The sequence below is a fragment of the Diadema setosum genome, chromosome 14, assembly GCF_964275005.1.
Source record: "Diadema setosum chromosome 14, eeDiaSeto1, whole genome shotgun sequence".
In the NCBI taxonomy this organism is placed as follows: Eukaryota; Metazoa; Echinodermata; class Echinoidea; order Diadematoida; family Diadematidae; genus Diadema; species Diadema setosum.
The window spans coordinates 2,838,782-2,956,098 of NC_092698.1; the positions used below are offsets into that span (position 1 = coordinate 2,838,782).

The 117,317-nt window shown below is 37.4% G+C and overlaps 4 protein-coding genes across 4 annotated transcripts; 1 reads left to right on the forward strand and 3 right to left on the reverse strand.

Annotated features, from left to right (window-relative positions):
* Positions 1–25,171: 25,171 nt before the first annotated feature.
* Positions 25,172–38,028, reverse strand: LOC140237462 (ribulose-phosphate 3-epimerase-like). The gene is made up of 7 exons (XM_072317390.1): positions 37,860–38,028; positions 35,742–35,818; positions 33,982–34,013; positions 33,138–33,245; positions 31,655–31,789; positions 30,923–31,009; positions 25,172–27,760 (listed from the first exon to the last, which is right to left on the reverse strand). Exons 1-7 carry the CDS (start codon positions 37,988–37,990, stop codon positions 27,638–27,640), a joined length of 693 nt encoding a protein of 230 aa, XP_072173491.1. The 5' UTR covers positions 37,991–38,028; the 3' UTR covers positions 25,172–27,637.
* A 2,804-nt stretch (positions 38,029–40,832) lies between these two features.
* On the forward strand, positions 40,833–71,771 carry LOC140237830 (ATP-dependent RNA helicase DHX30-like). The gene is made up of 23 exons (XM_072317760.1): positions 40,833–40,934; positions 41,473–41,554; positions 42,152–42,408; positions 43,843–44,007; positions 44,502–44,749; positions 47,618–47,768; positions 49,422–49,605; positions 51,085–51,244; positions 52,807–53,047; positions 53,801–53,878; positions 55,191–55,261; positions 57,346–57,475; positions 59,048–59,171; positions 59,937–60,068; positions 61,103–61,241; positions 62,455–62,545; positions 64,029–64,188; positions 66,061–66,179; positions 67,425–67,525; positions 68,047–68,134; positions 68,606–68,711; positions 69,202–69,446; positions 71,658–71,771. Exons 1-23 carry the CDS (start codon positions 40,833–40,835, stop codon positions 71,769–71,771), a joined length of 3,288 nt encoding a protein of 1,095 aa, XP_072173861.1.
* A 9,149-nt stretch (positions 71,772–80,920) lies between these two features.
* Positions 80,921–94,728, reverse strand: LOC140237832 (uncharacterized). The gene is made up of 9 exons (XM_072317761.1): positions 94,705–94,728; positions 93,182–93,218; positions 92,554–92,619; positions 86,603–86,926; positions 85,536–85,727; positions 84,299–84,634; positions 83,470–83,751; positions 81,426–81,725; positions 80,921–81,054 (listed from the first exon to the last, which is right to left on the reverse strand). The coding sequence occupies exons 1-9, from the start codon at positions 94,726–94,728 to the stop codon at positions 80,921–80,923; spliced, it is 1,695 nt and encodes a 564-aa protein (XP_072173862.1).
* A 4,795-nt stretch (positions 94,729–99,523) lies between these two features.
* LOC140237833 (uncharacterized) lies at positions 99,524–111,268 on the reverse strand. The gene is given in 7 exon segments (XM_072317762.1): positions 99,524–99,699; positions 100,640–100,939; positions 101,980–102,261; positions 102,766–103,101; positions 104,627–104,818; positions 108,287–108,610; positions 111,178–111,268. Coding segments are annotated over 7 exon segments (1,701 nt in total).
* Positions 111,269–117,317: the final 6,049 nt, after the last annotated feature.

A 117,317-nucleotide genomic window follows, 5' to 3' on the forward strand; every position in this document is an offset into this window, starting at 1 on the left:
ACAAAACGATCAGCAACGGCTGTTTCACATGGAAATTCTGTATGGACATTGCAGTTTCCTACACAGGGGATTTCTGTAAAAAGACAGTAACAAAGGAACAGAAAATAAAACATTTTCCAAGCCTTCACTGCAGTCATGATCATAATCATCACGTTGGTGTCATCGTGATGACAAATAGTAATAAAACAAACTTACTTCTGGTTAGATCTGGGCTTCCTTTATTGAAAGAAGACACCCTAAACTGAAACCAATAGACTAAAGATGATCCGTAGTCATGCAAGGTAATATTGCACATATTCATCCATCACATTTCTCGATGTGCCGAAGAGGAGTTCTTATACTTAATGCGGCTGCCAGTAGACCACTCAAGACATGCCGGTCGGATATTTCAATTCGACCTTTTCGGAGAATTATTAGATCTGCTCTTCATGTGGCCTAGATGCAAGCAACCATGGTTCTACGTCGATGGTAAATCCGCTCAACCAATTTGCATTTCATATATATGCGCTGCCTATACATACGATGACATGCGCGCACGTTCAAGCTTTAGGATGACGAACGCGGAAGTTTCTGAATGAAAATTTTGACGTGGCCGCGAGCATATTATTCAAATTGAATTCATGGGGACGGAGTGAAGACGTGACATGAAAACATTTAATTTCCGCCCTGAGGAGCGGTCAGTGTGTAGGCCTGCGTCTTGCTGAGTTCGTATTATATAATGTATACGGTATAATATACACTTACGGTACCGTTATGCTTTCGTTTTGAGGTTTGAAGGTTGAAGTTGAATACAATACAAGACACCAGTTTATGAAAATATTACGATTCCATATTTAACAACCACAACTTAGTCTTTAAAAGCATGTCACAATCATCTATGAGGGCAATTGTAATGCCGTTTTTGCACCTGTAATATCATCCCGTTTAGGCAATGATTAGGGCTTTCCTCTAAACAATTCAACTAAAACATTGTCAAATGAAGAATTTCAATAAAAAAGACGGTTTTAATCTAACTACCCAGAAAACGGTCGATTTTTCAAAGACAGGTTAATAAGGAGCCACGTAGATTAGAGTCGCAAGGTACCTTGTCGATATCATTTTCATCTACACAGCTAGATCTTTAAGGTGGTTTTTAGGCATCCTCGCTGTAAACATAAATTAATATGCTCCTGTGGTTCCATATCAGCATGAGAAGTGGCAGGTGGAATTGGTTTTCAGCATCGCAGTGATGTAAATTGTCTTTGCGCATCTGGGCATTACTGCCATCATCAATATTGTCCAAAAGCCGCCATCGATGATTTATGATACTGACTGCAATGATTCTGACCTTCATTTTTTTTTATTATCAACAGAAACTGAAAGTCAACAAGTCTGTCAACACTTGTCATCATCATCACCATCGATATCAACGACGAGGAGCGCTATCGGCATCACTACAGATCATCACGATCATCATTATCGATGATCTCCTCGTCATCATCATGTTACATTTACTTTGCAATTCATCAAAGCGTTAAAATATTTGAATGTTTTCGACAGAGAACAAGATCAAATGTTTCAAAATTGCCCGAGACATAGATGTAGAGAAACGCTAATGTATGAACAGGTTGTATGACGAATATATGAAGCAGTATGCAGTGATTTTTTTTTTTCTGGAACTATTCAACACACATGTTTTAGTAACTCTTTTTAACATGAACATTATCATTACACAGTACTACTCGTATATAATCATGTTACGTCTATTCTCAGTCAATACTCTCGCTAGCACACACACGCGCACGCACGCACGCACACACACACGCACACACGCACACACACACACACACACACACATATATATATATATATATATATATATATATATATATATAAAACGAAGAATCAAGAAATAAACTGGTAATGCATTTTTTTTTTGCCAATAAGGAGTGAGTTTATTCGACTCGAATTTTCGGTGGCCTCCATCTTCTTCAGGAGTCTCGACAATGACGGTACCAAAAATTTGTGTTTTGGTACCGTCATTGTCGAGACTCCTGAAGAAGGTGGCAAAAATGCATTACCAGTTTATTTATTGATTATTCCTTATATCGGAGCCAATACGCGAATTCTCAACATGATATATAGGCCTATATATATATATATATATATATAACAAGTCTGAATGGAATGAAATCTACAACAGTGAATAATAAGTCGGGGATAGCTAAGCTAAGCAAAGCTAAATTAACGTAGTTAGTGTAGGTCTAATTATACTATCTGGCCGTTTACTAATACACCCTGATGTATCTCAAATACTTCTTTAGTTACGTGTAACTTAGTATTAGATAATTTTAACATCTTTCTTATTGGTAGCTCTCATTTTTCCTTCCCTTTCCCATCCTTTCTTCTCTTGCCCTTTTCGCTTACAGAAACATTGTACTGAGTGCGTTCTGATCATAATATATCATCCTCATCAAGATAAGGAGTTTCACTGAATTTTGGGGGCTTGTCCGGTCACTAGGGGAGCTCCGTGGCCACACAAGACACTTGCCTCCTGCCACGGATGCAAACTGCATAATTATGCTGATGTATTATCAAACTTTTCCACACAGACGGTTGCTATATACCTCGTACATTCATCAAACTTCTACCTCAAGTGAATCTCCTCTCCAAATCCCCAATCAAAATTCTAACTGACATAAATCAGATCAATAACGATCCATAGCGTCGCTAATACAGTACCTTCACATCCCGAATACTGTATTTTCTTATCAATCATTAAAGATATCGATATCAAGTGAATATCATAAGCCTGCATACATCATCATATTCTGGTTAATTCTCTGGAGAGGAAAATAATTATGGCGTGACTATAATGCTGGTATAGTTTACGTTTTTTGTTGCTGCTTATATTTCATTCTATTTGCCTTCTTTACATAGTGTTGTAAATATGCTGCAGTCATATTCGCATCGCATTGACACGGACTCACACATCGTATTGTTTGCTTGTGTGTGTGTGCAAATATATGGTTTCTCTTATATCTGTTTATTGTATTTTTGACACGAGATGTTATGTTTTGCATAACTTATTTTGTATTGTATACATTTATGCATTCAAGTGGAATGTCTATCAATGAGTTGAATTGAAATGGACAAAATGGGGAAAAGTGTGCTGCGTGTTTTTTTGTTTGTTTGTATGCTTGCAGTTTCTCCTATCATGATACAACTTGTCATATAGAAATGCTGACGGTGTTCCAACGAGGTTCGTATTGTGCAGTGTGCATAATGCGTGATGGATTGGTAATTAAGAAAGCACGAAGACCGGGACACAGATTCACAGTCAGTATACCAATGCAGGATGCGTCCCTACGTCGGTAATCCGCTGCAGAACGAGTCATTAGTCACGGATTTCAGAGGCTGCTTCCCAGTGTCACCTCTATCTATGCACCCCTCCCTCTGTATATGTACACATATATATATATATATATATATATATATATATATATATATATATATATATATATACAAATCTACCTATCATATATATACATATATATATATATATATATATATATATATATATATATACACAGAAAGAGAATATATACTCGTTGTATAATCATGTAATATATAATGTATGTGTAAAATTATATATTATGGCATGATGTTGATGTATTTTCTCATCTTGGGAAGATTAATATCATCCTGAAATCAAATCATCATGTTCATTGTTCCATAATTCTTGTTAGGCTGAAGACTTCTAATGCATCCATGTTTGTTTACAGACAATAAAGCTGAAAAAGACCTAAGATCGAAAGCTTCTACCACCCTGCTGGCACCGTGAGACATCTATTGTCTTCATTGTCACAATTTTATATATGAATTATATATATATATATATATATATATATATATATATATATATGAATTATGATGGTATTATCATCCGCGTGTTGGAATAAGAGCATGAAGACGATGAAGACAAACAAGATCCGTGCAAGGTCGAAAATTTGGTTTACAAATAAATGAAGTTGGATTCTAATGCATTATGTCAACTTGTTTGTCTTCATCGTCTTTATATATGAATTATATATATATATATATACATATATATAATGCGTGCATATCTATTTTATTTTTCATATGTATATATGCATATACATGTATATATATATCTATAATACATCATATATAGACAGATATGTGATACACACACACATCAATCTATTTTTCTTTTGAGCTTTCTAAATGTTATCGTATCGTTCTCTTATCCTTACCGCCTTCATCATATCTTAAGTAGAGACTTGTTTATGAGATTCCCGTTGGGGTTTAAGCGTTTAAGGGACTGTACAGTACTGGTTGGGTAAGGATTCAGCTTGAAACTTTGTGCGGGATATTTAGAAACCACTCGATGAAATATTAAAGAGCATACAATTCTAAAGGGAATCAGAAGTTACTTTATTTGATGAAAGTCGGTTTTGAAATGACTGAGATATCTAAAAGAAAGGTAAAATAAAGAGATCCTGATTAAAGTCCTCCTGGCCTTTCAATTTAATTAGGATCACTTTTTCTTTGAATATCTCGGCCATTTCAAGACCAATTTTCCTCAAATAAACGTTGAATCCTTCTTGAAATTACATGCTCTTACATAATGAGGTTTCTTATTATCTCACCAAAAAATGTTATAAACCCCGAGTCCTCGCCTCAACCAGTACTGTACAGTCCCTTTAAATGTAAATCGTCTCTCAATGGAAGGAGCATCAATTATCAATCCTTCTGATTCAGACATTGCCCTCGCTTTTCAAAAAAACCAAAAAAAAAAATATCGCCTCTAGAATTTTAATCTCCACAGTACGACAATGGTATAGAACACTTAGCGACTGGCACTCAATCTTCCACAAACGCGTTGATGACAATGGTTCGGCGGCGCAGACTAAACAAAAATGCTTTCTTTAGGGGGAAAGGGGGAGCTATGTCTTCTTGTTAAGAAGTCTGTTCGGAATGCTTAGTGTTTGGAGAAAGGCCAACAGACACCGATAATGCAGTGTATTATTGCTAAATTCATCTCATTTTCAAACTTCTATAGCCAGAGTACCCAGCAACCCCCCCCCCCTTTTCCTCTGTCTTTTTATGTCCATTTGTTCAGTTTGAACAGCTGCTTTCTGTGTTTTGGGCATTGCTACTGATATCGGTCTGGTTCGTTATTTTGCTGTCTGGTTTTCGTTTCTTTTCAGTTGGAATTGTATCATATCAAAAAAAACAAAAAAACAAAAAAACAAAACTAGAGATATTCACAGAAGATAGTTACCTATACTTATCTGTGTGTGTGCGTGTGTGTGTCTGTGTGGGTGCGTGTATGTCTGTGTGTGTACGAGTGTATATGTGTATGTATGTATATATGATACTTACATACATTATATACCTATCATATGCATATACTTTTTCCAAATTATATAAATCAATATCTACTTGTGCATGTACAAGAATACCGTAATAAACACTTAGCTGAAACATATCAGTACAAAATGCATAAGCATTACTCATACAGTATACTACACTGAATATTTGAATAAGTAGGAAGAAAAATACGTTTTAGGTGTACGTAAAAATTTAAATGCAACTGTCAAGGAATGATTACATTGATTACACGTTTATAGCTCCAGTTTAAGGTAAAAAGAGAAAGAAAAAAAAATCAGATCCTGCATTATAGCATGCATACCCAAATGCAACGCACAAACACACATACACTCGCATAGACAAACGATTCGCATGCACCGAGGGGAAAAAATCCATTGAAATGTCAGGCCGTTTTATTATCATGAGATGATGTTGGGCTTGGGGGGGGGGGGGGGGATGAGAAAGGATAACGGAGAAACAAGTTCAATCCATCACCCCGGAAATGGGTGTAGGTTTGACTGACTGGCTTTGGAATACGATTGCTCTTGCATCTTCGTCGAAATAAGCCGGTGATCTTTCGTGAAAATGTGAGTATTTCATCGCGGCTTGTAACCAGGGACAACAATCCTGGCCCAGTGGGCGTGTGGACGACCTCAAGCGGTCACGACCAATGCATGGTAAAATTACTTGGGGAGGTAGCGGAAGAGGGGAGAAAATGAAACCAGCCGGGTGGAGAGTTCCTTTATGAGAGGGATTATGGCGTGATATAGAATTTTGATAGCTATTCTGTGCACCCTAATTGATAAAATTACCTGTCTTTCCTCGACACCAGTAATCCTTGGCTGTCGTTATTCCGGCATCTATGATGTTTTCCGTCCTCTCTGTGTTTTATATGTGTTTTATGTGTATTGCCTTGTCCTCTTTTCTCTCTTTTTTTAATGTTGTCTGTCTTTCTTTTCTCCTCTCTTGTATATTTATAATATATTTGAATTAGATATAATACTAGTATATGTAATATAAACACACATCTACATGTATTACTGCATATATATATATATATATATATATATACATATATATATATATATATATATATATATATATATATATATATATATATATATAAAAATTTACGTGTAGATAATAATATACATCAGGTACATGTACTTGAGTGTATGTGTACGTTCATTTATTTTTGAAAGAACTATTAAAAGTAATCGCAAGCATGGAAGGTAATACGATGGGGCCAGAGCTTCTTTGTTGCTTGTCTTTAACGGCGATATGATATATATTTCTATAATCTATTTCATTTTGAATTAGTTGATTTATTATGCAGATCTTTCCGAGACAGAAGCTTTTTTTTTTTTTACATGTTAGCATATAAATACTATATTATACATTTTGACTGAATATGTATTTTTTTGTGGTAACATTGAGTATCAATTTGATATAATATTTTTTCCGTTTTGTATGTTGCTTAAATTTTTTGAAATTGACGAAGCCAAAATTCCCATGCGATATTCTTAAACAGCATTTGGACAATAACAAAGAAATGAAGTGAATTTAAATGAAATTCATAATCTACATTATTTTCTCTATCATAAATATTTCAAGGTTATCACGAAGCTTTATCTTTCCCTTCTATTCACGTAAACGGGGTATTGGAATTGGCATCATAACAACAGAGGGAGAGAGAGAGAGGGAGAGGGAGAGAGAGAGAGAGAGAGCCTAAAAATAGTTAACTGTCAAGTTGCAATATATATGGGTAATGATTGTCATCCCCGGTTGTTATCCTCACGATGGATGTAAGTCAAGCAGTAAGAACTGGGTAAGATAGCATAATCCCCTACATCCTGTGATTAGACTTAAACCCGTGCTCACTCTTAATGATGGACGTTAAGCGACTTAACTTCTGTATTCCAACATTATGGCGTGTTCTAAAATACATCTTCTCTTCTATAACGAGCGTAAATGACAAGCACTCGTCAGAGCTAACTTTCCGGAGGATTTCTTTGAAAATCGCTTATGCAAATCGCACCTCATGGCCATCATTTTCCCTCAATGTAAAAAGATACTAAAATCTTCATCTAAAAATGTACACGCACATACGAGGAATTCGATTGTTATGGATTAGAGAGTGGGGGGTGAGAGAGAAAAAAAGAAAGAGAATGAGAGAGAGAGAGAGAGAGAGAGAGGGAGAGAGAGAGAGATGAAGTGAAATATAGAGGAGGGTTAAAAAGCAAGGGATATGTTATGAGCATTATGTATTTTGGCATTTTATTTCTCGTGCTTTGATGAACGGATGCTTTACGTCAATCTCTTATCTATCATTTTTTTCTCACCCTTATCTCCCGTCTTTCATTCTTTTACATCGTATCAACTCGACTTGGAATTTTTTTTTTTCGAAAACGGAAACAATTTTCTCAAATTTTCGCAGTTTTATTTGTCCACTTGAACAATTAAAGGAAAAAAGCGCATTAAATTGCAATTGAATAATGATATGACAAAATTCGTGTTAAATAAACTTACTCGTTTGTAGTCATGTTTTTTTTTTTTCAATATGACTTGTATTTGTATTTGTTTGTATGTGTTTTAATATGTGGAAAATACGAAATTGAATTAAAGATAAAAAAACCATGCAGACATGCAGGTACATGACAGAAATAACATATGCGTGTAAACATTTACATAGTTTGAGGTGTAAGTGGAGGAGACCGTCATCTAAAAACAATGTGCTTGACTAGGATGATGGTAATAATAATAATAATAATAATAATAATAATAATAATAATAATAAACTGTGCTTGTAAAGCGCATATCACATTCAGGGAGAAGTCTCTATGCACTTTAAGAATGAAACAATACAAGTAAAGGAAGTAAGGTGAAAATGGGACAGGTAAGTAAACAATAGAAAATTAAGATTAAGCTGACACTGAGAAACACTGATGGCCATGAGCCTTATCATTACAAAAATAAATTTGTTTTCAACATTCTTCTAAATGAATCAATTGTTTCAGCATCTTTGATTTTATCAGGCAGACTATTCCATAATTCTGCTGACGCTACAGCAAATGTTCAAAGATTTGGTGACAGTCTGGGGACAAACTAAGAGAGACTTGGATTTTGAGCGAAGATTTCTAGTCGGATGATACCTTTGGATGAGGTCTTGGAGATATGTGGGACCCAGACCCTGTAAGCATAGGAAAGTCAGCGACAGTACTTTGTATTGCACACGGACCTTTATTGGTAGCCAGTGCAATTCATGTAAAATAGAAGTGATGTGGTCATGCTTTTGAGCATGTGTCACCAATCTCGCAGTAGAGTTTTGTATCCTCTGAAGCTTGTTTATTTGCATGTCAGTAATAGCCATTGGTGCTTTGTTGTCTGTAAAGAAACGCAGCAAACAATTTTCCATAACAAAAACTGCTAACAAGGGATATTAAAAAAGATACTTATGATAAATTGAAAGCGTAAAATCTCGACTATTACATGTAGATAGAATATTCCAAGGTTTCCAGGTATTACCAATCCCGCTCTCTTTCACCTTCCTGATTGTACTGTTATTGGGAGTCTATGTGCATTGTGTGCAATGACTCGTTTCCGGTTTGACTGTTCACATTAGCAATGTCTGACTGGCGAAGGTTATTATTCACGTTCCATTGGTTCTGAAGTAGGGGAGGGCTAAATTGATTAGACGCGACCTAGTTTGAATGATAGTGTACCTGGTCGTACCACGCGGCTTCAGAGAAATTCGTCATTCCCGACATTTTCGTCATTCCATTTTTTTTTTCCATGATGAGGGACCTTTCATTGGCCAATATTCCATTATGATTATGTATATCGCTGTTTTTCGTTCTTGTTTTTGTTTGATATTTCTGGTTCATTTCTCACACACATTGTTTGATGATGGATCTATAGATTCAGAAGCATCATTATATGGGTCAATGACTTTTGCATATATCGTGCAATCAGTCTTGTTGAGAAACGGAATCGGCGGTAAGGCAAAAACCGCATTCGTATTTTCCCTTGATGCCTTTACTCGTAACCTATATCAGTGCCAGAGAATTCTAACTACACCGCAGAACTATTTGATCATACGCATATACATGTACTGAATTTGAAGAGCGCATTCCCATTCTCTGGCATCTGTATACGTCTACCAGCATATCGATTCGATTCGATTCGATTCAAAGTTTATTTCATTTTCCGACAAAACATAAGTTACACTTCTTTTGACAACAGAGAATAAGGTAAACAGAACATTATGTATTGAAAAGAATGTACAACAATTGAGGAGCTTATAGTAATTATACATTGTTGTAAAAAAGAAACAGAAGTGATCGAAATGAAGTACATGTATAACTTTGCTTAAAGTGCGAAAAATGGAGAGACCCACTAAAAAGACAGAGCTTGTAGAATGTGGGCCCCTCTGGAAAAATAACATCAATGGGAAGATTAATTGAAGCATCATAAATACAAAAGGAAAAAAAAAAGAAAAAAAGAAGAAGAAGAAGTCTGTCATAGTGTCTTTAACAATCTTTAACAATGTCTTTAACAATAATATTGCATCAGTCATTTACATACTTTGGGTTATGATAATTGTTTGTTTGTTTGTTAATTTCCACCTGAGAAGATGGTTGGATAGCCCATATTCAGCTACGCTAAGCTGGTCTTCCATGGGGTCCAGTTGGTATGTGAGGTGGGACCACTTCACCGGGTTAAACACCCTGCTCTTTGCGATGAATGAATGAAGCGGGATCTTTTACGTGCATTAGTTGTGACTCTCTCACACACGGGACCTCCATTTTATGTCCTATCCGAGGGACAGAATGTTTTGCCTCTTGTTAGAGGGCGCGGTATGATTACACACAACATTGCTCAGTCCACACTCGGGTTCGAACCCGGGTCCTTAGGATCGTGAGGCAGATGCGCTATACCGACTGAGCCAACTCACCGCCCTAATCATTGTCATAATGACAATGATTATGATGACACTGATAACCATTGAGTGATGATGCCAATTATGATTATCACTGAACAATGACAGAGGACTACCAAAACAAGATACATTACAAACATTACGCAAAATAACGTTTCTTCTTTGAAAAAAGACTCATGTCGTACGATCGCCAATCTACTGCAAGACTTAACAACCTACGTACTCTATTTTCGCAATTCAATTAGAATTGGGAAAAAAAATGCTTGATACGGGATTCCTATGACAATAAACGTGGCGAAGTTGTGCTTTATTTTGCTTCCTTTCGTTTTGTTTTACGTTTTCGCTGAAAGCCAGAAAAAAATATTCGAGATTAAAAAAACACAAAAAAAAAAAAAACACAACTCGAATCGCCATGGAGATAGCGTTTCTATGACGTCGTTCCTTACTAAAACCTTCTCGTATGACTTGAAACTTTTCCAAAGAAAACTCACGGTGTAAAAAACCTCTTTTCTGTTTTATCCAGAAATCCAAGGTTGGAATATGATTAAATACGTGCCTATGTTCGAGAGAAAAAGAAGAGCTAACCAAAAAAACTTGCCTCACAATTTTATACTCATTTCGGGAACGAGTAATAAAGGATAGGTAATTCGAGCAGTCTCTTGGTTACCGCGTCGGCGGGCCAAAGAAATAAGATACTCTTTTCCATTTCACATTCGGCATTGAGGCAAGATTAAAAGATGCAAGTAGGTAAATGGTAGGATATAAAGAAACAGCCCTTGTTCTTGACTTTGTCTTCCTTCTTGGCACACAAGGCAAGTAGAGATTATCAAGGCTTCCCAGCGGATGTTCGTTCGTCGCTAAGTACATAAAAAAGGACGAATACCTAGGCATAAGCTATAGCTCAGCTCGCGGGCTTCGTCAGCGATGGCTGTGTCAGCTCCCTGATAATCCACACGGTTGCCTTAGCTTGTGCACGTTCCCTTTACTTCATCCTAGCATTCGATGTACCACATACGTATTATCTCGTTTTGTATACTGATTATTTTCGATTTTATTGTAATCTACTTACATCCCCCCCCCCCCGAATCACATTTCAGTGTCAAAAGCTTGAAGTCACGTGTCAGGCGGTTCAGGTGACTTTCCATTTCGTCTAAAGGTCACGTGGAAAGCAAAATGGGCCCATTTTGAGTCTCTTGAACAGTGTGCAACTGTTGAAGTGTAGCACCATTCTATGTTTACATCCTCATAATATATCATGTCCTCCCTCTCTTCCCCCCTCTCTCTCTCTTGACTATATATCTCATTTCATTTCATTCATTTCATTTATTCATATCATTTCCAACAAAGAGCATAAGTGTACAAAACATATCATGTAGAAAAGCAATATGCATATTCTACATGATAATATCGAAATATGATTATAAACGCAATAAGTTGAGAAACAAACATGCATCCTATTTATTGAATAATGTTTGAGATGTCGGAAGTGGAGAGGAAGCTAAAAAGCAGAGCCTGTAATATGCGTCCTCCTCAAAATCATTATTGATAAGGTACAGAAAAACGCTATCATGTAAAGGCAGTGAAAAGTATATATAAAGTGACAACAACATATCGGATATTCACGACTAAATTACGGAATGCTTTCAATCAGTTAAATGAATTAAGATACTAACTGTAGGGATAATATCCTACCCCCAAGTTGTATGTGCATGCGGTGCATACGCGAATGGCTGCGATAAATAATTACCCGCTCGCAGTTCTGACATTCATATTGAAGGAAAGAGAACAGCAGCGATGTCATCAAGATGTAGCAGAATTATACAAACATCATACCAGTTAATGTCATCCACCATACAGCTAGCCACTTTTATTACTCAGACTTTCCTTCTCCTTGATAATGTAGGAGAGTCACTCGCCTTTTTTTCACTTAGCAAAGAGGGCATTTCCGGGCAACTGCAAGGAACACTGAAATGACGCGCTGATGTCCGAGCAAAGCCGATCTTGACAACGTCCGAGTGTATCGATATCAATCTAAGGAAAAACGTCTGGGCGAGAAATGACAGATTGACATGTTCAAATAATGCCATACCATTTGACGGTGTAACACTGCTTGAAGTTTTTCTCGGTGTCCTACATACACCATTGTGATAAATGTTTACATGAAGTTTACATGTTTGTCATTTCGGTCCAGGATGCATTCAGTGTGCGATCAGAAATATTGTTGTAGTTATCATTTCCAGTCTTATTGACTGAAGGAGCTATATTATATAAACGATAATCGCGAACATTATTTTTCATCGATAACTACTATAATTCGTAAAAATTTCTAATAATACTGGAATATTCTATCCTACACAGTCAATGTCAAAGAGAGTCCTTTACCCTTCAAATATCTAAACTTTTATTGTGATATATCTAAAGATAGGAATTATAGACAGAAATTTCCAAGGAAAATTAAGATGAGATGATGATAATGGTAATGATATACAGGGATAGTAGTCATGACAACCATTATTGTAATGAAGACGCCATTACACTGTCTTTCCTGGCAATAACTTAAGGTGACATTTAGTCTCCACTACCAAAGAGCCATCTTTGAAAGTGGTTAGACGCAATCATATTCATTGATAGTAGATTAGGTAATTAAGTATAGTCAGCGAAATATGAAAAGTAAAATAAGTTTAGTAGAATAATAGTCCATAAATAGCAACTGAATTATGAAATATGCAGGTAACAGTAACACTAAAAATAACATATAAATTAATATGTAGGAACTGCCAATTTCTAGTTGCAAGTCATTTCTATTTGTGGGCCCTGACTGAAATCAAAGTCACAAGTTTAACACATATTTTGTCTATGTTGGGGATAAGTACAACCAGAACGTAAGTAACCATGGCGACTTCAGAATCTATAGACCACCAAAGGACGTCTACATCGCTGCACTAAAAACGGATACTTATTTGTATCATCGGCAAAAATAAAGTGAAGAGCGATATCATAACGTGAATTACGTAACTACTGGAGGATGCAAATCCCAAAATGGAACACCGTGATACTTATAGTCTCGATTCATGTCACTGGAAGGTTATTTACCGTTGGCGGTTATGTAAATTTATTCAATGAATCAGTAAAGATCGTGCCCCCCTGAGGCCAAGAGATTAAGTTCATGCATTAAAATCTTGTGGACAGTGGCGTATTAATGCTTCAGATAAATTCATTTATATTTATATATACGTTGATACTGTACTTCTTTCACGTAAAAAAACAAAAACAAAACAAAAAAAAAAACAAAAAAAAAACAACAAAAAAAAAAAAACAGAACGAAATCGTTCGAGAAGCATGTTTCACTTTTTTGACAATATTTCTCCCTGAGAAAAACTCAAATTTGCATTTTGCACAGTTGGTACAAAACAACGACAAAATCAAACAAAAAGATTATAAATATCCGGCATACCTATGACCATGTTTGTTAGCGGGTTCACGCGACCCCAATATCTGGAAATTTGCGATTTGAGACCAATATAATTTAGCAACCTGGACTATACTGGGACTATGTATGTAATCCGGGACTGGTAGTGAACAGAATGCATTTCGTAACCTGACCTGAATCTTGCATTACCGGCAAAAATGAGTGATTTTCGCACAAGATGCCGAACTCATGTAGGGGACGATTATGTTACAGGCGGGTCTGTTCCTTCGCCATTGAGCAAAGATTCCTGGGAGCGATAAAAGGAAATTGCTCTGATCAAGGCTGAAAATGAGGCTATCGACATTAGAACGATGGCGGCCTCCTCCATGCAGGTGTGGCAAATGGGGGGGGGGGACATTTTGAAGGTGATTATAGATAAATGGCTGGAGTACAATCATACCATCAGAATGGTAAAATTTCCTCAAAACCTGAATGCTATTTTTATTGGAAAATGACGAAAAGTTTAATGGTGAATGAAAGCCAAAATGTAAATGTGGATTAAAGTAAATGCAAAAATATTCAAATTTGTAGAAGAAATTAGTACGTTGAAAAGCTATGATTTTTTTTTCAGTTCTGGTGTAGTCATCGCTAGATGAGCAGACTTATAAAGTTCGAAAATAATATGTTGAATTCAATTTTCTTTATAGGCCTATTCTTCATATCATTGTCCATACGAAGAGTGTTGTTTAGTCTTCTCATCCAGTGATGGCCCCACGAAAATTCATAACTTTTGAACGGATTGTCTGATTTTCCTTGAACTCTCCTGAAGTGTTCTACTTATATTACTGCATTCCCTCAATTCACGCATAGATATCTGGGTTTCATTCTCCTCTAGGATACAATTGTCTTTCACCCAATATATAGTGCTGTTGGCCGCAGTCATGATTATTATGCGTGTTTAAAGTTGACGTACACCACCACTGACCAGGCGTGCATTTTGAACAGCAATGATACCGACATGATACGTGATCAATGCTGCTGTGCTTTGGATTGAGAATGCATAGTGATCATAATCTATACAATCGTATCTTTATTCGTCTGGTGTATTAACGATGGAAAATTACAGTCTATTCGATGAGCGGGACCAGATGGTAATTGCACACGTTCGCAAATGTGTGTCATTATTTTCATACACACAGCCGCGTTCACAGTCCCATGATTTCGCACATTGCATATATCGTTCGCAAAATTAATCAGTGCAGAGACGTATCGGTATAATAGCCACCGCCACAGTATATGACACACGCTGCAGATCTGTTATGTTTTTGCTTGTTTTTTTTTTTACCATTCAGTCACTGGAACGATACACACACACATCTAGACACATGGACACATTCCTACTATTTCTAAATCGCCCGTTCCCATGCTATTTGATATACGCGCAATCTGAAAACACGCACCTATAAGATCCTATACAAGACCATCATATATTTCACTTCAAATGCTGCCTTGTGTCACGCTTTTTGCAACAATTTACTCCCACTCAATCAGAATGCCCTTTTAAGAATTGTCCCTAAAGACACCAACATTATCAAGGCAAACAATGCAACACCACGGCTGGCGACACAAGTCTATCACGCTGTGTAAGTACGCTTGGTCTCAGCGGGACGACTCTTGCTCAATGTGTGTACCCCAGTACCTCAACTCATTCATGTACTGTTGTTGCTATAGCTGCGACCTTAACATCAACAGAGCGAAAGAGAGATAGGTAGGGATAGGGGGAGGGGGAGGGGGAGGGGGAGGGGGAGGGGCAACAAAGAGAGAGTGTTAGAGAGAGGAGGGGGGAGAGGGGTTGTACTAGTATATTGATTCACAGCTATGCTTGCAAACCCTTTTTTTTATACACTCCTCTTGCTGTGGATATGATGCTGGAAAGAAGGTATATATATATATATATATGAAGAGTTTGTTTGCAAAAACCGATAAGTCCATATTTGTCAAATAGAGATATTTGCGATTAAAGGTCAAGAAAAATAAAGAGAATAATAAGAAAAATTTTGCTTCTTTTTACCATAACTTCAAAAATGTACCTTTATATGTAATGACCAATATATCATTTAATAGGTATTATTTTGTACTTTATGACAGAAACCGTAATTTAAAATCTTCCAAAATGGACTTATCGGTTTTTGCAAACAAACTCTTCATATATATATATATATATATATATATATATATATATATATACATATATACACACACACTTGTATAAGGCCAATGGATGTTAAAGAGAGAGAAAAAGAGAGGTGGAGGTACAGCTAAGGTAGAAAACTACATGCTTCTTGGGCTTTCATGCAAAGATAATTACACACGGTGTGTCCTAAATGATGAAGCAAAGACCCAAGAAATCTCCCCCTGAAAAAAAGGAAAAAACCCCTTAGTGGAAAAAAAAAACAAACAAAACACACAAATAAACAAAAGATAGATAAACAAATAGACAAATAAGCAAGCTAACATCAAGAAGAACAATCCCCCGAATAACAAACAGGTATGAAATCAATGGTTTCATGACATTTGCTCCTGAGACAGTTATTGTTCCCATGAAATATCTGCACGCTAAGACAAACATAAAACCTATACCCACAAAATTCTCACACTTAATCCTCACATCAAACTACACCTCAAACATATCACAACCCTGACACGATACAAAGGAATACATAGGGTGTAAACCCTTTGAGCCCCTCCTCCCCCCCCCCCCCTCCCCACACACACACTTTTTTCACCCCGGAAGTGGCACCAGAAAAAATAGAATTTTTTTTTTTTTCATTGCAACTGATGGACAAATTGCCCTACATCGACGTAAATAAGCACTGAATTGATCAGTGTTTTAGTAGTAGCCATGATAGAAAATCATTGGCGTACATATTACTCGAGCAGGATTCGAACCTACGACCTCCTGATCACCGGACAGGCGTCATCTCTACTAGACCACCGAGCTTTGCCCAACAGCAAGTGTTGGTTCTAATCCTTATAGCATGCAGCGGGTATACTGCGTAATTATTCAAATTCATGAAATTCTTCCGTCGAGGTGTTTTTGTTTTGTTTTGTTTTGTTTAGCTTGTCAGCTGAAGAAACCCGGAAGTGGAATCAGAAAGTTGCCCCCTCCCCCCCCCTTTTTTTTTTTTTTTTTTTTTTTTTGCTTGTCAGCTGATGAAACCCGGAAGTGGCACCACCAGAAATATGAAGTGCCCCCCCCACTTTTCAAAACGTGCCGCCGGCCATGCTCTTAGTCCTCAAAGAGAATAAAACAGGAGCAACTGTCGCATGAGCAAATGTCGTGTCACCGAAAAAACACCATATCTGGGAATCATCTTGGGTAAAAAATATTTGTATTCTGACAGAAATGCAATTTGGGTGAAAATGTCTATTTGACTATACCGTCATTATGGAAGTAGATATAGAGACACGGCAGACTTATAAATTACTGAGGGGAAACAATAATTCATTAATTGACACAAACATTCCACTTTAACTAAGTCCAACCAGCAAAAAGCTATTAATGATCTCGTGCAAACAATGGTGGAACTGCGTTGAGATAAAATGTTCCTTGTAACACCTGTGTACACCGCTATTCTGGAGTTCGGGTCGGAAATGGCGGTGAAACTAAGTCAAGGCGGGTCCTGCGCTTTTTGTTCTTTTCTGAACTTGCCCTTCTGGTTTTCCTTTCTTTGTAAATGAAATAGATGTAAGTACGCCTGCAGAGCTCCCCCTCCTGATTCAATGTCACAATGAACGCAGCCTTTGGGGGTAAGTACTGAATTTATCTCCGCAAATGGCTCTGGAGGTAAGGCCCTTGAGCATGACGACAGAGGAATCTTCCTTTTTGTCTTTGAAACGCGAAGATAATGAGATCGCGCGAGTGTTCATTTCCGATGTTCATGTTCGGCCATAGCAACGGATCACCGGCGGAAGGATAAAACGGTTTATACGACAGCGGCGCTTCCATCGCAAATATTCAGGCAATATTCAACATGATCATATCAAAAGATCTGTACTTGTCATAGACTGGATTCAAAAGTTTCAATTTGGATGGATAAGTCGGACTCGCATTGGATTTTGAGATGAAACGACTGATCAAGTGTTTTGATGTCAGTGGACACTGCGTGTAGATCACGTGAAACACGGTCCCTCCAAACCGGGAAATAAGGCTGACAGGCTTTTTGTTTGTCTTGTGTCTGTGCTATTATAGCTTTCTTTATCTTTCCCTCTGCATGGTTAACTGTTTTCATCTCCCAAAAATAGTCACTCTGTATTTTAATCTTATTCACCCTCTCCCCTTTTCCGACTTTACTCTTCCTCCATTTATAGTTCTATGTCACTTCTTATGTTTATCATAATTCATTTCCTTATCCTTTTCTTGTCATAAACGGTTTTAATATATACATATATATTTTATAAAGACGATGAAGACAAACAAGTTGACATAATGCATTAGAATCCAACTTCATTTATTTGTAAACCAAATTTTCGACCCTTGCACGGATCTTCCTCAGGGTAACAGTGATATTTGTATTTGAAGCTCAGCACAGAAAAATAATAATAATAATAACAAAGAAACGCGCCTGGTTGTCAGCTTAGAGTTTGAGCTAGCAACCAACACGCACGGTTGTTAGCTCAAAATTTTGCACTCATGAAGATAGCGCAAATTTTGAGCTAATATATATATAATGAATATGCATGCATGTAATGATTATAATGATGAACATCGCTTATATGAGTATAGCGCATATAACATAATAGTCATAGTGTGTATGCCCCTATGCATGTATATATCTATACCTATTTCAGGTGGTCATCCTCAGAGAGACAGAGAGAGGTTTTGACGTCATGCTCAATGTCATTGAATCAGAGCAGGCGTCAATTAATGTCCACACTCATGGTTTCTACAGAGGACGTTTGTATCGAAGCGCGTAGCGTCCAGCGGGACACGAGTGTTTTTTTCCCCCTCATCGGACTCGCTGTAGATTCTTATTGCTGGGCGGAAATGATATTGAAAGCAATATATGGGTAGAAGGATACGCTGCTCCTTCCTTTGCCGCATTGATTCATGGAATTCGGGATGTGCACATCATTCATTTAGTATGAAATGTCATCTTTATCTTCATATTTACCCTTTCTTTGTAAAGAATGTAAAAATCTTTCAAGTGAGACGTGACGACATGTCAATGAAAATCATAATTCCGGTCAGTTCGAGGTTCTGCTATATATAGGCCCTATAGAGATATTGAATGAACGTACCAATAAGTCACAGATTTCACGTTTTTTCATCCTTATTTCACTTTTTGAGCAGCAATGAATGGGAGGGGAAGAGAAGACAGATGTGCCCCCCCCCCACTCAGGTGTACCGACTACTCTGAACTGATAAAAACAATGAACTTCTCTATCAACAAACTCTAGGGAAAAATTCAAATCATCATCATGATCATACATAATATATATGTGATTGTACTATACCCTCTTACGCGAAATGTATAGAAAGACGGAAGAGCTGCAGTATTTGTTTTATATATATATGAAAAAAAAAAGGAATCGCAAGATTTCTCATCTCAGCGCGCCCTATACTGGATTGTGTCGAGGGTTTGCGAGTGTGCTCAAAGTTCACGGCGTGCCTTTGGTTTGTAAACGCCTTGTCCGTAACCATCTGGCGGAAAGTTATAAATGCCCTGGTATTCGTTAGCTATTAATGGCGGATAATTTGTAACTTCTTCCTGTCAGGAAAGAAATAAATGCGTGTGTGCCTCTCGCAGTCGGCACTTATTGTCATCGAATCCAAGTATGAATTTTGAACATTTAACAGATTAAAAAAAAAAAAAAAATGAGTGCGCATGGCACTCCAGTCGTAAAGGCATCGAGTGTACAAGTGTTTTTGTGAACGGGTCACTGACAGATGTAATGGTTATCTCACATAAATAACTTTTATTATGACTATTGTAGAAAAGCTTTTCAGGCTTTGTGTCAAGATTTTACTGTTGTTTTCTTCTGTATTTTGAACGGTATGGCAGTGTTAATGTTTCTGGCACGCATATACGTACACACAAGAACACACACACACACACACACACACACACACACACACACACACACACACACACACACATTTACGTTAAAAGAAGATCATCGGTTTAGCTGGACAATATACTTATAAAGTAAACAATAAACGACTAAGGAGTATAAGGGAGAAATTTCATGCCCCAAGCACTGCTGCTGTGATGTTGGAAGAGGAAATTAGAATATGTCTGTAATTTTGGCCAGAAAAAGAGGGAAGCAATCTAGGAAAGCAGAATTTGAATGGACGGGTTGATGGACGAGCTAAGAGACATTGTGGCTCTGGAGGGGGGCTAGGCGGACGGACAACATCCGAGTGATAACAACGGGCAGTCTGCACGAGCTGGCGAAAATCGCGCAACGCGGGAAAGCGGAAGGGAACTCATTTCGCGGATCGCCTTAAGGGACGAATGAGGTCCCGATGACGGACGGACTATTGGAGGAGGAGCAAGAGGAGGAGGAGGAGGAGGAGGAGGAGGAGGAGGAGGAGGAGGAGAAGGAGGAGGAGGAGGAGGAGGAAGAGGAGGATGAGGACGAGGAGGAGGATAATTTTAGACTCCATTTTTTAAATATTTCTTTCTGTACTGTGATCCATTGTATCAGTGAACATTCGGGTGTAATTAGTATTCAGTGAAATGGCATTGCATTGATTTATCTATCGTATACCTGCAGCATACCTACAGCATTTATATATTATCAATCAATCAATCAATCTATCAATCAATCAATCAATCAATCAATCAATCAATCAATCAATCTATCTACCTATCTATCTATCTATCTATCTATCTATCTATCTATCTATCTATCTATCTATCTATCTATCTATCTATCTATCTATTTATCGCCCTGTCCATCTAAATATATTTATCTATCTATCAATCATGTCAATCACAACATTGGCCATCTCAAAGATAACGGCGATTATAGCAATGATGTACAAAAAACCCAAAACTAAAACAAAAACGCAACCGTGAAGCAAGACGACGTTTCGATGATCATGACGACAACGTTTGTGTCAAGACGACGTTGACGTGACGGTTTTATGTGACGACGGTTAATATAGATTATCTCTCTCTCTCTCTCTGTATATATATATATGTAAAGTATATATGTATATATATATATATATATATATATATATATATATATATATATACATATATATATATATATATATACTGTATATGCATACATGTGTGTGTAAATACTTATAATATAGGCCCTATCATCAAAATATTTCCTTCCATACGTTTTGCACATTTTAACGCAACGTGAATTTTAGACAAAAAAGCAGGGCATTTTCGAAACACCTCCTAAAAGTCATACACATCCACACACACACACACACACACACACACACACACACACTGAAATGAATGGGTACATAATACATGTATGTTGCTTGCCTCCAACCAAGCTGCCTGCGCTAATGATAAGTGATACAGCTCTTGTTACAGCGATTGAGGAAAGAGGTCGCATACGAGCAACTTGCAATTAGCTTGATTGGTGTATGTCAGCCAAGTGTAACTACAACCTTTCCAGCGGGCTAAATCAGTTTACAGACAGGAAAAAAAAATAACTGAAACATTTCTTGTATTTCCTTTTGTCCTTTTGGAATTCAGATAAATTTGGAACTGCTTTCCCTTATAAAAACATTGATATGGCATTTAATCAAACCTTCTACACAAGTTTTCTGATAGTCAAAGATATATACACCACAGATCATCATCGGTAATTAGCAAATGACGAAAAAAGAAAATGCAGCCGCTGCTACGTGTGAGGGTGACCAATCACACGCAACAACAAACACGAACGCGCCATCAACGCGACTATCTGTGTGTAGTAGCATGTGTCACTTTTCATTCCCCTGGACCTCGGTCCACGATCGTTTCAATCACAACATTGACTGTCTCAATGACGAGCGATGATTATAACAACGATGTAAAACAATTCCAAGCAAGAGCTCTGGAGACGACGATTCGATGACTTTACGACAACGTTTGTGTCAAGTCGACGTAATTTGAGCGCAGACGACGTTACGTGACGATTTTTATGCGAAGACGGTATACTGAAATTAGCGAACAAATAATCCTTTTATAGCATTTATAAGCTCTTGTGTGTAGATAAGTAAATACAAATGAAATAGGCCTACAGCAGATTAATCATTTCGTCTAATACTATCATTGATCAGTTCGGTTTGATCCTTGTACAGTTACCCTCTGGTTTCCTAACTAAAAGTGTAAGTGTGTTAGCTTACGCTGGAGTATAAAAACATTTATTATGTTACATTATACAGAATCAATCAAAAATACTTAACCCCCAGCATTTCATCATTTTAAGGGAGTAAATGTCTTTGATGTCCGAAGCCATATACTGTGTATGCAACTAGTGCTGCATTTTCGATAAAAATCTTTTCATGACTGCTCTTTCACGATGATTTTTCTTTCTTTTTTTTTTTTTCGTTGTCTAGATGAAAACTAATGACTGTCCCATTTGCTCTTGTTGGTTGGGGATTAATTTCTTGTTTTATGATTTTTTTTGCTTTGCTTTTGTTTTGTTGTTTTTGCTCTCTCTGTTTTTTCTTTAAACACAGCGTGTATTATCTCTCAAACCGTGTAGTTTTTATTTTTGTGAGCAACGATCAAGAAATGGATAGAAATGTGCGAGATAAAACACTGAGAACAAAATGCAGAAAACTCTCCTTTCTCAAATTACATCGTCGTTACTTTATGCATCCTGGCTGTTTCCACCAGCGTGAGTGTTATATACCTCAACAAGAGCATCCATAATACTTTATTACAAGAGCTACTCTCTTGCGAGGGGTGAAGGGGGGGGGGGGGGCAAAGCAGGAATCACTCCTTACTGTCTCATACACTTCTCATGAAATATCACAGAAAAGATTAAACAACGACTCTTTTTTCACTTACTCCGTACACTGAACCTACTACATGTAACTGTTTATGATGATTTTTTTTTTTCACGTCATAGCACGCTTTATATAGACGACCGAAGTCAATTGAACAAACAACTTAGCACACACTGCTGGACAAACAAGCCATAAATCACTGCTTTTTCAGTCATCACTCAACGTTCAAAAACAAACACCGATCGTGTAATTGCAGCGACTCTCGACACATTTATCAGGAATGGATTTCTTGGTATGTGTATTGTGCTTGCTCGCGCGCGCGCAAAAAAAAAAGAAAAAAGAAAATCACTCATTTTTATTTTTCTCAGATATTTGGGGGCGCACAGAATTCAAAAGGACATGAATAACGAATGACTCTTTTGTTTCAAGAGCAAGTTTGATTACATTTTTTCTGGGGGATGGGGGGGGGGGGCTGAGTAAAAATCAGCAAATTTATGTGAACAAACTAAATGGAGAGCTGCTCGATCAACACCTACATCACACAGAATTACTAATTTGTGTTACTCTCCAAAGTTCTCCAGTTCATAGCCTTCTTTTTTATGTGTCTGTTTTGATTCATAATGCCCCCGTTGTTCACCAATAAAGAATTCCTCCACAAATAAAGGATGACATTTTTGTCTCCAAGCATTCTAATACACTGTACTAACATCTATGGTTTTGCTGATGTAGAAAAAAAAAATCATTAATAACTGTCACTCAGTAAGGCAAGTTTGACAACAAGAGTCACACCAACAAACAAGCAACGTGTTGGTTGGAAATTCCCACACATTTATTCATAAGGAATTCTTCGCATATGTATGATTCAGACCATGTAGAAATTTAACGCAAATAATGTACATCTTTATAAACATAATGTGGTACACACATAGTAAATTGAAAACTACACAGTACTGTGTCTTACACATCATTCAGCCCAAGAAATGGGACCAAGTGAAATGATTACATCTTTCACAAGACAGAATCGATAAAAATAAGCATACATACCATTTGCTGTCTACAAAAACAAACATTAAAATGTTGGAGACATTATATATAAGCCAAAGTTGAGATGTGACTACCTGTTGGTCGAACATGAACAAGGGGATCTTCTCATACAAAAATGTCCAAACTTCAAAACCAAAATACAGGTATTTTGCAAATTATGATATTCCACAAGTTCTAAAAATAATTTGAATCAATTACCACAGAACCATGATAAACTTTTTGTGCAACTTTGATAGGTGACTAACATTGACAAAATAAGCAAAATATTCAGTTCTCTTTCATTTCTGTAGAGTTAGCTGATAGAAAGTTGGGTCAGCTGATTTTCCACGGCAAATGTAACAGTGGAATCGAGTTGATGTAAAGTTCTGTTTATGGTATTTTCTAATGTAAGTTTATTTTCCATGGTAGGCTCACCAGAGCAAGCCAGTTGTTTTTTTCTTGCTGACACTATTTGAATGTACACCGACATAATGGAATACAACAAAGTTTTGGTGAAAAAAAAAAAAAAAATCAAAAAGATTCCATCACTTTTACTTTTTTCTGCCTTGTGTTGTTCTATCTTGTTTTGGGTTGTATTGTTCACTTTTGACCCTACTGCCTAACTGCCAACTAAACACCAATGGAATACTTAATTGAACTGACATTAAACTGATTACAACAAAACTACAATAAAAATTAACAAGAGTGTTACATCACATGCTTTCACTGATCTTTATAATGAGACTTCTTGCTAAAATAATACAACATACATGTACATGTCAAACGGACATAAATCATTACTGCTTCCATATTTGACTCATACGGCAAAAATATTATATTCCAATTTCTACAATGATGAATACACTTCATGAGGTTCTTAGATATTCCTTTTCCTCTAGCAAACCAAGAAGGCAAAGCTTTCAAGAATTCAACCAAAGTCAAACCACATATGTATTACTGGTCTAAACCACATACAACGTACATTACTGATGTAAACCACAAATGGAATAATTATGGATTATCAGTGGGCAGCTGTCTTGGGCTGCTTGGATTTAACCCATGCCCGACAACATTCTGAAATAGCCATAGGCTTTTTATGGGACCACCACATTCCTGTAGGTAACGAGTGAAAAGGGGAATGCACCTGAAAAATAAAGTTTGTGAGAAAAGAAGCAGAGAAATACCAGGAACAGAACAATAAAATTTTGAGCAAATTCAGATCAAAACTCACAAAGGTATGATCTTTTGAAGTTGGGATCAATCAAATATAAATTGTCAATTTTGCAATATCGCATGCAAGCTCACCCTCTTCTATGCTCTATACTATGAAATAAGGCATTTTCATTTTCCCCATCAAGAATATTTTGAATTTCACATGCACCTTTGATAAAATCATGTAAATATTTGTCTACACAACCCTTGTCAATGACAAAATGTATTTCATCATTAAATGATGAAAAAAAAAAAAATAGACATTTTACGGAATTTTATGCACAGGGCTAATGGAAGGTGTGCTCATATACTGCATGAAAGAGTTTTCGTGCTTAGTTTGATAGGTTTACTTGAAATCAGAATTTGGTCAAATTTTCACTATCCTGTTCTCATTTTTCTTGTGCTATTTAAACAAACTTATGTTTTCAGGGTTGACTTCCCCTTTAATATGACTGAAATCGTCTTTTTCTTTTATGACTGATGACGCAACCATCAAACAGTCCAAGTGGACTTTTGTTGTTGTTGTTGTTGCAAACATCTGTTTCAAGGGGGAGTGGCTGAACTGCATTTTGAACAGTTTTATATATATATCATGCATATTATTGACTACAAAAAAGAAACAGAATGTTTATACAAGTGGCTAACAGCTGTCAAATATTGAAACACCAGCATGGATGGCGACATTAAGAACTGGTAGGACTATTGTTTTTTTAGGACTTTTGCTCATCAGGCATAATGCCTACCACTGGACTGACTAAAGTTTGGGTGTACGAGCCATGGACTAGTGTAATCCTCACTAGTACCAAAAATAGCATTGGACAGGTACAAGGAAAGGAGAGTGTACTGGAGTGGAAGACTACCCAATTCTGTATCCGGGCTACACAATCAATCATGTGACAAAGTGCGCAGCAGTATCTACACAAAATTGAGCCCATGGTCACAACTCAGGTACAAGGCTGCAGCTATCTGTGACTGGTTCAAATCCTTCATACCAGGGAAAGGTTAATAATCCAGGCATACTTTCACTCAATAGATGGCCGATTTTCATTTGCTTCTCGCCCGAAAATAATTTGCATGTCATGCACACTGTTTGTGCATTCTGTATTTTTTGTATTGCAGTGTGCATTATTGGTGTTGTTGTTGTTTTGGTTCTAATGGCGTGTATCACTCAGGATTGATTATTTACGCCGGTCATGCAGTCATGTCATGTGTATTAGTCTTGTTCAAGGACATTGCTGTTTAATTTCAGTGCTCCAACAAGACTGCAGGAATGTGATACATAATACAGTAAAAAGTAAGAATCAGCAGATACTGTATACTCCACAGACTGCAAAAAGGCAACATAGAATGTTTTTAGAATGCTGAATTATCATTATTATCATTTTGTTTTTCTCTGCACATCACCTATGTTTTTCAAGGAAGAAACGTACGTCTCGGACTATCATTCTACAAACTTTATTATCCCCCAGTCTTTTGGCAGGGCACTGGCTCGTTATCTAAGCCTTGGAATACTCGGCATACAACCTTTTTTGTTAATTTTTTTGCAACCATTTTTTGTAACCAGCATTTGACCTACAGCTCGCTGCAAATGGCAACAAATCCATTTTGCATGCCTTCTACTGAAAATTGACATTTGAGTACAGTTCTCTGAAGGTTTGCTTGGTGAGAGGTTCTATGTCTGTTGGTTTCTGGTGTACCTTATACTGTAAAAAGAGGAATGTAAGCATGCATTTTAATTCCATGAAATTTGTGAGAGTCAAGATTCCCAAAATTAATAGCACGCGAAAGTTCTTGTCTGCACTATATTTTGTTAAATGCCAGTTACAATTTGTGAAAATTTCACACCATGAAAAAGGCCATCAGCTTCAATTCTCTAATTATTATTTCATGCCTTTACAGTAAATTCTTTCTCAGATGAATGCTGTCCTGCAAGAAAACCTCTCAAATGACTTTTTGACCTCTGCAATTTGGTCCAAACGTCCTAATATACATCCTGACAAAGACCAGAGTATACTGGTCAAAATATTATTTGAGTAGATCCTTGTCAGAACCACACACTCATCCCAGAGAGAATTTATGCAGTGCTCCAGAAACTTACGGAGCTGGACATAAAGAAGGTCACATACAAGCACAAGTGAGATTTGGGTGAAGTTCTATAATAATGAAAAGAATCACACTAATTTCCAGTTACATTTTTGGCACACTCCGTGTACCCTCTGGCTTTAGGACCACAGAACTTACACGTACCAGGTAAGAGATGCATTATAAAGATAAGTAAAAGTACAATTTTTCTGAGAGGATGAAATCTTTAAATCTGCAATTAATCTTGTTTTATTTTAGAATAGAAATGCAATTAAAGTTCATCTGTTGGGATATAAAACCCAGCCTGAAATAGGGCTTTCTGTTATTCAATTGTTTTGCTGGGCATCAAGTTCATCGCATGACTGATCAATACCACCTCAGCATTGGAAATCAAGAATAAAGTAAATTGCAGGTATTTTTTCTCTTCAAGTTCAATTTACTAAAAAAAAAAAAAGAAAAAAAAAAAAGGCCCCACCACAACAAATATCCAAACGTGATGCATGCTTGGATATAAAAAGCCTTTACAAGGAAGACATTGAAGAGAAGCTGTGTTGAATGAACTAAAATTCCAGTACTATAAATTAAATTTGCATTGCGTATTTATCGACCAGTCACATGGCTACCTCTCTAGGTTGGCCTTCTGTATAGCATTCTGTACGCTATTCCTCAGAGTCTGTATCACCTGCCTCGGGTTATCACTCTTCATTATCGCACTGCCTGACACAATCATGTTGGCACCAGCCTAGAAGGAAAGACACAAAAATAACATGAGATCTATTCACAATTGTTTGTACTGATATAGCAGGGTACCAGTAAAGAGTAGTTCTCTTTTTTTTAACAACCAACCCTCTTCTTTTCGAAGAAGATATTGAAAATAAACAATATCATAAATATAAATCCCTTCTAGATGTTGAGACACTCAAGCAGCACAGGCCTGTATTAGAGCTCAATCAGTTGACCCTACTATGTTTGCTTGGGCTTTCACAATTATATACATGATAAATGTATAAATATAATACATAACTATGAATCAAGCTTTAGAGAGACATCATATGGACAAAAGTACTATATTAAGGACGCATGTGAAACAACATTATATCCCATTCAATGGCATGCTTTACTGCTTACATTGCTTTTACACAATAGGCGTTTTCACATCAGCCCGATAAAAATCCAAGCTCGAAATATTTTCCGCGATTGCGAATTAGAGCGCTATTTCATTTCTTATTCACATCAGCCCGAAGAGGGGGTAGCCCGAAAAGTTAGAAATTTTAAAATAGCTAATTCGACAGCTGAGTATGTGCAAACAGCATCAGTAATGTGTGTGCCCTCTCAAAAATTCCTCATGATTTTTGTGCAGTTTGCCTCAGTCGATCGGGTCACACACGCTAGGCATGATGGAATTCATCGCGCTAATTTCTCGAGTGGTTTTCACATTATCAAATAGCGTGCTACTATCCCGCTATTTCAGAAATTTCCCGAGTTGGAGTCGAGAAATTTTCTCGATCAGAGCGATACAACTAGCGCGTTAATTTGTGTTCACATTATCAAATAGCGCGCTATTTCGCTATCGGGAAAATTTCCCAAGTCAGAAAATAGCGCGCTATTTCGAAACATCGGGCTGATGTGAAAACGCCTACTGTCTCCCTGAAGCTGGATCCAGAGTTATAAATATACATAATAAACATGTATATCACTGAATTACACACATAGCATTTTTTTTTTTTTAAACAAAGCAACCAGAGACACAGCTGAATGGACTGAAGTAAAATGGTGCTCAGTGAATCTGATGCAGTATAAAGGGAAACAACTACAGCATTTTTGCATTTGATCGAAATACATGATGGGCAATGTGCCTTGTGCCTTCTGCTTACTCTACATGACAGCCTAGATATTGCGTCTTACATTTTTTTTTTTGACATGATAAAGAATGTTGAACAGAAATGACTTAAATATTCTGCTTGTAGGTCCATCTTCACTTCATCCCTCCCTCCCCTTTCCTATTTCTCATCCTCCACTCCCCTCTCTTTCCTCTTCCCTATCTCTCCCCTTCCATCTTTTGCTCCCCTTGGTATTTCTCTCTTTGCGCTCCCTATCTCTCCCTCCTCTTGTCTTTTCAAGCCCCAGCCCCTTTCCCCCAAGATACCTATAGCACGGCTCAACATTAACTTGTCTTTTGGTGGCCCATTTGGGCCACCAAAAATCATTACATTTCATCTTTTGGTGTCCTGACAATGAAATTCAGCAGTCCAAACTAGAAATATCACTTAAGGTGATTAATACCCCCGCCCCGTAACGACAGTCTTACCCAAGGAATGATCTTTCCTTGATCTTCTGCCATTTAAATGCCGTTACCATGGCAACGCAGCTTCCGACACGTCCGAAAAATGTCTTGCACATCTTCCCACCAAGACTATTGTGTGCGCCACATTTCATAAGCTTTTGTCAAAAACTGAGGAAGTAGTTCAACCCACAAGATCTTTCCTTGATCTTTCGCCATTAATATGCCGTTACCATGGCAACGCAGCTTCCGTCACGTCCAAAAAATATGTCTTGCACATCTTCCCACCAAGACCAATGTGTGTGCCACATTTCATGAGCTTCAGTCGAATACAGAGGAAGTAGTTCAATAAGCAAGATCTTTCCTTGATCTTCTGCCATTTATATGCCGTTACCATGGCAACGCAGCTTCCGACACGTCCGAAAAATATGTCTTCCACATCTTCCCACCAAGATCAAGGTGTGTGCCACATTTCATAAGCTTTGGTCAAAAAACTGAGGAAGTAGTTAAATCCGCAAGATCTTTCCTTGATCTTCTGCCATTAATATGCCGTTACCATGGCAACGTACTTTCGGGTACTGTCAAAAAATGCGTCTTGCACATCTACAACCAAAGGCACACATCTGTACCAAGTTTCATGGAAATTGGACAAAAACTGAGGAAGTAGTTTGCAACACAAAATTTTCCATCATTTTGGCTCATAATATGTGAGCTGTTACCATGGCAACATACTTTTTGTCACTGTCAAGAAATGTGTCATGCTGACCTATATCCTAAGACAAACATTCAATATGAATTCCATGAGAATTGGAAGAACACTGATGAAGCAGTTTTGCCATGAAGCATTTTGCCCTATATTTTACCAAGAACATGCCGTTACCATGGCAACGCACTTTTTGCCACTGCGGAAATATGTGTCTTGCACATTAACATATTTAGATGAACATCTGTTCCTAATTTCATAAAAAATGATCAAAAACTGTGGGAGGAGTTCGCGACGCAAGATTTGTACCCATTTTTGCCCATAATATGCCGTTACCATGGCAACGTACTTTTGGGTACTGTCAAAAAATACGTCTTGCACATCTACAACCCAAGGCACACATCTGTGCCAAGTTTTATGAGAATTGGTTGAAAACTGAGGAAGTAGTTCGCGACGCAAGATTTGCAACGGACCGACCGCCCGACCGCCCAACCGACCGCCCGACCGCCCGCCCGACCGACCGCCCGACCGCCCGACCGTCCGCTGATTCCTATATACCCCCTTCAAACTTCGTTTGGCGGGGGTATAAAAATGAAGACAAACTTACAGATAAAAAGTTTTTTTTTTTTTTTTTTTTTTTTTTTTTAATAAAAGCTTTAATATAATACAATAAAGGCAGATAATTATGTGAAATCTGGCAGATAGGATTAAGTGCTTCAAATACCACATAACTGTGACTATGAAGTAAGATAGAAAAAACAGTACGAAATGGAATAATTTGGTGGCCCTATAAGGCCTATCAGGCTACCAAAACAAATTATTTCTTCAAAAGTGGTGGTCTAACATCTATTTTTGGTGGTCACCATTAAATGTTGAGCCTTGCCTACATGGAGAGAGTCCATCCCCATTTCTCTACCAACCTCAGCAGCTGTATCAATGGTAGCAGGTCCAACTCCGCCATCAACCTCGATATCAAGATTCTTGTACATGGCTCTCAACTGCTTCACCTGCAAATGATCGGCGAAAAGAAATCCATCATGTCTATCTCTGGTCTGTATTACCCCACATAATGATATATACAGGGACAGAATAATAACAGAAATAACTGCACAAATTGCATACTGTAAAACATGATACTTTAGCGGCATGAAATTTTCACGCATTGGAGCTGACGACACTTTTCACGGCATGAAATTTTTGTGAAGTGCCTCTGGCATTCAAGTGCCTCTGGCAGACAAGAGCCTTTGCATGCATTTTAATTTCACGAATCTTGGCTCTCGCGAAATTCGCGAAATTAAAATGCATGTGAACATTAGTCGTTTTACAGTATGTGCTTGTATGTATGTCCTTGTCATTTTCTTGTGTAGATTGGCGAGTTAGCACAATGGGTCAATATCACTCCAGAAAGTTTGTGAAATTTCAGAAAATTGTGCTAGAAAGAGTTAGGGTGTATATATAGATAAACAGATAAACAGAAAGGGGACATGTTGGGGGATTTGAACTGAACTCAATTGAATTTCAATTATGATTTGCTTTACACAAGTAAGAAAGCAATGCCAGAGTCCCCTTCAAAGCACTACACAATGATGACAAGCAATGCTAAGACAGACATTGTCACTCCTATTCCAAATGATTCTGGTTTTATGGCTGACCTTTGACATCATGTCCACCATGAATTTCTGTCCCCCGAAGCCTGGCTCCACCGTCATCACCAGAACCATGTTTACATCCTTAATGTATGGCAGTATGACGTCAATTGAGGTAGCTGGCTTTACTGCAATGCCAACCTGGGAAGATAAAGGCGACAAAAGAAGGCGGCGTAGATCAAATGATCAAGGGACTATACAGTACTGGTTGAGGTGGGGATTCATGTTTTGAACATTCCTAAGTGAGATAATGAGAAACCTCTTATGAAAGAAGAAAGAGCATGTAATTTTAAGAAGGATTCAACGTTTATTTGATGAAAATTGGTTTTCAAATGGCCGAGATATCCAAAAAAGTGATAATAATAAAAGGCGACAGGCCACGCCTTTTATTAGGATCTCTTTGTTTCACCTTGTTTTTGGATATCTCAGCCATTTCAAAACTGATTTTCATCAAATAAACTTTTCATACCCCATTGCATACTCTTTGACATCTCATAGAGTGATTTCTGAATATCTCACAAAACGTTAAAAGCTAAATCCTCATCTCAACCAGAACTGTACACACCCTTTAAGCAGTGCCTGAAATAGCTCAGCAACCACCAAACTGGAATTTGAAGAAAAAAAAAGAGGAGGTAACATGGAGTCTTGAAAACAATTTTAGGAGATGAATTATTCATTATGTGGGAACACTGCGTCGAAAACATTTAGGCGGGGAGTGTCAAAAATAATGCATTCTGATTGCATTTACATGTGAATCGACATATTCCGCAACCACAAGTTCCTGATAACAAGATAAAACAACCTTGATAAAGAGTGCATATAAATTATGACTATTAAATGCATTTAACGTCTATTCAAAATAGATATATTCTTTTGTTTCATATGGAGATATGTCCAAGTGGTTGGAGCTGGATTTTAGGAGGATCTTTAAAGGTACTGTTTACCATTGGGAGTGGTGATTTAAATAATATTCGGTTATCACATTTTTCAATTCAGATGAATGAAGTCAGAATTTTCTGTATTGAACATAAACAAATGAAATACAGAATATGTACAGTCATTTCTTTTTTCAACACAATAAGTCATACAGTGTGTACATTTGATGCATATGTGTAGGTCAGTTGTATCACAAAACATTCCACCATATAAAAATTTTGCAATAAAGCCTAAAATATAAGGAGATATCAGTATTTTTCTCAATAAAACATGTTTGTAAATGTAGACGGTTTATTCTAGAAACAATTTTATTATGACTATTGTTCACATTTTGTATATTTACCACGACTTAACATTGATTATACTGATAAACATGTTTACATTGGTTGTTTCTATCCCTAACTCACATGTTGGAACTATTTTGAATCACAAAAGCTGGGTTTTTTGTTTCATCTGCAAATGGTAAATAATGCCTTTGAGATTTAGGAGTAAATTGAAATTCTATGTACATGATTGCTGCTGTCTTAAGGAAGGACAAGTCAGGAACCCATACCTTCATGCCTGCTTCCTTGATATGTCGGATGACTGAATTGGGGTCATCGGTTGCCTCCACATGGAAGGTGTACTGGTCAGCACCGGCACTACTCATTGGCTCAATCCACTGGTCAATGGGCCCAAGAAATACATTGTATGTGTAGGAGGGGGAGGAGGAGAAGTAGAAAAGAACAGAAGGGGGTATATCAAAGGTGGGACATCTTGCAGTTTGCACAAACTGTCACTGAGTTTGCATTTTGTTTGAAGAAAACAACAACAACAACAACCTACTTATGTAACTCTGTAACTCTCTTTGAGAACTAATGGAGAGTACAACATTTTGGCTCTTCTGATTTTTATGACAGTTTTGCATAATGTTAAATTTGCAATGAAGAACCATACCTAAGAAATGAAAAATAAGGATTTCCCTCTTTTTAATATGGAGAGTTAGCAAAGAAACATATTGGAGATGCTTTACTTTGCATTCATGTAACAGGAGGTAATACATGTATTTGGGTGAGTTGTTAATCTTGCGATATAAGTCCACTTACAATTTTTTCAAAGAATTGTAAATTGCAAAATAATGGAAGATATGGTATAAACAATATTTTCAGGGTGGCAAGTTTGATGTCCACACACTGGCATAGAATTGCCAAAGCAATCTACTTGCCTCTAACATCTGCTAAAAAGACTAATACCTTAAAACAGTCCATCGGGAAAACATTTTGGTGCCTAATTATACAAACACTGAACTTTACCTCCATGTGGCATTTTTGTGGATGTCTGGATGATTGTGGAAGAGAGTTAAAACCTCTATTCAATAGGATAGTTTTCATCCAATCAAATTTTTAAGTCTGGCTCACCTTCTCTGGATTTAGAACCATCATGTGCATGTCTGCGGGTAAAATAATGCAAGAACCTGGTTTAGTTCATCCTGAGGAAGACATACAGTGTAGTGTGTTAACCTGTAGAGGATGGACTGCTTTTGCTACAACACACATTTCCCATAGACACTTGCCCGAGTATACTAGGGTCTTGTCCTCAACGGGTTAAGTTGGTAATTCATAACAAGCACAGCCCACAAAAAAGAGATGAAAACACTCAGTTCAGTTTCATTCAGATATTCTAGAAAGAGTTTTATTGGTATACTTGTTTATAATACAATCAATAGAGTAACATTCTAATTGTCCCCATTTTTCGTAATGGCTGTACTGAATATCACCAGTCATTCTTGACTGTGTAAACTGGTAAAGATACCACCATTTTCTTTACTGCTTTGCCCTTGGATGTTGTATTGGGTAACATGAAACATCATCAGGACTTAAAGAATGTGCCACAACTTATTATTTTATCCAGTAAAAATAGTGAAAGTTTGAATCCCTGAAACACAAACACAGGTCATCATGTATAACAAGGAAGTAATAGAAAACCAACATGAATATCTTCTAATCTATTAAATCTGTAGGCTAATACAGCAATTAATGAAATTGGTAAAAACACACATCTTTTCCCAAAGTTAATAACCATGACTTGTTAACATTTACGTATCTGTACAATATAACTACTGTGATATAGTTACACTTTGCAGAACATCTCTAAAACACACAATTATAATAATAACTGGAAAAGCACTCAAGAGTGTATACCTCCGCCAAGCAGCTCATTTCCAACCATAAACACATATAAGTTGTAATTCCGAGAACAGCCGTATTTCCCAATGACAAAGAATTATATCTAAGGTCTCTACCTTAGCTTCTTGCTGCGCCTCGAACGCACGCTCAGTCCATGTTTGCGCACCTCAAATACGCGCAGCTTGAATTCCCTCATTTGTTGGCCCTATTTACCGAATGATAAACAATCCTTCAAAAGATAAAAAAATCCTAGAACCAGATGATGATCCGTATCACTACCAAATTTCATAAGCTCTTTATCAACTTTTCCTGTAAATCTAAATCTCATCTACTGACTACATTTTTAGCTATTTTTCAAGCAGACAGACAAATAAACAAACAACACCAACGCAGGCAAAAATATAACCTCCTTGGTAAAGCTAACAATAATTCTGTATAACCAGAAATTTTTGTGTGCATCTTAATTTCCCATATTTCGTGAGAGCCAAGATGCACAAAATCAAAATGCATATGACAGTTTTTGTCTACACTATATGCATTGAATGCCAGTGGCAATTCACGAAAATTTCATGCCATGAATATTACTTGTTTTACAATTACAGTAATAACAATGATTCTCATTGTCATTATTCTACTACTTCTACTAAAAATAATGATTGTAAGAACAGATCCTGCATCAAGAAACAGGCAGCATTCCCTTCAGTTTTGATCAGCCTCGTATTACCGTTACTTTGAAGGCAAACCCATTCTTACATATGTTTATAACGATGTAAATAAATTCATACTATATCCAAGAGACTTTCTTACAGCACGTTGGTGGTCTGAGTTTTTTTTTTTATTTATTACTAACTGCTCTGGCAGTGTTAAAAATTATTTTGACAAAAAACACAAGTAAAGATTTTCAAGCTAAACACATCAACACAACTGGTAAAATTCGGATTCCTAAATTGACTGAAATATTGTAAAGAAAATAAGAAAACAAAGTTTCTTACCAAAGAAAGCTTTTGTGATCTTCTCCCTCAAGCACTGGACTACAGGGTGTCCAAAAGTCAAATTAGGCACAAAGTGACTGCAAGAAGAAAAAGATACAAGCACGGAAAACATTCATATATTGATCACATTCAATTGGTGGAATCTTGTTATAGCAATGTTGAATATATCGTGATAACTGATACAATGAGGCAATATTTCAATCCCTGATAGAAAGATGTACCCTATATAACGAAGTAATCTCATTGGTCCCTATAGGCCAGCTCATTATAGTAAGATTCCTCTTTACAGTGTATGTGGTGGTACTCTGCCCTACTTTGGCAAAGGAAGCAAGTGACATTGTTATGGATATTGACTTTTTTATTGATTTGGCATATTTGAGGCATGCACTATTTAACTGAAAAATCCAAAAGTTACAATTTTGGCCTATTTCTGAGATATTTGGGTGGCAAAAGGAAGCAAGTGCACAAAATTGCATGGAAAAATTGGTAAAAGGAAGCAAGTTACAACCTCATGATATGATTGTCACTTGCTTTCCTTTGCCAAATCATTTATATTTACACACAATCTAAAATACTTTGACAAAAGGGAACAAGTGACATCCTTATGATATGATTGTCACTTGCTTCCTTTTGCCACTTTTTCTTTTTTAAATGTTTGCTACAAATCTATACTTTGGCAAAAGGAAGCAAGTAACATTCTCATCATATGATTGTCACTTGTTTCCTTTTGCCAGATTTTTTCATGTTTGCTAAAAATCTGAAATACTTTGGCAAAAGGAAGCAAGTGACAACCTCATATGACATGATTGTCACTCGCTTCCTTTTGCCAAGTTATTTATATTTGCACACAATCTAAAATACTTCTGCAAAAGGAAGCAAGTGACATCCTTATATGATTGCTACAAATCTATAATACTTTGGCAAAAAGAAGCAAGTAACATACTCATATGATTGTCAAACGCTTTCTTTTGCCAGATTTTTCATGTTTGCTACAAATCTATAATACTATGGCAAAAGGAAGCAAGTTACATAATAATGAATTTCTATGAGAATATCCAAATTCTTCGAATTGTCATTTGAATGCATCACCACATGACTTGCACGAATACCCACATTATTTCTTTTCACGAATTTCCATGTTAAAGGGCCTACCCAAAAACATATTTTCTTTATTTGTAGCATTTGTACTAGATGTCACTTGCTTCCTTTTGCCAAAGTAGGGCAGTACTGTCCCCCTAGAAATAACACGAGTATGTAATGTTAACAATATAGGTGGAAAACTAAGTAAATCACATAAGGCAAGTCAGGATGGTGTAAGTACGTTGTTTTGTGCTATTTGGTAGAATGATTGTTCAATAATGGTAATCGTCTTAAAATATATTAATTTAGGCATTGCATTCTTAGACTGATACATCCACACAGGAGATATTTTCTACGCCACTTATAGAGTAACAGAGGAATTCCAGACCAGGTGTGGGTTAGTCTGAAAAGAAAGAGTAAGATGTTACAAGCACAACAGTGAAAATTTGATCAAAATTAGACAAAACTTAGGGAAGTTATGAAATACTGTGAAGTCTCACTTATTCTCACACGTCTCACTTATTCTCACCATAAAGTTCTTGAACAGTCAAACCAAATAGCAGGTAGTGAGTTGATGATGTTATCCCCTCACAACTTGCCATATCTAGTTAGTACATAAAATCTTGAAATTGCCAGGTTTTTAATTCAAAAGCGATCGTGTCCCAGTCTCAAATCCTAATAGATTTCTGTATGTGACTGACCAATATTTTCAAATTCTTCAACCAGGAATAACAAATATTTTACACTTTTGATATTTAGAGCAGAAGACTGAATTTCTTTTTCCATTTTTTTTTTTTGCTACATAATCAATGGAAACTTGGAAGGTGATGACATTCTCAGTTTATTCATTTGCATTTTTTTTATCAACTGTTTGAGAACCATTTTGCAAATCTTTAAAAATTCCTGAAGTTCCCTACCTTTAATCCGATTCTGTTCAATTTTGTGACTGTAAAATGACACTCGTTCTTTTCAGACTAACTTTTAGTGGTCAGGTCAATTGGACAGATTCCCATGCACATATCTTATTGAATCAATTACCCATCCATGACATCCAGGTGAAGATAATCTGCACCACTGTCCATCATGCGCTGGCACTCGTCCGCTAGGGATGCCAGGTCAGAGTTCAGGATGGATGGCCCAATTTTGCATTCGTAGTGTGCACTGGCCATGATGACACTTCTTTGAATGAAGACCTTGTTGCTGGGTGCCACTGCAGGGAAGAAAGAAGGCACAAAACAAAAATACAGTAAACCTTGTGTCAGTCAACATTAATAAAAGAAAAATCACCAGACAACAAAATAGTCACACACACAAAAAAAAGGAAAAAAAAAGAAAGAAAAATTACTTCTTAAGAATTCTTTGTGCATATGTTAGCAGCTCGGGGCTCGGGGACTACCCGCAAACATCTGACTACCTGTTAACAAATCTCTAAATGTTAACATGATTTCTAAGCTCTAAATGATCAATTCTTGTGTTCATTGCTTGGCATAAGACAACAGGTTGTATTTCCACTTCTTATGTATGTTATCTGTGTTGAATTATGTATTGTCATGATGTTATATTGGTAAGTACTTTTTACATTTCCTTGAAAAACAAACAAACAAACAAAAATGATTTACATTGATGCATCATTTGCAAATCAATCAAAACAAATCAATGATGACATGATGCCGGTTTTTATTTGTGACTGACACTGACAGTTTGATAACTACCTTTTGAATCAGTACTACCAGGTAGGTACTTTGAATTTGACTGCTAACTAACGAACATTACTATTTTACTGCTAGCTAGGTATAAAGTACAGAATTTTAGAAAAACTCTTTCGTGTGTGTGTTTTTTGTTTTGTTTTGTTTTGTTTTGTTTTAGCCTTTAAGGTTTCATTCTTCTGGCAAGTTCTAATAACGAGTGATCTAGACTATATGCCACCGAAGCTAAATTTATAAAACCACAGCTCACAGTCACAGCATGCAAGCAGCAACAGATCTAGCTTACATGTAACCGCAGAGGCGCCCTCTAGCTCTCCGACTACCTACGTTGTACGTTGTAGTATACGAGAGTGAATGGCATTCAAATAACACGCAGATGAGGAGTGAAGCAATAAGGACGTTTACAGACCTGATTTCAGCCACAGATTTCGGTGAGTTTTTGACGTAATTAAACAAAAAATCGCATACCGATGATTGAATGATTATCATAGATTACGATAATTCCTTGTAAGTTGTATTTTAGGTTTCCACGATTAATAAAGATATTCATGAAGGAGTCGCACAACCACACTGAAAAATGACAACGTCTGCGAAGGAATAGAGGTGCAGCCGCTGTCGCTACAGCGGCTGCGTGTAGCTAATGTAGGTCTAACCCCGCCCGGCGCGGGGCGCTGCAACAACCCTACTCGGTACATGTTGGGGTCGCTGCTGCGGTTAAGCTTGAGGCATTAGGTCATGCTCAAATCATGGACAGAAACAATGGTGTTTCTATCAAGAAGCCTGGCAGTCACTAGGTACTTCACTTTACATCTATATAATGCATCTACATGCATTGTCAATTTATATTCAAATATTCTGCAAATTGTTTTAATCGCATATATTCAACAATGTATTCCTTGTTACATATTATTGTTCTTATGTAATTTTTGTATTGTGGAAACTTTGAATAAACTTGAACTTGAACTTAAGCTAGTAAAAGTCGACAGTGCCAATTGAGCTCGAGCAGGCTGTGCCGTCACCTGTTGAGGTGTTGTTCTTTTGGATTGTGGAGCTCTCTGCCGGGTGGGCAATAGTTGTCTTATCGGCCTAGGTGCCGTCACCGTGGCCCGTGGCCCGTGGTATGGTTTATATTTAGCTGCGCTGGTGCCAGTCTGACCAAACGCTGTGAAAACAACTTCTGAAAAGCACAGCTCAGCGCTGCAGCGACTGGCTGCTGCATGCAGCATGCAGACGACATTGCAGTGCAGCGACAAAATACCTACACCAATACTTATGATGTGGGGCTATGATCCACGCCAAGTACGTGCTGCATCAATCTGTATTTATTGTCAGGCCCGCTCTTTCTTTGCTTAATCCTCCTCTTGTTTTTATGACTGAACCGGTAAAGAGATACTTTGACTCGTAAACAACAAGCATCAGGAATTTATGATGTACATAGGATGCGTGTCTTACCTGGTTATTTCCGGGTTGCTGCTGATGATGATTAACAACCAATACGTAGCATGGGGGACCAATAAAAACAAAAGAAAAGGCGTAGTCTGCATTTTAGGTGCTCAGTATCAATAATGATATATCGGATTCATTGAAATGTAAAACCTGAAGAGCATACAGTATATTACTAAATAAAAAGTCCTTATATGAATACAAATTAGAATATTCAAGTATTTGAACGGATGTGAAGATCCACAAAACAATAATGTATGTTCATTATTAAGAAAATGTTGAATGAAAATACCTTATTTAAGGCTATTTAGGAAGCACATGTTGTTCGACGATTTCGCCGGGAAATGGGAACTGAACATTCGCGCTGTGGGAATTCATGAAGTACAGTTGAAGTAATTTTGATATTTCATATCCACTTCACATTCAATTGCTACTACTAAAGCTCTAAACTGCATTTTATGTAGATGGTAAACACGAGTTCTGATGCGCTGAGAAAACCTGCTTTGGCAGTAGACACCTTCTCAAAGGTTGGTGTCTACCGGCGTCTCCCGTGTAAAATTGCGCAATATTGCATGTGGTAGATTCCGCACAAACATGCATTGCATAATGAAATGGCAAAGTGCCGAATATGATCGAACAGCTACGACATAACGGGACACCAATGTACGCATTCGTGTAACAACAATAGCAGCATAAATACAGCACAACAGTTATCACCAGTACGCAGGAAACAGAGAGTGAAGCCACTTCGATTCGATGATGGCTGCGATCAATCTGCGTCGCGCTGGCTTCACATCTCTTTCAACAAACTTTTTGCAACCTCGTCTTGCATTACTGACGAAATATCAGTGTGACATTAGACATGCCTCAGAGAAGGGCGGCGGCAAGAAGAAAAAATCACACCAAGTCCAAGATGGAGCGCCTGCTGGTGCTAGTACTGGTACTTCCCCAGCTGATCAGACGGGTTAGTATTCACTGTATAAAACTAGAACCTCTAGATTCAAGATGGTTTTCTCTCGTCCTTTTACTCCCCTTCCTATCCTTCCTAGTTTTTCTCTTCTTTCGAGAACAGTCCTACGCTACGAGCAATTTGCAGAGTGCAGTCTCTCTCAAAAGGGCCACTCAACACAAGCGTTCTTCTGTTTCGGGGGCCGGGGGGGGGGGGGGGGGGGGAGGTGGCTTCAAGGTTAACAGTTACTCCCCCCCCCCCCCCCCGTTTTGAATCTAAACTAAAGCACGGAATGTATGGAAGTTCCTGGGTGTTGAGACTTTTTTCGTGTTTTTTTTTTTTTTTTTCTTCTTCTTCTGAGCCACTCCCCCTCCGTTCCGCTGCCCATTTCTGGATTATTGAGAGTGTGATCCAAAAACACATGACAAAAGAATGCAATAAAAAGGAACCTGTTTATGGAGGGCGCGCAAGTGCCATCATCATCAGGCAGCTCTGGAAGGACTCGACAGATGGAGCTGATAATCTGTTCCACTGTTGTTGTGTTGTAATGTAGGCAGGACATTCCACATCGCCACAGGCAGATGACACTGATGGGGAAGACGCTACACTGGTAGAAAAGGATTTTGCAGCCTTCAGTATGGGGTTCTCATATTGAATGAGAGTTTTCAAGAATTTGATAGATGTACTTCTTGTAGGCCTGCTTAGTGTCCTTTTTTTTTTTTTTTTAACTTGCTAACTATTCAGTGTGGTTGCTCAAAATGCATTTGCTTGCTTCTCTTAATTGTACTCTACCAACAAAACGGTTCTGTTTTCACTGCGTAAGCAGTGAAGAGAATAAAAGCAAAAAAGAAGTTGCACTTGATGATGATGATTATCCATAACATTTATATAGCAAAGACTCCACAAGAGAGTTAGCAATTGAATGCCTGGTGTAAGATGTGATTCTTGAGTGAGGCTTTAAAAGTGCTCCAGTTTGCCAATTTCACAGAGAAAAGATGGGGAGGGGGAGTTCCATAGGCAAGGAACGATAGAGGAAAATGCCCGGTCTCGATATCCCTTGAGATATCATAATGGGCATCTGGAGAGTAAGGCCAGATGAATGAAGGCCAGGGCGGGAATGACGCCATTCGATTAGGGAAGACAGGTATCCTGGGGCCTGGTCATGAATGACTTTAACTGTGAGTAGTGGGATCTTGAAATCAATTCTGTTCTTCATTGTTGTTTAACCAAAGCCAATGCTCATCTCACAGAGGATGGCAAGTTGCTGAAGGATTTTCCAAATCCCAAGGGCATCCTGAACAAGTTGATCAGCCAAGGCACCAGTGATTCGCCGGCCAAGTTTCTGCGCTACCTCACCAACAATGACCCGTTCATGAAAAGGAGCACGCTGAAGCTCTCCTGGCCTGCAGAGCTGGAGTTCAAGGGTTATGGCCGCAAGAAGAAGGAAGCAGAGATCATGGCCACAGCCAGGGCCTGCCACACTTTAAAGGTACAGACACTCAAAGAAATTGTCACAGCTCATTCTGAAAATTTGATAGGCTACTATATTCCCTTTTCGAATGTCTGCCCTGAATGGTGCATGAGGCATAGTCTAATAAGGTTGTGTAGTTGTCCTAATGCTACATGACGTGTAGCTATATTCATAGAACAAATCTTCAAGGTTGATAGCCAAAGTTAACTGAACTTTGCCAAGAATTTTTTTTTTTTTCATCTGTAACTCTTATAGGAATTTCTTGTGGTAATATATTTTTTCTGTTATTATGAAAGAAAGAAGTAGATACATGCATATATATATATATATATATATATATATATATATATATATGTAATTATGCACCTAATATGATCTTTTATAAGATGTCATTATACATGTACTTTTGCCCTCAAAATCTTAAATTTTCATCCATTATTTCACCTAGGAATGTCCTGTCATAATATCATCTAATGAGAATGAGAGAAATTAATAACTCACAAATCACCTGACATGGTGGGAATGAAATGTGCTGATGTTGAGATAAAAATTCACCAATATATACCCTGGTAGTGCCATCCTGTCAAATATGACACACCTCTTGCAGTGTTAGTCTGTTCTAATTTCATTTGGTGTAGTGGATAGATATTGATCAGGAAATAATAATAATAATATATATATATATATTTTTTTTTTCTCAGTGCAGAAAGGGTAAAAGGTGAATCATAGGTCTATACGGTCGAAATGAGTAGACTTAAGTATTCTAAATGTAAATGAAAGGATATACGTACATATTTATTATTAATTGCTGATGAAGTAATTGTTTGAGAAATCACAAGCTTCCCCATCAACTGCACAGTGTGGTTGAATGTCGCTTGCTTAACCCGTTGAGGACGAGTCCCAAGTATACTCGGGCAGGTATCTATGGGAAATGCGTGTTGTAGCAAAATCAGTCTGTCTTCAATGGGTTAACTTGTGTCTGGCAAAAGAGGGCTACTTCTTTAACCCGTTGAGGATGGACTGATTTTGCTATATACAACACACATTTCCCATAGACACCTGCCCAAGTATACTCGGGACTCATCATCAACAGGTTGAGTGGTTAGTTAAACTTGAGCCCTTTATGTAGGCCCTATACAGTGTAGTTAAAAGTGTACAGATTTTCATCAAACAACTAGATATGAATGATCTAGATAGGACTGATAAGCAAATTAGCACTGAATGACACCAATTTGCTGTAGCCTGTGTATTATACATACCAACAATACTATTGTTTGTGTATTCCAGAATTGGGGGGTGGGGGGGGGGGGTGGGAGGTGTACATATTTGTAGAGCAGATATCGTTGAAATCAGTGGTTTAGCCAATGCATAAATATTTTGTGCAGTAAGGCATGTAGGAATTTTGTTTTAGGGGATATCCTTTGTTAACTTTTTCTCTTCCTGTTGCCATAGGAACAAGGCCTGCTGGATGAAAACAACAACCCACACCTTCCTGAGAAGGTTCTCTATGACAAGGAGAGCATCCGGAAGTTCCTGAGAGATCAGACCCAGCCAGACCTGCTCGAGTTTGACGAGACCGTCAAGGACGATCTTTGCAAACTCGTCCAGCATGTGAAGGTATATATGCAACAAACACAAATTAGGGGCTTGATTGATTGGCTACCATATACACTGTGAGTTTCTGGATGGTTTCACACAATCTTGTAGATTACAATGTGAATGTCAGGCATGCCAAATTTTGTCGCTATCACCACTGATGGCCGAGATCTTGTTGGGGGGGGGGGGGGGGAGTGGGGCATAATAAGCTCCCCCCCCCCCCTTTGGTTTTAGCATAGCCAAAAAAGCCCGGCCTTATTAGGGTTGAATATGCCAAAACCTCGGTCTTATTCAACATACTTTATTGATTGTATTATGAAAATAATTATTTTCATAATGAGTCAAATTGAATAGTATTTTTGTTTAAACTGTCAATTCTATATCTGCATCTATCTTATCCTGAGGATAAGTTGCATTCACTTGTTAATGTATGTGCATGAACTTCCCTTCAAGAAATGTGAATGTCAGATCATGTAAGATATCAAGTTGTGAGCTCTTCCCTACCCTGTCCCCAGGATAATGAAGCTGTTGCCGGGGAAACCGTGTTGTCGGAGAACCCGACGCCATTCTACTCCTCAATGATGCCAGAAGAGCCATATCCCCCCATCCGGGACGTGATCACGGACGAGCAGTACCAGCCGCTCTCCACCGCCAAAAGTGACCGGAAGAGTGGTGCCCTCCTACAGAAGTTGGTGAACAGGGGCAGCAAAGTGCCGAAAGAACTCCAGACAGTGATCAAGTCACTTCCCATCGCAGAAATGAGGTGTGGGAGCCATACTCTAAAACCGGAAATTTTTATGTGCATGTAAACTTTCCTAAATTTTGCAATAATAAGCCAATATTCGTGAATATAAAATACACACAATATTGTACAAATAACGCACAGGTCTGAGTGTTTCAGTCTGAATTGTGTGCATAAAGTAACTATTGAATGCTTAACCCATGATGCAAAGCCGAGTGGGTTTAGGTTAAATTCTGTAGTTACCGCATGCACGCTATTTCTACTGCGTGTCATCTGTTTTATAGAATGAGGGACAAATTTCTTGCCAGAAATCCATTTTTGTCCCCGCCGAACGAGTTCGAGCAGGGGACTATGAAACGGGCTCCGTACGTGTGTGTGTCCGTGTGTCCGTCCGTCCGTGTGTCCGTCCGTGTGTCCGTCCGTGTGTCCGTCCGTGTGTCCGTGTGTGCGTCCGTGTGTGATCAAAATCTTCAATTTGCTACTTCTCTGTCATTTATGAGCCAATTTTGATTCTGTTTGCTTTATATGATAGCACTACATGGGAGCTTTGAAACTTGTACACAGAATTTCAGTCGTGACCTTTGACCTTGACCTTTGACCTATATTGTACATTTTGCTACAAAATGCTACTCCTTCGCCATTTCTAACCCGATTTCGATTCCGTTTGCTTTATGTGATGGCACTAGGTGAGGGCTTCAAAACTTCTACACAGAATTTTGACCTTTGACTTCTTTGACCTTTGACCTTGATTTTTTGACCTATATTGTACATTTTGCTACAAAATGCTACTCCTTCGCCATTTCTAACCCGATTTCGATTCCGTTTGCTTTATGTGATAGCACTAGGTGAGGGCTTCAAAACTTCTACACAGAATTTTGACCTTTGACTTCTTTGACCTTTGACCTTGATTTTTGACCTATATTGTACATGTTGCTACGAAATGCTACTCCTTCGCCATTTTTAACCCGATTTCGATTCCGTTTGCTTTATATGATGGCACTAGTTGAGGGCTTCAAAACTTCTACACAGAATTTTGACCTTTGACTTCTTTGACCTTTGACCTTGATTTTTGACCTATATTGTGCATTTTGCTACAGAATGCTACTCCTTCGCCATTTCTAACCCGATTTCGATTCCGTTTGCTTTATGTGATAGCACTAGGTGAGGGCTTCAAAACTTCTACACAGAATTTTGACCTTTGTCTTCTTTGACCTTTGACCTTGATTTTTGACCTATTTTGTACATTGGCTACAAAATGCTACTCCTTCGCCATTTCTAACCCAATTTCGATTCCGTTTGCTTTATGTGATAGCACTAGGTGAGGGCTTCAAAACTTCTACACAGAATTTTGACCTTTGACTTCTTTGACCTTTGACCTTGATTTTTTACCTATATTGCACATTTTGTTACAAAATGCTACTTCCGGCGGGGACATATGTTACGCACCGCGTAATTTCTACTTTTCCTTGTTGGATCATGTTACCGGATGGCAAATTTTCTGGATGCATTTCCTTTTGGCTTGCTGTAGACAAATACCATGCATCCAGTACTTCAAAATCATGCATCCAGTAATTGCTGGATGCATGGCAAAAGTACTGGATGCATGGATTTCCAGCCAATGAAAAGGCCTCTTTGACTGAGTTTGTGAATGCTTGCTCAATATATTGAAAGCCGGTGCCTATGTGTGAAAGTTTCAAGATGTGCAAAACTTTTATGCTGCTACTGTTTCTGGTTGTACAGTACTTCCTAGTTGTGTGGTTTTCATTGGACTCACACCACTCTACCAGTAGTGTAACATCTTGGTAATTGTCTTCCTATTTTTTCCATAAGTTCTCTATATCAGAATAATATGCATTGAATATTGAGTCATGAGTTCTCCAGTGATATTTGCTGTCCAATAATTCTCAAAGGTGTTGATCACCCATGTTATATGTTCTAATGAATTGAACAAAACAAACTTTTATATGTATAAACATCTCATAATATTTGTCATTTGCGACAAGTTCTGATATAAAGCAAAGTCAAAGTACTTTTTTTCCTACCAAACAGCAAATATAAGCAAACCTCTATAACTTCTTGTCACTGTACTTTGAAAGTCATTTTCAAGGAAGAATTTTTTGTATTCTTTTGATGTTATTATTTTCATTGTTTTATTTCCAAATAAATTAACAGTGCTGCCATGTGGTATCTGCAAGATCACATAAACCAACAACACTCCATTTCTGCAGAAATTTGCGTCAAGTGATCATGAAATTTCCCCAGTCTAGCCCAATGTGCAACTTTCTTATGTCTGTCCCTGATTGTCATAAGATTTTGGCTAGTTTATGACCACTATTTCACTCTTGTAAGATTTTGTAAGATTTTATTGACTCTATCGACTCCCTCTCGGGGTATGAGAGTACAAACATATTTACAATATATGAATACAAAAATATAAGTGATAATGTACATGTACATGTGAAAATAACAGATATAAATAAATATGTTTACAAAACAAGGCGTAAAGGATGTTTAACTACTCTACCACTACGTGTACAAACATTCACATCTACTTTACTTTCTACAAAACTACTGTCTTTCTTCTTTGGTATTGAAGAGAACTGAAACATAATAATTCTGACAAATTTGGCTAGTTTTTTCAAATGGCAAGCATTAGTTGAAATGAATAATTTGGCCATATGTAATGCACTTGGTCTACTGGCTCTCAAGCTACTTGGTAAATACAATAGTCTCTCTTTGTTGATTGAAAGGCAAGGGTAAAGGGGCTCAGATTTGTGTGTTGATCAGGATACATGATTTTCTTCATATTATGCGTTTATATGTACAGAAATTGAGCAGGATGTAAAACGTGAATGTGAGACTGTTATCAATTTTGCGCCTATCCACCAGGGACGAGATAGTGTCAATCATCGACGAAAACCAGGTGACAGTCCTGTGCGGGGAGACTGGATGTGGGAAGACCACCCAAGTGCCGCAATTCATCCTGGACGATTGGATCCAACGAGCGGTGGGCTCTCGCTGCAATGTTGTCACGACTCAGGTATCCTCCAAAGTTCATTCCTTGCTCTGATCAACTTCATTTGAGAGGCATTAAAAAAAACAACAAACAAACAAACAAACTTCAGAAGCACTGTGAGAGCGCAGACCTCCGCCAAGCATGCAGCTCATTTCCACCACTGATCTTGTTCTTCCATAGAGATCAGTGATTTCCACCCATGCGTATGCATGCTGAAAATTGCCCGATTTCCCAATATAGAAGCTTTTTGTTACATCATAAACTCCCAGCTGCCCAACGCCTCGCGCTAGCAGAAACTAGAGCATGCACATCAGTGCGCATATGCAAACCTAAAAAAATGTGCTGTGCCTTGTGTTAGCAGAAACTAGAGCATGCACTTTGGTGTGCATATGCCAACCTCAAAAAATGCACAGCTTGCACTCCCAAGTTCATTGACCCTACCTACCAAAATATTGAAAATCCTTCATAAGATCCATAAAAATTCCTGAAACACTACCAAAATTTAATCATCTGTCCCTTGTGTTATTCTCAAACTTTCCTGTAAGTTTCATCCAAATCCTTTCACAACTTTTTGAGTTATTTTGCACACAGACAAACAAACAAAAAAATATACTAACAAACAAACCAACACCGATGAAAACATAGCCTCCTTCCTTGATGGAGGTGAAAATCAGTGGTATTCCATTTGTGTCCACTAGGTGGGCATCGGTAAGGACTCTTCATAAAGGTGATGGACAGGTATCCTCCATGCTTTTTGTGCAGCTATATTCATCATCTATATGTGTTCCATTCTCGATTTAATGCCCCCAAATATCAACGTTATCATCTTAGATCTACTCTTGTTCATTCGTCTGCCGCCGTGATGTGGACCGTGGTTTTACGGTACAGCCACCTGTGTTGTAACATTCAGCAGGATTATAAAATGAAAATCTGTGTGTTGGATGAAATACATTTCCATCAAATCTCAAGTTTGTATATCGATTGACTCTTGAGGTGTCTATCAGCCCTCACCTTCAGCTTGGCCTATTCGGTGAGAGCTGATAGACACCTCGCAGATCACCTTGGCGATGTTAGTTTGTACCATCGCCCTCGAAGTCAATGATTATTTGCTTATTAACCTGTTGAGGATGAGCTGATTTTAAAAGCTATAACACTCATTTCCCATAGACACCTGCCTGGGTATACTCGTGACTAGTCTTCAACGAGTTAAAGGGACTGTACAGTACTGGTTGAGGTGCTAAGGATTCAGCTTGTAACGTTTTGCAAGATATCTAGAAACTATTCTATGAAATGTTAAAGAGCATACAATACTAAGGGGAATCAAAAGTTTATTTGATGAAAATCAGTTTTGAAATGACTGAGATTTCTAAAAACAACATAAAACAAAGAGATCCTAGTAAAAGTCGTGACCTGTCAATTTTATTTGGATCGCTTTTTTGGATGTCTTCAGACATTTCAAGGCCAATTTTCATCTAATAAAGACCGAATCCTTCTTGAAATTACATGCTCTTTCATATTTCATAAGAGGTTTCTCATTATCTTGCCAAAAAAAAATGTTATAAATCTGAATCCTCACCTCAATCAGTACTGAACAGTCCCTTTAAACTTGTGCTTCACTCACTTTGCAATCAAACTCTGTGTTTGCCCCTCCTCCAAATCCTCTCTCCCATCTCTAAGCCAAGGAGGGTGAGTGTCATATCTACTGCCAAGAGGATCGCCCTGGAGAGAGGGGAAAGAATGAGGGAGACGACTGGCTACCAGATTCGGCTGGACCGCATGACGCCAGAGAATCATGGATGTATGCTGTTCTGTACCACGGGGATCCTCCTCCAGAAACTGAGGCAAAATCCTGATCTCAGGGGTGAGAAAACTTTTGGTTATTTCAATATTTTCACCCATCAAGTCCAGAAACCATATATACATGTATTTGTTTGGGTGCTGTGTAAAACAGTAAACTCTTTACTATTCACTTTTTATGCCTCCGCCACGAAGTGGTGCCGGAGGGATTATGTGTTCGGGTTGTCCGTACGTCCTTCCGTCCGTCCGTAATGAATTTTGTGGACAGGGTAACTATCAAAACCTTTTGAGGTATCCTAATGAAACTTGGCATGTATATGTATTAGGGGGTGAAGTTGTGCCTATCAACTTTTGGGTGCACATGCTCAAGGTCGAAGGTCAAAAAGTCAAGGTCAAAAACATAAAATTTCACTATTTCCACCATATCTATGCAATGCCTGAAGATATTTTCTTGAAAATTAGTGTATACATGTATTACCCAATTAAGATTCTCAGGTGAAAGTTTGGGTCATGAGGTCAAAGGTCAAAGGTCAAAAGGTCAAGTAAAAATATTAAAACTTGACCTTTTTTCTCTGTACCTTGGAAATTGTTCAAGGTATCTTCATTTAACATAGTTATACATGTACTGACTGGCAGTGATTATCTAGAGAATGTAGGGTTCATGGGGTCAGAGGTCAGGGGTCAAAGGTCAAGGGCAACACTTCAAAATTTTACTATTTCCGTCATGTTTATGCAATGCCAGCAGGATTATTTTTTTTTTTTACGCTTGGTGTATGCATGTATAACCTAATAGAGATTCTCTGGAAAGTTTTTTTTCTCTTTTGTTTTTGTCTCAAAGGTCAAAGATCAAGTGAAAGTGCTGAACTAAGTTTTTCCTCCATATCTCGGAAGTGGCTCAAGTTGTCTTGAAACGTACTACATATTTATGCATGTTCTGCCTGACAGTGATTATCTTATGAATTTTAGGGTCAAAGGCCAGATGAAAATGGTAACAATTTACTATTCAATACAGAAATTGCACTTTTTCTCCATACCTTGAAAATTACTCAATGCATAAACATATGAATGGGTCAAAGTCAAGTTAAATTCCTTAAATCCCAAATACATGCTCTCCTATTCATCCAGTTAAACCTAGGTCAAGGAAGGTGAACATTTAACACATTTGTGACAAACTTGTCATTTTAATATTTTTGCCAATTTTGTGAAAATGTAATCACACATTGTCCACATGTACTATCTAGACCTATTAGGAGAATCATGCATTATGGCGGAGGCATACCAGTCGCCATAGCGACATTTCTATTTTTTTTTTGCATTAAGGAGGGAGAGTAAGAATTATCTTGAAATTGAGGCCTTCATAGTTCACATGATTATATCTGTTTGTTGGGTTTGCAGTGGATGACTTGAGATTGCAAGAAAAAAAAAGTAGTAATGTTTAGAGGGATCCATGTTTTCAGCAGTCAAACTGATTGGATCTGAGGCTGTGGATCATAAGATACAGAGGTTTCACTTCCTACTGGTCATGTGACTACCCCCTTTGCAGGAGTCAGCCACGTGATCATTGATGAGGCTCACGAGAGGGACATCAACATCGACTTCCTCCTCATCCTCCTTCGAGACGTCCTGAAGCGGAACGAGAGGATCAAGCTGGTGCTCATGAGCGCCTCCATCAACCCCACCCTCTTCTCTAAGTATTTTGACAAGTGAGTTCCGTACCATGCCTTGATGTCTGTACTTTGATATGATTTGATTTGATTTGATTGACTGGATTTAATATTTCTGTATAGTAAAAATCAATGCAGTCTTCTTGTGCTGTATGATGCAATACAATAGGGTGGGTGAGGGGTTATAGCCTTATAGGTTGATATCTAACATCGGGTCCAGTTCAGAGCAGCATCACTTGCTTGAGCAAGTTCGTCAATCCCACCTGGGAACTTTCGCAGGTGGTAGTCTTCAAAGATGTGATGCAGGGTTTGGTCAGGATGGCTGCAGTCACACGCCAGGCTAGCCGAGAACCCTTTATTTGTGTAGACAGTGGCCTGTCCTTGCACAGAGGGTTCGGATGCGGTTTAGAGTGAGCCACTGTTTCCGAAGGAGGTTGAAGCCCTCTGGCTTTGCTGCAGTCAAAATTAGTGTAGCTACCATCTGTCTATAGAATGACCACCTGCCCTAAGTGATCCATATGTGAATGGTAATCTATTACAAAAGGCTTTGTCAAATAAAGTATTTTTTGTTTGGAAAATACTTCAGATATAAACACAAAGGGGAAGGTGCAAGAGGTGACAGTGGCCATTAGATCTTTGTTATTCATTGTACGTTTAAATGAGTTTATATAATTATGTCATGTGTAATACTGAAAGAATGGCCAAAAGCAATAAAATGGCCACCCTCTCATGAGTTACCCAAAACTTTACTGAAATGAACAGAGGAACTCGTTTTTTAATTGGATGAGATTTTGTAAAAGCGTGATGGATCCAGCAAAACAAATCTTTGCACTAACATGAAATCATCTTCTTTTACTGTGACTACCTGGATGAAATTTTGAATGATGAATCATTCAGTCTTCAATGATAGCAACCATATCATATGCAGACCATTTTTCAGGAGAAACACAGTGACAATATTACCCTCAATTCCAGTCAGTATGGCATACATGTAGTTACTGCATCACGAATCTGTAGAACATGATCAAAGGTAAAACCTAGTTCTGGGAAGGGCTCAGAATTCATCCTTCACCATTTAGAACTTGCTATCAGTATGTATCAAAAGGGTCCACCAAAAAAACTTGTACGCCAATATGATTTGGTAGGATAATGAGTCGTACGGGAGTATTTTGAGATCCAGTGTGATCATTGGACACAACTTTATCTTAGAATGAATGATCTAGCATCCTCCCCGTTCAGTAGTGGGTAGGTAGGACGCTACATGATGATTGATCATGCTTTTTTGTGACTATTTCCCAACAAGCTGTATGTGATTTACTCTTACTTGAAAAATTGATGGATGCTGCTATGGCCCAATTTGTAATGAGTTATGCCGAAACCGTGATTTGATATGCTTTGAAATTGCAATACTTTTGGCATTGAGTTTTACATAATATTTCAAATTTTCCTCACAATCCAACTGAGTCATGTTATTGCAGCTTAATTTCATACATTTCTTATGCATTTGTGTCCATTTCAGGGGAAAAATCAACAGTTTCTGCAGGTATACCAAAAGTATGATTCACCTTTAAAGTGTTCGCTTTTCTCATTCATTCAACCAGTGCCCCTGTGATCAACGTGCCTGGCTTCATGCACCCAGTGAAGGAATTCTTCCTCCCCGAGACTCTGGCAGAGCTGGGCATCAACCCCAGCACCCACAAGAGTCCAATTTTCCAGGCAGAGCGAGCCAATCAGGAGAAGACGAGGATAACAAGGGGGAAGAAGTTGACTGGCAAGGCCCCGCCCACAAACGTCGATCTGGTGGTCGACGTCATCAAGGCCATCGACCAAAAAAAGCCTCCCGTGAGTGCATAGAAAATATTTCATGTAATGCAATCCTTTTATAAGTTGAAGCAGGAATATCTTATCTTGCCAAGCTTATTCATCCCACTCAGGTGTAGTAATGTGCCCCAGTTCAAGAGGAAGGCCATAAGTGAAACAAAATTTATTGTGGGATTAGGTCATCTCTATTCATTGACAATTAGATTTCTCACATCTGTGCCAGTTGGAGATAAGCAAATGGAAGGATGTAGACATATATGAATGAAATGCTCCCTGTGATTCCTTGTTTCATATTTAATAATGTAGCAATTAACTTAAAAAACATATCAAAACAAAACAAAACAACAGCAACAACAAACAAACAAAACAAAACAAAAAATAAAACTATTTTTTTTGACAGGAAGAGGCTTTTTAGGGAGAATCTTGGGATCAAGAGGTAATCTATTTCAAATCTGAGAGCTGCAGCAGTGATCAGTTTTGTTGTAAAGTTTGATGAGAAATTTATAAACTTTTGAACAGAAGATTCTGCATTTTAATCCTACCCTCAAAATACATCCTAGGTCAAGATGTTTTAGCCACAATGTCCACATCTGTCCTAGTGTATAAATGGGTGCCAGCTAGGCAATGCTGTGATAATAGTATTTTTGTTTTTGTTTGGGGGGGGGGGGTAGGGGTAATGTAAGAGGACAATGTCTCAGAATGAAGAGTACAGCTGTGGATACTAGGTCTGTATTATCACAATGTTTTTTGCTGACCGTGTGCACTTTTTGACAGGGCGCCATCTTGTGCTTCCTCCCAAGCTGGCAGGACATCCGAAGTGTGAACGACAAATTGAAAGCTGACTGGGGAAAGGTGAGATCCCACAGGACAGATTTTTTGACACTCCCATAAATCACCGACTGTTTTAAATTATGTGCAGTTTTATTTGTTTATTTTATTCATGTTTTGTTTAACAATATTGGGCTGGCACATTCAGTTTGATAACTGCTTTACAATGGCTCCCTGTATGTAGACCGATCTGACCTGGAAGTAAAATTTGCCATTGCTGCGGAGTCCTATTCACTCATGCATATGAGAATGCGTGATATACATGGCACCTGGTTTGTCATGCATTCAGCGTATGCATGCACAACTGGGACATTGCAATTTAAAGGGAACGCAAACCCAAAGAGTAATGTGGATTGAGTGAAAGCAGCAACATTAGTAGAACACATCAGTGAAAGTTTGAAGAAAATCGGACAATCGATGCAAAAGTTATGAATTTTTAAAGTTTTGGTGTTGGAACCGCTGGATGAGGAGACTACTAGAGGTTATGACGTATGAGTGGACAACAGTACAAAGAAACTATAAAGAAAATTCAACAAAAATTCACTTTTCTAGCATTTTGAAAGAGCACTTGACTAGCCGCTTTTAGAAAGCAGGGAGAATAATTGCTACCCTTAACATATGTCAGTATCAAGACGATGGAATTTGTAATTTTCATGAAAAATGAATTTTTGTGGAATTTTCTTTATATTTTCTTTATATTGTTGTCCACTCATACGTCATAAGCTCTAGTAGTCTCTTCATCCAGCGGTTCCAACACCAAAACTTTAAAAATTCATAACTTTTGCATCGATTGTCCGATTTTCTTCAAACTTTCACTGATGTGTTCTACTAATGTTGCTGCTTTCACTCAATCCACATTGCTCTTAGGGTTTGCGTTCCCTTTAATGGCAGGTGTTTTGTCACATCAGATCGGTCTATACACTTACAGATAAGATGACAAGCAGTGATATGATAAGAACAAGTACAAAGACATTACATGAGAAAAAAAATAGAATAAAGTGAACTATGTATGTGCATCAGACGTAGAACAGAATTTGGAAAGAGGAGAGTGATAATGAAAAAGTGAAAAGACTGGAAGTGTTTGATTCGTAGAAATATGCAAAGCATATTAATACTTTGTGTTATTACATCTTTGAAGGTACAGAAAATTCTTTTTACAATCATTTCCCATGATGCTCATCCTTGTAAAGTGATTAAATACAGAAGCACTACAAATTTATAGAACTTAGGCTATCAAATCCTTCTGAAATAAGCTTATTGATTTTGTTGTTGTTGTTAATAAATATTTGAATGGAAATGAAGACCAACTTGCAGTCGATTATTTCCTTGCACACAGAGTGACAAGTATGTAATCTACCCAGTGCACTCAAACATCACGATGGATAACCAGCAAGCCATGTTTGATATGTAAGTACTCAACAAAGTAGATTCTGCCTTAAATATCATTTTCCATTTACCTTTTCTGTACTTCGTGTTGACTTAACCAATCAATATACGTGTTTATTGTCCCCGCCGAACGAGTTCGAGCAGGGGACTATGAAACGGGCTCCGTACGTGTGTGTGTCCGTCCGTCCGTCCGTGCGTCCGTCCGTGCGTCCGTCCGTGCGTCCGTGTGTCCGTGTGTGCGTCCGTGTGTGATCAAAATCTTCAATTTGCTACTTCTCTGTCATTTATGAGCCAATTTTGATTCTGTTTGCTTTATATGATAGCACTACATGGGAGCTTTGAAACTTCTACACAGAATTTCAGTCGTGACCTTTGACCTTGACCTTTGACCTATATTGTACATTTTGCTACAAAATGCTACTCCTTCACCATTTCTAACCCGATTTCGATTCCGTTTGCTTTATATGATGGCACTAGGTGAGGGCTTCAAAACTTCTACACAGAATTTTGACCTTTGACGTCTTTGATCTTTGACCTTGATTTTTTACCTATATTGTACATTTTGCTACAAAATGCTACTCCTTCGCCATTTCTAACCCGATTTCGATTCCGTTTGCTTTATGTGATGGCACTAGGTGAGGGCTTCAAAACTTCTACACAGAATTTTGACCTTTGCCTTCTTTGACCTTTGACCTTGATTTTTGACCTATATTGTACATTTTGCTACAATATGCTACTCCTTTGCCATTTCTAACCCGATTTCGATTCCGTTTGCTTTATGTGGTGGCACTAGGTGAGGGCTTCAAACCTTCTACATAGAATTTTGACCTTTGACTTCTTTGACCTTTGACCTTGATTTTTGACCTATATTGTACATTTTGCTGCAAAATGCTACTCCTTCGCCATTTCTAACCCGATTTCGATTCCGTTTGCTTTATGTGATGGCACTAGGTGAGGGCTTCAAAACGTTACACAGAATTTTGACCTTTGCCTTCTTTGACCTTTGACCTTGATTTTTGACCTACATTTTGCTACAAAATGCTACTCCTTCGCCATTTCTAACCCGATTTCGATTCCGTTTGCTTTATGTGATGGCACTAGGTGAGGGCTTCAAAACTTCTACACAGAATTTTGACCTTTGCCTTCTTTGACCTTTGACCTTGATTTTTGACCTGTATTGTACATTGGCTACAAAATGCTACTCCTTCGCCATTTCTAACCTGATTTCGATTCCGTTTGCTTTATGTGATGGCACTAGGTGAGGGCTTCAAAACGTTACACAGAATTTTGACCTTTGCCTTCTTTGACCTTTGACCTTGATTTTTGACCTGTATTGTACATTGGCTATAAAATGCTACTCCTTTGCCATTTCTAACCCGATTTCGATTCCGTTTACTTTATGTGATGGCACTAGGTGAGGGCTTCAAAACTTTTACACAGAATTTTGACCTTTGACTTCTTTGACCTTTGACCTTGATTTTTTACCTATATTGCACATTTTGCTACAAAATGCTACTTCCGGCGGGGACATATATTACGCACCGTGTAATTTCTACTTTTCCTTGTTAGTGTGTATGAATGAATTTAATTAATATTGTGTCAATGAAAGTGGATTTTTTTTTTTCTGGCTTTACTTTTCACAACATAATCCTTCTTACAGAAATATAGGATCTTTTAAGGACATAGTAAACCTTACGATAAGGAAGTGTTAAGGCAACAGACTTTGTTCAATGTGTATTCTTGTCATGCATTCATTGCAATACGTATATGGGTTAATTTCTGTTGAATGACTTGAGATACATTCTTTTTAAACAGGCTCTGGCTTTCATTAAATTGTACCTGTTACACTTTGTAAACATTTTATACTGTATTTCTAAACAATTTTATTACTGAATTAGTGTATGAATTGAATGAATCAGATTCATTAATCTAATGATTGTATCTCTAAATATTTCTTTTTAAACATTATTTTTTTTTACCTCTCCTTTCATTAACAACATTATTTGCTTGGGCTAATCCAGTCACACCTTAGAACAGCAGGTAGCTGTTTTGTCTTTCATGTTCTCCACCCTTTTATTTATTATTATTTATCTTAATCCGGCTAGCCCTCCAGAAGGGGTGAGAAAGGTTGTCCTGGCAACCAACATCGCAGAGACGTCTATCACCATCGGGGACGTCGTTTACGTGGTGGATCCTGGCAACCACAAAGAGGAGAGGTTCAGTGCAGAGTATGGGGTGAGACATGGCCAATCAATTTTCAGTGTTTTGACTGTCGGTGAAAAGTAGCATAACCCTGCAATTTCTTGTCGCTGAGACCTGAAGCCAAAGAAGAAACCATGAGCACTTTAAAAACAAAAACAAATAATTAAACAAAAACAAAAATAAATAAGTTTTCTTTTTATGCTGATACTCTCTGTGGAAACAAGCGTGTGTTCGATCTGTATTGTTATAAACATCATGGGGAAAAGAAGGAACTAGCCTGGGATTTGGACCTGTGTCACCTACATCTCACTGGAGAGTGCCATGCCACTACTGAGCTGAAGCCTGTTCAAATACCAAGTACCCAATGCTTCACCCCTCTTTCATATCTCATTGGTCTTATTCATATTTCATTATCCTCCAGTTAGGCAAGTTATAAGGATGGTTTTTAAAAAGGAGGAAGGTCTGACATTTAACCCGTTGAGGATGAGTCCTGAGTATACTTGGGCAGGTGTCTGGGAAATGCGTGTTGTAGCAAAATCAGTCGGTCCTCAACGGGTTGATGTTATCTTGCTTAAGTGAAGAGCTGCTGCCAACTCTATAAGGCATAGAAGGAGATCCTGTGGAAATACTTGAACCCTTTCTATGCCAGAGATTTGGACAGTGTGTAGAATGTTATGAGGTTTTTCTGTGCTTATCAGCACTCACAGCACCCAGGTTAATCTGTTGACTCTTTGTAGCCGTAAAAGTCTTTGAATTTTTATTTCTAGTGAGGTGATACACTTTTAGCCAAAATTGAAGTCGGATTACATTTGCATTCTGACGTATTTGCTGATGACTTTGATAAAGGATGCTATGAACCAGAATTGAACCAAAATTGGAGCCGACTGCCTTTTCTGCACCATTAAACTATAGCGAATTGGTGACTAGCATTCAATGCATATGTAGTGTGGACATAAGCTTTGGCATGCATTTTCCTTTGCGAATCTTGGCTCTTTGCAAAATTCGTGGAAGTTTCATGCTCATAAAAATTTCTGGTTTTACAGTATTCTTCTATTCAACAGAATCACTGTTAACCCTACAGTGTGGAACATATCTCCTAGATCAAGCCATGAAGGTCTTAGTGTCTTCTTACGTTCATGGGGGGGGGGGGGGGGGGGTGCTTTTGGCGAGGGTTAGCCACTTGACCCTGTCCACCAACTTTATGTACTTTCAGGCAAATGTTGCCAGAGTTTGTAAGGCTCAGACTATTGTAAGGTTGTAGATTGTCAGAAGGGCGTGGTCTTGGATGACCCGCTTATGGCTTTAACCCCATACAGAGTGCAAATGGAGTGTTTTATTAGTCTGTGGTTGTGGTAATTGAAGTCCTTTTCCTCCTCTCCCTCCTCCCCCTCTTCTTTTTTCCTCCTCCTCCTCTTCCTCCTCCTCCTCCTCTTCCTCCTCCTCTTCCTCCTCCTCTTCCTCCTCCTCTTCCTCTTCTTCCTCTTCTTCCTCCTCTTCTTCTTCCTTCTCATCCTCCTTGCCCTCCTCCACCTCTTCTTTCCCACCCTCCTGCGCTTCTTCCTTTTCATCTTCCTCCTCTTTCTCTTCCCCCCATCTGCCCCTCAGGTGTCCTGTTTGGACCTCCACTGGGCTTCCAGGGCCAACATTAGGCAGAGAAAGGGACGGGCAGGGCGCCGCCAGCCTGGAGAATGTTTTCATCTCTTTGACAGAGATGTCTTCAACCGGATGAGTGAGTATGGAGTTAATAATATTTTCTTCCAATTAATTTCTTATTATGCCCATCGTAGGGCAAATGTATTTATGCATACATGCTACTTGCTACACACAAATACAAATAGAGTTGTTCACCAGCACACGATGTGAATAGCAAATTTTATGGAGTGAATATCATACCAATTTCTTACTATTTTTTTTTTCACAAAATAACACTTGTATGAAGTTTGTAATTTATGGAAATTCAACTCTGCATAGGAATAAGTAGTACTTGGAAATCTGTTTATTCTGAATATTCAGATGTGAATCGATTGTATTTCCATTGGATGTCAGAAAGAATGTTAATCTGAATTTAATTAGTACATCAATGTAATGGTACAACCAGATGAGATTATATCTGGAGGAAAAGTATATCTTAGATGATATCTCATAGATGAGGGATCTTGTCTTTTATAAGAGGCCTGAAATTAGTGCAAATTTTGATATTTGTAGTTACCATGGCAACAACTTCATTGTTTTCAGTGACTTGGGTTACTGCCCAATATTGTTTTTGCTGGAATAAAAAGAATTGCAAGGTGCAATTGATGTAAAATATTTTTTGCGTCAGGTCATAGACTGAAATCTTTACATTGGTTGTAACACTAGCTGATAAAAAAACCCACAAAAGCAATCAAAAGATCTTCTTTGCAAATGTAAATCATCTGAATGGAATTGTTATGCCCCACATTCATATGTTACCTCATCAATTCACATCTGTTTGTTTTGTTTGATTGTGTTTTAGGTGAGTATCAAGTACCGGAGATGTTGCGCATTCCCTTGGAGCACATTGTGGTGCAAGCCAAGGTCCACAATGACTCGCTGTCAGCCGCTGAGTTTCTCTCCCATGCCCTTGAGACACCCCCTCCTGAAGCAGGTGAGGAGGAAAAATCCATCTAGGGCTCACAGAGATGCAGATTCTTAATTTTTTGCAGTACAGTGCTCGCTCATTAATCAGGAACTGCTTTAGGGGAAACGCTGCTTAAGTGCAACATAACTTGATGTAACAAATTTCTATGTTATTTCCACTGCTTAATCAGAACCACGAACCGCTTTATTGCGACAAATCTAGCTGAAACACTTCCATTGTTCATCATTAATGTCTAAATATAATGAGTAAATCCTTAGAAAAAATTGCAGGGATATCATTTCCATACAAGAATAATTATTTTCTCACCAGTTCCTGATAGAAAAACTTGTCTCCCGAACTCTCCTGATTAAGTGGTGAGCACTGTATTTTGTTCTGATTTTTTTTTTGAACCAAAAACACTGCAGGTTTCATGGAAAATACTGTTTATCTCAAGTCATATTACTACATGTGTCTATTGACAAAAAGAAAAAAGAAAAAAGAAAAACAATCCATCCACGGCTCACAGAAATGCCAATTATTACTTTTCTTGGCAGTAAAATGCTGTATCTCCCAAATCATATTACTAATATGTTTATTGCAGGAAAGGAAAAAATACAGTTTTCCACCGAAAACATACCTTTTCGGCTGTAAGAATACTGCAATTCTGTTTAAAATGTTGGAATTCTGGGTTTAGATGTGAAGGCCTCACGAGTTGATTTATACAAAGGCCAAATTTTATTTTGATACCAGATTTTGAGTTGTGAAGCTTAATGCACATTGTATGCATTGTATGTGGTGTATATATCTTCATCCAAAGTGGAATAAATAAACAAACTGTGCTTGCTCTGTCTTATCATTCTCTTTCTGCATTATATTTGGGAATCTATTTGAGTCCAGATCATTGGCTGTATTCATACCAGAATTAGATTTAATTACAGATGGTCTTTCATGATTAGACTCCAAGTTGTGTTTTACAATTTTCAGTATTATTATCTTCTCTCTCACACTATCTCTCTCTCTCTCTATCTATCTCTGTGATATTGTCGTGGCGATGACTACAGTTTCGGCTGCTGTGGATCTACTCCAGGACCTTGATATTATGGATAACGATGAACACCTGACACCTCTTGGCCAGAAGGTGGCGTGCTTCGCCTGCGACCCTAGGATTGCCAAGGCTCTTATTTTCTCTGCCATTTTCAGGTCCGAGTCCTTGAACTTTCCAAATAGTACTCTGAATAACAAATGAAAATAAGGAAAAGAATACAAGTAGTTAATACACAGATTAAACAAACACACAATTTCACATATGCTGTACTTGGTGTATACAGTGTACATCATATATGCCAACATAATTGTATAATTACCTCCGCCAAGGAAGGAGGAGGTTAAGTGATCATCGGTGTTGGTTTGTCTGTTTGCAAAGTAACTCAAAAAGTTGAGAAGGGATTTGAATGACATTTTCAGAAAAAGTTGATTATGACACAAGGAAGAGATGATTCAGTGTTGGTAGTGATCTAGGAATTTTAATGGATTTTTGAAGGATTTTAAAAAATCTTTTTGCAGATAGGGTCAATAAACTTGGGAGTTCAAGCTGTGCGTGTTTGAGGTTTGCATACGCGCTCTGCTCAGGCAAGGCACTGCGTAGCTGGAAGTTGATGATGCAAAGGACTTCTGTGTTGGGAAATTGGGCAATTTTCAGCATGCGTGTATGATAATGGGGGAAGTGTGCTGCTTTGCGGAGGTTTGCACTCTGAGTGCTTTTCTAGATAAAGAGTTCATGGTTTTCATATTTCATGAACATTGGGCAGATGAACAGTACACAATCAATGATGTATTGCTATTGATAATTTGATAGTGAAGGTAGTAATTTCATAGTCTACATTGCCATTGATTATTTGGTGTCTGATAATACATGTAATTTTGATAGTGAAGGTACAAACTGTAGATGGTGAAGTTTTAGCCTGTAAAATGAGATGATGAAAGTAGTGCATCCCACAATTGTCACAGCACCACATATTTGAAGTTCTTTTCAAGTCTGTGCTGCTCACAATATCTGGCCTTTAGATCATACATTTACAAAATTTGGCAATAAAAAATAAAGAGAATGTACCTTTTTCACTGTGATATTTCAGTTCAGGTTTGGTAGTAAATGGGCAACGTAATCGTACATATGTCGTTTTTTTTTTATTAATTGTGTTGATATACTATATATTCATACAAAAATTTTCATACAAATTTTCAATACAAAAATTACAGTACACCACATTGATATGAAGTCAATATGGATACATCGATCTTGCAAGGTTTATCTGAAGATAAATTCATTTTATGTTCTGTTGATGTTGAAAGGCATTTATGAATTAGAGGATTCTACATTGTAAAGAGTACTTGTTTTTTCACATCTACTTTACAGGTGTGTGGACCCCATTCTGACGATAGCAGCTAGCTTGAGCACTCGAGATCTTTTTCGTGAAAACCTTGAGAACAGGAAGGAGATCATGGAGGTCAGACATCATCTTGTATCTTGCCTAGTCCGTCTGTAACTCTGTCTACCCCTAAGTTGTCTGTTATTTTGTCCACCTTTGTCTGTCTGTCAGTAACTCTGTTCATCTCTCTTTTTGTCAGTTTAATGCTGTCTGTATCTCTGTTGTCTGTTTGTAACTCTGTTCATCTCTCTGTCTGTCTGTAATTCTCACCATCTCTGTCAGTAATTGTCCCCGCCGAACGAGTTCGAGCAGGGGACTATGAAACGGGCTCCGTACGTGTGTGTGTCCGTGTGTGCGTCCGTCCGTGTGTCCGTCCGTGTGTCCGTGCGTCCGTGTGTCCGTGTGTGCGTCCGTGTGTGATCAAAATGTTCAATTTGCTACTTCTCTGTCATTTATGAGCCGATTTTGATTCTGTTTGCTTTATATGAGAGCACTACATGGTAGCTTTGAAACTTCTACACAGAATTTCAGTTGTGACCTTTGACCTTGACCTTTGACCTATATTGTACATTTTGCTACAAAATGCTACTCCTTCGCCATTTCTAACCCGATTTCGATTCCGTTTGCTTTATGTGATGGCACTAGTTGAGGGCGTCAAAACTTCTACACAGAATTTTGACCTTTGACTTCTTTGACCTTTGACCTTGATTTTTTGACCTGTATTGTACATTTTGCTACAAAATGCTACTCCTTCGCCATTTCTAACCCGATTTCGATTCCGTTTGCTTTATGTGATGGCACTAGGTGAGGGCTTCAAAACTTCTACACAGAATTTTGACCGTTGACTTCTTTGACCTTTGACCTTGATTTTTGACCTATCTTGTACATTAGCTACAAAATGCTACTCCTTCGCCATTTCTAACCCGATTTCGATTCTGTTTGCTTTATGTGATGGCACTAGGTGAGGGCTTCAAAACTTGTACACTGAATTTTGACCTTTGACTTCTTTGACCTTTGACCTTGATTTTTTATCTGTATTGTACATTTTGCTACAAAATGCTACTCCTTCGCCATTTCTAACCCGATTTCGATTCCGTTTGCTTTATGTGATGGCACTAGGTGAGGGCTTCAAAACATCTACACAGAATTTTGACCATTGACTTCTTTGACCTTTGACCTTGATTTTTGACCTATATTGTACATTGCATGGCTACAGAATGCTACTCCTTCGCCATTTCTAACCCGATTTCGATTCCGTTTGCTTTATGTGATGGCACTACAGATTTGTAGGTGAGGGCTACACAGAATTTTGACCTTTGACTTCTTTGACCTTTGACCTTGATTTTCTACCTGTATTGTATATTTTGCTACAAAATGCTACTTCCGGCGGGGACATATATTACGCACCGCGTAATTTCTACTTTTCCTTGTTCTGTAATGTGTCAACATTTTTTGCTGTTAAGACTGATTTTGAAACTGATTTTGCAGATGCTTGTGAAAGACAAGCAAACGTTTGAGAACAAGTTCTGGAAAGCTGTCCCTGTTCTTCTTTCTCCTGCAGTTGATGCAGAAGTTTGCCCAGGGGAATGAGAGTGACCACCTGGTGCGGCTGGAAGCCTACCAAGGCTGGTTCAGGAGACAGGTGGAGGAGGGGAGGGAGAGTGCTGATGAGTACGTCCAATCCAACCAGCTCTACCTACCCACTCTCCAGTTCATACGTGGTATGTGCACAGTTTTACCACTTGATCCAAGCAAGCAAGCTTTGTGAAGTTCCCTGCTCATAACTCAATGTGTGGGACTAAAAGCATCTCTGTCTGCCCAGTTTTTGCCTGTTCTGTTCTTCTCGATGACAAAATTACACGATGTTATTGCTAATCACACATTCAGAGTAAAAGAGTGTGTCTGTTGTGACTAAGTGTCTGAAGCTAGGGCAGAAAAATAGTGATTATCGATCAGTGGTGGTCAGATGATGGCCTAAATGTACATTAATTTAGCAGGAAAGAGACCTAATAATTCTGACATCTGTCATTTCATGGTAACAGCCTTGGTGTCCTTAAAAAGGTTTATGAGCACTTATTAGATTTTGAACAAAATTCTGCAAGGTCAAAGGTCATTAAACTTTTGCTGAGCTTATAATTTTCCAGCCAAGACTAAATCTTGGAATGTCTAGTGCTACTATGATTTTAAAGGGAGAGTAGATGAAATTCATGATCTTATTTGTTTAAAAATGGTATTGGTAAAAGAGTAGAGTAAAAAGTGAATGAACTGTGACCCAAAATGTCAATTTGCAAACATAGTGTTAGTGTTAGAATGAATGTAATACATGTTTAGAAGAATTTAGAAAACTGACTGCTTGCATTAGATTTTATAAAATGAAAGGTCCAAAGACAAGATCATGAACAAAGGTTACTCATATTTGGCTAAAAGTGTCATTGTTTAGTCCCAACTTCTACTCCAAAAGTCCAGGATGCTATCATTTCGTTTGAAGTGAGTTATTAGATATTTCCTTGTGGAATTAGGATTACATAAATCCTCAAGGTCATAAGTTATGATCAGCGAACACCATTTAAATTTGAATGAAAGGTCATAGGTGACCCACATATGGCTGATGCAGGGATAATCTGAGATGGAGGAGGCATCTTGATTATTTCTCACTTTAGAATGTAATGTGCGTTTGGGTCATTTCAGTGGCTTATGCCTCGTAAATTTTCTTAATGTACTAGGGAACACATTAGTCATTCAAAAGGTCTGTATGCCTAATAAGCCAGTTCGGGGTTCCAGTTTGAGCATGAGCAGAAAAAAGTCATTTGTACCGAAGGACAGGTTGGTTTTTAATTTCACTGAGATAAGCATCTGTAATTCTATGATTATTCATGGAATCCTTATAAATGATGCCTGCCAGTACATCCACCTGACAGCAAGCCTGGTATTTGGCAATGTTAACAGAAAAAGTTTGTTAAGTATTCAAAACAGCACAATGAAATGGATGCTTCCCAATGTGTTGATTGACAAACCATTCTGGCCCCTTCATCTACACAGGTTCATTCTTTGTTAGAATACAAGTTCCATAAATTGCTATGTTGGGCAAGCTGCTGCATTATGTCGCTTTGAATTGAGTGAAGTGCCTAACCAATTGAGAAAAATGAAAGGTCATTTTTATCCATGTGCACATGAGCTATCTCCAAACTGGCTTATTAGAAATAGCAGAGCTTTATATAAGTCCTCTCTTGGCCAAATCTTTAACAAAGTAGATTCCTAGAATTCATTAATTTGTTTGTTTGTTTTTTTCAGGAATACATCATTTTAACGTCAGGTAAATCACATAATATCCTATTCTGGAAAGAAGAAAATTCATACTTTTAGGATCAGCCCTTCTATGCAATATCAAATTTGAAAGAATAATACAATTCTCCATTCTGCTTTTCATCTTTTCTCCAAAGAAACAAAAAAAAGAGAAGGGGGAGGGAAAAAAAAAACTCTTACCCAGTTGACTCCATTGGTCTGTGACACAGATATTGTTTGGTTTTCCCTCATCTCCTTCCCCCATCTCCAAATATTGAATACTGCCGGCACCTTGCCATACCCCACTCTAGGTCTTCGCCGTCAGTTTGCTTCAAACCTGGAGGATGCAGACATGGTGATGTCGATGGAAGACTGCTTCAACCCAGAAGCTGGATGTAACGAGTACAGCCGCGATGCTGAAATCGTCAAGGTAACCTCCTTGTCTTTGCTCTCCACAATTCAGTATCTTAATGATCATGTTGAGGAGCAAGAATCGTAGATCTGCCAGACACTACATTATGGATGCCACTTCCAGTTCGCTTGTCTTGTAGCAAAAGAAAGAAACATTTACTGCATATGCCTATATTTATGAAAGCTATTTGCCAACAAGTGTGCAGAATGCAGGTCTTCTCAAAATGTTCCAGTCCAGTTTCGAGAAATTTTATGTAGGATGTAAAACTGTTTACTTTTCTGACAGATTATTTGATTTAGCATTTGCATTCATCTATGTTTTAAAAGAATGGCAGCAAATTATTCAAACTATCTGACCTCACAGAACAGGAATAGTGATCTTTAGATGTTGATGATGTGTCTATTGATTATTAACCAGATGGATGACATCTATAAGTGCTATGTATTGTTATCATCATTTTATTCATGTACCCACCTTCACCCATTGTGTCCTGGACATTATAAAATACATTTTCCCCTCTTGCCCCATCGGGCTATCAATATTATGATTATGTCATACTTGCCCCGGGCAGTCGACAAGTGCGTTGATGGTCTACACACATCCTTGTGTGTATGCCCATCAACCCTGCCCTTCCACAGTGAGTGTATTAATGGGAAAACAAGGTCAATAGAAATACTGTAAAAGTGGAAATTTTTGCGGTGTTGAAATTTTCGCACATTTCGCACAGCCAGAAACTAGCGTGAAAATAAAAGCACGTGAATATTTTTGCATGCCATATGTTCCTGTACTTACTGTCTTGATTCCATGGAATTAAAAACACGCAAAACTCTTCTTACCAAGCCAAGCGCGAAAAATAAGTCGCACAAAAATATCCACTTTTACAGTACAGATTTAATCTTAAAATAATTGTTACCTTATCATGTCTGTACTAAAAAAGAAAGTACCCCTAGACAGTCGTGGAAAATGGAGACTGCTGCATTCACATTCAAAAAGCAGTACCTACAGGTATAACGTGAGCTGGTTATAACAGGGTTTCCTATAATGATGAGACTCTAGGTCCTCTTGTGTCAAATTAGGAAGCAAGTCTAATGTGTGGTTTACAGGACAATGCACATTTGTGTGCACACACACAAACACACACAAAAGCAAAAACATATTTCTCCTCTTTCTTGATTTAGTTCATATGTTTTCATGTTGTCAGAAGTGTAATGTTACATATTGCATTTAGATTTTTTGTTGTTGTTGTCTTCTAAACTTCTCTAGGCTGTCATCTGCAGCGCCTTCTACCCCAACCTCCTCAGAGCGTCGTATGGCAAGCATGAGAGTGGGAAGCTGAAGCCTGACAAACTTGTCTTCAAAGACCTGTGAGTGTGATGGACAGGGAGATGGGGAGACTGACCGCTGGAAAAGTGTTACTTTAGATGCACTGAAATATGACTTTAGATTTAATAGACCAAGATCTCTCATTCATGAGGTCCCTTGTGCGAGTCCACTGGCTTCAGTGATTGTGTCGTCTAACAGGGCATTCTATCCTTATTGCAAAGTTATGTTAGAAATAGTAACAGTTATGTTGAGTCATGAACAAAAGAATGAAGAAAAATTTTACTAAGTACCGATTCTGACAGTTTGTGTCTGTGAAGCAGGACAGCTGTTGCTATGGCAGTAGTGGGTGCAATAATATCAACAGTCATGATACACATTATGAAGACTGATTGAAATTGATTGAAGAATTGCCCTACATTGATGTAAATAATCACCGAATTGATCAATTCAGTGGGTATATACATGTACGTTGATGTAGGGAAATTTGTCAATCAGTGGCAATGAGAGTGATGAAGTTAATCAAATTAATCAGGCTCCTCTTCTTCTTCTTCTGCTCCATCAGGGATCACAGTGGGGTGCTGCTCTACAGAAAGTCAGTCAATTGTGGAAGCCAAACTCTCAGCAGTAGGTGGCTGACATACTTCTCAAAGGTGATAAATCATTTCTTTAAAAAGACCACCACCAACAAACAAACAGACAAACAGACAGACAAACAAACAAGGATGGCTCGAAGACAGACAGTCTATCTGCTGTGAAACGTGGACACCCTTATCAGCTACTTGGTTCCTAGAACTTTGGTCAAACTTGCTCCAGTCTTGTGAAAGCTACCCAGACAGAATACAAACAGTCCTGTATTGAGAGATATTGAAATTCAACATATTTTCTTGAGCACTATTATTTGAGCCCTAAGGTTCTTTCAACTTATTTCTTTGTTTCTTCATTTTATTTTGCTGATCTTATTTCATTTTATTTTGTTATTATTTTATTTTTTATTTTTGAGTGACTGTGGAAATCCTTTGCTTTGGAAGCCAATTTTTTTTTTCTTTGATCAATCAGTTCTCATCACCTGTTGTCAAATATAAGTTATGTTTTGTGTTTTTTTTTGTGCTTCACCGCATCAGATGCGAATAGATGTGACATTTGTGCGGGACTGCTCTGTGGTACATCCCTTGGCCGTCATCGCATTTGTGGGTAACGTGAGATACATGGAGAAACTGAGCAACAAAGGTGAGCAAAGAGAGTGTACTGAGGGAACAGACTGAGCCTTCCTTAACCCTCAGTTCTTAAATTATTGACCAAAAATATGATTTCAAATTCTAGTAGTTTAAGTACAAACTGAAAGACAAAAGGCAAATATTGTGCGAAAGCAAACTATTTTTAGTTTAGGTGTCACTACATAAGAGAATTCTGAATTACACTTATCCGATTGTTTGTTGCTGATCAAATGGTTATCTGATGAACACATTGCATCATCTACTTCCACTCTTACAAGAAGCTTGAGAATATTGTTTAAAAAAAAGTGAATGTGTATTATTCTGACTCCTTCTCCTTTGATACCTTAATGATTACTGGAACTTAACTATATATTTTTTTACTTTGTATGTTAGGGTAGCTTCCACTTGGCATTAATCCAAAAATGAAATTAATGTGACAGAGCCACAATTATCTCGATTCTGTGAGGCATGTTGTGATCGTCCTGCTGCTGTTTTGTCCGCAGACAAGAAGGTTCTTCACTCGCGAGGCGATTCCGTTAACTTCCACGACAACAGCCTCGTCAAGCTGGTGATCGACGACAACCACCCAGCTTCCGCGGCGCGAGAAGGTGGGAGGGAGTACAGTCCGTGGGAGGGTCTGCCGATATCGTTCTACGTGAAGGCAGAGATGGCAGACTGCGCCATTGAATACCTCAACGCCATCCACTCGATGATTGAAGAATGCCTCCGGGAGGATGCCCTGTTCATGGTAAGTGACAATGGAGACGGTTGAATTTGACAAAATTGTTGGAATGGTGCAGAAGATCAAGAAGAAAAGGAAGAAGAAAGTTATAAAGGTGATGATGATGGTGATGAGGATTGCGGTGATGATGGTGATGAGGATTGTGGTGATGATGATGATGCTGACATTATTCGTGATGATTATGGTGATGATGATTATGATGGTGTGGGTTTTGAATGAGGCAAGTGTGTTAATGGTCCTGATATCAATGATATTGTTTTGATGTCTCTGCATGTTTTTGTGGAAGTGAAGTAACTTGATACTTGATGAGATAAACCCTCTTGCAGCTCCACGGTGGTGAGTTACGTTGTACATGTTGTACATGTAGGTCAATCGGTAGCGCGTCTGCCTCACGATCCAAAGGACCCCGGTTCGATTCTCGGGTCCCACTGAGCAGTGTTGTGTGTAATCATACCATCCCCTCTAGTAAAGAGGCAAAACACTCTGTCCCTCGGATAGGACATAAAATGGAGGTCCCGTGTGTGAGAGAGTCACGACTCATGCATGTAAAAGATCACGCTTCATTTATTCATTGCAAAGAGCATGGTGTTTAACCTGATGAAGTGCTACTGCCTTACATCCAACTGGACCCCAAGGGAGACCAGCTATTGCAGCTGAATGTGGGTAATCCAGCCATCTTCTCAGATGGAAATGAAACAAACAAACAAACAAACAAGAAGATATGCTGGGAAGAATTTAACTAAACTGTTGGTTGTAATTGCAATGTGAAGATAGTGTGTATGGTGAATGCAAAGGTAGTGAACAGGAAGTTATTATCCTGTGACTTTGAATACAAAGATGAGTTCAAAGGTTACCATAAAAAGCAACTTGCTGCATGAATCCAACTTCATCAATGCACAACAGAATGGCATTATTCTAAAATGACATTATTCTGAGATGATTTCATTTTATGCGTATTGAAGGTCACCTGAATAATGTCAAGACCAAGCTCTTGGAATATGCTGTAACTTTTTACTGGAAACATGAAATCCAAAAGTTGCAAAGAATACAAAACTCTGCAGCTAGATTTGTCACTAATGCTCATCTCAATGAGCATATAAATCCAATTCAAGGAGGAAATCCAGTCCAAAGATAAGTTAGTCTGATAAAAAAAGAGTAAAATCGTACGAGTTCAATGTTAATAAAATGACTGAAATCGGGTGAAAAATAAGGAAGTGATGAAATTTCGAAGTTTTGTGAATTTCTGCTAAACAATTCTTGTACAGTCGATATGAATATGCAAATGAGTGAGCCGGCCATGTCATACCCTCACAATTTTCCATTGATCATGTACAAAGAATGCTGAAAATTCAATATTTCTGTCATTGAAGTCTGAAACATGATGTTATTCCAGGTTGAATAACTTCAGAATAGTGATCAGATAGATATATCAGGATTTGGGCCTTGGGCATAATTGCGTTTGAATGAAAAACTGGAAATTTCACTATTTTATGTACAAGCTACTAGTATATGGCAAGATGTGAGGGAATGACATGCTCACTTTGCCATATGCATATTCATGTTGACCTTTCAAGAACTGTTTCCTTAAAAATAAGCGAAACTTCAAAATGTCATAACTTCCTTGTTATTCATCCAATTTCGATCAAAATTTTACCATTGAACTCGTAATATTTTACTCTTTCTTATCAGACTAACTAAGCAACAGAATGACTTCAAGATTTTAATTATGGTATAAGAACTAGTCCCTACTTATTTACAACAATTAATCACAAAAATCATCCTGCAAGAAGCCTTCATTGGACTAAGCTTTATGCTGTATGTTGCAGTTTTGTCATTTTTCATCTTGTTTTGTCTCCTCTTCTCTCATGTCTATTTTCCTCTATTTCTTTATTTTCCTTCCTTCATTTTGCATTTAGACATTAATCTATTTGTGTGTGTGTGTGTGTGCACTTGTGTGTGTGTGTGTGTGTGTGATATGCACTTATTATCATCATTATTATTATTATTGGTCAAAATTGAATGAATCCTCATAAAAGTATAACCCATGACAAGTAAATTCTCTTAAATAGATTTTTGTCTATCTGTTTGTTTGTTTAAATGTTTGTTTTAATTTTCAATAAATTATATATGGTATTGCCGCATCCCCACTGGAGCATTGCGTGTCTTGTATGAATGTGGGTGTGATTCTGACAAATCTTTGCACTTGTTTCCTCACAGACCGAGAACACAAGGGACAAGCACAGCTCCCTCCTGGCGATGTTCAGTCGACTCTTGCACACCTCACTTCCCACTTTTCAACTGACAGGGAAGAATGGAAAGGTCCAGGGGTGAAGTGATAACAGGACAGGAATTAGTAACCACTGAGCGAAACAACAATCTTATGGAATAAATGACCACAGAGTGAGGTAACATTGTATGTGTATGGAAATAACTGACAACTGAGTGAGGCAGCTGAGTGAGGCAGCCTTGTATGGAAATCAAAATGTGAATGGCACCTGTTCTCAGTGGGTGCATGAATTGGGGTGCTAACCTCACCTCACCCCTTGTTCCAAGATGCTGTTCTGAATTGCATACCCTTGAGTGTACCTGCTCCATTCCTGCATGAGTTTTGAGTTGTTTCTGTCACTATTTTACTGGTTGGAGACAATTTCACATTCCAGAAGAGTCCTGCTTTTACTCCCCAGTGGCAAGGGGGTCCTGGAAATAAAGTGTAGGGGCAAAATATTAAAGTTCTGACAGTGTTGGCTCTGTTGGGGTTTGAACCCTGCAGCTTCCTGTGAGTAAGAGCCAAGTGTCCCACTGTAAGACCACAGGGTCACCAAGAGATTAAGTGGGTCATCTTTGTGTCACAGAAAGATGAGCTGAGACTCCGTCTCTGGGCTGAAAAAGTAATAATGAGATCAGTGGTAAAAGCCTGCGTGTATGTAAAAGATCTGTTGCTATAGTTACCACAAGTTTATAACTAACATAGCAACAAGCAAAAATCCTCATATCTCTTCCTTTTGTAGCTATCAAAGTAAGTTAAGTACACAGGCAGTAGGGGTTGATATGTAGATTCTGGTGTCATTTTGACTCGCAATGAGGGCAAAGGGCCATGGTACAAAGAGAGCATGCAACCATCACAGAGCTGGCCCAAATGCAAAAGGTGGGCCCAGAAGTTATCAACTGGGACAGGAGAGAGGATATGAATGAGTGCTTGACCTGGACCAAACTGGTCTGCGTGGATAAGACCAGTTTGCAATGTGGGTGAGAGGCAGTCCAAGAAAATCATACAAAATTCAGTAGTCATACTTCCTCGCACAATTTCTGGAGGGATGAAAAGTATTGAGATGTGTATACTTCAGGTTCGGAGTAAGAGAATTAAAAAAAAATGCTTTGTTTCAATGACACTGCCTTGCTTGTATTGCAATATGATGATTGTGTGTATTTCATTTTTTTTTTTTTTTTTTTTTAATGGAGTAATCTGTAGAGGCTTCGTGAACAATTGTAACACTGTTCCCAAGCCTTGCTCATGAAATTTATTATTTATGTATTGCATACATGTGTCATATATTTAAGTTACATCTTTCTTTCAAAATAGAATGATTTTTTTTAGGGATCTCAGAACCACCTTTGTGGTTTGTAGATTTTGCGTACTATGTTGCTTTGATTACAAAAGTTTATTTTGAGAGATTATTTGAATTAAAATTTTTGTCCTGTTAACTATGCAAAGTGATTTGATTTCTTGCCTTTGTATCTTGATAGCAAAATGAAAGCAAAAATGGCAATTCTCTTGAGATTCCATATGCGAAAAAGTATTGACTCTGTCGTGGATACAATAGATGAATGCTTTTATGAGAACTTTTAGTAGCTTGTTATGTCATAAATTAGATGCCATTTTATAATTTTGGTTGTCAAAACATTATTATTGTCTGAAGTGACTTTCATCACCATGGAATGTAAATTGTCTTATGTGTTGTAATGAATGAGTGCAAAGTTTATGAGTGCATTTTCTTGTGTGCTTGCAAGACTGAACTCCAGCTAAGACAAAGAGTGCAGGCTGGGGTGGGGGTGGGGTCAGGGACTACTGGTATTCCTCAATGATTACCTGCAACTGTGGTCAGATTTTTAACCAGTTATCATGTTTGATGTAGAACAAAATCTAAGTGTGTGATGGCAAAAGGAAGCCAGTTTAATTAGAATCAAGTGGATGTTTGATTTTTCTTTTGTGTGTTTGGTTATTGATGAAAGCACAAAACATATCAGTTGTGTGTACCATGGGCTGCAGACCAGCACTGTGGTCCAATGGTCCCCACCCCCACCTTGGACGGGAAGAATTTATGAATGGAACCTTTGGGAAGTAATGGGTGTTGTGATTTTTTTTTTCCTCATTTTTTTTTTTCCCCCAACATTTTTTTTCCAACATTTTTTTTTCAAGACCAGAAATGCCCCTGTGTACTGATGTGCCTTAAGAGGTTCTCTCATGCAGGAAAACAGACAGTGTGTGTGTGTGTGTGTGTGTGTGTGTGTGTGTGTTTAATTTAAACATGGGACACTGAGAAGTTATGAAACCAAACTTCATAGAAATTTGCTGTAGACAGCATCTCTTGCCAAAGTTTCAAAATATGAATTCCATTTACAATGTGTACTTGTTATGTGCATAATTTAATACTCTTGTTGCGTACTTCTCAAATAAGATGGTGCAATATTGTATTCTGTACATGCGAAGCAGAGGGTTATATGTATGTATCTGTAGACAGACAACAGATGCAATAGATTCAGGAAATTCAATATTTGACCTTTGACCTCAGTTTGGCATTTGCTGCATTGCGCTGAAATACTTATGTTCCTCATTGTGCATGGCTAGAAAATGCCATTTTTACTACATTATTTAATTTGTGGAATTTGAGTAGTAACTGTGGTGACAAAGGTATTACTTTATTGCAGACATTTCAAATAATTATGAGCATCAGCTAGTGGATTATGTTATATTTTCAGTGTGATTGATATTGATCAGAGTTTATCTATAGCATCTAAGGCTAACTGGGGGTTGACAAATATGTTTATTTTTAACTGATGAAGGTAATGAATAAATATCATTTTTTTTTTCTTTATTGGAGAGGGAATCTTTCGTGTTTTTTTTTTTTTTTTTTTTTTGTAGGTGATGTAGGGCCAGGAGGTGTAAGTGTCACATGTGTGGTTTTACAGATTCAAATGGAATCAGAATCGCTCAATCATGAAACAAGGGCTATCGCTAACAGGGGTTCCTAGGGACACAATGCGATGTCTTTTACCATTGTTTATCACACACTCGCTTTCTAAACCAAACCCTCTTATTGGTCAAGAATGAATTTGTTGTTATATGCAAAGATGTGAACTGTTACTTTTTTTTTGGCAGTATTTTGTTCTCTTTCTTTGTTCTTGTTTTTTCTTGCTAAAAAAAGTGCTGTTTTCAGGGAAAGTGCTGTCTTTACCAAATTATTTTTTGCATGTGTCGATTGTAGGAAAGGTAAAAATATTGTTTACCACAAAAAATATGCCTTTTCAGCCCTTGTAATACCGCAGTGCTCTTTACAAGATTGGCATCCCTGTGTATGAGTGATTAGTAGGCCTATATGTTTTGCATCTCTGTGTAATAGTGGAGTTAACTTTTAGTTATAATATTGCGTTTTAATGGCTCGTATGATATATATATTTTTTGCAATATATATTACTTTAGTTGTTTTTTTTCTTGTTAATTTATGTTTATGAGACATTATGAAACATATTATTCAATATGTTGTCGAATATAATTGTGCAGAAGCATGTCAATGATTGACATATTTTCACTAATGGATATTGTTTTGATATAACTCTTTATGACATGTTGTTATCACTTATGCTCTGATATCATAAAGATACTAAATGCTGCATGTCCGGATCTTATACTGATCTGAAATCTGCTTTGGCGGGCTTAAGTGGAGCTAAAATTTTCAATGTGATGAATGTTTTTTAAGGTATCTTAATAGGAAGAGCAAATATTGTCCGCAAAATGTGCATGAGGAGACAGTGTACTTTGTGGTAACTTGCATGGTAAAGGAAAGCATGAAATGCATGTAAACAAACTTTAATTAATGATAATGAAGTTTTTTCCTTATGTAATTCATTTGGAAGACAAACATAGGAACAGTGCAACTGTCATTCATTAGATTTTGCCATGGAATTTTCTGTTGTCAATGTAGTGAGTTGATGTCTATGAGCAATACATAAGATTGAAGCAAAATTCCCTCTAGCCTTTATAAAGTCCTTTCGCTTTTCAGTTGTGAGTAAAGAACACCTGGTTGTTACACGAGATGCAAGAGTCATGTGGTAGCAACACCGTGAGGGCTTTGAATAAAGGCTAGTACACTGCATATGTAGTCCTTTAAAGGGATGGTACAGTATTGGTGGAGATGAGAATTGGGCTTTTAACTTTTTGCGAGATGCCAAAAAGACGCTTATGATATAGTACAGAGCATACCATTTTAAGAGGAATTCAAATTTTATTATTGATGAAAATCGGGTTTCGAATGACTGAAACATCCAAAAACAAAGTAAAACAAAGCGATCGTAATAAAGTATGGGTCCCACACTTTATTAGAATTGCTTTTTTTTTGGATATCTCAGCCATTTCAAAACCAATTTTCATCAAATAAATGAATTGAATTCCTCATAGAATTGCATGCTGTTTCATATTTCATAAGAGATTTCTCATGATCTCACCAAAAACTGTTAGAAACCTGAAATTAGGTCTCAACCAAAACCGTACGATCCCTTTAACATTCAGCTTCTTGGGACGTTAGCGAGCATTACATCTGTGCTAAGACGACACAGCCTCCTGGCACAATGGAAACAGCTGTGAAGCGTATGTGCAGAACACCATTTGATTTGCATAAGTGGTGTCGTCTTAGCGTTCGATCATGTTCGTAGATCGAAAGCTCACCAATATTATGTACATGTGTGATAAAAGCATGTGTTGTGTGCAATGTATCTCTTCCTCAAAACTTTCCCATACCCCATTGTTAAACAGCCTTATCCAGATGAAAATGGCACCGAAGAATTTGACAAGAGTGGTGTTACTGGATGAAATTTTTTGAAAGAGTTTCAGTGATATTGTTATGATTTAAAAAAAACAGTGGATAAATCGACAATGCCTTGCAGGTGATGCAATGAAGACATCTGACAATTTTAAACACAGCCATAAAATTGATCGAATAGCATATATTATTAACATTTTGCATGCGTGGTATATTATTGTATTTCATCATGCTGAGAATGAAATACATTGTACTGGTATCTATGTACGTGGGTACCATTCTGTGTCCCGTTGTAATAGAGAAAATCGTGTTGTATGCAGCATAATAAAGACCTTAAAAACGAGAACAGAGAAAATGGTGTCACTGTATTTGTTGTAGAGGTCCATGTGGATTAAATGTCACATTCCCTTTAATCCTGAAATTATTTTCAATCCCCTGATGTGGTGAACTTTCGGAAATTAACACCTGACAATACACGTACAATGTATAGCCATGTTGCAAGATGACGTTAATGAATGGGACTGGTCTGTGGTGTGTGTGATACTAAGGATCCAACTGAAGCTTATGCTTTACAGATGAAAAGGATATTTGTAACCTGTAACATTTCTACAATTTTCCACATAAGTACCATGCTGTCTCTGAAATTTCTCTATATTTTAACATTTTTTCAGAATACTTCTTTAAGAATCTCACCCTCCCAATGATTAACATGTTTTCTGTCATTCTAACTACATAACTGAGACTTCTATTCTCCCGGAAAGACAATGAATATTTCATGTCCTTTTTTTTTTTTTTTTTTAATACCACACAGGGACTGCAGGAAGGGAAGAAATAGAAAAAAAAAGTAGAAAAAATAGAGAGAAAAACTCACTGGAATCAAATATGCAGTAGTTTACAAGTCTTAATTAATTTTCTTTATCTGATTTGCCTCCCCCCCCCCCCCCTCCAGAATGTATCGCTGTGCATGTACAGCATCCATACATAGGCATGTCAGCCAGACTTCCTCTTTGGGTTAGAACATCAAGTAATGATCCGATATCACAGAGCACATACAGGCAGCGATTTCCGTAATATCATAATAATCATGTCATGCATTGTTGTTCTTTCTTATTACCTAACAAAACACAGGAAACGGGTCGTATTGACTTTTTTCAGCAGACACGCTGTATGTAAGAGAACAAAGAACCATAATATGACGCCACATGAATGACTCTTCTTCCCATAAAGTTTCGAAATACATTTGCCTAATCCCTTGAAATATCATTAACCAGCCATGGTCTTTACTTCAGCTTGTGAAGGAGTACATGTAGATACAATTTACTCCATGTACATGAATCAATAATAGAAATCTGTAGTAGAATATCATGCGGATAAACCTTGCTTTGTTATTCATGATCAACGGATCGATTCTTTCCGAGGTAATTAATGGGGTATATACGTTTCTTCAGATGACGAAGTTCTTCAATTACAATGGCATTGTTGTATTGGTTCCTCTTTCTTTGTTTTCGTCACATTCTTATTAATTTTCTAGTCGTGCATTGCACATGATATCTCATTTGAAAGGCACACAATAAGAAAAACCTGAAGGGGTGAGATGGCGGCCGATTCTGCTTCCCCCTGATGCGTACGGCCCTGCACACACACACACACACACACACACACACACACACATATCTGCACTCACATGAACACACAAATCACTTATGGGGTCTTCTCGATGTATGTCAAATTTATTTCACACTGTAATAATTTATGCCTCCCAAACGTTTCCTCCCCCCCCCCCCGTATAGGAGATATTAAGGAAACAAAACTTACAACGATTTTGACTTTATTTGAAAAACGATGATTTGTAAAGAAAAGATAAGTGTTGCAAGTAAGTTACGATGGTTGTGGGATCTTCTTTTCTTTTTTTTTTTCTTTTTTTTTTGTGTGCAGACACTTAAAACTGGAATGCATTTTTCTCAATAGTATATACGGAACCATTTTGATATTGCCTCTCCAGTGTCCATTTTGTAGTATATCTCCCTTAAGTGGAACCCTGGGAATTATATATATATATATATATATATATATATATATATATATATATATATATATATATATATATATATACATATACATATACATATATGAATCTTTGAATACAGTAATTGTTGGGAAAAAACATGAACACCATATCCGAACGACATAATTATGCATTTGTGTTCTCTTATGAAACAATGGTTTGTTTGGTTGTTTTTTTTTGTTTGTTTGTTTTTTTTTGGATGTGAATTTCATTCACTGGAATTCGTATAATGCCGGAGGGTGGTGCTGAGTTTTCTTCTGACTTCAAAAGAACGCTATGCATCCTTTTAATGGAATAAATACAGATATGATGAGTACACTGCTCTCTAAAAACAAAAACATAAAGAGAATAGAAGAATAGAATTGGTTGCTTCACTTTGAATGCTTCGAGGAAAAAAATAGTACCAATGACATGAGTGATATGAGAAAACAACTACTCTACAGCCAAGTTTACATAAAAACAAGAAATGAACTTTAAAACAAGATCTCGCCAAATTACATGGCATAAATTTAGTAGCCTGTTTTTCAGTTTATTTCAGTTTAGTACAACTCCGGTTCCGTTGCATTTCTGCGTTTCATTATCTGTACCGTAATTGTAAAAAGTAACAAAGAGTCGGCGTATGAATTATATGCATCAATATGCATTATAATATAATGTATATTGATGCATATAATTCATACATATTATGTATCACGATCGTAGTGAACGAGGTAAAGACGTAGAGCAATGTATATTGAACGGACACTTACAGAGGAAATGCTTCTAATAAAGTTTTGAGAAAATACATGTAATTTGAAAAGCAGAGGCAGGGCTTGACTAGGAAGATGGCCCCAAGTAAACTTACGACAGATGATAAACTGTCATAAAGTACAGCAAATCTTGTGTGTAACTGAGTGAATAGTAAGCAACAGCGATTGTAAATGCAAGTTTGCGAGAGATCAAGTCTTATGTCAGATTTACCTGAAGTTTTCTAAATCAAATCACTGTACAGGGTATATTTATCGACAATTAACAGTTTAATCAACTCCTGTTGTATTACATTCTTTCCCCGGGCACTTCTTCTTTAAAGCATTCTTTTCATTTCGTTTCAAGTCTCTTCCAATTCAATGATGTAACGATTGTTGTTAGGCTAGAACTCCATTTCGGAAAACTGGGGATGATTCTTTATAATACCAATAACTTCACAACAAGTTAATGGTTAAAGGGAAATTTTGGACCAGATTAATGTTAGTCTGATAAGAAATACAGTGTAGTAAAATTCTGTGAGTACAACAGTGAATTTTTGATCAGAATAGCACAAACAACTTAAGGAACTAATGAAATTAGGAAGTATCGCTAATTTTCATAAAACACCTCGACGTGAACAGTCATTTTGTGAATATGTAAACGAGTGAGTCGATGCAAAGCCTCAAAACTTGCCAAAGAGTTTGTACATAAACTCTTGGAATTTTTCGGTATTTATTTCAAAAGGAATTATGCCCCAGCCGTAGGTCGTAATTTAACCAAATGATCAGTATTTTGAAGGTTTCAGCCACAAAAAAACATCGTTTTTTATGCTCGTTTAACAGAAAATTTCAATTTTTTGGTATTCTTTTTTTTTTCTACACGATCTATGGAAAATTGTGAGGTATTGACAGCATCAGCTCATTCACGTCGATATTCATATCAACTGTGTGTTCGAGAATTCTTTTGCAAAAATTAACAAAACTTCACATAACTATTCAAAACTTTCCTAATTATCCGATTTTGATGAAATTTGTACTGCTGTGGTTATCCAATTTCACTCTTTATTTCCAGACTAATTTCTGACTGCTCCATAATTCCCCTTCAAGCAGTTGTAAGATACAAAGTGTACAAATTATGATTCTTCAAGGAAATCTCGTTGCCAAACTTCCAGAACTTTCCCGGATGTGGGCCCCGGATGTTGACAATCGAAGTGTTGCATACCTGCAGAAAACGATATCGAAAAAGGATTTCTGTAATCGTTGTCAAAGAAATTTAAACAGGGAAGCATGTTCTTGCCGTTTTCAAGAGAATTTTCTCTTGAAACCCAACGTTCTATTATTACGGAAGCCCTCAAAGACTACAATTAATACTGCTAGGGGTTTACACCACTACTACTACCAATACAGTAATGCAAATAAACAATGTTTATACAGTGTACAGCACATAAAACATATTACGATGTCCCTATATGCACTCAAGAAAAGAAAGACTATAAAAGAATATAGAATATATACAACAGTACCGAATTTCATGTTTTCTTAACTGGTAAATGGTAACAAGTGAATTATTGAAAATGCAGTAACATGCCACTTAGTTACTCACAGGGCAGAAATACTGTAAATCATACTCCATGTTAATGATTATACTCACCTCAATCAGTAGACAATCTTTCTCTTCATGAGGACAGTGAGACAGGTGATGATGGAGAGGATGAAAATGACAATGAGAAGAACGTACGTGGTCGACGATTTCTGAAGGAACCCTTGAAAAGGGCTAGCTATGGGACCCTCTGTCAATAAAGCACCAATGGACAACAATATAGGGTTAGATCCATCCTGGTTTACTTTCCCTTCATTCCCTCCGTATAGGGTGTGTTTCAAAGTTTGGCAAGAGAGCAAGTAAAACATATTCTTTGCCGACAGATAGCATATTTGTCGATTTACGTCTTTTCCGTTCCTTTCTGTTACTTTTTTTCAGATTACTTGGATCCATCCACAAAGAAAAACGACAACAAAACTTATCAACCAAGGTTCTGCCAACGACATCATCTACTGCTAGATTACTTACTTGATTGTCAAAGGACATTGGGATGTACTTCCCCTAAACTGAGCATAATTTGAGCATGTCTTTGTAATCGTATTTGTAATTTCTTTAACCTACCAGGAGGTTCTTTTGTCCGACAATGTTTCATCCATGACAACGTATTTCCAACTCCGTTGGTGGCAGAACACGTGACATTGATGCATTCATCGGGGAGTGGAGACAGAATCGCTGAGGCACAGCTAGAGGAGGACAAGGTGTCGTTATCAGCTCTAATGGTGTATGTGTGGAGATGTGGGTAAGGCTGGTCAGAGAGGTCAACATGACAAGTGATGATTAGAGTTACCAGGTTTCCTTCACCTCTGATTTCTGTCGTCTCGATCCTAAGGATGTTGCCAATAGGTTGTTCGGGACCGGGTTCTACAATGAAAACGAATAATGACAAAATACGAGTCTACAATAGGAATAGCCTGAAGGTTCCTTTCATTAAACCAACAACGATACTAAAAGTGATATGAAACGTGAGCATCTCACTGGAGGAGACTTCGCCCCATCTACAGCGACTGATCAGTTTCCACGACTCGAGCGAATCTAAAGACCATGCCACGCGGTCATTACAAGAAGGCGACTTCAGGAATCATCCGAGACGTCTCTAAACAAGATGACAACTTATTTGCCTGGGAGTTACGGAGACATCTCTGCGACGTCTTCGAGACGTGTTTTCAGCGCAGAGACGTCTTTGCGACGTCTCCGGTGGGTGGGTCTCAGAAAAGCAGCGACTTGGCGCGACTAAGGAGACGTGGCGGAGATCTAGATGTCTCCGAGACGAGCTGGAGACTGGAAAAAGTCTCTGACAAAATCAAACCTGTTTTATTCCCTCGCGACTCCCCGGAGACCAGGCTACTCTCCCGGAGACTTGGTGGAGACATTGCGGAGACCTCTTCACGACCAGCGAGACTCGCCACCTATCATAGCTTCCAAGTAAATGAGATACGCACTTTTATCTGCTGTTCTGATTTTGATTGGGCATTTCGTGATCTCGCACCACATGGTCGTTTGGACCGCAGTGATTAACCCGTCAATGGTGATTCCTTCTGCTTATCTATTGGACATGAACGTTGTAACCTCCCAGCTCGAAACCCACAAAAAGAAGGCCGTAATGAATGTCACTTTTCTACATAATGTGAAAGAGTAAGCTCTAAGCTTTAAGATGATATATAACTTGTTTTGATTGGACCATCCTAACCCACTCAAAAAGTGAGTGAAATAAGAGAGAGTTAGAAGGGAGAAAAGAGAGTTTAAAGATTATGGATTTTAAGGAGTGGTGCGCAGAACTATCACTGACGAAAAAATGGTCACAAACAACTGATATCTCATTCTTGATTCTGTTTTGAGCCGCCAAATTTTGACAGTAGGAAGGGAAAAGTGTACTCCCTCAGGTAAGACAAACTTTAAATATTTGCGTTGGTCAACCCATGACATACTTTGGTCTATTAGATACAGAGACATTTTGGGACATTTTGTGGGTTTTGAGCTGGGAGGTAATATTGTATTGTTACACTGTCGACGGCTTAACTTCACTTTAAACGCACGAGTAACATTTAAATTCTGAAGTTTGCAGAACAGCTGTTGAGCAAACGTGGTTAAGCATTACTTAATACCTTAAAACCTTTGCAGAATCAGTGAAAGCTATACACTGTAGTTGCTTTCATTTTGGGGAGACACTCCTAAGCGAAGAAAGAAAACATAAACCTTCCCTATTGCCGTTTTATGAGCTTTGTAGTTATATTGGGGTCATCACACGAACTAGACATGCACCCATGAGTGATACGGCCCACGAGCGAGACAACGAGAAATGGTCCATGAGTCATACACCAAGAATCGTACAGTCCACGAGTCATATTCAGCCTACGAGTTATACAGCTCACGAGTCAAACAACCAAACTACACACAGAGTGAACAAGACCCACGAGCCCGACATCAGCAAAATAATAGGCCCACGAGCCATATGCAATCCATATACACACCGAGCAATTTTTGCCTAGTGTCTAGCTCGTGGACCTGTGAATAATACCTAGTGTCTACCTCGTGGACTGTACAACTGTACTTGTGGGCAGTATGACTCGTGGGTGTTTACCTCGTGACTTGTACCCGTAATATTTACCTGGCTGTGGGGGACAGTAGGTCTTGGTCGCTTCAGTCTCTCCGTATTCATTTATACCAGTACACACGACATCAATGCATGTGTTGGGTTGAGGGTCAATCGTCACCGTAGGAGAAGCTGAATCGGAAATGACGCTATCGTCGACTGCAATGAGGTACGTGTTGATTAGCGGAAGGGGTTCGTCTTCTGGATCCACGTGGCAAGTAATGTTAAGGCTTGGTTCGTTATCATCATCCTCTAGAGTCTCAAACTCTACGCTGATGATTCCTTCTGCTGGCTTATCTGTTGGATATTATGATTATTGTCATGCATTGATCAATGTCCAGAGCGGTAGCCGGTCACCAATGGGAAAATAAAGTTAGAGGTAAATAAGTTGAAATGTATTCGCTTTACATGAAAAAAAAAAAGGGTCAGTCATGGTTCTAAAAAGATGCTCAAAATTTGTAAGAGACTTACCTTGACTTCCAGACATTCAGTAAGTATGTTTTAATGAAACAAAGATTAGCCTTTTACCAAGGTTGTCCGTGGCATTTCAGGTGGCTTTGATTGTTGCTTTGGTAGTGCATGGGACCACATGGTGGATAGAATGGTACAGTGTATGAACAATGAGCATGGTGCTATTACAATACGTTTTCAGCTTTAATTTTCCTGCTGAGTAGCATCGAGGAGAGCGCAAATGAAAACGTATACACTTCAGAGTTTGTTCGAGTAAGAGGACTGATAAGAACTATTATAGTGCGTAATAAAATTTTCCATAATAATAATGCTGCATCGCTTACATAGGCCTAGCTCACAACTTCAGTCCATAGTGTATGGTGACTAGTTATACCTTGAGGACAGTGTGTGAGCGTGGCTGAGGTCGTTCCGATCCCGTTTGTCGCGGAGCACGTAAGTTCGATACAGGCGTTGGGGCGTGGTGAGAGGATAACTGAGGCGCAGCTTGATGACGATAGAGTTGTATTCTCAGTCCAGATGGTGTAGGTGTGGAGGTACGGGGACGGCTGATCAGTGAAGTTCACGTGACAGAAGATGACGAGATTAACCAGGTTATCCTCGCCTTTAATCTCTACAGCATCGATGGATAAGATGTTCTCTCCTGGGGGTGTACCGGGACTTGGTGTGATACATGGAGTGATGGAGCGGGATGGGGACTGGGTTACACCACCTGTTGAATTATTTTCAGTGTAATAGCACATTATCCGTTTCATACTTAACCCGTTCCATCCTGAATTCTAAAATCCCCATAGACTTAATACACAGGCCACCAGGTTCCCGTACAGAGCAGGTTAACAGGTTAACCCAAAAGCCTATTTCAAGATCATATAAAAGCACAGTTCAAACCTGAAAAAGTACAACGTAATATTGGTATGGGAGTCTGTGACTGTAAATACAGCTATAGAAGTGTTAGTATGTTAGATATGTTTAACATAATGCAATCATTTCATGAATATGCGGTTTATGGCAAACAATGTTGAGGAGTCAAGTAACCATTAAGTAATTATGTGAGACATGGTGAACTTAGTTACAGTGCGTGACATTTGAAGTCTGCCAATTTCCACGTAATTAATAACGCTTATAATCATTGTAATGTTTTATTAATTTTTTTTTATAATGCTTTAGTTACTTAGGTTTTAAGTATAGATATATTGAAATTTTTACTAAAGTTTATGATATAAGTTTAAGGTTTTATTGAATTGTTTATTTTTGTTTGTAATGTTCTGTATTTCTTTGAGCCATCAAAGAAATGCAGGTTCATGATTTAAATAAACAGTTAATTTCAAGCCTCATAACCACTTCAATGGGAGATTTGTTACATCATAAAGCTGACACACTTCGATGTCTTTGTATTTCTACCGTGAAATTGAATGTAGGCCTACATTTTTACCACACACAATTATTTCCATTTGTTTCGAAAAAAAAAGGGGGGGGGGGGTATTCATTCACATAAGTTTTGTGTAGTGTATTTGAATCCTCGAATACATACATGAAATTACGTAATGTATGTCTATATAAAGTATATACTGCCATTGGAATATGTGTACTGATGTCAAATTTGATAAATTCACCTGTAACCTCCAGAGTGGCAGAACGCACAACACCGTACACATGACATTGAAGTATATCTCCGTTGTTTGCTGTCGTTGGGGTAAATGTCAGCTCACTTGTCATGTCATAGTAAGTCAAGCGATCAACTCCATAACCCAGGCCTACATTCAAGTCTGCGTCCCTGAAAATTGCGGCCGCAGCATCTGGATCTCCTATTAAAAAAAAAAAAAAAAAAAAAAAAAAAAAAAAAAAAAATTATAAAAGCTCAGAAAACACACACATAATTATCTTAGCACATCAGTACACCAGTACAATGTCTACATTTAAAGGAATATGAGGTATTGGTTGAGACGAGGATTCAGCTTTTTACTTTTTGCGAGATACTTGGAAGCCACTTTATGAAATGTTAAAAGCAGACAATTCTAAGAAAAATTCATAGTTTATTTTACAATTCTAAAAAGGATTCACATTTTATTTCAAGAAAGTCTGTTTTGAAATAGCTGAGATGGATGTCCACAAATATAGCTAAACAAGCGATCATAATAATAACAAAAGGTGGATCCCACTTTTCTTAAGCTCGCTTTGCTTTGGATATCTCAACCATTTCAAAACCAATTTTCATCAAATAACCTTTGAATTCCTCTTAGAATTATATACTTTTCCCTATTACATAAGAATATATAAGAGTCAATAACGCTTAGAATATAAGAAGATATCCCTATTTTTTCTCAATAAATCATAACTGTAGACGGTTTTATTCTTTAAAATATATATATATATTATAACTATTATTTACATTTTGTATATTTAACAATTACTTAACATGGATTATACTGATGAAATTTTTACATTGGTTGTTTCTATCCCTAACTCACATTTTAGAACTATTTTGAACCATTAAAGGGTTTTTTGTTTCATCTGCATAATGGTAAATAATGCCTTTAAACAGTGTCATGGTTGGGATGATAATGGTTGATGAGACTAGTGTGTACAAAAAGTGTCACCATGCAAAAAAATAACGAAAAAAAAAAACTACTGATAAAAACAAAAACCACCAAAGACGATGTGATACATGGAATCAACTCACGTTCTCCAGCACATCGTACGCCTACGTCATTGCTGTGCCCACAACTTGAGCCATGGGAGCATCCCCATGGGAATCGATCGCACTCTAACATGGAATTTTTGTCTGCCGTGGGACAATAAAGTCCCTCGTCTAACCAAATAGGGCCCGATCCTGGTCCGAAGTGGGCATCGGTATGGACCGAGGCAGCCCCCGAGTACCCAAGCTGTCTACACACAGCATGAGCTGCGTTCATATTCCAGTTATTATCACACGCGGTGCCCCAGACCCCGTCACAGAATATCTCGACTCGCCCTTCATGTTCGTCAGCCCCATCAGCAAGTCTCACTGAAACATGTGGAAAAAGAAAGAAAAATGGAGTGGTGTTACTTATTTCTTGAATTGTGAAAACAGAGCAGAATTTCAGGTTCTTTAGTGCAATTGAAAGTGAGTTATCATTAATAATGCACAGCTGGGACGGATAAAATATATGACTCAATCTATGCCTTCTCGGGTCAAAACTTGAAATCTACAAAATTGTGAAGCTAAAATACATATTCTGAATTACATAGAATGTAGATCAAAAAAAAAAAAAAAACCTCATTTGACTTTTACATGACCCATATTCGTATTAACAAGTCTAGTGAAGTGTTACAAATGAAATTTAAATGAAACTGTAAATCGATATTGATAAACACTGGTTTACACACAAAAGAGTAGATGGTAGCAAGTCAAAATACAAGTTTACTTTCTCTAGATTAATTACATCATAATGGATGATTCTTTCACTGAAACACGTTGCAATAAGACTATAGGATGATTTAAAACAAAACAATGCATAGCACTTCTCGTGTGAGTACTGCTTTGCACTAAATGGCCCCCTTGGTTGGGAGAAATCAGATTTCTATTACCTCTAACATGTCACTAGAACTCAAAGATTTTTAGGAGTGGCTTGCGCTTGTTGAACGATAAGAACAAACTCGGGTTTTGTTTTTTTCTTTTCTTCGTTTACCAAAACATGGTCATAACTTAGTAGTCTTCTAAGCTTACCTCATATACTTTGTAACATGAGTTGATGGAAAAGGTGTACTATCAATAGACATGCAAATACACGATCAGAACTTCCACGGACAAAGATCAGTCATCTACCCATTCACTTGTGTGCTAGTTCTGGTTATCCGAAACGAATCCAGATCTTTCGCTGATACTCACCGATTCTACCATCGCAGGGTCGCGAGCAGTGACTTCCTTGGAATCTATACGTGTAGTACTAAGTTTGCCGGTGGGCAACTGTGGCCATCTGCAAAGTTATTGTCTGTACTTCGCTGTTCATTTATCCTTTTCTGTTCAAATATTTTGGCAATGAGAGCATATATTAGCCCATCAAGTTTCAGCTTTCTCTTCTAGACAATGTCATACGTCACAATAATACTTTCACATTCATTTTGTACCTCTTCTTTATATCATATGAGGGATAATTGTAGACAGGAACAAATTGAGGGGATATTTTCACTTCCGTCGTTAATATTTAAAAACAGACAAAATGGCAATTTCAAATGAAAATGAAAGTCAGAGGTAAACAATTTTGCAATTCGTTAGACTCTCAAAGGTCTATGCTATTGAGGAAATATGTCGAAAACGTAGCGATCTATTTCATTCTTCACTTTATTGCCATTTAAATGGAAAAAAGTCCATCTTTATAACTGAAATGATTTTAGGTGTGTGTTCAATTCGTCCTGCAAATTCACATTGATATGATTAAAAGGCGTCTGGTATATGGCCTTCATTCAGAAAGTAGACAAAAATATCTGGCTACGCTTGTCAGTTCCATACAATGAGCAGGGCTGGGATTTTGAATTGAGACATGACTTACACGCAGGCCTATGGGGTCTTAGGGCAGGAAAAACCTCCACGTTTTGAACATATTTATTCTATTTTACAATTCCCATCGGTCATAAACAAACTTGAGAAGTGATAATTACAAAATAGATGTTATCATCTTTCTGTCATACCTTTTTAAAACCCGAAAGTCTAAAATGTAAAGATTTTCCGGCGTCGCTAGAAAGCTAGAGAGTACGCTGATACGGTAGCGTTATCTTCCTTTGGCTGCGTGTAGGATACGTGGCGATTTTTGTCCTCGGTTGACATGATTTTTATGACAGAGTGTATGTGTTTTTATTAGGTCAAACACGTCGGTATTTCAGCTTACACCATTATAAGATAGAATAGTAGTTTTCAATTGTTTGCTTTTACAAACAGAAGGAAATATCATGTAAAAAACGGATAAAAAGCTCTCTAATATTATTGAAGATAAAAAATTCAGAGGTACTGCGTGAAACTTGACCACATTAAAGACACATAATGTGAGATATCTTATTGTTTTCAGCTTCTCGCAAAGTGTTTTCATGTCAGCAACTCTTGATAGAGAAATTCTTATGAAATAGATCATGGTTATTGTACTTCCTGAGTGGCTGATGTCTACTTTGCTTAACTACACGAACGAAAACACACCAGGTATTTGTGTGTAATTTACGGACAGCATCTGGTAGTGTTAGACACATGACGAAAAACTTGGAGTTCTAAATGGTGATCAAGTCCAGTTTATTTCTTACACAAACATCCTGTCTAGATGGTTGTCGTCTTCCTGGTCTCTTAATGTCTCCTTTATCTGAGATGATGATTGCGAGGCGATTATGATCAAAACAAAAAATTCTTCATTCCATCCTAGGTACCGTAGGTAGGCCGATGTTCCTGAAAGCTGTTCAGTCTTCTAACTCCCGACTAAAATCTTGGTCGCATGTCATGTAAAATCTGAAGATTTCACAGCAATTTTAAGTGATATCAAACACAAAACTCTGTGATATTTGTCTTACACATGTCCCGCACTCTCTGCCGCACTCTGGGGTGAATTGCGTGTTGGTTGCATGAATAGGAGACTCATTATATCACCTTCTACTGGCACGAGGTAAAAGTTCATTTCCGTTTACTTTTGTTCCTCTGTCACAAAATGATCGAATTAACGAAGGGAAAGTTATTTTGAACATGTTTGGTATGTAGCACACCAATAACAATGCCTCTTATGGGAGGCTCTGAACACTGTACCTGGCAACATCCTCCCAGATGTACTAATCTCGTGTTCTGAAGATGAGATTGGAAAAACGAGGGCATATCTCGCGTTGGCACAAAACATCCTTTTACTGTGTCAGACGCGTCTTCTGCGAGTGATTATCCAGTGCAATGGTGGACACATAGAGACTACATAGAGTGGGAGGAAGAAAAACCAGTCCTTAGTGTACCGAAAAGAATTACATTTGTAGTGCTTCAAGGTTTTCATGTCGGGTGAACATTCTGATTTATGTAAGTTTGGTTGAATTTGAAAACTAAACGAAAAAATGTAGTCGACTCCATACATATTTTTAAATTTACATCGTCCTCTCTATACTGCATAGAGATTACGCTGATGGAACGCCAAATTTCTGCCTTCGAAGCCTTTCCTCAAATCGAGGTAGAGAGCTCTGGATTTTCTTATTTTCTGGTTTAACGACGTGAGCCTTTGTTCAGATTTTTAAAGCATCATCGGCTCAGGGATATCCCGGACAGATTTCATGCATTTTTCGAATAGCATTGCTCTTGCGCGGTGCCGTTAACTGGAGTTGAAAAAGTGTGGCGATGTATCTGGGTGAGAGTTCACTTCCGTCATACTAATCTATGTATCGTAAAGAACCAATGTTTGGAATCGGAAAAGGAGCGGATATTCCATAATCATGAATCATCACCTTCGGTTCGGGTATCCCAGATATTTTCTGTGGATGAGATTGAGGGATGAAGTTTCCCGGGAAGTTTGTCGTGTATTGGATGCATTTATTTGGGTTTTCTCTGTTTTTTGTTTTTTGTTTTACTTCACAATGCCCTACATCCCCTTTACTTTTTAATCTTTAAATGTATTTTTTTTTTACAAGAAAAAATATCAACTTCAGAACTTTAAAGATCGTAGCACCTCAACACATACACACACACATATAAAACATTAGAAAATGGCAAGTATGGTGGTAAACGAAGGTAAATTCTAACTCTTTTTCGGGAATGTAAATTGTTTCGCTTCATATATCTGAGTGCTTTACATTTCTTTTCTTTATCGGGTTGTCCGTCGGTCCTTTCGTCAGTCCGTCCAGCAGTAATCAATTTTGTGGACAGCGTAACTTAAAAACCATTTGAGGCATCCTAATGAAACTTGGAATGCGTACATGTATGTATGCGTGAATGCATGAACGAAATTGTGCTTATCAACTCTTCGGTGCATATGCTCAAGCTCAAAGGTCAAGATCAAGGTCAAATTTTTAGAATTTTACTGTTTCCACATATCTATGCAATGCCTAAAGTTTCTTTCTTGAAAGTTAGTCAATAGGCCCTCATGTTTTACCAGATCAAGATTCTCTAGGAAAGGTTTGGACCATGGGTCAAATGGTCAAATGTCAAAAGTGTCAAATGAATATGCTAAAATTTCACTTTTTGTCCATACCTCGGAAATGGCTCGAGGTATACTTAATTGAATTTTGAACGTATTCATATATACTGCCCGACAATAGTTCTCTTGTGAATTTTAGGGTCATGGGTCAGGGTCAAAGGTCAGGAAACAGTACTAAAATTTTTTCATTTAATGCTGCAATTGCCATTTTTTCTTCATACCTTGGAGATTACTCAATGCATAAACTTAATCAAACTAAAAAAAAAAATATGCATGCATTTCTGCACAATCATTCTGTGGGGAAAGGATTTGGCTTTGGGGTCAAAGTCAAGTGAAAATGTTGGAATTTTAAGCTTTTCCATATTTTGAAAATATAGCTCAAAGTGCTGTCACGAAGAAGAAAATTACCAGTTATCATTTCAAGAATTGTGAAACATGGGGTCAAAGGTCAAGAATCAAGGGTCAAGTGAAAATGCTCTAATCCCCAAATACTCGCTTTCTTAAATAATTTAGTCATCCATCCAAATGAAAACTGGTTCAAGGAAAGTAAGCACTCAACACAATAAGTGAGACAAACATAGGAAGTCACACACTGGTTTTCATGAATTAACACGTCACAACTAAATTATGTTGTTGTTTTTCACCTGTTAAGTTATGTTGGATTAAACTTTTCATGACTTGTTGTGGTTGTGTGCATGTGAGTTTGTATGTGTGTGTATGCTTGTTTATAATGTAGACAGGAGGTGCATTCTTATTTTCATTGAAAGTCGTTGACGGAGTGGAAGGAATGCACAGGCACTGAAATGTGAAAAACTAAAAGATGACGTTAAGCGAAAACAAAAACAACAACAACAACAACAACAACAAACCCAGCACATATTATGGGCAGAGAGATAAAAGAAACGAAAGAATGCAGAATTTTTCACTTTAACTTGATGATTGGAGAAAAGCCGTATTTTGACTGATACCAGGAAGAAAAAAAGTTAGAATCTGATAAATAGCTTCTTCCAAGGAATCAACAATGATTCAGGTTATTCGTGTCATTTATTTGTCCTCGTGTGCACATTGCGTTCATCCAATGAGAGAAAAAGAGCGCATTCTGTCTTATGTCATTTAGCTTGAATGTCCTTGAGAAGGAATTCCCACTCGTCATCTGCCGTCACAGGTTTGAAGGACGATGCGACATTTTGGGCGAGTTGCCAGGAAGTGGAAGGCGCGAAGACTGGCAGAAAATTATACCAAAATCCACTCAGTTTTTCAAGAATATCATGAAAATGCCGAAAAATATTTCAGCAATTTTATGAATCTAAGATTACGCTTCCTAAAATCAATGTATCTTAACACTTTCTGGTATCCAAAATCTATATCTAAATTTTCTTCAGGCGCTCTATATCATGATAATAGGTAATCATACTATCCACAGTACTGGTTGTTTGTACGCCATCGGTAATCTGTACGCCATTTAAATACCAGATCACGCGTTCTGAGCCAAAGATTTTATCGGCTGTACATTCGGCTGTAACTTCCTGGTTTGGTGTCAGCGGGCTTGGTACATTGAGAGTCACGCTGGTTCCACCTGAAAAGGAAGCAGAATAATGTGGCTTGATGGAAGTAGAACAGTGTTCACCTAGTTTAGAATTTTCCATTTCTCATGAACTTGATGTGAATATTATGGTTGTGAAAAAAAAGCAACAAACAAACAAACAAACAAACAAACAAACAAACAAACAAGCAAGCAAACAAAACACACTTTTCCAGATATACGCGACAAGCATTCTCTCGTTTCTTGCTTATTTCTCAGATACGTTTTATCGTTATCTTTTTTTCTTGTGGTTTTTCTCTCTTTCTAAAGCTACCAAGGCATTTTGAAGAACCCCCTATAAGAAGGAAAATAAGAATAGATGACATCACTACTGATAAAAAAAAAATCCACTGTTACCTCATCTACGAAATGAACATATATATATATATATATATATATATATATATATATATATGCTGACATTTCCCAGCTGAGTTACACCTAAGTTTTTGAATAAATGTATGTGTATGCTATGTATCTAATGTATGCATACATTATGTACCATCTTACCAATACAACGGATGGTGATAGAAACTATCCAAAGTAGGACTAATACTCGTCTTCCAGTCATCATTCCTGGATGCCGTTGAATCCTGGAAATGGAAGATAAAAGGCAGAAAAGGGACAAAAATACAAATATTCAGAAACTTTGATAACTGCTTCAAGGGATACATCGAACTGACTCATAAACGATAATAAGGTAGTAAACACAAGTCTGTGAAAAAAAAAATAACTAAAAAACTAACGGAGTTAACAGAGATTTTTCACTTTTGTTGCAGTTGCTCAAGTGATCACCGATACACACTATCTATAGAGGAGGTACCAAAAGTCAAACTGCGTTTACAATAACTTTCAACCTGAGAAAAATGCCAAATTGACATATAAAATGAGATCGAAATGTTTACGCTGTGATAAGTCGTTAAAGCCTTGGTAAGCTTGATGGCCTGATGTCCGCTCTCTCCGTCGACCTTTTATTACAATGTGTGTGCAGACTATTCGACCATCGCACACTATTCCTTCATAAGATTGCTGCGCGTTGCTGCACTGTTATATAGTTCAAAATATTTGCCCAACGCGCACATTACACATGGGGTAATATATCAGATATAAGTATGTCAAAGATGAGCGACCTTTTCAGAATAAATGCAGATTTTATGGCCTTATGATACATCCAAATGTGAGGAACTATTTCATGTGTAGTCGAGCCATGATACCATGATAATCACCAAATGATATTGTAAGGCATGCCAGTTTGATACATGAACCTGTGTCTTCTGCGTGCTTGTAACAAAGACTAAACTGATGTCATGAATACATCCTGGTTTCAAAATTTCAACACGGCGTGTAGGATTTCTTTCAACACTGTCATTATGGTAGGTGACCATTAAAGAGTCACGCTGAGTGAAATTATCTACATACGTTTGGGCAGGCCTCGATCTTCTGATTGAAACCGACTATTAAATTTGGACTCTGATAGTAGTGTCACCATCTGAAAAGCGCCAAAAGTATCACTTCACCTGACTAATTTTCTCTGATATTTTGTAACACTGCCACGTAAAGTTAGTGTAGAAACACTTTATCGACATTAAAATCTATTTCGGCTATATACCTCCGAATTCAGCTAGTATTGATACCTAGCTGCATAAACTCACTCTTGTCACAATAGCATAAATTTTATTAACTACTACACTGTACGTAGTTTCGTTTAATGATAAATTTATCGTGTTTTGCAAGGAGACAGTTAAGTCTATTTATTAAGAGGTAGACATTTCCTACTATTTCTTTAATTCAAATACTCGTCTAGAATATGCAAAATAGAACACTTAGTCTTAAACCTTGTATGTCAATTCCTATCAGCCCACCACCAAAAAATCCTGCGTGTTTTGTGAACGGAACTGCAATATTGTAAGCAAAACCCAAAGAAAACGTAATTCTTACTCAGCTGAAAAATATAGGAACCAGATTAGGTAGCGAAAATTTAGGACCAGTTGCAATAATTTCATCGACAATGATTCTGAAGCGGAGGGTTGGTGTCGTTACCAATATAATAAAAATTGACATGATCATTTACAGACCCACGGGGAGTGTCGAGGATATTGCCATCTATACGCTGTATGAAATCTGCGTTTGTGATATGGAGAGCTACATAGTCAGAAGAACCTTGAAACATTTAACATCTGATATTCCCCTCGTAATTTCAATCGTGTCTCTGATTTTTCTCTAATTCAAATGTTGAATAATTTTTAAAAAGTAAATTACCATTAACGTGTAAGAGCTTTTTTTTTTCGCATATTTTCTGTTTATACCTGACTATATTTTTATATTTTTAAGAAAAATATAAAAAAAGGCAATACATATTTTGCTTCTGTTTTTCTTTTACCTCACAGGGACAGCAGCTAGCAAAACATCACTGTAATCGAATGTTTTTACAAATTGAAATTCAGTTTTAACAACTGAATTGCCTATGTTTTCATAGACTCTACATACACCGCATCCATACGAAATAAATCAGCTAAACTTCCTCCATGGGTTAGAGCATCAAGTCATGATCGGATATCACAGAGCACATACAGCCATAGATTTCCGTAATGTCATTATAATCATGATGCCATGTTGTTCTTTCCTATTACCTAACAAAACACAGGAAACGGGTCGTACTGACTTAGTCAGCAGACACGCTGTATGTAAGAGAACAAAGAACCATAATTTGACACCACATGAATGCCTCTTCTTCCCCCAAAGTTTCGAAATACATTTTACTCATCCCGTGAAATATCATTAACCTGCCATTGTTTTTACTTTAGCATGGGAAGGAGCGCATACGTTTTCCTCCATGTGCTCTGTAAGATATGATATCTGAATATGGAAGGCGAAAAGGCAAAACATTTCTAAAAACGCATAATCATGATATATATTATGGAAGATACAAACTGCACTTACATTGATTCTACAATACCTTTGGAGTTTTCTAGAAATATTGAAAATATTGAAAAGAAGTATTTTGTGCGTCCGAAAGTTATTATTTTTTTTTTTTTGTATGCGTGTCTCCTAAATGCGAAAAGGAAAATTAGCAACTTGCATTAATTCCATTGTATGTATAGTTAGATACTCGAATATTCAGATTTAAATACAACGTACTGTAGACGTGTATATAAGTCTATGACACACACACACACACTCACTCACAAACACACACACACACACACGCACACACACGCACACAATCACGTGAACATAACATTCCCCTTTGGGGGTTCTCAAAGTATGGCAAAATAACGTAATAGTTTATGTCTCCTAATGGCCCTCTTCTGTGTGTGTGTGCGTGTCTCCAGAATTCGCAAAATGTTCACTAATTTCATTTCTTGTATCTTACTATAGATATTCATCATACATATATTTCTATTGCACGCACACACACACATGCATACACACATATACGCCCGTACAAAAATTTACACACGTAGTTTACTTGTTAGCACCTTTGGGTTTTCTAGAAGTACGAAAGTTAAAACTAATATTTTGTGTGTCCCAAAGTTCTTTCTTGTTCTTTCTTTTTTTAGGAATGCCTGTCTCCTTAATGAGCCAAAAAAAAAAAAAAAAATTAAACGCTCATTAATTTCGTTAAATTTATCTTACCAGATTTAGACAATATAACTCTAAGACACACACGCACACACACACACACACACACACACAACCTGCTCTTACATGAACAGACACATCACTTTGAGGGTTTTCTCGATGTTTGACAGATATAGTACACACTGTAATATTTTGTGTCTCCCAAAGGTTTGTTTTTTTTTTCCCCTCCCTAACTGTAGGAATACATCAAGTACATAATCTTATAAACAATGTCATGTCAAAATACATCGCATGCATTTAGTAACCCCCTTTTTCAGTTTATTTCAGTTCAGATCACTTCGATTCAGTTTTATTTCTGTATTCCATTGTCTATGCCACATACATGCAAATACAACAAAACATAAACATGGTTTTAAATAGAAATTATATGAATTACAATCATAGCGACGTGACTAAATATTTAAAACAATGCCATACTGAAGGTACACTAACAGAGGGAACAATTCGAATAAAGTTTCGAGAAATAATTGCAAAAGTAGGGCATTGCATAAGCAAGGTTTGACTAGGAAGATGACATCAGACATAACTTACGGCATGAATTAAATTATTATATATTATGATACGATATATCTTGCCTGTCACTGAGTGAATAGCGAGCAACAGCAAAGTAAACGCAAGTTCGCAAGAAATCATACGTCTTACTTCAGATCAATCAGCTGCTTTCATTGTATTCCATGTCATTTCATTTGGTTTATTAAGCTTCCACATAAATCATACGGTGTTGTATTTGTATAACATACGTCCAGAGATCAATGGAAAGTACATATGTGTGTAAAATACATTACCTTACCAAAGCCTCACACTGATTATTGTAAAAGAATGTTTTCATATCGAGGAGCTTCTTACTTTAATGATTTACCACGTGACGCTAAATCTTTAACTTCATGCAATTTGTTTCTTAAAAATTGATCAATGTATATCAAAATGGCTTTAATTGATTATATATATGTATAATTATAAATAAGGTACCATGGATATATATATATATTTTTTTTGGGGGGGGGGGGGGTGAGTCATAATGGTGGGATAATTGGGGTTGCAATTTATTTGATTCAACTGGTAGGTTTTATCGATTTTCTTCATTATCAAGTAATTCATGTAACTATCATTTTGTGTATCACAAAATTGTTAATTTCTAGGACCCGTCTGGAAAACAGCTGTGTTATGACAAACATAGCTGAAGAGGGCTATCCTTCCGTTCATTTTATGTAATATTTTGTTCATGCAATGATTATATGTAATGTGACTTTTTAACGGAAAATAAATTCAAATCAAATCAAATCAGTATATGGAGACTTTAAATAATTTCATGACACAAAATTATTTCTAATCAGTCTAGAATATGTTAAATTCATATCGGATGATTAAGATTATGTGCATAGGGACCCACAGAGAAGCAGTTGTTTGTGGGGGTAGATCGCCACAAAAAAAAAAAAAGTTAAACACAATCAATTACAAACCACATGCATAAAATACTGCCAGCGCGCAAGTGCACCTGGAGAAGTATGCACCCACCCCCCCCCCCAAAAAAAAAAACAACAACAACAAACAAACAAAAAGGAAATACGAACAAGACCGTCATAGGGACAGCACTAAGTAGGAAATAATGTGGATACCTACAGCTGCAAGAGAAAAGAAAATATTTATGACAGAATAAAAGTTGGAAATGAGATCATATGAACCTATTCGTCAACAATGCCGAAGAGTCTAAACAAATATTAATTATTTCAAACCATCTGTTTATTGACGCTGTCACTACAGTAGTGCAAACAAATTCATTTATATTACGTTTTAATGAATAACATCCCGGTGGTCGTTGCATTTCAGTATTTAGGGAATTCTTTTATGTGTGTGTGTATGCTACATATCACTCTGTCTTGTTCAATTTTATGCATTTCTTTATTTTTTCTTAAATATAAACTTCGAAACTTCGGGCAATTCACAATTATATAATTTATTTATCGAAACTCCTAACTTAAATAAATACAAATCATCTACTCCAAGAATATTACTTTCTAAGAAAGGTTGGCCAGTATGCACACATGAATTACGTCCATAAATATATCTTAAAACTCTGGGATGATAAATAGCTTATCAATATCAATATTGGCTGAACTTCCCCATGCAAGTATACCGTAATATAGACATGGTAAAATTATGGTTGAATATAACAACTAAAGTATATTAATCGGAAAAAACTGCTTTAAGTTTTAACTAACACCTGTATTACTTAAGTTAGTTTATTCAAATAAAAAAGACTATTACAATTTAAATGGTCGTTAGTAAACAGTCCCCAAGATTTTGCTGATTGTACACAATTAATGGTTATTTGATTGAATACTACTTGACCAGAAATATAATATGAAGGATTAATGAATAAAATATGGGATTTGTATATTCAAAGATTTTTTTTTTTTTTTTTTTACTTTTCAACTGGTTCGGAATTTCCTATTAAAATACGAAATGTACAAATGATGATTCTTCAATCGGAGGAAATCTTGCCGCCATACGTCCAAACCTTTCCTTCATGTTAACCTTCGAAGTGTCGCACACCTGGAGAAAAAAAAAATGTAACAAAAAAACCTTGTCATCGTTGCCAAAGTAACTTTAAGAGAACAAGGTGTAAACGAAATAAAGAGACAACAAGAACAAGCATGGAGGAGAGCACTCTGTGTGTTCTATACGAAATGAAGTTCATTATAAGAAAGAAGATGATACCAGATATCTAAGTATATTATTAGAGACGTTTTTGCCGTAGGAACGCGAAAAGATAAGGAAGGCTGAGAATACAAAACGCGAACGTGAAATTATAATGAATCCCAAAAGGAAGGAAAAAATTGTGTATTTCAGCCTGAATTCAAGAAGATTCAATTCAATAATTTAACGGTGGAATGTGAAATTATAATGAATCAGAACAAGAAGGGCAGATTGTATCTTTCAGCTTGTCATTCAATGAGATGCTGTCTATTCAATAATTCATCGGTGGAATGGTTAGGTAGAAACATAACATATAAAGCTCGGCGTATTGATTATTTTTTCAGTACTTTTTCCCAGGAATTTTACCAAGTGGACGAAAAACACCGCATGTCATTAAAATGAAAAACTAAATAAGAATATACCAATAGTACCGAGTTTTAAATGGTACCATGATAACGAGCAGAAATTGAAAATGCTATGACATGCCACTTCTTGGTTTCTCTGTCACAAGAACATTACTGTAAACAATTCACCATGTGAATGATTATAGTCACCTATATCAGTAGACAATCTTTCTCTTCATGAGGACAGTGAGACAGGTGATGATGGAGAGAATGAAAATGACGATGAGAAGAACGTACGTGGTCGACGATTTCTGAAGGAACACTTGAAAAGGGCTGGCTATGGGACCAATGAACAAGGGTAATGTTTGTTACTTCCTGGTTTATTTTCCCTCTGTTCTCATAGTAGTGTCTGTTTTATAGCTTGCCTTTTTTCTTATTTTTCTGTTTTATTTCCGGAACCAGATACTACTGACGCAAATTCTGTCTAGTTGTAATTCGTTACGAAGAGAGCAATTATGACAAATTCTTTGATGATACATAGCATATTTTTCGATTTAAGTCTTTCCTACCTCAATGAAAACACTCTATATACCTTTAGGCAAAACCTTGCTGACTATATACCTATAATGCGAAATAAATCACATGCCGTTGTACTGTGCAAAGTAACTATCAAGTGTGTTGTTCCAATTTCATGGAAACCTCGAACACAGGCAAAGTGTCCGTAATGGCGAACATCCGACAAACAGTGGATAACAAGTACATCACCTGTTTGTAGATTTCAATCAAAACTTTCGCTCACCCTCTGGTGTCGCTGGGCTCTTGCATTATTATCTTCTTATTCAGTACTTTGTGAAGTGACTGGGACATTTCTGATCCCCACCATACACACAGATTTATAAGTGAGATAGTTTTAAGAACGTTGTAATTTTCGTTACTTACATAGTGAAGGGATCACATTGTATGATTTGCTTCTTCAAGAGTGATAGCTTTTGTTACTTTCCGGGCCTATAAAATGTCAGTGCATGCTGACTTGTATTGATATATGATGCCTTGATCATTACTTATTTAGTCAAAAGACTATCTAAGAATGTGCCATAATTATATTCATGATATTTTTTGTTTTTGATACTTCCACATAAAAAACCCACAACAAAACTTCCCAACCAAGGTTCTGCCAATGACATCATCTACTGCTAGATGCAGTCTAAATTATCTCCTGCTGATATGATACCAAAAGACATTGGAATGCACTTTCCCTTAACTGAGCATAACATTTCCATACAATGTTGTTTTTTTTCTTTTCAATCGTATTTGTAATTTCTTCAACCTACCAGAAAAAGTTTCTGTCCGGCAATATTCCGTCCATGACAACGTTTCTCCAACTCCGTTGGTGGCAGAACACGTGACATTGATGCAGTCATCGGGGAGTGGAGACAGGATCGCTGAGGCACAGCTGGAGGAGGACAAGATGACATTATCAGCTGTAATGTTGTATGTGTGGAGATGTGGGTAAGGCTGGTCAGAGAGGTCAACATGACAGGTGATGATTAGAGTTACCAGGTTTCCTTTACGTCTGATTTCCGTCGTCTGGATCCTAAGGATGTGGCTACCAGGTTGTTGGGGGCCGAGTTCTACAATGAGATCGAATAGTAACAAAATGGGAGGATAAAAAATGAATAGCCTGAATGTTCCATTTCATAAGGCCAACAAAGATACTGAAAGTGACATGAAACGTGAGTATAGGGTCTGACTGATCAGTCGCCGGGACTCGTGCTAATCTAAAGACCATGAAATGGCATGCACCCTCGCCAAGAAGGCGAAGAAGGCGACTACAAGAAATGTCCGAGACGTCTCCAAAACAAGATGAAAACTTTTCGTCTGAAAGTTCGGAGGCATCACAGTGACGTCATCGTGACGTTTCCGGTTGGTGGGTCTAGGCAAGGTCGCGGAGACGTCTCGGAGACCTCGTGGACAAAATAAATATCCGTGACTAGGCCGCGACTAAGGTGTCGCCGTTAAGTAGTAGAGACGTCCCCGAGACCAGCTGAAGACTGTAAAAGAAAAAAAAAACAAAACAAAACAAAAAAAAAAACCCCAAAACAAAACAAAACAAACAAACCCGGAACATGTTTAATTCTCTCGCTACTCAGGGTAGTTTCCAGGAGACGTCTCGGAGACGTCGCGGAGTTGTCTCCGCGACCAGCGAGAGTCGAGTCGCCAACAGGGTCGCCACCCAGCCTACAAGCAAATGAAACACCCACATTTATGCGCAGTTTTGACTTTGATTTTCGGAAAGCTTTAGTTCCTTTCATTTCTTAGACACTCGTAAACGAAAAAGGGGACATTGTAAACAATTCATGTTGTCGTTTTCTGTACTCTTTGTAAAGTGCGATTAGTCGCTATAAATGTAACACAGGCCAATGAGCAAGACACTACGCAAAATTTCCCTAGTGTCTAGTTCGTGGACCAAGTTGCTTGTTGACTTGTTTATTTTTCTCGTCGAGCCCGAGGGCCTTGTTCACTAAAGCGTCTACCTCCTGCTGTATGACTCATGAGCTGTAGAACTCTCGGGCTGTATGACTCGTGTACATTATGACTTCATTGGCAGTATGAATCGTGGGTTGCATTACTTGTGGGCGTCTACTTTGTGACGTCCACCCGTGACATTTACCTGGTTGTGAAGGACAGTAGGTCTTGGTCGCTTCAGTCTCCCCGTATTCATTTATACCAGTACACACGACATCAATGCATGTGTTGGGTTGAGGGTCAATCGTCACCGTAGGAGAAGCTGAATCGGAAATGTTGCTATCGTCGACTGCAATGAGGTACGTGTTGATTTGTGGAAAGGGTTGGTCTTCTTGATCCACGTGGCAAGTAATGTTAAGGCTTGGTTCGTTATCACCATCCTCTTGAGTCTCAAACTCTACGCTGATGATTCCTTCTGCTGGCTTATCTGTTGGATAGGATTATTTGTTATCAGTGTCCAAATCGGCAGTTGGTTACCAATGAGAAATAATGATAGATATGAGGTAGCTAAGTTAAAATGTGATCGAATTAGATGGACAAAAAAGGGGGCAGATATTGTTTTAACAAGATGCTGAAAATTGGTAAGAGGTTAACCTTGACTTCCAGGCATTTAGTAAGCATGTGTTAAATAAACAAAGACTAGCCGTTTTATAATATAGTGACGTTTAAGATGACTTTGTTGATGGCTTCCATAAGCATAATAGGTCCGCATGGTTGGAAAAAGGATATCAACAAGGATGCTTTAATGAGCATGATAGATTTGTGATTTAACACGCTGCGTAACATTGATGAGAGCGTGAATGAAAACGTATACACTTAACACTTAAAGAGGTTGTTCGACTACGACGAAATCATAAAAGCAAATACCTATGTTTAAATCAAAATATTCCAATGAGTTGTGCCTCATTGGCATAGCTAACAGACTAATTACCTTGAGGACAGTGTGTGAACGTGGCTGAGGTCGTTCCTATCCCGTTTGTCGCGGAGCACGTGAGTTCGATGCAGGCGTTGGGGCGTGGCGAGAGGATGGCTGAGGCGCTGCTTGATGACGATAGAGTTGTATTCTCAGTCACGATGGTGTAGGTGTGGAGGTACGGAGACGGCTGATCAGTGAAGTTCACGTGACAGGAGATGACCAGATTAACCAGGTTATCCTCGCCTTTAAACTCTACAGCATCAATGGATAAGATGTTCTCTCCTGGGGGTGTACCGGGACTTGGAGTGATACATGGAGTGATGGACCGAGCGGGGGATGGGGTTACACCACCTGTTGAAGTGTAATCACACATTATCCAGTCAGTGTTAAGACTTAAAAGATAAACCCGACAACCCTATTCCGAGTGTAATCGTGGATCATATAAGAGCACAAGTCTAACCGTGAGAGGAAAATCATGGTTGATGTTGGAGTCTAAGACGATAAATGATAGATACAGCTCTTGAAACGCTCATGTCAAATGCGTTACGAATCAATAATGTTTAGGGTTCTCTTCGAGTCCTTAGACTCTAATCCATGAAGATATTTGCTTCTTATTTCATTAAGCAATATCATATGGAAGACATACAAGTGTATATGGGTGTAAGTAAATTTTAGTCGAGTAAATTGTATGAGAATGAATGTTTCGACACTGACTTTTGTTCGTGAATATATGTTCCTTGTTACAAAGAAACGATAAATGGACATTACTACAAAATGTGGAATTTATATCATTATTGATACTTCTCGGTCATTTGGTCTTATAGAGGGTTTATTTGGTTTTCCAGATCCACACGATCAAAGTAACATAAGTATGATAGAACGAGTGATGACATGATGTTTATTATTCCAAAGTTTCTTTAATCATGTTAATACTATAATGAGTTAAAGTTCGTTATTTCAACACGTCTTACAAGGACTTTAATAAACATGTTATAGCTTCTAATGATATAAGAGCATTAGGCCCTACATATGTTTACATATGACATTTGCCTAGGGATCGTTTTCAATAGCCCTACTTTTGTGATTATGATTCCGCCACTATCATGATATTTGGTATCGTGTATTTTGTATGCAAACTTTGTAAACCTGGTAATTATTTAACGTGGAAATCTGAAATGAAATGAAATGACATGACATGAAATGAATTACTGGAAATCAAGAAAAGCGCCATAAAAGCGTGATAATGTTCTCATAATAGGTGAAAATGCTCATTCTATATGGGATAATTTGCGTATTCAAAGGAGGGAATTAACCAAAACACATTTCTTCCGTGTACTGAATTCATGGACGGACTCAGCCGTAAAAACTATTTTCTCGCGGGAAGAAATCAAAGTCCGGCTAATTAATATTATCGAAATGACACGTACATCGCATTTTTTTTTTGAATTCCCTTGACACTAAAGTTGACTCTTAAGCTTATTCAAGTTGTGAACAAAGGTAAAAAACGAAGGCTATATTTGGTTTCTTTTTCTCAAGTTTATTTCCTGTGGAATTGTATACCAATACAAGTTTTTATTATAAAAAAAAAAACATGCTTTTTTAGCTTCACATTAACCACGGTACCTCGTAAACACGTTTCATCACCATCAAGTTTCAGGGTGTTTGGATTATGGCTGTGACATTATGAATACACATTTTGTCTCGCACATATTATATTATTTAGACTTTTTTTTCGAAAAATGCGTTGGACGTCATTAAAATTAATTTTGCATATGAATATGAATTCATCAATACCTATACATAAATATGTACAATGTATGATTATGCAGTAACGCAACTGGATAATGTGTACGGATATCATATTTGATAAATTTACCTGTAACCTCCAGAGTTGAAGAGCGCACGACACCGTACACATGACACTGAAGTATACTACCGTTGTTAGCTGTGGTTGGGGTGAATGTTAGTCGACTGGTGATGTCATAGTAAGTCAAGAGATCAGCTCCGTAACCCAGACCTGCATTCAAGTCTCCGTTCCTGAATATTGCCTCCGCAGCTTCCGGATCTCCTGAAATACAATTCAAAAATATATATTCAGTCCCTCACCACATCAGTACATCAAAGCACTATGACCATTATCACTCCTTGACATCTGATGAATTAGAGACAGCAGTAAAACTAAATTGTCAGAAAGAGGGGGGTGTTCATACTTCATACATCTCTTTATGTCTCATAATATACTAAGCCTTTTGAACCGATCTGCCGTATGGCAAGCCTTTTTTACATTTAAAGATAATTTCTGATATCAAGAATTCCATTTTGTGATATTAAAAAAAAAATCAAATTTCTGATATCGATGATTGAATTTGTGATATCAAGAATGAAATTTGTGATATCATAAATTCCCGTAAGTGTAGCACATGAACTTAATTTGTGATATCAAGAAATCGAAAATGTGATATCATAAAAATCCATTCTTCATATCACAAATTCAATTTGTGATATCACATATTCAAATTCGTGATATCAAAAATTCAATTTGTGATATCACATATTCAAATTCGCGATATCAAAAATTCAATTTGTGATATCACTGAATGAATTTGTGATATCAGGAATTCGAATTCTTGATATCAAAAATAGGTTTCACGTGAAAAACCAATGCTTGCTGTCACAAAATCAATTTCTAATATGACAAATTCGAATTTGTGATATCACGAAATAGACTTGTGATATCACTAATTTGAATTTGTCATATCAAGAATTCTTATTTGTGATATCAAAAATGCGAAATTGTGATATGACAAATTCCATTTTGTGATATCACAAATTCAATAATCGATATCAGTAATTCCCAGGGAATTCGAGCGTTAGTTTTGCGCTGAAATTCAACTGTGAATTCGAGCGTTAGTTGAGCGCAGAAATACACTGTGAATTCGAGCATCAGTTTTGCGCTGGAATTCAACTGTGAATTAGCGCGTTAGTTGAGTGCAGAAATACACATGGAATTCGAGCGTCAGTTCAGTGCAGAAAATCGCTGTAAATTCGAGCATTAGTTTAGCGCAGAAATACAAGAGAGTTACTTTTGCGCTAAAATACACAGGGAATTGGAACATCAGTTTTGAGCTGATATTATTAAGATGGAATGTACACTGCTAACTTTCATAGAACAATGTTCAAAATACAAATAACTATATAAGAGACTTCCATCATTCCCTAAATGATCATCGAGGTATAACATTTGATGAATTATTGATACAAATCAATTGCTTTGCAACATATAATAAATTCGATGATACTATCACTTAGGACCTACATTTAATTCATCGTTCTGGACCTCAAATTGTCGTCTTTTCCTATGTCATTGTTAATTAGTAATTAAGTAAGACTTACACCTATTCGATGATAATGTGTGGTTGTATGTGTATGTGTTTTGTAAAAGCATACCACGTGTTTGTAATGCGGATGACAGCTGGAGGACTGAACGCAACGTGTTTCTCCTAAAGACATTTCTCACTCCTCAAAAATCGCTCCTCCAGAAGAAAGGGGTGTATCCATTGAAATCAATAGTGTTGGGTATACAGTTTGCCTGCTCCAATATGTTTATGATTTTGTAAAATAATTTAATGTGTAATCTGTTATAGGCAAGTGTATTCAGATCAGAGCAAGAAGAGTGAAAATATCCAGATCTTCTGAGGAATTTGGTGCAACAATATGCATGACAAACAAAAAGTTAGAATTTTTATAGTGAGAAGAAAGTAGTGGTACAAAGGACTTCAATTTTGTTTATCTGCGCAATAAGAAATTTCTGTTCTTAACTTGGAGGAGTTACAGGGGGAGGTCGGGAGAGAGTATCTTTCATAGAGTTAAGAGAAACACAAACAAAAGTTGTAAGTCAACCAGTCTCTGCCAAATCAGTGGCGAGAAATGAGAGGGGAAAATATATGTAACTCTGAAGTAATTGACAACACATCACTAACGGAATTTGAGATATGTTGCTAAACGATTTATTTTCATCGATTCTTCTAAAACTAATTCCAATCACTTTCAATGAAGCAAAATTGCCAAAACTCTTCATTTAGTTTTTTCTTTAACTATCTTTATATTCTATGTAAAGATAACACACCGTGAAATTCCATCTTAATTTCAGCGCTAAACTAACGCTCGAATTCACTGTGTATTTCTGCGCTTAAGTAACGTTCGAATTCACAGATCAATTTCAGCGCAAAAGTAATGCTCGAATTTCCTGTGTATTTCTTCGCTCAACTAACGCTCAAATTTACAGTTCAATTTCAGCGCAAAACTAAAGCTCGAATTGCCTTTGTATTTCTGCGCTAAACTAACGCTTCAATTCACAATTGAATTCTAGCGCAAAACTAACGTTCGAATTCCCAATGTATTTCTGCGCTCAACTAACGCTCGAATTCCCATTGGTTTTCCGCGCACTGAACTAAAGCTCGAATGTCCCGAGTATTTCTGCGCTTAACTAGCGCTCGAATTCACAGTAGTTTTCTGCGCAAAACTAATTTCTTCGAAATCAAATGATTTTTTTTTTGTGCAAAAGATAAGTGCTGAAATTCCATGTAAATTAATGATAGTTGGAATTAGTGATATCACAAAATGTATTTCTTGATATCAAAAATACGAATTCGTGATATTACTAATTCGATTTCGTGATATCGAAAATTGGTTTTGCGTGATAAACCAATGGGTACTTGTGATATCAAAAATGGAATTCGTGATATCAGAAAATCTGTTTAGAAATTAGATTGACTTGCCATACTGCCGATAGACCAACTATTTCAACTTTTTATCACATTCAGCTGACATTACATCAAGACATAAAACGATATCATGAATACTCCGTGTAAAGTTTTCGAAACCTGACGACGTCATACACATTTCTCCAAAAGAGAAACTATTCAATTCAAACAACTTTAACCTTTTAGGGCGAACGTCCCATTTATTGCATATGGCTATAGGATATTCCAGTCATGATGGATCTATTGGTGAACGATGATGTATCATACCTACACAATTCAAGTTTGAGTAAATGTCCTCTCTCAGTTGTAATGGGAAATAGGTAATGTGTGAAAGTAACAGTACTAGGTGTTAATATCACTGGTTTTGGAAGATAAACAAAAACCAATGATGTTTGAAATATTGATAGGTCTACCAGAATTTGTAACAATGCATTACACGAATTTACGATTTAAGATAATGTAATTAAAATTGGATATAAGATGGATGCTAAAATTACAAACTTGATGAATTACAGGTTTCAACCAATAGAATGTGGACTTGTCATCGCTGAATTATGAGTTAGGACTTTAGTTGAAACCAATATAGCAAGCGAGAAATAAGATACTTTGTGACAATACTGCAATTATGATTTAACAGTGTCAGGGCAGGGTCGATAACATAGATCAGTCTAGTTTAAAAAAAAAAGAAAGTTTCACCATGCAAAAACCAAGACGCCAAGACAACAACAATACTTAAAAAAACCCATCATATGTGATATATGAAATCAACTCACGTTCTCCATCACATCGAACGCCTACGTCCTTGTTGTGCCCACAACTGCCGTAACTGGAGCATCCCCACGGGAATCGACTGCACTCTGAAAGGGAGTTTTTATCTGACGTGGGACAGTGAATAATTTTGTCTAACCAAATAGGACCCGATCCTTCTCCGAAGTGGGCATTAGAATGGACCGAGGCAGCCCCCGAGTACCCAAGCTGTCTACACACAGCGTGAGCTGCGTTCATATCCCAACCAGTGTCACACGCCGTGCCCCAGACCCCATCACAGAATATCTCCACTCGGCCTTCATGTTCGTCAGTTCCTCCGACAAGTCTCACTGTAACATGTGGAAAACATGAAGTTGTGTTGGCTATTCTTCTTTTTTTTTTAATCATATAAAATGAGCAGAATTTCCGATTCTATACCACATAATAATATTGAAAGCGAGTAATCATCATTTACTAGTGCACGCATTGGACCACAAAATTCAAGACGCATTCTATGCATTCTCGGTTCACATCTTAAAATCTACAATATTCATATTCATACGTAAAATGGGAAACAAGACATTGTTTTGACTCTTGATTCATATTCCTATCAACAAGACTACCGAAATGTTACAATGACATCAAAATGAAACTATCGATAAATGTGGTTTCACATTTGAAGTTTACTTTGTTTAAAATGACTTCGTAATTGACGGTACTATCAAGGTAAACACGATGCAATGGTACTAGAATGATTTAGATTGAAAATGTGTGAAAAAAAGCCGCCAGAAAGTTCAAGGTTTGGAAGGTTTTAATGCAATGACGTGTGATGCGATGAAATCTGCTGTCAAAATTTGGGCCTAGGTCGAGGTGTAGGCGTATACGAAGTTATCAGAGTTGATTGAAGAGAATTGAGCTTCACGCATCTGACCAAGAGAAGCCTGAAGGTGAAGAATATGAGATGTTGAAATATCTTTACTAAACTGAATTATTATTTGAGATCTCATTATTGCGTTGATAAGTAAAGAAAAAAAAAAACCACATCAATATCTTACCTTCTTGGCTTGTAATACCTCATTCTGGCTTTGTAGCACAAATTGGTGAAATTGATGGAGTATCAATACACATGAAAAAACGCATTCAGAACTTCCATCACTGTCCATGGATTGAGTAATCTAAACACTCATTTGCGCGTTTAGTTCAGGTTATCCAGAACGTATTCATATTTTTCGCTGATACTCACCAGTTCTACCATCGCACGGCCGCGAGCAGTAACTTCCTCGGAACCCGTAGTTATATAACTAAGTCTTCCGCTGAGCGACTTTTGCCATCTGTAAAGTCACTCTTTTTTAATCCTTGTTCTTTTATCCCTTTCTGTTCAAAATATTCTGGCAATAAGGTCACATATTCACCTATAAATTTTCAGCTTTATATTCTAGGCAATGATATATCACATTATAACCTCGCTTTCATTTTGTAACATTTCTCTGCATCATTATGAGGAATCATCGAACATAGGAGCACATTGAGGAAATATTTTCACTTCCGTCGTCGATATTTAAAAACAGACAAAATGACCAATTTCAATGAACACGAAAGACAGAGGTAAACAAGTTTACAATTTACTAAACTCTCACAGGTCCATCCTGTTGAGGGAATGGATCTGAAATGTAATGATCTATGTCATCCATAAATTATTATCATTAGAATACTAAAAAGTTAATCATATACGACTGAAATGATTCCCGGTGTCTGTCAAATTCCTCCTGTAAATTCACAGTGATATGATTGAAAGGCATCGGCAATATTGCCTCCAGTCAGAAAATGGACCAAAATATCCGGCTATGCTTGTCAGGTCCACATAATGAGCAGGGCTGGGATTTTGAATTGAGACATGACTTACACGTAAACCTATGGGGTCATAGGGCAGGAAAAAGCTCCTCATTTTGAATAAATTTACTCTGTTACATAATTCGTATCAGTCTGTATCCGATTTGAAAGGTGATAATTACAAAATACATGTTATCATCTTTCAGTTACACTTCTTTTAAAACCTGAAAGTCTGAAAAGACAAGATTTAACGGGGTCGCTAGGTAGCTTTAGAGAGTACGCTGATACGGAAACAATATCTTCTTTTGGCTGCGTGTAGGATGCGTAATGATGTTTGTCCTCGGTTGACATGATTTTCATGACAGAATTTTATGTTTTATTATTTGCTCAAAGACGTTAGTATCTTATATCATACCCCTATCTGTAATACAATAGTAGTTTTCAATTCCTTCCTTTCACAAACCGAATGAGATATTAGATATAACGGTTAGGAACCCCTCCAATATTACTGGAAACAATTCAGACGTACTGCATAAAAATTTACCAGTAAAAAGAGACAAAAATGTGAGATATTTTATTGTTTCTAGTTTCTCACAAAGTGTATTTGTAATCAACCACCCTCGATAGGGACACTTTCACTAATTCACCTTAAGTTATTTTACTTTCTGAGCAGCTGCTGTCTATTTTGCTTAACCACAGTAACGAAAACACTCACAATATTCGTATGTAAATTACGGACAGCATCTAGTAACGTTAAAGCATGACGAAAAACTTTGAGTTTAAAACGGGGGTCAAGTCCAGTTTATTTCTCACACAAACATCCTGTCTCGACGATTGTAATTTTCTTGGTTTCTTAATGTCTCGTGTATGTGATATCATGATTGGAAGGCGATCATGACAACAACAAGAATTCCTTCGTTCCATCCTAGGAACCCGTAGGTAGGCCGATGTTCTTGAAAGCTGTTCAGTCTTCTAACTCTCGATTAAACCTTGGTCGTATGTCGTGTAAAATGTGAAGATTTCACAGCAATTATCCGTGATTTCAAACTCAAAACTGTACAAAAATTGTCTTTTTAATGTTTCGTACTCTCCGCCGACCCCTGGGATGAATCGCATGTTGGTTGCATGAATAGGAGACACATTATGTCACTTTCTACTGGCATGAAGTCAAAGTTCATTTCCGTTTCATTTTGTTCCTCCGTCAAAAATTGTCTAATTAATGAAGAGCAAGTTGCTTGAGCGTGTCTGGTTTGTAGGGCACTAATTAGTGGTAGTGCCTCTGATCAGACGCATTGAACATTGTACCTAGCAACATTCTTCCCAATATATGGGGATTGCATTCTGAAACTAGACCGGAAAATGTGACGATATATCTGGCGTTGGCATAAAACATCTCTTAACTGTGGCAGAGACGTGTATACTGCGAGGAATGGTCTTGTGCAATAATGACACATAGAGACCACATTAATTGGTGGAAGAAAAATTGGTCCTCAGTTTATAGAAAGAGATTGCATTTGTAGATCCTTATGGTTTTTATTTTAGGTGAACATTATGATTTATGTAAGGTTGGTCGTAGTAGAAAACTAAACGGGAAAATGTAGTCAAGTTTATACATATTTTTAAATTTACATCGTCCCCTCTAGTGTCCGTAGAGATTACGATGTGGGAACGGCAAATTTCTGCCTTCGAATCCTTTCCTCAAATCGAGGAAGAGAGCTTTGGAATTTCTTATTTTCTGGTTTAACGACAGAAGCCTTTGCTCCAATATTCAAGCATTATCTTGTCAGGGATATCTCCGACAGTTTTCACGCATTTGTCGAACAGCATTGCTCTATCACGGTACCGTTAATTGGAGTTGAAAAAGTGAGGCGATGTATCTGGGTGAGAGTTCACTTCCGTCACACAAAACTGTGTATCGCTGTGACCGAATGTTTGGAATCGGAAAAGGAGCGGATATTCCATAATTATGAATCATCACCTTCGGTTAGGGTATCCCAGATATTATCGATGGATTGGACTTGGGGTTAAGTTTGTCATTTATTCAATGCATTTACTGGGCTCCACGTCTTGATTCCCCTTCCTTCTTTCATGTGCGCTTATAACTTTTCAGTGATTTGCACTTTTATTATTGGAGTTACTTATGTATTTCTTTCTTTGTCCCCGCAATACTCAACAATGCGGCCATGTGTAAGTTTACCATAAATGTATTATGTATTGTTATATTTTCTTTCTTTCTTTTAATTGATGGGTTTGCAATGGGTGTATTTTGTGATGTATGTGTAGACCCTCCGAGAGTATTAACAGTGTTTGTAGTTACTAACAGAGCTACCCTACCGAAACAAAACAAATAGATAAATACAATAAATAAATGAATATTGCCTAGATAGAACATCAATCTTTGGTAATTCAATGTGTCACCCGCACTACCCCTAATTTTGTAAAGCATACTGTAGTTAATAAAGACGATATTGTCATCTAAAGTCCATCTTATTTTTATTGAAATTTTCTTGAAAAATTCTTAGTTCTTTGATATTGAAAAGTTCAATTTTTACGATATTTTCTTTTGATTTCAATCATGCAACGTACATTGTAAATCCATCTCTCTGGGTTAAAGGACGTTTGTACTGCAAAGAGTGGATCAATCGTTTTAGTTGTGATTACTTTGTACAAGATTCCTCTTTCGTGTCGATATTCAACCAATCCTCAGAACGGATTATAATATTTGTCATATTATGAAAGTACGTACAATTATAGAAAGTCAACGTCCCATATTGAATTTTATAAATGAAAATGTCATGATTGATTAAGCTTTTGCTTTTCATTGATAGATTAAGAGAAATACATATTTATTTGATTTAGCTTTTCATGGGTTACTATCATTGTATGTACATGAGTTTGAATGTGTGTGTGTGTGTATGTGTGTGTGTGTGTGTGTTAGTGTGTGTCTTGTGTGTTTATATGTAGAGGGGAGGTGTAGTTTTTTTTTTCATCGAGGGTCGTCAACAGAATGAAAGAAATTACTCAGGTAAAGGCCTCTCCACAATAATCACACAACTGAAATAAATAAAGAAAAACAACTACTACATGTTAAACAACAGATTAAATAGTTAAGAATTAGTTGTTATCACATATGGGTAATAAGATAAAAAAGGGAGGGAGACAATAACCAAAATAACTCAATGATTGCAGTATAGTGGTAATTTGGCTAATGTTGGGAAAAAAAGTTGAAACTTGACCAATAACCCCTTCCAAGAAATCAACATTGATTCAGGTAAACTCGTGTCATTGATCTTGTTGTTCTCATGTAAAAATTACGTTAAATTTCTGCAATGCGAAAACTGGAACATATTCTGTTTTATTTCGTCCAGCTTTAATATTCTTGAGAAGGAACTCCCACTCGTCATCTGACGTCACAGGTTTGAAGGACGATGCGACATTTTAGGCCAGGTGCCAGGAAGTGAAAGGCGCGAAGACTGGCAGAAAATGTTACCAAAATCCACTCAGTTTTTCAAGAATATTGTGAAAATGGCAAAAACTCTGGTAACAATTTTAAGAATCTAAGATTATGCTTATTAAAACCAATCTGTCGTAGCACTTTATGGTATTCAGAATCTACATCCAATTTTTTTTTCAGACTATCTAGAGAAAGGTAGTAGTCAATTATGCTATTGACAGCACTAGTTGTCTGTACGCCATCAGTAATCTCTTCGCCATTTAAGTACCAGATCACGTGTTCTGAGCCAAAGACTTTATCGGCTGTACAGACGGCTGTAACTTCCTGGTTTGGTGTCAGCGGGCTTGATATATCGAGAGTGACGCTGGTTCCACCTACATAAGCCGAGAAAGATAAGACAGAAACAGAATAATGTGACTTAATTGACAAAAAACAATATTCGCCTCCTCTTGAAATCATCACGCCAGTTTATTTTCTCGGGAGTTCGCTGTAATTATGTTGGTCGTAAACAAAAAAGACACATTTTGCAGAAAATTATAAGCAACAAGCACACTTTCGTCTCTTTGTTAGTTTCTCAGATATAATGTCATGTCTTTATCTTTGTTTGTGTAGTTTATGAAGGATATTTAAGAAATCCAACAATAGATATGAAGCCTGCTAATAAAAACAAAACCAACAACTAACTCACTTGTATGCATACACTTTCTGTATCTTACCAATACAACGGATGGTGATAGAAACTATCCCAAGTAGGACTAATACTCGTCTTCCAGTCATCATCCCTTGACGCCGTTAGATCCTGGAAATGGAAGAGAAAAGGAAGAAAAGAGAAAAAAAAAGTATGAATATTAATCGACTGTAATAACAGTTTCAAGGGTTTTATCGCAAAGACTGAACACAAACTATTATAAGCTGCGGATACAGTCTGTAAACGACTTGACGAAGTTAACCCAGAAAATTCGCTTTAGTTGCATTTGCTTAAGTAATCAAGAATAGACACTATGTAAGGCACAGGGAAAACCAAATTAGGTTTACTTTCAACCTGTGAAAAATGTCAAATCGATTTATATAACGACTGTGAAAGAGAACAAAAAAGTTTACGCTGTTAAACGATGTAAAAGCTTCGGCAAGTTTGATGTCCTAATGTCTGCTCTCTCTGTCGACCTCTATTAGAATGTGTGTGCAGACTATTCGACCATCACACGCTATTCCTTCATAAGATTCTTCCGCGTTTACTGCTGTTGTCATATTTGTCCCAACACACACTAGACATAAGGTTATATACCAAATTGAAGTGTACACTCACACACATTACTATGATACTATCAATTTTACAGATTACTCAGTCCTCGTGTTGAATAATAAATTTTGTCTTCTCTGTTGTTCATTATTCATGTCATGTCGGGCAAATCATGGTTCACTAATATAACGTCATGCCCTGAATGGGCACGGTAGAAATTTATGCTGCGTAGATGATTGCTTTTTGTCTTGATCTCCTTCTCTCTCTCTCATTCAATGTAACTTTTACATGACAAAAGCAAAACTTCAAATTCATGAAATTCTTATTTACGTCGATGTAGGGCAATTTGTCAATCAGTTGCAATGAAAAGCAAAACTTATTACGTGAATACATCACTGTAACTTATTGGTATAAATATATGTGCATGTATGTATGTGTCTAGGTATATAGGTATGTCGAGTTGATCTGGCGAGACTAGTATCAGGAGGCCTTTATCATCTCCTCTCCTTCCATTCTTCTCTCTCTCTCTCTCTCTCTCTCTCTCTCTCTATCCCTTATTCCACGAGCATCATGATGGACCCTCTCGTTTTTCTTCATTGTAATGTTATTTGTTATCGGTTGCCAAACAGTCAAGCTTTGTGCCTATTCTTGACAATTGTTCTGTATGCAAATTATTAAGATGTTACTCATGTAATTATATTACAGATGCATTGTATAATTGACGAAAAGATGATAATTGTTGAAAGTATACTACCGTTATTTCGCACTTTGTTAATGAATTTGCAGAAAATTGATGTATTTGAAAAAATGGCATACAGAGAATAAATCAAATCAAATCAAATCAAATCTTATGTTCATGTATGTTTATTGCAAGGGAAAGTAGTCTATATGCAACTATATGATACAAATGCACTAAAAGAAGAACACGATTTTCTGCTGTTTCTTCAATTATTGGTCTAGAAGGTGCTTAATAGACCGCTTAGACTTAAACGTTGAAAATTCATTCCTTTATGCCATCGCCAGTACCCAAATATCTGGCATGTTCTGTGAGGGTTTTCTTTTCTTTGTCATGCAAAGTTCATCTGGAAGTAAAACCTCAAAGAAATTGAATTTTCATTCAGCTGCAAAATATGGGAACCAGATTAGAAAGAGAAAATTTGGGATCAGTTGCATTAATTTCATCAATAATGATTTTGATGAGGGAGGAGTTAGTGCAGTTCACAATATTCACGAGAAGATGGTGTTCCTCAGGGTTCCATTCTGGGACCATTACTATTTTCATTCTATACATGGTGAAAAAAAAAATGACGTTGGTGATATTCACCTTTGCACTGACGACACAGATCCCAATCCATACACCGTTCAAATGGTGTCACAAAATGATTTAGATACGGATTTTACTTTGTTCCGTAAGAAAAGATAAAGTTTGAATTGTGATAGAACAGTTTGCATATTAATTGTAAAATAGAAAGTTATTGAATAATTACACTACTTTCAGATTCAATTGTAAACGCAAGAAAACTTGATGAAGTTAATGAAGTGAGATATTTAGATAATACAGCTGATGAGGAGTTGAATTGGAATATGCATGGTGATAATATTTGCAAGAAAGTAAGTTAAATGATTATACAATATATATATATATATATATATATATATATATACACACATATTTTTTTTTTGTGCAAAGGCTCAGAAATGTAAATGAACAAAACATAAGACTGATATACAAATCTTTCATAAAACTGCAATAAGATAATGCAGATATAGTATGGGACTCTGGTAAAAAAAACCAACAACAACCAAAACCAAACAAATAGATAGGATTCCAAAAATTCAAAACAGAGCAGAGAGAATTATCTTGAAGATTAATCCTTATTGTCATGAATAAACCACAAAATACATTGTACATTTTAAGTGGGATACTATTGTTTCTAGACATACCCAACATTCTTTGCTTCAATCATGTTTCACTCTTAAAGAAAATAATATGCTTATTGCGATCTGAAGATAATCTAAGAAACCCAAGACCAAGGTGTAGTCATTGTAAGAAAATGGTGTCATATAGGGGCAGTAGGACTTTTAATTCACTAAAATCTTCTCTGATCATAAAAACGCATCAACTTGTAATGCCTTTAAGGGACTCATGAAAGAGGATATTTCTTCATGCATGTTGATCAGCAGATGTGACTGATAGCCATAGGGAAAAAAAGATGGAAAACTGGGGGCAATATATGATTTGTAGGAGTACAAATTTGCATTTGTATAAAGTGTATAGTTTGACATGTGTGTTTGTGTGTGTGTGTGTGTGTGTGTGTGAATTTATTGTCAATATGTTTGATTGCTTCTTTATAGTTTTTACGCATATGTCATATGTATCAAGTCAATGCACTCACAATGTAAGCTGATCCCTCTTGCAAAACAACGGTGTCATGATGGCTATTCGTTGAGTGAGGCATCCATCTCTATTTGCCCTGTATCATAAATTGTATTATTTGCACGATTGTTTTTATTTCATTTATTTTGACGGAAA

Excerpts from the sequence above, each read along its gene's own strand:
- LOC140237462 (XM_072317390.1), bottom strand. The coding sequence starts at position 37,990 with ATGGCCAGTGCACACTACGAATGCAAAATTGGGCCATCCATCCTGAAC. Across the intron at positions 31,790-33,137 it reads TCAAGGAAGCAGGCATGAAG|GTTGGCATTGCAGTAAAGCC; the intron begins GTATGGGTTCCT and ends TTATCTTCCCAG. Across the intron at positions 27,761-30,922 it reads CCATTGATACAGCTGCTGAG|GCTGGTGCCAACATGATTGT; the intron begins GTTGGTAGAGAA and ends CTTTCCTTCTAG.
- LOC140237830 (XM_072317760.1), top strand. The coding sequence starts at position 40,833 with ATGCCTCAGAGAAGGGCGGCGGCAAGAAGAAAAAATCACACCAAGTCC. Across the intron at positions 42,409-43,842 it reads GGGCCTGCCACACTTTAAAG|GAACAAGGCCTGCTGGATGA; the intron begins GTACAGACACTC and ends CTGTTGCCATAG. Across the intron at positions 44,750-47,617 it reads CTTCCCATCGCAGAAATGAG|GGACGAGATAGTGTCAATCA; the intron begins GTGTGGGAGCCA and ends CCTATCCACCAG.
- LOC140237832 (XM_072317761.1), bottom strand. The coding sequence starts at position 94,728 with ATGGCAATATCCTCGACACTCCCC. Across the intron at positions 84,635-85,535 it reads TGCCACTCTGGAGGTTACAG|GTGGTGTAACCCAGTCCCCA; the intron begins GTGAATTTATCA and ends ATAATTCAACAG. Across the intron at positions 81,726-83,469 it reads CTACTGTCCCCCACAGCCAG|AACCCGGTCCCGAACAACCT; the intron begins GTAAATATTACG and ends TTTTCATTGTAG.